At 45.4% G+C, this 144,179-nt stretch overlaps 2 protein-coding genes and 1 non-coding gene across 4 annotated transcripts; 2 read left to right on the top strand and 1 right to left on the bottom strand.

Annotated features, from left to right (window-relative positions):
• Window positions 1-62,568: 62,568 nt before the first annotated feature.
• LOC142257476 (dnaJ homolog subfamily A member 1-like) lies at window positions 62,569-85,710 on the bottom strand. 2 transcript variants are annotated; one of them, XM_075329604.1, is made up of 8 exons: window positions 85,628-85,710; window positions 83,495-83,627; window positions 83,177-83,357; window positions 82,961-83,065; window positions 69,602-69,829; window positions 68,724-68,954; window positions 63,561-63,661; window positions 62,569-63,451 (listed from the first exon to the last, which is right to left on the bottom strand). In XM_075329604.1, the coding sequence occupies exons 2-8, from the start codon at window positions 83,624-83,626 to the stop codon at window positions 63,227-63,229; spliced, it is 1,203 nt and encodes a 400-aa protein (XP_075185719.1). In that variant the 5' UTR covers window position 83,627; window positions 85,628-85,710; the 3' UTR covers window positions 62,569-63,226. The 2 variants fall into 2 exon arrangements, with proteins under 2 accessions (XP_075185719.1, XP_075185718.1); XM_075329603.1 differs by having other exon boundaries at window positions 85,562-85,663.
• A 5,973-nt stretch (window positions 85,711-91,683) lies between these two features.
• Window positions 91,684-91,755, top strand: TRNAG-UCC (transfer RNA glycine (anticodon UCC)). Its single transcript has one exon. It is a non-coding gene; the product is annotated as a tRNA-Gly (tRNA).
• A 3,266-nt stretch (window positions 91,756-95,021) lies between these two features.
• Window positions 95,022-129,187, top strand: NES (nestin). Its single transcript, XM_075330289.1, has 4 exons — window positions 95,022-95,896; window positions 106,244-106,368; window positions 114,721-114,794; window positions 115,529-129,187. The coding sequence occupies exons 1-4, from the start codon at window positions 95,084-95,086 to the stop codon at window positions 126,898-126,900; spliced, it is 12,384 nt and encodes a 4,127-aa protein (XP_075186404.1). The 5' UTR covers window positions 95,022-95,083; the 3' UTR covers window positions 126,901-129,187.
• The last annotated feature ends 14,992 nt before the right edge of the window (window positions 129,188-144,179 follow it).

The raw sequence follows: 144,179 nt of genomic DNA, 5'->3' as shown, positions 1-144,179 counted from the left end.
CTACCCCATTAGGGACCCAGAACCCCAGTGCCGGTATCATCAAGAACCCAGGTAATCCAATGTTTCCCCAACAATCCCGCATACAATGGTACTTAGCTAGGGTGAGACCAATGGATGGCCGCCTAGAGGTGGAGCCACTCCAGTCCACTAGTTGACCAGGTGGGAGGGGCAGACTGTGGAGAGTAATCAGAACAGAGTTGACAGCAGGAGTGTGAAGGTGTGACTGAGCAACGTCCTGACTCGGGTTGACAGTGACCTGGTTCCCAGGAGAAGTGGTTGCCCGTGGAGTGTGGTGGAGTACTCCCAGAACTATGCACCGACCGGGTACAGGACCCTAGGACAAGAAAGCGCTTCAAGCCGACCTGTTAACATCTGCACAGCAAAGGGGACCATCAAGGACCTTGCTGACCCTAAATAATCCGAAGACTCAGTAGCAAAGGGAGAACCGGGCACAGGACCAGAGACTCCAACCCCACAGGGTTCACGCTACCGGGCAGAAGTGGACAAACCACAGACCGGGGACCCCCAGTGTTTTATACCACGGGGACCCACTTACCAGAGACAGGTGCAGGGGAAGAAGGTACCAGAGAACCAAACTGGCACTGGGACGAAGGGAACCTGGAGGCGAAACCAGTCGGCCATGGGCAACCAGTTAACATCCGAAGTGAGTAAACCAGTTGCACTGAATACCTGTCTAGACTCCTTCTTCCGACGCCCACTGTATCATACACCCGCTAGGGCAATACCCTACTTGCAGAGGGACTACCATACTAGCTGCAATACCACCAGCCCCAGTAGAGACATTCTGCAGTGGCGGCTCCCTATACTTAGCCGCAACACCGTCACGAATAAACTATATTCACCAATCCCCTGTAAATAACCCCATTACAAAAAGGGCCCAGGGCACGGAACCGGGTAACGGCCACCACCGTGACATTCCCAAGAGAGACACTGCCCGGGACAGAGTACCCCATATCCCCGGGTGCTACATTTTATATATATATATATATATATATATATATATATATCTCTATCTATATCTATATATATAGATATATATATATATATATGTATAACCAGTATTCACACAAATACAAATACACATGCAATGACGTGAAACCTCCCAGGGAGCGTACGTCCCATAAAACACAGTTTCTTGTGCACTTTTACGTAGTTTAAGAAATGGTTATATTCTACATGCAAATGCAAGCATATATATACACAAAAATTGTGAAAGTACTAAATTGTTTTCACATATCGTAAAGAAATAGTTAAATAGAAAAAAAAATGAGCAAAAGGTCTAAGTCTCATTTCACAATGTGAGCCAAAAAAATAGAGAAAACAAAAAGATCATCTTAAACCAGATGGGGTTGGCACCGATCCTAAGACATTACCAGACTGTCAGTGACGGGCGGAGATTTGTAGCCTTTTTATGTGAAATCAAAATTAAAAACCAACACTCCCGCTAGTTCGGAGTCAGGAGGGGGTCTCACACCAACACCTTGGCTTGGACTTCATGGACATGCTGTGGCTTCCCACCAGTTCTCCCAGTTTAATCCTTTTTGGAAACCAAACCTGCCCCTAGTATCAGATAAATAGTGTTTGGGGCGTAGGATTAAGAAGTCAATCTCCAGACAGAGGTGGATTTGGCTGGCAGACATGATAACGGCCAGAGCAGAACTCTCCTGGAATCAGATCTTTTGCTTTCCTAGCTGTAAAGTTTCGGATGCTTGAGAAGGGCGACCTGGAATGTTTCATTTACATTGTTTGGGGAAGTTTCTGGAAAATGAATTTTGCTCGGCTATAAAAATTGGTTGTCGGCACTCTAAAGATAACTTAAAATGGAATGTAAGGGCTATAAAAAGTAGGGTGGGGCCATGGAGAATAAAGCGGACCTCTGGCTATCATCATCATCATTCTTGATCACCATGGTGACATGATCTTAAGGGGGTGTGCAAAAAAGGAATCCTGACCCATGTAGGTGGCAACCACCACAAATAATAAGTATTAGATAAAACAGGTCGCCCACTCACAACTTATTATCCCATTATTTGAAAACGCCAAACTCTAATTTCACCTACAAATTATCTGTTAATCTTAAACATTCACATTACCCCATACCCTAGTTTTAAGGCTGACTTTAGGGTTGTGCAAAAGGGGTTTTTCTTGTATCTGGGGGTGGAAACCTCCACAAATATTGATATGTAATCAATAAAACAGGTTACCCACTCACACTTGACATCAGACTCTACTTTCACCTACAATCTACCTTCTAATCCTAAAGGTTCACATAATTTTTCCACTCACAGACATGGGATATCGGATAATTTTCCTCAATAAAAAAAATGTATAATGTATATATTTTTGACTCGTTTTATTGGTTCTTGTCACGGAGGTGTCACGGCCGGCTGACAATCCAGTGGCGAGTGTTAGAAAATGCCATAGATTTGTGTTACATGTTGCTACGGTATCTGACAGTTCCCTGTTTCTACAGCAGCAGACTCTATGACGCGGGGAAACTATCAGTTTTTCCTCTCAGTTGCCAGCCTCTGACTTCCTTTATAAACCTCATCCTGGGGTGCTTTGGGTGCGGTTTATAGTTGTTCTTGGCTGTGATCTGCAGCGGTCATCTCCTCTTATTGTTCCAGAGACTTCTGTGGTGGCTGCTCCTAAAATAAGTGTTTGGATTTTGCGATCTACCTTAGCTTTTATTTTCCCCTGTATTGTTTACTTTTGTCTCCCTTAGTGTTAGTGGTGTTGACAAGCTCTCATACCTGTCATCCTTACTTAGGGCTCAGACCAGGGTTTGCCCAGGGTGAGGTATTCCTGCTCGGTGACAGGTGCGGAACCTGTATAAGGTCGGTGAGGGCAGTGAGGGTGAGCTGCAGGTTATTGTCAGGGGTCACCGCTTCCCCCTTTCTCTAGCAATAGTGCAATCCTTTCCCCTTCCCTTTGTATTGCACTATATGGCCAGTATAGCTGCTATCCTTGGCCGTGACAGGCCTTTACTTTTAGAATTGTGAAAATCAGATGTAGTTTTAGGTCAAACTTATGCAGAAATATGGAAATTAATGAGGGGTTCACAAACTTTCAAGTACCACTGTATATCAAAAGGGCCACATTACCAATATCCAGATTTGCACTTACCTCCTCATAGGAACCTAACATGTTGGTTACACGACGACTTATCTTTCGTAAATTTATGCTGGTGGTCAGTTATGATATTACACATTACATATATTATTATATTATTCTCTGAAAATATTTTTGCAGCTGAATGCCCTAAAATGTTTGCACACCACTAGTATCATACTTACCGGACGATAGCTGCCCGGATCTAACTTTTTACCCTTCTTGAATATCGGTACCAGGTCAGCCATCCTCTAATCTTCTGCCACCGACCCTGTTACAAGAAGAAGAGATATAGTGATCTTTCAATTATTGAGCTCAACTCCCTCAATATCCATCGATGAATACTGTTTGGCCAGGGAGCTTTATCCATTTAATTTGCTCAGTTGCATAGTCCTATTTCACAACTGTTAAGTGTTGAGCATTGTATGGTGGAATTAACTAATAACTGTATACAGCTTTTTAGCACTATATGGCAGTCCTATCTGAACATGGTATATTGGTATTGGTTGAGCACTGCTGGTACATATTGGTATTTGAGTATTGCATGGTGGTATTATTTAAAAACTGTAAAATTGTATTATTTGAGCACTATATAGTGCTATTATTTTAGTACAGATAGTTTTATTTCAGCTCTTTAGTGTGATTCCATTTGAGCACTGTATGGTGGTCTTATTTAACTAATGGATGGTGTTCATATTTGCACACTGTATAATTGTATGTTTTTAGATATTGAATTTTAGAATTATTTAAGTCCTGTGTAGTAGTATCATTGGAACACCATAGAGTGGTATTATTTGGAAGTGGTATTATTTGAGCACTGTATGGTGGCATTATTGTAGCACTGTATGGTAACATTATATAGCACAGTATAGTGATATTATTGGAGAACTTTGTGATGGTTTATCTGAGTACTGTATGGTGGTATTGTTTGAGCAATCTGTTGTAGTATTAATCAAGCACTGTAATGTGGTAATATTTGAGCACTGAACAGTATCATTATTCGAGCACTGTATGATAGTGCAATTTGGGCAATGTGTGGTGGTATTATTTTACCAATAAATTGTGGTATTATTTGAGCACTGTATGGTGGCATTAATTGAGCACTGTATGGTGGCATTATTTGCGCACTACATAGTATTATTATTTGAACCCTATATAGTGGTATTTGAGTAATATGTGGTGGTTTGAGCACTGTATGATGGTATTATTTGAGCAACATAGTGGTATTTGAGCACTGTGTGGTGACATTATATCAGCACTATATAGTGATATTATTGGAGTACTGTATGATAGTATTTGAGTATTGCATTGGGGAATTAATTGAGCACTGTGCAGTGGTATTATTGGAGCATTCTATGGTGGAATTATATCAGCACTGTATGGTAATATTATATGTGCACTGTATAGTAATATTATTGGAGCACTGTGCAATGGTACTATTTGAGCACTGTATGGTGGTATTATTTGAAGCAAAGTATGATGGTATTATATTGAGCACCATATAGTGGTATTATTTGAGTTTTGTGTTGTAGTATTATTTGAGCACTCTATGATGGTATTATTCGAGCACTCTATGGTGGTATTATTCGAGCATTGTATGGTGGTATTATTTGAGCAATGTGAGGTGGTTTGAGATCTGTATGATGGTATTATTTGAGAAACATGGTGGTATTATTTGAGCACTATATGGTGGAATTATATGACCACTGTATAGTGATATGATTGGAGCATTGTATGTTGGAATTATTTCAGCACTGTATGGTAACATTATATGAGCAGTGTATAGCGACATTATTGGAGCACTGTGCGATGGTACTATTGGATCACTGTATGGTGGTATTATTTAAGATTTGTATGGAGGAATTATTTGAGATCTTTATGGTGGTTTTGGAGCCCTGTATGGTGATATTACAGTGCATGGTGGTCAGAGTCTTGGTAGCTCCAAATCGGGAGATGCATATTTACCAGAGGCTCAAAAAAATAGAAACCTCCTGGACTGGGCCAAAAAGCTTTACAAATTTCCCGAGTGTTGATAAATCCTCCTAGAAGATGCATGGAGGTGCATGCAAGGGGGGTATCATAAAAGGGGTGTGCTATAAGGTAACATTAGTGGGGCATGTGTCCTGGTCACTTTTCTCCCAAATGGACATCAAGAGAAGTTGGGAAGTAACATTATATGGCTTCATCAGCGCTGAGCTCTCAGGGGAGGCGGAAAACTCTGAAGACTAAAAACAGGGCACATTATTAGCGGCTGTTTCCTATGACGCAGGTTACATAACAGCATAATGTACCACGTGGTGCCAACTAGGACAGAGATGTCTGCAGCTACACATGGTACATCATTAGCCACCAATATTCCATGCACGACGCCAAGGAGCGAGGCTTTCCGAGTCTTCTCTCGCGTGTTTTCTACATGCTGTAAGGCTGTGGCACGTATTCCAAGCCCTCCTGGTTTATGAGGCATGCCATATAATAAAGCCAGAGCATGTTAACAGGCTGCAAGGAATTTATATCTATGCAATCAGGCAGGAAAGTAACCCACTCCAGCGCCTAATAGAAGACGGAATTACGTGCGCCCTCATTTACCTTCCCCTGGACCTGGTGTGCTAATGTACGGGAGAAAATGCAGGTGTCATTTCTGCCAGATGGATCTCACATGTAGCAAAGGCGGAATAAAGTGGAGAGTCCGCACATATGTATCTGTGTACATCATCTAATGTGGCATACCTCCGGAGAAGAAGGCGCCTGTGGGGTGTACGCCCCTGTGCAGAAGGGTATAAACATGCTCTGTATACCTCATGGCACTATCCAGGCATTCTATGGCACTGTTCAGAGTATGGCCATATTTTTTCTGGTTAGAATATGTGCACACTATGGCACCATCTGTCCATTAAGCTGTGTGCAGAATTATTAGGCAAATGAGTATTTTGATGACACGATACGTTTTATACATGTCGTCCTACTCCAAGCTGTATAGGCTGAGAGCCAACTACCAATGAAGTAAATCAGGTGATGTGCATCTCTGTAATGAGGAGGGGTGCGGTGTAATGACATCAACACCCTATATAAGGGGTGCTTAATTATTAGGCAACTTCCTTTCCTTTGGCAAAATGGGTCAGAAGAGAGATTTGACAGGCTCTGAAAAGTCCACAATTGTGAGATGTCTTGCAGAGGGATGCAGCAGTCTTGAAATTGCCAAAATTTTGAAGCGTGATCACCGAACAATCAAGCGTTTCATGGCAAATAGCCAACAGGGTCGCAAGAAGCGTGTTGGGCAAAAAAGGCACAAAATAACTGCCCATGAATTGCGAAAAATCAAGCGTGAAGCTGCAAAGATTCCATTTGCACCAGTTTGGCCATATTTCAGAGCTGCAACATTACTGAGTATCAAAAAGCACAAGGTGTCCCATACTCAGGGACATGGCCAAGGTAAGGAAGGCTGAAAAACTACCACCTCTGAACAAGAAACAGATGATAAAAAGTCAAGACTGGGCCAAGAAATATCTTAAGACTGATTTTTCAAAGGTTTTATGGATGAAATGAGAGTGACTCTTGATGGGCCAGATGGATGGGCCAGAGGCTGGATCAGTAAAGGGCAGAGGGCTCCACTCCAACTCAGACGCCAGCAAGGTGGAGGTGGGCACTGGTATGGGCTGGTATCATCAAAGATCAACTTGTGGGACCTTTTCGGGTTGAGGATGGAGTGAAGCTCAACTCCCAGACCTACTGCCAGTTTCTGGAAAACAACTTCTTCAAGGAGTGGTACAGGAAGAAGTCGGTATCATTCAAGAAAAACATGATTTTCATGCAGGACAATGCTCCAGCACATGCTTCCAACTACTCCACAGCGTGGCTGGCCAGTAAAGGTCTAAAAGATGAAAAAATAATGACATGGCCCCCTTGTTCACCTGATCTGAACCCCATAGAGAACCTGTGGTCCCTCATAAAATGTAAGATCTACAGGGAGGGAAAACAGTCCACCTCTCGGAGCAGTGTCTGGAGGCTGTGGTGGCTGCTGCACGCAATGTGGATCGTAAACAGATCAAGCAATGACAGAATCTATGGATGGTCGGCTGCTGAGTGTCATCAGAAAGAAAGGGGGCTATATTGGTCACTCATTTTTTGGGGCTTTGTTTTTGCATGTCAGAAATGTTTATAAATTTTGTGCAGTTATATTGGTTTACCTGGTGACAATAAACAAGTGAGATGGGAGTATATTTGGTTTTTATTAAGTTGCCTAATAATTCTGCACAGTAATAGTTACCTGCACAAACAGAATCCTCCGAAGATAGCCAAATCTAAAAAAAAAACCACTCCAACTGCCAAAAATATTAAGCTGTGATATTTATGAGTCTTTTGGGTTGATTGAGAACATAGTTGTTCATCAATAATAAAAAAAAACCCTCTAAAATACAACTTGCCTAATAATTCTGCACACAGTGTATATTGCACTATTTATCTGGACACTATGGCACTACATATTCACTTTATGACCCTATCTGGGCATTATTTATTGGCACACTGTATGGCAGTATTTATCTGTGCACTGTATGAACCTATCTGGGCATTATTTCTCTGCACACTGTATGGTAGTATTTATCTGTGCACTGTATAACCCTATTTGGGCATTATTTCTCTGCACACTGTATGGCATTATTTATCTGTACACTGTATGACCCTATTTGAGCATTATGTATCTGTGCACTGTATGGCCCTATCTGACCATTATTTCTCTGCACACTGTATGGCAGTATTTATCTGTGCATTGTATTACCTTATCTGAGCATTATTTATCTCCACTCTGTATGGCAGTATTTATCTGCACACTATATGGCAGTATCTGGGTATTGTTAGGCACTATTATCTGTGCACTGTATGGCAGTATCTGGGTACTGCATGACAGTATTTATATGTGCACTGTATGACCCTATCTGGGCAGTATTTATCTGCACGCTCTATGGCAGTATTTATATGTACACTGTCTATATGGCAGGATATGGGTAGTGTAAGGCACTATTATATGTACACTGTATGGCAGTATCTGTACACTGTAGGGCACTATCTGGGCATTATTTCTCTGCACACTGTATGGCATTATTTCTCTGCACACTGTATGGCATTATTTATCTGTACACTGTATAACCCTATTTGAGCATTATGCATCTGTGCACTGTATGACCCTCTCTGGGCACTATTTCTCTGCACACTGTATGGCATTATTTATCTGTACACTGTATAACCCTATTTGAGCATTATGCATCTGTGCACTGTATGACCCTCTCTGGGCACTATTTCTCTGCACACTGTATGGCAGTATTTATCTGGGCACTGTATGACCCTATTTGAGCATTATGTATCTGTGCACTGTATGGCCCTATCTGACCATTATTTCTCTGCACACTGTATGGCAGTATTTATCTGTGCATTGTAAGACCTTATCTGGGCAGTATTTATCTATACACTGTATGGCAGTATTTAGCTGTACACTGTATGGCAATATCTGGGTACTGTAAGGCACTATTATCTGTACACTGTATGGCAGTATTATCTGTGCACTGTATGGCAGTATCTGGGTATTGTAAGGCACTATCATCTGTGCACTGTATGGCAGTATCTGGGTACTGTAGGGCAATATTATCTGCACACTATATGGCAGTATGTGGGTACTGTATGGCAGTATCTGTGCACTGTAGGGCACTATTATCTGTACACTTGTGAGCAGCAGGTGGACGGTGGCCCCAGGACTGGGTGAATGTAGCACAGATTTCCCGGGAGCTGGGATCAGGGGTAATGGCGGGGATCACAGACAATATGGAGATAATCAGGGGCGATATCTGCAGTCACACAGGCGGCCCCGGGCAGTGATGGCCCCCGGGGGCGCTGCCCTCCTGCACTGCACTGTCTCTATGGTCCCTCTCTGGGCACAGTGTGTCCGGCCTCTGGGGGCGCTGCCCTCCTGCACTGCACTGTCTCTATGGTCCCTCTCTGGGCACAGTGTGTCCGGCCTCTGGGGGCGCTGCCCTCCTGCACTGCACAGTGTGTCCGGCCTCTGGGGGCGCTGCCCTCCTGCACTGCACTGTCTCTATGGTCCCTCTCTGGGCACAGTGTGTCCGGCCTCTGGGGGCGCTGCCCTCCTGCACTGCACTGTCTCTATGGTCCCTCTCTGGGCACAGTTTGTCCGGACTCTGGGGGCGCTGCCCTCCTGCACTGCACTGTCTCTATGCTCCCTCTCTGGGCACAGTGCCCGGCCTCTGGGGGCGCTGCCCTCCTGCACTGCACTGTCTCTATGGTCCCTCTCTGGGCACAGTGTCCGGCCTCTGGGGGCGCTGCCCTCCTGCACTGCACTGTCTCTATGGTCCCTCTCTGGGCACAGTGTCCGGCCTCTGGGGGCGCTGCCCTCCTGCACTGCACTGTCTCTATGGTCCCTCTCTGGGCACAGTGTGTCCGGCCTCTGGGGGCGCTGCCCTCCTGCACTGCACTGTCTCTATGGTTCCTCTCTGGGCACAGTGTGTCCGGCCTCTGGGGGCGCTGCCCTCCTGCACTGCACTGTCTCTATGGTCCCTCTCTGGGCAGTGTGTCCGGCCTCTGGGGGCGCTGCCCTCCTGCACTGCACTGTCTCTATGGTCCCTCTCTGGGCACAGTGTCCGGCCTCTGGGGGCGCTGCCCTCCTGCACTGCACTGTCTCTATGGTTCCTCTCTGGGCACAGTGTCCGGCCTCTGGGGGCGCTGCCCTCCTGCACTGCACTGTCTCTATGCTCCCTCTCTGGGCACAGTGTCCGGCCTCTGGGGGCGCTGCCCTCCTGCACTGCACTGTCTCTATGCTCCCTCTCTGGGCACAGTGTCCGGCCTCTGGGGGCGCTGCCCTCCTGCACTGCACTGTCTCTATGGTTCCTCTCTGGGCACAGTGTCCGGCCTCTGGGGGCGCTGCCCTCCTGCACTGCACTGTCTCTATGGTTCCTCTCTGGGCACAGTGTCCGGCCTCTGGGGGCGCTGCCCTCCTGCACTGCACTGTCTCTATGGTCCCTCTCTGGGCACAGTGTCCGGCCTCTGGGGGCGCTGCCCTCCTGCACTGCACTGTCTCTATGGTTCCTCTCTGGGCACAGTGTCCGGCCTCTGGGGGCGCTGCCCTCCTGCACTGCACTGTCTCTATGGTCCCTCTCTGGGCACAGTGCCCGGCCTCTGGGGGCGCTGCCCTCCTGCACTGCACTGTCTCTATGGTCCCTCTCTGGGCACAGTGTCCGGCCTCTGGGGGCGCTGCCCTCCTGCACTGCACTGTCTCTATGGTTCCTCTCTGGGCACAGTGTCCGGCCTCTGGGGGCGCTGCCCTCCTGCACTGCACTGTCTCTATGGTTCCTCTCTGGGCACAGTGTCCGGCCTCTGGGGGCGCTGCCCTCCTGCACTGCACTGTCTCTATGGTCCCTCTCTGGGCACAGTGTCCGGCCTCTGGGGGCGCTGCCCTCCTGCACTGCACTGTCTCTATGGTCCCTCTCTGGGCACAGTGTCCGGCCTCTGGGGGCGCTGCCCTCCTGCACTGCACTGTCTCTATGGTTCCTCTCTGGGCACAGTGTCCGGCCTCTGGGGGCGCTGCCCTCCTGCACTGCACTGTCTCTATGCTCCCTCTCTGGGCACAGTGCCCGGCCTCTGGGGGCGCTGCCCTCCTGCACTGCACTGTCTCTATGGTCCCTCTCTGGGCACAGTGTCCGGCCTCTGGGGGCGCTGCCCTCCTGCACTGCACTGTCTCTATGGTTCCTCTCTGGGCACAGTGTCCGGCCTCTGGGGGCGCTGCCCTCCTGCACTGCACTGTCTCTATGGTCCCTCTCTGGGCACAGTGTGTCCGGCCTCTGGGGGCACTGCCCTCCTGCACTGCACTGTCTCTATGGTCCCTCTCTGGGCACAGTGTCCGGCCTCTGGGGGCGCTGCCCTCCTGCACTGCACTGTCTCTATGCTCCCTCTCTGGGCACAGTGCCCGGCCTCTGGGGGCGCTGCCCTCCTGCACTGCACTGTCTCTATGCTCCCTCTCTGGGCACAGTGCCCGGCCTCTGGGGGCGCTGCCCTCCTGCACTGCACTGTCTCTATGCTCCCTCTCTGGGCACAGTGTCCGGCCTCTGGGGGCGCTGCCCTCCTGCACTGCACTGTCTCTATGGTCCCTCTCTGGGCACAGTGTGTCCGGCCTCTGGGGGCGCTGCCCTCCTGCACTGCACTGTCTCTATGGTTCCTCTCTGGGCACAGTGTCCGGCCTCTGGGGGCGCTGCCCTCCTGCACTGCACTGTCTCTATGGTCCCTCTCTGGGCACAGTGCTCGGCCTCTGGGGGCGCTGCCCTCCTGCACTGCACTGTCTCTATGGTCCCTCTCTGGGCACAGTGTGTCCGGCCTCTGGGGGCGCTGCCCTCCTGCACTGCACTGTCTCTATGGTCCCTCTCTGGGCACAGTGTGTCCGGCCTCTGGGGGCGCTGCCCTCCTGCACTGCACTGTCTCTATGGTTCCTCTCTGGGCACAGTGTCCGGCCTCTGGGGGCGCTGCCCTCCTGCACTGCACTGTCTCTATGGTCCCTCTCTGGGCACAGTGCCCGGCCTCTGGGGGCGCTGCCCTCCTGCACTGCACTGTCTCTATGGTCCCTCTCTGGGCACAGTGTGTCCGGCCTCTGGGGGCGCTGCCCTCCTGCACTGCACTGTCTCTATGGTCCCTCTCTGGGCAGTGTGTCCGGCCTCTGGGGGCGCTGCCCTCCTGCACTGCACTGTCTCTATGCTCCCTCTCTGGGCACAGTGTCCGGCCTCTGGGGGCGCTGCCCTCCTGCACTGCACTGTCTCTATGGTTCCTCTCTGGGCACAGTGTGTCCGGCCTCTGGGGGCGCTGCCCTCCTGCACTGCACTGTCTCTATGGTTCCTCTCTGGGCACAGTGTGTCCGGCCTCTGGGGGCGCTGCCCTCCTGCACTGCACTGTCTCTATGGTCCCTCTCTGGGCACAGTGCCCGGCCTCTGGGGGCGCTGCCCTCCTGCACTGCACTGTCTCTATGGTCCCTCTCTGGGCACAGTGTGTCCGGCCTCTGGGGGCGCTGCCCTCCTGCACTGCGCTGTCTCTATGGTCCCTCTCTGGGCACAGTGTCCGGCCTCTGGGGGCGCTGCCCTCCTGCACTGCACTGTCTCTATGGTTCCTCTCTGGGCACAGTGTCCGGCCTCTGGGGGCGCTGCCCTCCTGCACTGCGCTGTCTCTATGGTCCCTCTCTGGGCACAGTGTCCGGCCTCTGGGGGCGCTGCCCTCCTGCACTGCACTGTCTCTATGGTCCCTCTCTGGGCACAGTGCCCGGCCTCTGGTTGCAGCCATTACTATAACACGCAGATCCTAGCTCTCCTCTTCTGGCTTCTAAGGAAACACATTTTCATCTGCGCACCTTATAAAACCTTCCCTCACTATTCCCTGAAGAAAGGTTCCTAGCTCTCAGCCGTCGGTTCTGCAGGGACATTGTGCTGCCATCTATTGGTCACTGCAGGCACAGCTCTCTCACTATCCGCAGTAATCTCTAGATATTGCAGAGCCCTTGCCATGGGTTACTATATGTCACTATTTGGGCATTTTCTGGAATTATTTATCCGTATTCTACATGGCACTATCTAGGCTTTCTATGGCACCACTGAGCAGTGTATGGAACTATTTATCTGTACACTGTATGGCACTATCTGGACACGGTATGTCACTATATGGGTACCCCATAAACACTGTATGGCACTATCTGGGCATTGTATGGCCCTCACTATATATCTGCTCACTGTATAGCACTATCTGGGTACTCTATGCACATTCTATGGCACTATCTGGGCATTGTATGGCCCAAACTATACAGTCCCTGACAGAAGTTCTGTCGCTTATCCATGTTATGTAAATAAAAGCTTATAACCTGACTATAAATTCATCCATTGGTTTTATAAATTACTCTTTTGAAAGCTGAAACCCTCCCAAATTTGGTTTAGGTTATGAAAATAAAGTTGCTGCAAAGCTGAAATATTGATCATTTAATGAACACAGACAGGTCAGATTTTGGCAAGACAAAAGTTTTGTCATCCACAGAAAGTAATGTGAAATGCAGACAAATAATTAACTTCTAATACAAAGATATGTTGCATAACATTGGTGAATGAAGTTGTGGTGCTATTAGAGACATATTTAATATTTTGTGTGACCTCCATGAGCTTGAAGGACTGCATCCATGCGGTTCAACAATGATTCATACAATTTATTGATGAAGTCATCAGGAATAGCAGAGAATGCATCTTACATACCTCCCAGAGTTCCTCTAGGTTCTTTGGTTTTGTCTTCCAAGCTTCCTCTTTCATCCTACCCCAAACATGCTCAATGATGCTCATGTCTGGTGACTGGGCTGGGCAGTCCTTGAGCACCTTGTTCTTCTTTGCCAGGAGGAACTTTGTTGTAGAGATGGATGTATGAGATGGAGCACCATCCTGCTGCTGAATTTGACCCCTTTTATGATCGGGAATGTAAGAGGTAGCTAATACTTCTTGATATTTTAGGCTATTTATATTGCCTTCCACATTGCAATTGTCTCGCACACCCCCATACTGAATGTAACCCCAGACCATGATCATTCCACCACCAAACTTACCTGTTTTCTGGATCCATACGGGCTCCAGTAGATCTCCTGCAGTATTTGCAGCGGCTGTGGTGTAATTCAACTGAAGATTCATCAGAGAAATCCACCTTCTGACACTTTTCCAGCGTTCATCTGTTTAGCAGGCTGTGGGACTTGGCAAATGCCACACAGTTTTTTAATTGCCTTTTGTCTAGTGATGGCTTTTGGGCACTGATTCGACCATGGAGGCCATTTTGAGACAGAATCCTACAAACTGTTCTAGTTGACACAGGGACTTGAGGTGACCAGGCCTGTTGGAGCTCTGCTGCAGTGGAAGAGGGGCTGGCTTTGGATTTTCTAACTAACAAACATTCCTCCTGAGCAGTTGTCTTGCGGGGTCTACCGGAACTGGGCTTGTCAAAAACATCTCCAGTCTCTTCAAATCTTTTTTTAATTCTTTGTACTTGACGCTGAGACACATTAAAGGTGCCAGCCACCTCTGCAGTGGATCTGGTCTTCAGCCTCTTGATAATCAAGGCTTTGGTCGCAGGGTGGATTTTTGGCATGTTGTCAGAGGTCAAGTTGCAGTTCAAGTGAAGGTCTGGGGTGCTGGGTTTCTTTTTATTCACACCCACTAATTAACTGATCATTTAGTGAGCACAGGTGAGGATGTAAACTAGGATTGGGTGCATTATATGACAAGGTGACAAAACTTTTGTCTTGCTAAAATCTGACCTTTCTGTGTTCATTAAATGAACAATATTTAAGCTTTGCAGCAACTTTATTTTCATAACCTAAACCAAATTTGGGAGGGTTTCAGCTTTCAAAAGAGTAATTTATAAAACCAATGGATGAATTTAAAGTCAGAATATAAGCTTTTATTTACATAACATGGATAAGCGATAAAACTTCTGTCAGGGACTGTATATCTTCACACTATATAGCACGATCTTGGCATTGTATGACCCTCACTATATATCTGCACAATGTATAGCACTATCTGTGTACTCTATGCACACTGTATAGCACTATCAGGGCATTGTATGGTACTCATTTATATCTGCACACTATATGGCACTATCTGGGTACTCTATGCACACTCTATGGCACTATCTGGGCATTGTATGGCACTCACTATATATCTGCACATTGTATAACACTATCTGGGTACTCTACGCACACTGTATAGCACTATCTGGGCATTGTATGGCACTACTTATCTGCACGCTGTAAAGCACTATTGCTGCATGTTGTCAAAGAGTCTGGTAGAGTTAGGTATTAACCCTTAGTTAGCAGCGATGGTGGACATATTGGTTGCCGCCGAGCTTTTTGAGTAACGTATTATTAATGAGTGTCTTAGGGGTACTTTGCACATTACGACATCGCAAGCCGATGCTGCGATGTCGAGCGCGATAGTCCCCGCCCCCGACGCAGCAGCGATATCTTGTGATTGTTGCCGTAGCGAACATTATCGCTACGGCAGCTTCACATGCACTTACCTGCCCTGCGACGTCGCTCTGGCCAGCGAACCGCCTCCTTCCTAAGGGGGCGGTTCGCTTGGCGTCACAGCGACGTCACATGGCAGGCGGCCAATAGCAGCGGAGGGGCGGAGATGAGCGGGACATAAACATCCCGCCCACCTCTTTCCTTCCTCATTGCAGCCAGGACGCAGGAGATGTTCCTCGCTCCTACGGCTTCATACACAGCGATGTGTGCTGCCGCAGGAACGCGGAACAACATCGTACCATCGCTGCTGCGAAATTATGGAAATGTCGGACCCTACACCGATCATACGATAACGACGCATTTGCGCTCGTTAATCATATGCAAAAGGATTCTCATACTGCGATGTCGACAGCGACGCCGGATGTGCGTCAGTTTCGATTTGACCCCACCGACATCGCACCTGCGATGTCGTAGTGTGCAAAGTACCCCTTAGACTTGAGAACTGTTCCCTTTGACACATTGGTTTTTGGTAAGAGTCATTTCGCTGACAATATGGCCGACTCCACCGCTTGTAGGTGTCTGGGACTCTTTAAATCTGGTTCACCGCCCGTACTGTAACTCACATAGATGGACATCAGCATTGAAAAGGTTACACAGAGAAATAAAAGAGCGAAAAGAAAAAAAAAATTCCGTCGCAGAACTGCGAGAATGTTTACACAATCCCTCTTCTCGCCATTATTAAATTTCATCTCGTGAAGCTGGTTCTTATTTGCTTCTTCTTCTGATTTGCCAAGTCCTTAATGAGATAAGATTCTGCCGGAAATTTCTGACTTTATTTTTCCCTTTTTTTTTTGGTCTAACAATAGAAAAGCAGAGCAAAGCTGTTACAGATGATTTTCCCTAAAATCACTCCTTTTCTCCTTGCCCAAAAAGACGATAGGACACATGGGGAGGCGGGGAATGGAAAAAAAACATAATTCCTCCATTGCTTTTTTCTGTCTTGTTTCTATGGCATTTATCGTACTGTAAAAGTAACATGACGACATGGTTCCCACGGTCAGTGCGATTACGGCGATACCATACATATAGTATTTTTATTATTTTAGTGGCTTTTCTGATCCGCAAAGAAAAGAGCTTGTAAGAGCTGTGCACTTTCTGTCGAATAGCAGCGGTGGTCGGTCTCCAAGGCAACGAGCAGTCAGCAAAAGTGAAACTTTTAATAGGTAGTAAATTGCAGTATTGCTTGTCTTTTACATACGTTATCTGACAATATCCATCTATAAAAATGGGAATAACCCTTTAAGCAACACCGCGACCATGGCAACTCATCAACACCCCGTAAAAGTTGGGTGACAGCCCTGGTGGAAGCAGTAATGGTAGCCTTATTGGTTATCATTCAATTTTTTCCAGTAACTGATATGATAACCTTGTAAAAAAAAAATGGATAAATAATAGGCCTCAAAATTATCTAAACAGGAAGACACTCTATGTTGCCCATAGCAACCAATCAGAGGACAGCTTTCATTTTTCCAGAGCTGTTTTAGAAATGAAAGCTGAGTTCTGATTGGTTGCTAGGGGTAACAAAACAGTATTACTATTAGAAGGTTTTGATAAATGAGGCCTATTGTTTTCAGTTACCTGGGGAGTTTTAGGATTTTAGGGCATTGGTATGAGGCAGAATATCTCAGATAATGTCTCTCAGATATCAAAACATCTTGAGAATCTTCACGGGATAATTTAAGATCGGGCAGATTCAATAAAGAAAATGGAGACTTTCCCCGCACCATTGATCAATGTTATTACTCTAGAAATGACCAAGTGTTGTACCTAAGGAAGAATGGCGGTACGCCGCTAAAGAATCAGAAGGATCAACCTCTGTACTGAGCCGTGGAAATGATCCTGCTTAAGTCATCATCTTCATCATCTCACCTCCTCCCATAAATCCTGCGTCCTGGTTCATATAAACCCACTTGTCGGTTTGTTGGCACTGGTGAAGTAATGGGGTGAGCTGTGAGTCAAGACAGGCTTGGAAATTTATCTCACAGGACGGCGTGAAATGAGCTGGCAGGATCCACCACACTGAAATCACAAAATATGAGACATTGTTTTACACTGTATTCTTAAAAAAACCCAAACTACTATAATACTACCCCTATCTACAAGAATATAACTACTATAATACTGCTCCTATGTACAAGAATAGAACTACTATAATACTGCCCCCTATGTATAAGACTATAACTACTATAATACTGCCCCTATGTACAAAAATATAACTACTATAATACTGCCCCTATGTACAAGAATATAACTACTATAATACTGCCCCCTATGTACAAAAATATAACTACTATAATACTGCCCCTATGTACAAGAATATAACTACTATAATACTGCGCCTATGTACGAGAATATAACTACTATAATACTGCCCCTATGTACAAGAATATAACTACTATAATACTGCCCCTATGTACAAGACTATAACTACTATAATACTGTGCCTATGTACAAGAATATAACTACTATAATACTGCCCCTATGTATAAGACTATAACTACTATAATACTGCCCCTATGTACAAAAATATAACTACTATAATACTGCCCCTATGTACAAGAATATAACTACTATAATACTGCGCCTATGTACAAGAATATAACTACTATAATACTGCCCCTATGTACAAGAATATAACTACTATAATACTGCGCCTATGTATCAGACTATAACTACTATAATACTGCCCCCTATGTACAAGAATATAACTACTATAATACTGCCCCCTATATACAAGAATATAACTACTATAATACTGCCCCCTATATACAAGAATATAACTACTATAATACTGCTCCTATGTACAAGAATATAACTACTATAATACTGCTTCCTATGTACAAGAATATACCTACTATAATACTGCCCCCTATATACAAGAATATAACTACTATAATACTGCCCCTATGTACAAGAATATAACTACTATAATACTGCCCCTATGTACAAGAATATAACTACTATAATGCTGCCTCTATGTACAAGATAAGGACAAAGAGACAGAAATCAGAGTATATTGAATAAAAAAAAAATATGTTTTAATAATATTCTTCAAAATATTTTTATAAAAACACTTTTTTATTTCAAATTGCTAAAATCATCACAAGGTCAAGAAAAAACATCACCAGAAAAAACATACAAACACATAAACAGAGGGGATCTCTGATCCAAAGGATTATTGGTGAAAAAGGCAGAGGATCATTTCATATCAAAAAATCTATATCATAAAAATATCACCCCTGCCCCTTCAACATCCATAGTACAGCAATAATACATATATAAATTGATAAATAATAAATATACAGATATATAAATTTTATATCGATATATCAATAAATATACATATAATAGCTCCAGTGTAAATAGCCAATGTTCAAAAGGAAGGTTTTTACTCCTATAGACAAGAGCGGAATAAACGAGGAATCTCCTCTATATAAATATAACTTCTCCTTTAAGAATGATATTTCCTATGTCCATAGGTTTAATAAGGGGCAATGAGTTATAGTTTATTTAATACCTTGCCCACTCAAGCTGTTTATAAATGCCCATTCCTCCCAAATAGAATGAATTACTCCCTTAACAACAGGGGCCAATAATAAGTGTAACAGACATCAATTTGCCATACTTGCCTAATATAAGGTCAGAGACACCCTGAAGAGCTCGACGTACGTTTCAAGGGAAACCTTTTCATCAGGAGGCTGGCTCTATGTACAAGAGTATAACTACTATAATATTGCGCCTATGTACAAGAATATAACTACTATAATACTGCCCCTATGTACAAGAATATAACTACTATAATACTGCCCCTATGTACAAGAATATAACTACTATAATACTGCCCCCTATGTACAAAAATATAACTACTATAATACTGCCCCTATGTACAAGAATATAACTACTATAATACTGCCCCCTATGTACAAGAATATAACTACTATAATACTGCCCCCTATGTACAAGAATATAACTACTATAATACTGCCCCCTATGTACAAGAATATAACTACTATAATATTGCGCCTATGTACAAGAATATAACTACTATAATACTGCCCCTATGTACAAGAATATAACTACTATAATACTGCCTCTATGTACAAGAATATAACTACTATAATACTGCCCTTTATGTACAAGAATATAACTACTATAATACTGCCTCTATTTGCAAGAATATTACTACTATAATACTGCCCCCTATGTACAAGAATATAACTACTATAATACTGCTCCCTATGTACAAGCATATAACTACTATAATACTGCCCCCTATGTACAAGAATATAACTACTATAATACTGCCCCTATGTATAAGACTATAACTACTATAATACTGCCCCTATGTACAAAAATATAACTACTATAATACTGCCCCTATGTACAAGAATATAACTACTATAATACTGCGCCTATGTACAAGAATATAACTACTATAATACTGCCCCTATGTACAAGAATATAACTACTATAATACTGCGCCTATGTATCAGACTATAACTACTATAATACTGCCCCCTATGTACAAGAATATAACTACTATAATACTGCCCCCTATATACAAGAATATAACTACTATAATACTGCCCCCTATATACAAGAATATAACTACTATAATACTGCTCCTATGTACAAGAATATAACTACTATAATACTGCTTCCTATGTACAAGAATATACCTACTATAATACTGCCTCCTATATACAAGAATATAACTACTATAATACTGCCCCTATGTACAAGAATATAACTACTATAATACTGCCCCTATGTACAAGAATATAACTACTATAATGCTGCCTCTATGTACAAGATAAGGACAAAGAGACAGAAATCAGAGTATATTGAATAAAAAAAAAATATGTTTTAATAATATTCTTCAAAATATTTTTATAAAAACACTTTTTTATTTCAAATTGCTAAAATCATCACAAGGTCAAGAAAAAACATCACCAGAAAAAACATACAAACACATAAACAGAGGGGATCTCTGATCCAAAGGATTATTGGTGAAAAAGGCAGATGATCATTTCATATCAAAAAATCTATATCATAAAAATATCACCCCTGCCCCTTCAACATCCATAGTACAGCAATAATACATATATAAATTGATAAATAATAAATATACAGATATATAAATTTTATATCGATATATCAATAAATATACATATAATAGCTCCAGTGTAAATAGCCAATGTTCAAAAGGAAGGTTTTTACTCCTATAGACAAGAGCGGAATAAACGAGGAATCTCCTCTATATAAATATAACTTCTCCTTTAAGAATGATATTTCCTATGTCCATAGGTTTAATAAGGGGCAATGAGTTATAGTTTATTTAATACCTTGCCCACTCAAGCTGTTTATAAATGCCCATTCCTCCCAAATAGAATGAATTACTCCCTTAACAACAGGGGCCAATAATAAGTGTAACAGACATCAATTTGCCATACTTGCCTAATATAAGGTCAGAGACACCCTGAAGAGCTCGACGTACGTTTCAAGGGAAACCTTTTCATCAGGAGGCTGGCTCTATGTACAAGAGTATAACTACTATAATATTGCGCCTATGTACAAGAATATAACTACTATAATACTGCCCCTATGTACAAGAATATAACTACTATAATACTGCCCCTATGTACAAGAATATAACTACTATAATACTGCCCCCTATGTACAAAAATATAACTACTATAATACTGCCCCTATGTACAAGAATATAACTACTATAATACTGCCCCCTATGTACAAGAATATAACTACTATAATACTGCCCCCTATGTACAAGAATATAACTACTATAATACTGCCCCCTATGTACAAGAATATAACTACTATAATATTGCGCCTATGTACAAGAATATAACTACTATAATACTGCCCCTATGTACAAGAATATAACTACTATAATACTGCCTCTATGTACAAGAATATAACTACTATAATACTGCCCTTTATGTACAAGAATATAACTACTATAATACTGCCTCTATTTGCAAGAATATTACTACTATAATACTGCCCCCTATGTACAAGAATATAACTACTATAATACTGCTCCCTATGTACAAGCATATAACTACTATAATACTGCCCCCTATGTACAAGAATATAACTACTATGATACTGCCCCTATCTGCAAGAATATAACTACTATAATACTGCTCTTATGTACAAGAATATAACTACTATAATACTGCCCCCTATGTACAAGAATATAACTACTATAATACTGCCTCTATGTACAAGAATATAACTACTATAATACTGCCCCCTATGTACAAGAATATAACTACTATAATACTGCCTCTATGTACAAGAATATAACTACTATAATACTGCTCCTATGTACAAGAATATAACTGCTATAATACTGCCCCTGTATACAAGAATATTATTACAGTACTGTTTCCAGTGCAATGATGTTAATACTACCCCACTATGAACAAAGATTTGGATTTTTAACCGCAGCAGAATTTTTATACATGACTGGAATAGCAGTTTCAATTCAGCAGAATATTATCCAGAACTTTCAGGAGCACAGTGCAAGGGGAGGGTGTTCTTTTTTTCCTATGTCCCTTGGCTATCCTCTTTTTAATCTTTTACAATATTGTTTTCCACCGTACCCCGTCACCTTTCCTATAGTCGCAGGTTTGGCTCTGGCAGGAACCAATTTCCTGGAGGGCTTCATATGTGAATCATTTTGAAAGGCTTAGTGCGTCGTTTCATGTTTGTGTGGGAAAATCCCCCCACTGTGAACTCAAACATGTTTTAAGTTAAAAAGGATGTTGGGTAGCCCAAAATTAATTCAACATACCGTAACAAACATTTTGCTATGCTAAAGGTATATAAGACCTCACAGAGATTTTTTTTTTCAGTAGAAGACATAGCGGCAGTATTATAGTAGTTATATTCTTGTATATAGGGGACAGTATTATAGTAGTTGTATTCTTGTACATAGGGGCAGTATTATAGTAGTTATATTCCTGTACATAGGAGCAGTATTATAGTAGTTATATTCTTGTACATAGGAGCAGTATTATAGTAGTTATATTCTTGTACATAGGGGCAGTATTATAGTAGTTATATTCTTGTACATAGGAGCAGTATTATAGTAGTTATATTCTTGTACATAGGGGGCAGTATTATAGTAGTTATATTCTTGTACATAGGAGCAGTATTATAGTAGTTATATTCTTGTACATAGGGGCAGTATTATAGTAGTTATATTCTTGTACATAGAGGCAGTATTATAGTAGTTATATTCTTGTACATAGGGGGAAGTATTATAGTAGTTATATTCTTGTACATAGGGGGCAGTATTATACTAGTTATATTCTTGTACATAGGGGCAGTATTATAGTAGTTATATTCTTGTACATAGGGGGCAGTATTATAGTAGTTATATTCTTGTATATAGGGGACAGTATTATAGTAGTTGTATTCTTGTACATAGGGGCAGTATTATAGTAGTTATATTCCTGTACATAGGAGCAGTATTATAGTAGTTATATTCTTGTACATAGGAGCAGTATTATAGTAGTTATATTCTTGTACATAGGGGCAGTATTATAGTAGTTATATTCTTGTACATAGGAGCAGTATTATAGTAGTTATATTCTTGTACATAGGGGGCAGTATTATAGTAGTTATATTCTTGTATATAAAAGGGACAGTATTATAGTAGTTGTATTCTTGTACATAAGGAGAAGTATTAAAGTAGTTATATTCTTGTACAAAGGGGGCTGTATTATTGTAGCAATATTCTTGTACAAAGGGGGCAGTATTATAGTAGTTATATTCTTGTACATAGGGAGCAGTATTATAGTAGTTATATTCTTGTACATAGGGAGCAGTATTATAGTAGTTATATTCTTGTACATAGAAGCAGTATTATAGTAGTTATATTCTTGTACATAGGGGCAGTATTATAGTAGTTATATTCTTGTACATAGAAGCAGTATTATAGTAGTTATATTCTTGTACATAGAGGCAGTATTATTGTAGTTATATTCTTGTACATAGAGGCAGTATTATTGTAGTTATATTCTTGTACATAAGGAGCAGTATTATAGTAGTTATATTCTTGTACATAGGGGCAGTATTATAGTAGTTATATTCTTGTACATAGGGGCAGTATTATAGTAGTTATATTATTGTACATGGGGTCAGTATTATAGTAGTTATATTCTTGTACATAGGGGGCAGTATTATAGTAGCTATATTGTTGCACATAGGAGCAGTATTATAATAGTTATATTCTTGTACATAGGAGCAGTATTATAGTAGTTATATTCTTGTACATAGGTAGCAGTATTATAGTAGTTATATTCTTGTACATAGGGGCAGTATTATAGTAGTTATATTCTTGTACATAGGGGGCAGTATTATAGTAGTTATATTCTTGTACATAGGGGCAGTATTATAGTAGTTATATTCTTGTACATAGGGGCAGTATTATAGTAGTTATATTCTTGTACATAGGGGCAGTATTATAGTAGCTATATTCTTGTACATAGGGGCAGTATTAAAGTAGTTATATTCTTGTACATAGGGGGCAGTATTATAGTAGTTATATTCTTGTACATAGGGGGCAGTATTATAGTAGTTATATTCTTGTACATAGGGGGCAGTATTATACTAGTTATATTCTTGTACATAGGGGCAGTATTATAGTAGTTATATTCTTGTACATAGGGGCAGTATTATAGTAGTTATATTCTTGTACATGGGGTCAGTATTATAGTAGTTATATTCTTGTACATAGGGGGCAGTATTATAGTAGTTATATTCTTGTATATAGGGGACAGTATTATAGTAGTTGTATTCTTGTACATAGGGGCAGTATTATAGTAGTTATATTCCTGTACATAGGAGCAGTATTATAGTAGTTATATTCTTGTACATAGGAGCAGTATTATAGTAGTTATATTCTTGTACATAGGGGCAGTATTATAGTAGTTATATTCTTGTACATAGGAGCAGTATTATAGTAGTTATATTCTTGTACATAGGGGGCAGTATTATAGTAGTTATATTCTTGTACATAGGGGCAGTATTATAGTAGTTATATTCTTGTACATAGGGGCAGTATTATAGTAGTTATATTCTTGTACATAGGGGCAGTATTATAGTAGCTATATTCTTGTACATAGGGGCAGTATTAAAGTAGTTATATTCTTGTACATAGGGGGCAGTATTATAGTAGTTATATTCTTGTACATAGGGGGCAGTATTATAGTAGTTATATTCTTGTACATAGGGGGCAGTATTATACTAGTTATATTCTTGTACATAGGGGCAGTATTATAGTAGTTATATTCTTGTACATAGGGGGCAGTATTATAGTAGTTATATTCTTGTATATAAGGGACAGTATTATAGTAGTTGTATTCTTGTACATAGGGGCAGTATTATAGTAGTTATATTCCTGTACATAGGAGCAATATTATAGTAGTTATATTCTTGTACATAGGAGCAGTATTATAGTAGTTATATTCTTGTACATAGGGGCAGTATTATAGTAGTTATATTCTTGTACATAGGAGCAGTATTATAGTAGTTATATTCTTGTACATAGGGGGCAGTATTATAGTAGTTATATTCTTGTATATAAAAGGGACAGTATTATAGTAGTTGTATACTTGTACATAAGGAGAAGTATTAAAGTAGTTATATTCTTGTACAAAGGGGGCAGTATTATTGTAGTAATATTCTTGTACAAAGGGAGCAGTATTATAGTAGTTATATTCTTGTACATAGGGAGCAGTATTATAGTAGTTATATTCTTGTACATAGGGAGCAGTATTATAGTAGTTATATTCTTGTACATAGAAGCAGTATGATAGTAGTTATATTCTTGTACATAGAGGCAGTATTATTGTAGTTATATTCTTGTACATAGAGGCAGTATTATTGTAGTTATATTCTTGTACATAAGGAGCAGTATTATAGTAGTTATATTCTTGTACATAGGGGCAGTATTATAGTAGTTATATTCTTGTACATAGGGGCAGTATTATAGTAGTTATATTCTTGTACATGGGGTCAGTATTATAGTAGTTATATTCTTGTACATAGGGGCAGTATTATAGTAGTTATATTCTTGTACATAGGGGGCAGTATTATAGTAGTTATATTCTTGTACATAGGGGCAGTATTATAGTAGTTATATTCTTGTACATAGGGGCAGTATTATAGTAGTTATATTCTTGTACATAGGGGCAGTATTATAGTAGCTATATTCTTGTACATAGGGGCAGTATTAAAGTAGTTATATTGTTGTACATAGGGGCAGTATTATAGTAGTTATATTCTTGTACATAGGAGCAGTATTATAGTAGTTATATTCTTGTACATAGGGGGCAGTATTATAGTAGTTATATTCTTGTACATAGGGGCAGTATTATAGTAGTTATATTCTTGTACATAGGGGCAGTATTATAGTAGTTATATTCTTGTACATAGGGGCAGTATTATAGTAGCTATATTCTTGTACATAGGGGCAGTATTAAAGTAGTTATATTGTTGTACATAGGGGCAGTATTATAGTAGTTATACTGTTATACATCTGGGCAGTATTATAGTAGTTATATTCTTGTATTCTTCTATTCTTGTTGATCGTGTGACTCGGGGTGACCGGAGGCCTCATTTCCCTGACCGACATTCAGATATAATAACATCCTCTCCTGGTCAGGCTGGAGTGGCGTTGGAGGTGGCAGGGGTGATATTTGAGGAATAGTATTAACAGAAGTTAATAAAGCAGAGTTTATTTATATAGTGAAGCCGGTACTCTGACAATATGGCAGCGTTCATTATACTGAGAGGGGATATATCTCGGGGGCTGAGCATTCTAGGATCTTGGCCCAGGTTCAATAGCGTTCCTGGAGCCGAGGTGTTATCCCCATTGTGTGTAGGTTGTTTAAATCCCCCTAGGAAGCTTTTCCTTCGTGAAAGAGTTCTTGGCGTTTCAGCCCCTTGTTCAGCTCCAGATGTTGGAAATAATATGGAAGGGCCACCTACAATAAGCTTATAAAGGCATTTAAAGGGGAAACATACTGTTTTTTTATTTTTACATTACGGTTTTATAACGGTGAAGTGAAACATATGGACACAATTTCATATTTTATATACAAACCTAATATAATTTACAATGACAATATATAGTATATCTAAAAACTTTAGGCAGTGCCCCCTAGTGGCCAAACCATCCTGAAAGGGAGCATGGATGTCAAAGTGGGCTACAAAAAATATATATTCCTTACTTTCGTTCCCTTCTCGCAAAGCAGGCTGACGCCTAAATTTTAGGATTAGCTGGGAAGGGGGGGGGGGGGGTTAGGAAACTTGTAGACATTTCACCACATTTTAAATAACCAATTAGAAGCTGAATTTATGCAGTAAGTAAACTCAGTTGATTTGAAGTAATTCATCATATAAGGTTCTGTTTTGTCTCTCGGATTGGGACGAGCAGCTAAAAGTTTCCAAGTTTGTGCTTTTTTTAGTAGCTGCTTTGAACTGCTGCTCTAGCAAGAATTGATACTCAGGAACTAATCCGTTATTAAAAGCAGCTATTCTATAATCTTTTTAAATTATTGATCAGCTTTTGCAAAGTACACATATACTTCATTATATCATTTTGCCTCTTTCTATCTCCACACCCTGCTGCAGGCCCTGGTTCATATTTCTTTTACAAACTGCTTTGAACTGCTGCTCTCAGAGAGAATCTGGATTGAACACTATTTACAAACACTGTGTTAGCTTTTCTTCCCCATTGTGAGCATGTTTGTGAAAAGTGTTTGAGTACAAGTTTTTGTTCAAAGTAGCTTTTAAGAAATCATGGACTAGGCAGATAAACCAGCACTTTCAGCAATGGGTTGAAGATTGCAAAAAGCAACATAAGGTAATGGAGTATATGACAAAGATTTGTGACTCTGCAAACGTTGAACAATAGTTTTAAAAAAAAGTTTAGTCAATCACTGAATGACAAAGATATTAGGGAGAGCTATGGAGGAAAGGTGCAGCTTTGACTCACGTCCGAAAAATAATAATCTATAAAATGCTACTTACACCACATATAACAAATTGATGATTGTGTATTGATGGACGGCCGCCAGACCATGATGTCTTTATTTTTCTCCACGGTTTAATTCATACCCGGAGATAATATTTTATATACACAATATTTCAGATTTCTTTTTTTATAGCCTCTAGATCAAAGCCCAGGATGCAGGATGAGAGCTGTCTAGACAATATGAAATACCTGACACAGCAACTGCAGGCACCGAAACCACCGCCGCTATGGAAAGGATTCATGAAAGCTTCCGTCATTCCTCCTCTGTGGACATCAGCCCAGGTCAGCTATAAAGTTATCAACAAGGAAACTCATATCTGCCGCCAACTGTAGGACAGTATATAGGATATTATGAGTACTGGACTCTCCAGACAGCAGGATATCTCTATCTATCCATCCCTCTATCCATCCATCTATCCCTCTATCTATCTATCTATCCCTCTATCTATCTATCCATCTGTCGCGGGCGGGGAGGACGCCATCGCTGCTGCGCTCTCGCTGGCGCTCGGGTCCAGCGCTGCTGCTCGGTGGCTCGAGCGGTGGGCCGGATCCGGGGACTCGAGCGGCGCTCCTCGCCCGTGAGTGAAAGGGGTGGTTTGGGGGTTTTGTCCGTGACGCCACCCACGGGTTGTGGTGAGGTTGGACACCACTGCTGCTGTTGACGGGGATCCCGGGAGCGATGGTAGGGAGCAGCTGGGATGTTTCTCTCCCCTCCGTGGGTAGGGGGTTGGTGGTCCCGGGGCCCGGTGAGGTGACAGGAAGGCAGGGCTGGACTGGTGCAGGGCCGCGGGGACTGCGCAGCCACTCAGCCACAAATGGATGCAAGTCTCTGGTAAAACAAACGGCTGGATGGACGGGTCCCGCAGCCGGCTGCTGTGGTTTCTCCCGGACGGTTGGTGGTGGCTGCCTTTCCTTGCACCTTTTGTGTATCTTCGGTCCCGATGGCTTCCCACCGGTAACCCGCTCCCCAGCGTGGATATGCGCCGGAGGAGCCCTTTTGCCCGCAGCCTCTGGCCCTGGGAACTCTAGCTGTGGCGGTAGCTGTATTTCCCTTCTGCTGTTTGGACGGTTGCCTTCAATCGGGTCTTGGCTGTTTGGAAACCCCTGGGGTTCCGGTCACTAACGGATTTGACCTTTTTAACGGCGACTCCAAGCCTGGTCGGGGTCCGCAGGCCCTGCCGCTTTGTGCTGGCTTCACTTCGCTCCCCGGTTCGGTACCGGCGGGCCACCGCCTGTCCCCGGTCCTACGGTTCCGCGTTGATCTGCCTCTCCTGCAGACGGCCACCACTGTCTGCCAACCTTGCTCTTGGTGCCCGGGCCACGTACCCGGACACAGTCAGTTCTTGCTCCTCCAATACCACTTCTCTAACTGCACTCGAGCTCTGCCCGAGCTTAACTAACTTCCTTCCCCGCCTCCAGGACTGAACTCCTCAGTGGGTGGGGCCAACCGCCTGGCTCCACCCCACCTGGTGTGGACATCAGCCCCTGGAGGGAGGCAACAAGGATTTGTGTCTGAATGATGTGCCTATCTCGGGGTGGGGGTGTTGTGTTGTAGTACCTGTGACGACCTGGCTAGTGCAGGGCGCCACACATCCCTCTATCTATCCATCTATCCCTCTATCTATCTATCCCTCTATCTATCTATCCCTCTATCTGTGGCGCCCTGGACAAGCCAGGACGTCACAGGTACTGCAACAACACACCCTACACCCCGGTTAGGAACACCGAAGTCAAACACAAACCCTTGTTGCCTTCCTCCAGGGACTGATGTCCACACCAGGTGGGGCGGAGCCAGGCGGTTGGCTCCACCCACCGAGGAGTTCACAGTCCTGGAGGCGGGAAAAGGAAAGGAGAACAGTCTGAGGAGTTGTAGAGTGAGGAAGTAGTAGTGGAGGAACTGACTGACCGTGTCCGGGTATGTGGCCCGGCACCTGACAGCAAGGTTGGCAGACGGTGGTGAGAGTCTGCAGGAAAGGCTGATTGACGTACAACCGTAAGGACCAGGGACGGGCGGTGGCCCGCCGGTACTGGATCAGGGAGCGAAGAGAAGCCAGCACCATCTGGCAGGGCCTACGGACCCCGACCAGGCTAGGAGTCGCCGTAAAACCAGTCAAATCCGTCAGTGACGGGAACCTCCGGGGTTTCCCAGCATTAAAGACCCGACCGAAGGCAACCGTCCAAACCGTGAGGGAGATAAAGCTACCGCCAGAGCTAGAGCTCCCAGGGCCAGAGCCTGCGGGCAAAGGAAGGGCTCCCCTAGTCAACATACCGCTGGGGAGCGGGCTATCAGAGGGAAGCCATTGGGGCCGAGAACAAAACACCAGTACAGGGAGAGACAGTTACCGCTGACCTACCGGGAGTGACTGCCGCAGCCGTGTGTGGGACTCGTCCATCCAGCCGTTTGTTTTATAAGAGACTCAGTGTGCGTTACTGGCTGAGTAAGTACCACCGTGCCGTCTGGCACTGCGCTGCCCCGCGACCGTGCACCCGGCCAGGCCCCACATCCCACCTTCCGACCTCCACCACCGGGCCCCGGGACCACCAAAACCCCCCTACCCACGGAGGGGAGAAAACATCTCAGCTGCTCCCTGTCAACGCTCCCGGGATCCCCGTACAGAGCAGCAGTGGTGTCCCAACCTCACCACAAACCGTGGGTGGCGTCACAGACAATATCTCTACACCAAACCACCCCTTTCACTCACGGGCAAGGAGCGCCGCTCGAGTCCCCGGGATACGGCCCACCACTCGAGCCACCGACCGAGCGAGCAGCAGCAGCCGGACCCGAGCAGTGGGTGAGCGCAGCGCCCTCCCCGCCCGCGACAACTTGGCATCACGAACAGGATCTTACCGCTCTGCCGTCTGGTAGAGGTGCGCCTTGTGTCCCGCCGGAGGTGTCCGGCCGAAAATTTTCAGAAGCCGCCATATTGGGCGCGAAAAGTCCCTGCTCTAGCGTCTTCCCGAGCAGTGGGGGCGCGAAAGCCGAAGCTCCGCCCCTGAAGAGGAGGTGCCAAAAAGACACCAAGAGGGGACGGATGGCGGCTGGCCGCATGTAGCCCGCGGCTATAAAAGCAGGGACGCCAGGACCCTGCGGCCATCTTTTGGTTCCTGGAAGAGGCCGCCGCAGCGATGCACCAACCGTCCAGCAGCACCGTAGCCCCTGCGGCCGGGACCGCAGCGTGGGTGGAGGTCCGGACTGCTCAGCTACAACGGCTGCAGATCCGTGTGCAGCTCCTCTTGGAGGAGTGGGAGGCCGACATGGCGGACGTGGTGGCGGCCATACGGAGACGCGAGGTGGAGGGAGTTCTGGAAGAGCGGGTAAGTGACCCACGTCCCTGTACCCCTAGCGGGTCGGTCATCGCGGCTGAGGGGCCCGGTCTACACCCGCTCACCCTGCTACCTCCCCCGCTACTCGTGTTGGCTGCTGCTGCCCCGTCACTAGGCCCGCTACCACCGCAATCTGTAGCGGCACCCAGCCAATCCACCCAGGCGGACCGACCTGCAGCAGAAGCCCGTCACTGTCCTGAACTGCTTTCCTGGAAGCTGTCAAAGCCGCGGCCCACTGATGAAAATGTACCGGAGACACCTGCAGTGATCGTACCAGGTTCCGTGCCCGCGCTCGGGACCGCGGCGTGGATGAAGGCCCGAGTCACTGAATCCAACCAATGCCATCGGGATCAGATATGTCTCCTGACAGAGCAGTGGACCGCCGAAGTAGAAGCGCTGGTTACGATTGCCCAGATGCATGAGATGGGAGTCGACGTTGTTCTGTCCCCACTTAAAGGCGATGGAAGGTGCGTAGTTGTGAGAGGTTGTGAGAATCTTACCTTCGTTTTTCCTATAGGTGGGGCAGACAGGACCAGAGCGCTCCAGAGTGAAACATGCACATGCTGAGATGAAACAATGGTGGTTTATTTTCTCCAAAGGTTAGGACATGCAGAGTGCAGTAATCCAAGTACTTGGCATTGTAATTCTCCAGTGATGCTTGCCTCTGAAGCTACTACGTGGTCGGAAGACTTTGCTCCTAGTAGCTCCAATAAGGGATGTTGTTCTCACAAACTCTGGTTTGGAATGCACACACCAGGATGTGATGCAAGAGGGTCATCAGACACTCCCATGGGCTGGACAAAAGAAACAGAGGAGCCGAAAGGTCTGACCAGTAGATGGCAGCAGAGACAAGCATGAAAAACATTAAATAACAGTTTTAACTAAAACAAATAGAAACAGCACACTCCCCATCTGAAATTCACTTTGGGGGATTTCACTATTGAGTCCATAATACAACCTGAAAGGAAAGGCATGTTAAATGCAAAAACAAGCTCAATTGAGTCCAAAACAAGAAGGATGGCTCAAAGTTCAGGTCCGGTAGCGTTCATCCTGTAGGGACGCTCTCTATAGGCAAAAGCAGAACAAGTTCGTGGATTGCCTTGCAAAGGTCTTCGTCTCACCTTTCCTGATGACCTTTAGCTCCACGTTCCGAACATTGCCGTCATGACTAGGCAGTATCGTAGTAATCAGTCCCATAGGCCAGTTAGTCCTTTCTGTGGTCTGATCTTTCATGAGGCTAGGTCTCCTTCCTTGAGGTTCGGCTTGGGATGTCGCCACTTCTTTCTTCCTTGAAGAATGGTGAGGTATTCCTTCCTCCATCGGTTCCAGAAGTAGTCAGCCAAGTATTGAACCCGTTTCCAGTGTTTTTGATAAGTGTTCGCGTGGGTGAACTCTCCGCTGGGCATTACCGCGTTGTCAGTTTTTTGGGTAATGAGAATAGTAGGAGTTAATATGGTTGGTGTTTCTGGATCATTGGTCACCGGCACAAGGGGTCTTGAATTGATAATGGCTGAGACTTAAGCTAAAAGAGTCACTAGAGTCTCATGTGTGAGTCTTGAGGAATTGACGTCCATTAGCATGGAGTTCAAGATGTTGCGTGAAATCCCGATCATCCTCTCCCAGGAGCCTCTCATGTGAGAACTGTGAGGGGGATTGAAGATCCAGGTGCAACCTTTCTCTGCCAGCTGATCTTGGATATGTTTGGTGTCGATGTTCAGTTCTCTACATGCACCGACGAAGTTGCTTCCACGGTCAGACCTCAGCTGTTTCACTGGTCCTCTGATGGCAAGGAACCTTCTCAAGGCGTTGATTAGGCTGGAGGTATCCATGGACTGTAACACCTCAATGTGAACGGCTCGAACACTCATGCAGGTGAATAACACAGCCCACCGCTTGCTGTTTGCTTGGCCTCCACGAGTTCTGCGTGTGGACACCATCCATGGTCCGAAAACGTCTAAGCCCACGTAGGTGAAAGGTGGTTCTGTAGAAAGTTTGTCTGTAGGCAAGTCAGCCATTTGCTGGTACAGTTGTTTTCCTCTCGCTTTACGACAGTGCACACAATCGTGTAGTATTTGTGCTACACGTCTCTTCTTCCAATAATCCAGAGGCCTGCAGACCGTAAAGCACCTTCTGTAATTTGCCTGCCTTGGTGTTCAGTCTTTTCATGGTGGTGTCGGATCAGCAAGACTGTAACATGGTGTTTGTTGGGAATGAGGAGAGGATTTTGTTCTGCAACTCCAAGATGAGCCTGGTTCAAACGACCGCCAACTCTCAGTAAGCCGAAACTGTCGATGACTGGGATTAAATTGGCGAGAGGACTTCTTAATGGAATCTGCTGTTTGTTGTATAAACACTTCCATTCTATGGCGAATTCACTCTGTTGGAGGTGGCGTATTATGAGGGACTCGCTATGGGAGATGTCCTCAGCAGAAAGGGCTTTGTGGCAGACATGCCAGCGATGACAGTCTTTGTTTTTAAGGTCAGTACGACAGCATCTGGCGATATGCACTAACCTAGCGACAGTCCTGACGAGCCTCATCCAGCTGGAGAAACGTTCAAAACGTTGGCAACCGAGGTTGGAAGTTTTTTCTGCACTGGTGGCCAGGGTATTGACTTCAGCTCGGACATCTGGATCATTGTCTGGATCTAGGATGCTGAAGGCTTCCTGGACACCTTCTTCTGACTGTCTCAGCAGGAACTCTGGACCTGTAAGCCAAGAAGAGTTAGCAAAAGAACTTGTAGACATAGGTCTAGTTGCGTGATCTGCTGGATTCAGTTCAGATGGTACATAACGCCATTGTTCTGGTTTGGAGGATCTCCTGATCCTTTCAATGCGGTTACTGACGTACACATAAAATCGTCTTGATTGATTGTAGATGTAATCTAAAACGACCTTACTGTCAGTGTAGTATTGGACCTCATCTATTTCGACACACAGTTCTTGTCATATGAAGTCGGCAATTTCCACTGCCAAAACGGTGCCACAGAGTTCCAGTCTGGGAATGGTATGGTCGGGCTTCGGGGCCAGCTTCGCCTTGCCAAATACAAATCCAACGTAGTTTTGTCCGTTGGGGTCTGTCACTTTCAGGTATGCAACTGCTGCTATGGCTTCTGTGGAGGCTTCTGAGAAGATGTGCAGTTCCTTCTTTATGCTAGAGGTGAGGGAGATATTGAGATAACATCTTGGGATGTGGATGTTGTTCAACCCACACAACAACTGTTTCCAAGCTTCCCATTTTTGCTGTTTGTCGGAAGGGAGTGGGGTATCCCAGTCCTTGACGGTTTCAGAGAATTGTCTCAGCAAGGATTTGCCTTGTATAGTGATAGGTGCCACAAATCCCAGTGGGTTGAACAAGCTGTTCACTATAGAGAGGACACCACGTTTTGTGAATGGCTTGTCTGAGCAACTTACTTGAAATCCGAAGGAGTCGGCTGCAAGATCCCACCTGATGCCCAGGCTCCTCTGCACGGGTGGACTGTCTAGCCCCAAGTCAATGTCCTTGAACCCAGGGGCGTGATCACCCGACTCAAAGGCTCTCATTACGGTCAGGCTATTGGAAGCAATTTTGTGTAACCTGAGTTTTGCCTGGGACAGTATACCTAGAGTCCTTTTGAGCAAATCAATGGCTTCTTCCTCGGTGGGTAGTGATTTGAGCCCATCATCTACATAAAAGTCTTTCTCAACAAAGTCTCTCTCTAATGCGGTTCTCCGGAGACCATAGGTTGCAACTGCGGGTGAAGGGCTGTTTCCAAATACGTGGACCCTCATACGATATTCCACCATCTCTTTATTGGTGTCATTATCCTTGTACCACAGAAATCTGAGGAAGTTCCGGTGGTCCTCTCTGACTAGGAAACAGTGGAACATCTGTTCAATATCGGCAGTGATGGCGACAAGCTCTTCTCTGAACTTCAGCAATACTCCTACCAAGTTGTTCGTTAGGTTAGGACCTGTGAGGAGAACATCGTTAAGGGATATGCCTTCATGTTTGGCGCTGGAGTCGAAGACAACCCTGATTTGATTCGGTTTTCGTGGGTGGTATACACCGAATGAAGGCAGATACCAACACTCTTCGTTCTTCTTCAAGAATGGAGCAGGTTCAGCGCGGTTGTTGCGGAATATTTTGTCCATAAAGGCAACAATATGTTCTCTCATTTCAGGTTTGCTGTTCATAGAACGCTGAAGAGAGTTGAATCTGGTCTGAGCTTGAGCTTGGTTGTTTGGGAGTCTTACCCTGGTAGATCGGAAGGGTAATGGAGAGACCCAATGGTTGGTTTTGTCTTTAGAAAACTCACAGTCCATTATTCCGATGAATTCTCTGTCCTCTACTGACAAGGCTACTTTATCGTTGTCCTTGGTTGTGAGAAAGACTGATCTTCCCAAGTTGTCGATATGCAGAGAAGAAGCGATGTCAGGTAGCTGTATTGTGTCTGGAGACTTCTCTTTCACTCCATAGTGATGAGGACATGGCTTTAAGCAGGTTGTGCGCCCATCTCCATGCACGTAAGTCTTGAAGGAGTCAATTTCTGATCGATCAACGCACGCATTTCCTATGACTACCCATCCCAAGTCCAGTCTCTGGGCGTATGGTGCATAGTCAGGCCCATTACACTGTTGTCGCACTTTGTGTACCCTTAGATTGTCTCTGCCGAGCAGGAGTAGAATCTCTGCATTATTGTCCAGAGGTGGGATAACACTAGCGAGGTGTCTTAGGTGTGGTTGATGAAATGCAGCTTCTGGGGTAGGTATTTAATTCCTGTGGCTGGGTATTTGGTCACATTCAACGAGCGTTGGTAGAGGTATTTCAGTCTTCCCATTGATAGGAGAAGCAATGAATCCCTGGGCTCTTCTGCCGCTAGTCTCTATGCGACCCGAGCAGGTGTTCAAGGTGTAGGGTTCTGATGGTCCATTAATTCTGAAGGCTTCAAAGAATTTGGTTCCTGCCAGGGACCGGTTGCTTTGGTCGTCTATGATGGCATACACCTTCATTGCCTTTTCTGGATGTCCCTCGGGATAAACCTTGATGAGGCATATTCGGGCACAACATTTCTGTGTTTGGCCCTCTCCACATAACTCTGAGCAATGAGCAGGAGACGGCTGTGGTGGTGTCAGTCTGATTCTTGGGCTCCCCGCCATGACTTGGAGTGGGAGTGGTGGTGACTGCAGCCGGTGTGTCTCTAGCTAGCTGGGTTGGGTGCATGGCTGAAACGTGTTTTTCACTATGACACTCCTCACACTTGACGATGGATTTACAGTCCTTGGCCATGTGCTCAAGTGATGCGCAGCATTTGAAACAGATCCCAAGCTCTGTGAGGACTTTCTTGCGCTCCTGTAGGGTTTTGGATCTAAACCCCCTGCACTTGTTCAGTGAGTGCGGTTTTTTATGGATGGGACATTCTTGATTGAAAGACTTATCTCGTGATGAGATGGTGTACTGTTTATCTGTGGGTGTTGCAGGTGATGGTAGCTCAGTCTTCCTGACACTCACAGTGTTCTTAATGTCTCTGCGTTTGTGTATGGCACCTTCATACCTTGATGATGATGATGTTGCAGCTGCCGAAGTGTTGAACTCTAGGAAGTCGAGGCTGGGGTCGTTCCTCATCTGGGCCTGCTCGTTGATGAACTTGCAGAACTGAATAAATGGGGGAAAAGGGACGTCATACACTCTTTTGTACCTTGAGACTGACGTTGCCCATTTCTCCTGCAGACTGTATGGCAGCTTCACCACGACTGGGTTCACTTCATGGGCTGTATCCAGGTAGCACAGCCCAGACAGACGAGGATCTCTTTTGGTGAGCTCCAGCTCCATGAGCAGATCACTTAGGTCTTGAAGCTTGTGAACTTCTTTAAGGTTGATCTTTGGGATGTCCTGCAGTCTCTTGAATAGGGCTTTCTCTATTGCTTCTGCGCTGCCAAAGGTGCGTTCCAGTCTCTGCCATGCAGCAGCGAGACCTGCTTCTGCTTGTCCTACGTAGACGGTTCTGAGGCTCTTCATACGGTTTGTAGAGCCTGGGCCCAACCACTTGATCATGAGGTCGAGCTCCTGTTCTGCAGTTAAGTTGAGATTGCCGATGGCTGCCTTGCAAGTTGCTTTCCAGGCCCTGTAGCTCTCTGCACGATCATCAAATTTCGTGAGACTAGTGTTGATTAGCTCTCTCCTCACCATGAACCTGGCAAACTCAGACATATCTGATTTCTCACCACTTGTTGCCACGACGACTCGTGATGCCCCTGGGGCGTATGGGCTGCCTGGCGTGAATGGATGAGATGTTCCCGGGTAAAATGACGTTGCTGCAGGGTTGAGCTGTGGTTTAGCCTCTGTAGAGTCTGATGACCGCTGCTTGAGCTGTGGAAGTGGGTCAGGAAACACTTGGTTGCCATCTTGCTGTGGTGACTGTGTTTGAGAGGGCACCTCTTGGTGACTGTTATTAATTTGCTCGGGTGCTTTAGGTGGCACTGGCACTGGTAGAGGTAAGTTGGAGGTTTCGGTGTTGTCGGCTTGGACGGTACTGCAAACCGGGGTTGCTACAGGTAACTGATTCAGTACATAGTCTCTTGTGCGATCAACTGGATTGTCTGCTTCCAGTGGTGGCGAGTGAGCTGGATCAGGAGCTTGGATCAATGCTTGCTCAAGTAGTCTCACTTTAGCTAGCGCAACTTCCTCTTCCATCCGTGACCGAAGAATCTTTATCCGAGCCTCCGCTTCTGCCCTTTTGGCTTCCGCTTTAGCAGCTTCTGCTTTTGCAAGGGCTTCTGCTTTAGTAGCTTCTGCTTTTGCAAGGGCTTCTGCTTCTGCCCTTTTGGCTTCTTCCTCTACTTCTCTTTCTGTGAAGGAACGTCTCACCTTGGATTCTTCCGCTCTTATGCGGGCCTCTAGTATCCTGTCGCTCAGGGCTGAGCTTCTTGAGGATGATAACCCGGATGACCGAGAGGAACGTCTAGATGAGGTTGATCGGTTTGATCTGGTTTCTTGCTGTGAGAGATACGGTGTTCTGCCTTGTCTATGGCATCTTGCACCTTGGCATCTCTTTCCTTGTTTACCTCTTCTGCCATGCTCAGGTCTGAAAGAGCTTCATCAATTTTAGAGTCTTTTAGAAAGGTAATGTACCTTGTTGACAGTCTCTTGTATCTTTCATGAGCTGTGTTCAGCCGTTCCAGAGCGGCTTGTAAGCATGCGGCATCACCTGATGAGGATTCAAGTCTTGACATGTAATAGGTGACTCGTTCCCACAGTTCTTCCAGGTGTTCACATGACTCATCTTTCATAGTGTGATAGTTTTCAGTGGCCTTTATCGTGGGTTTGGAAGAGCGCTTCGGTCGGACAACTTGGTCTGCTGGAAGCGTGGGATCTGCCTCCTGGGCTTCATAATGGACAGTATCAGATTGTATTCGCTCTGTTTCAGCAGTGGGGAACTGTCCAAGGTCTTTTTCGGCCATTTTGATTTAAGGTGTACTGTCTCTTTAAGAAACTTGACTTTTGAATAGGGGTCCGAAAATCGTTGTGCAGCTCTGCAAGGACTCCCTGATGAGATTCCCAAGGTGTCTTTAGTAAAACTTGGGGTTCGCAGCCCAGCAATGTGCAGTAATGAGGTGTAATTTACGGCAAGTCTACAGAAGGAGTATAGCAAGAGAGAAACAGCAGGTGCATAAACTGTCCCTTTACAATGCAAGCAGAGGTGACACAGGACGTGGCAGATGGGAGAGCTTCCCCTTAGGCTTGTCCAGGCATGCACTGTGCAGGCAGACTAGTGCACAAGACTTGTTGCTAGGCAGATTACATGGGAAGTTACAGGGTTCTTAGGGATCTGTAGCCGGGGTATTGAGCTCTTAAGCAGTCTTCTGACTGTTCTGTCCCCACTTAAAGGTGATGGAAGGTGCGTAGTTGTGAGAGGTTGTGAGAGTCTTACCTTCGTTTTTCCTATAGGTGGGGCAGACAGGACCAGAGCGCTCCAGAGAGAAACATGCACATGCTGAGATGAAACAATGGTGGTTTATTTTCTCCAAAGGTTAGGACATGCAGAGTGCAGTAATCCAAGTACTTGGCATTGTAATTCTCCAGTGATGCTTGCCTCTGAAGCTACTACGTGGTCAGAAGACTTTGCTCCTAGTAGCTCCAATCCCATATGGGATGTTGTTCTCACAAACTCTGGTTTGGAATGCACACACCAGGATGTGATGCAAGAGGGTCATCAGACACTCCCATGGGCTGGACAAAAGAAACAGAGGAGCCGAAAGGTCTGACCAGTAGATGGCAGCAGAGACAACCATGAAAAACATTAAATAACAGTTTTAACTAAGACAAATAGAAACAGCACAGACGTGACAGAGCTGGTGAATGACCCACGCCTCCATGTCCCTCAGGGACCGGCCACTACGGCTGAGAGACCCGGTCCGTAATCGGCCCTCGTACCGTCTCTGCCATTACCCATGGGGCACACCAGTGGTGGACTACCTGACCTGCTGTCCCATGCTGCCACGGTGGGGCCCGACGTGTTGGGTGTCGGGGGCCCGGGTGCGGCTGCAGCCGGTGGCAACTCCTATGGCGCAGAGGAGAAAAGGACCCCAGCCGTCCGCCTGGTCCTAGAGGGAGCGCCTGACCACAGGAGAGTTAGGAGCGATGGTTCCGGACCTGGTGCAGAGCCCGTCTCAGAGTCCGAAGAAGCGAGTGAGCGTCTTCGCTACGACGGTGGACCGGTGGTCTACTATAGCCCGCGCCACGGTGGAAATGGATACCGGGCACCCCTCTCCCAACAGGCCTGTCACTGCATGTTTGAAATGTTAGTAGCAGAGGATGAGGCCACCTCCGCAGAAGAATCAGAGTGATGGTAGCGGTCCTCCGCCGCAAGTGTCCTCGTTGGGACCCCCAGCACCGTTGTGATGTTCTTGTATGTTGTTAAATGTTTGAATGATAAGATTGAATCAACCGAAGAAGTTTATCAGATTGACACCGTGATTGAACTGACCGTTGCCGGCAACTAGTCCCCGTTGGGACTTCCTGCAACCGTTGCGTAAGGAACTTCTTACGGACAAGCCCGAGAACTTGCAGGGCAACCACAAACTTAGTGGAGTGTAAATAAATTGTTGGCTTGATACCGTGACCGCCTCCGGAGAGGCTGATTTGGGAGGATGGGCCTGGAGGAAATGGATGGCCCAGGCTCGCCACTACCGTAACCGGTGGCAATCCTCCGGGGGTCAGGGGTCCCCCATGGACGTGGGTCCCCTGAAAGAGACCGTACCCGCTCGGGCAATTTGGTTCTGGACTGGGGCAAGGGGTGCTGCCCACTTCTTAGGGGCAGCATCAGGGCCAGGTTGTTTTGGCGGGGGGAGAGCTGAAGCCGTTACCGTTAATAAAAGACAACCGTTTAGTAACGTTAAAAGAAAGTGCCTCCCGTTAGGTTATAAGGTTATAAAGAATGCTTGTGTTTTACCGTTTTCTATTTTTCTAGTTGTGAAAATAAAACCGGTGATGGACGAGCAGCCCGCGGACGGTCTGCGTTTAACCAAGGGCGAATGTGGCATCCTGGACAAGCCAGGACGTCACAGGTACTGCAACAACACACCATACACCCCGGTTAGGAACACCGAAGTCAAACACAAACCCTTGTTGCCTTCCTCCAGGGACTGATGTCCACACCAGGTGGGGCGGAGCCAGGCGGTTGGCTCCACCCACCGAGGAGTTCACAGTCCTGGAGGCGGGAAAAGGAAAGGAGAACAGTCTGAGGAGTTGTAGAGTGAAGAAGTAGTAGTGGAGGAACTGACTGACCGTGTCCGGGTACGTGGCCCGGGCACCTGACAGCAAGGTTGGCAGATGGTGGTGACCGTCTGCAGGAGAGGCTGATTGATGTACAACCGTAAGGACCGGGGACGGGCGGTGGCCCGCCGGTACCGGATCGGGGAGCGAAGAGAAGCCAGCACCATCTGGCAGGGCCTACGGACCCCGACCAGGCTAGGAGTCGCCGTAAAACCGGTCAAATCCGTCAGCGATGGGAACCTCCGTGGTTTCCCAGCATTAAAGACCCGACCTAAGGGAACCGTCCAAACCGTGAGGGAGATAAAGCTACCACCAGAGCTAGAGCTCCCAGGGCCAGAGCCTGCGGGCAAAGGAAGGGCTCCCCTAGTCAACATACCACTGGGGAGCGGGCTATCAGTGGGAAGCCATTGGGGCCGAGAACAAAACACCGGTGCAGGGAGAGACAGTTACCGCTGACCTACCGGGAGTGACCGCCGCAGCCGTCTGTGGGACTCGTCCATCCAGCCGTTTGTTTTACAAGAGACTCCGTGTGCGTTACTGGCTGAGTAAATACCACCGTGCCGTCTGGCACTGTGCTGCCCCGCGACCATGCACCCGGCCAGGCTCCACATCCCACCTTCCGACCTCCACCACCGGGCCCCAGGACCACCAAAACCCCCCTACCCACGGAGGGGAGAAAACATCTCAGCTGCTCCCTGTCAACGCTCCCGGGATCCCCGTACAGAGCAGTGGTGGTGTCCCAACCTCACCACAAACCGTGGGTGGCGTCACGGACAATATCCCTACACCAAACCACCCCTTTCACTCACGGGCGAGAAGCGCCGCTCGAGTCCCCGGGATCCGGCCCACCGCTCGAGCCACTGACCGAGCGAGCAGCAGCAGCAGCCAGACCCGAGCAGTGGGTGAGCGCAGCGCCCTCCCCGCCCGCAACATATCTATCCCTCTATCTGTCGCGCCCAGGTTTATGGGGTACTCTGTCCCGGGCGGTGTATAACTGGGGAATGTGACTCTGGTGGCCGTTGCCTGGTTCCGTACCTTGGGCCCCTTTTGTAAAAGGGGAATATTTACAGGGGATTACAATAGTGTTCACACGTGATACCACTTGCGGTGTTGCGGCTATGTGGATGGAGCCGCCACTGCACAATGTCCGATACTGGGGCTGGTGTTAATGGCAGACTGGATGTTAGATCCTCCGCAAGCAGGGCCGGGTCCCAGAGGCTAGGTGATGTGACGGGTATCGGAAGAAGGTAATCCACACAAGAGTTCAGTGCAACTGGGTTTTTACTCACTTTTGCTGGTGGTAACTGGTTACCCGAGGCCGGCTGGTTTCACCTCCAGGTCCCCTTCATCCCAGTGTCAGTTTAGTAATCTGGTGCCTTCTTCACCTGCACCTGTCTCTGCTTGGGGGGTCGTCGTGGCATAGAGCAACTGGGGGTTCCCGTCCAGTGGTGTTTCTTTCCACTGCTGTCCACCTGACGATAGCGTGAACCCTGTGGGGTTGGAGTCTCTGGTCCTGTCCCCGATTCTCTCTTTGCTACTGAGTCTCGGATTCTTAGGGTCAGCAAGGTCCTTGATGGTCCCCTCGCTGTGCAGGTGTTAACAGGCCTGCCTGGAGCTTCTACCTGTCCTAGGGTCATGTACCCCGTCGGTGCGTAATTCCGGGAGTACTGCACCATATTCCATCGGCAACTATCTCCTGGGCACCAGGTTACTGTCAAACCCGTGTCAGTGCGTCTCCTCCTGTCCAGCTTCACTCCTCGACTCTCTCAGACTGACTCTCTGTCCTCAGTACGCCCCTCCCACCTGGACAACTAGTGGACTGGAGTGGCTCCACCTCTAGGCGGCCATCCATTGGTCCGACCCTAGCCCTGTACCATTATATGGGGGATCGTTGGGAAAAACTGGGATTACCTGGAGTGTTTGTGTGTGACCGACACTGGTCTTCCGGGTCCCTAGGGGGTAGGCCCTGCATCCTGGTGAGGATGCAGAACCTTGTAGCTCCCTGATGGCTTCAGGGGCGCTACATATCTATCCCTCTATCTATCTATCCCTCTATCTAGCCTCAGTATCTATCTATCTATCCCTCTATCTGTCTATCTATCCCTTTATCTATCTTTATATCCTTCTATCCTCAGTATTTATCTATCCCTCTAGCACTATATCTATTTATCCCTTTATCTATCCTTCTTTCTATCTATCCATCCATCTATCCTTATATCTCTCTATCCTCAGTATCTATCTATCTATCCCTATATCAGTTTACCCCTCTATGTATCATTCTTTCTATCTATCCATCTGTCTATCTATCTATCTATCCATCCTCATTATTAATCTATCTATCCATCCCTCTATCTATCGATCAATCCCTCTATCTATCCCTCTATCAATCCCTCTATCTATCTATCAATCCCTCTATCTATCCCTCTATCTATCAATCCCTCTATCTATCTATCCCTCTATCTATCCCTCTATCTATCTATCCATCCCTCTATCTATCTATCCCTCTATCTATCCATCCCTCTATCAATCTATTAATCCCTCTATCTATCCATCTATCCCTCTATCTATCCATCTATCTATCCCTCTATCTATCCCTCTATCTATCCCCCTGTCTATCCATCCCTCTATCTATCTATCCATCTATCTAACTATCCTCCTATCTATTATCTATCTATTCTGGCTGACACCTGCAGCTGACACAAGACTTCACATGAGCACATCAGGGACCATTTAACAGTGAGAAATGAACTCCAAAGTCCTTGCTATGTTTATAAATACCACATTGGCCCCTTGTATAAGCACAAGGTGGGGACGTTTGGCCGGAGGCCGTGGGGGGACACGGTTTGGTTGTGAGGATTGTATGTTTATTTTCAGTACGTGAAAAGTGTTTTGCTGGAAATGAATTCTCCTTCTTCTGATTATCGGAGAGATCCAGGAACAAACAGATGGTTGGATTCAACAATTACTGAGAGAGCCAAGACATTCCGCAATTACACTGCATTACGATACTTCTAGAAGGAGAACCTGAGTGCATGAAACAAGTGTGCATGGGGGCCACAACCCTGTATGGTCCTACCACAGGAAGCTGGAATCCATAGCTCTAGTCTTACAGTCATGACAAGGTGGGCATCTGTGCCCTTTGGCTCTTGACCATCAATAAGGTGCTCAAACACCTTCAACCCAATAATCTGTCTCCCAACTTCATCTCTTGGCTAAGACTTGGAGGTCTTTCGCATAAACCTTACCTTACCTAAAATTAGTAGATTTCAATGACTTTTCTATTAGGGCAGAACAAAAAATGAAAATGAGGAGAAGAATAAGTCTTGACAAATCAGGTTCTCCACTATTATGGGAAGTGTGGTAGATAACTCATTAGTTGTCGTGACGGTGCACTTGGAAATCCTTCTGTATTTGCTTGGTCTTGTGGATTTGGTTATTTTCCTTTGATTCAATTTTGCCCTTTTTCTTCGGCGACAACATCCTGCTATCTGGTGGGTTCTATGGTGAATCTTTTCTTCCTGGTGGATCAATAGGAAGGCCCTCTAACATTCCCGGTCTTATGCTGCTGCCTCTTGGCTCTAACCATTCTCAAATGCTTCTCCACCCATGCCACCATTTTCTGTCCAAAAATGTCACACTTGGATAAGGCACCAACTGCTCTCCATTTTTATCAGACAGATCCTAAACTCTTTCTCCCCCAAAAACATTCTCTCATTATGGTACCTCCTGCTGTAGGTTACATCCTCAACACTACTGAAAACCACTTCATCGATGAGGTCCATTTTTCAAAAAGAGCACTAGTCAGACCGTGAAAGCAAATCAGAATTTTTGGTCAATGTTTTAAACCCAATGAACTTTATTTTTTCATACATACACCTGAAGACTGGAACCCAACAAGGAGGACTACTGAACCTTTTGGCTCGTACACCTTCAACCTATTTTTCTTTCTTTCTTTCAGCTTCAAGTGTCGGAAAATGTCAGAGGTGTCAGTGTCAGAGGTTCCCAGTCATAAAAAATACTTGCTGTCCTAGAATCAAATGACTTTTCTTTGATGTCTTTACAAGGGATAAGAAAAATCTCAGGATGAGAGGGGGAAAAAATTGGGTTCTTCTCTCCTATTTGAAAGGTGGTAGGTGCGAAATTAGTTGTGGTGACAGTACACTAAGAAGTCCCTCTGCACTTGTGGGGCCGGACCTGTTCTGACTCTGACTAACCCTTTTTGTCTGAGACAATAAAGATGTCCTGCAGTCTTCTAGGTATCACCCAGAAGTCCTTCCTCTGGGTGCTTTCCAGTACGCTGTACAAGGACCATAGGGCCTTCTCTTCCCTCTCACTCGTTCCACTGCCTCGTGTCCATTCTTTCTGCCTCTTGTCCCTAACCTGCCTTAATCAAATGCCACCGCCTTCTCTTGACCAAAGTTAATTGTGACGCCCTGGGAAAACCAGGTAGTCACACATAGGCCCCCGCATAACACCTTCCCTCATCTAGGTCACATACAGCCGACCTGAAAACCTAGTCACCCCCCTCGGGGCAAGACAGGCACACCAGTGGGCGGGACCAGGTGGTTAGGAAACGCCCACCTAGGGGTCTAGACAGCCCGCGGCGGGAAAACAAACAGTCAAGTTCTTCAAGTTGAGAGGAGTGGAGGCTGGAGCTAGGTGTAGCTCCAGCGGAGAAGTTCAAGTTGAACGATGCCAGGGTCGGAGCCCTGGTACCTTGGCTAGGAGGCAGACGGTGGTCTCCGTCAGAAGGAGACGGGAAGATGGCTCGGCAGAACCGAGGAGGACCGGGGCAGAGTTGGAGCTCGCCGGTGCCGACACCGGCGGAGACCCGACCGTAAACCGTGCACAGAGGGGGTACTCGGACCCTGAAGCCAGGGCCAGAACCAATGGCCTAGCTAATCAACCAATTGAGGGCAGGATTACAGGTCCTGTCCCAACCAAAGTCCCAAAAGCAGACACCCACCCACAGAGAGCGATAGGGCAACCGCCAGGGCCCATAGATCCCACGGGTCAGCTTCAGCGGGCATGGCTCCTCAGGCATACAGAAAGCCGGGAGCGGACTCCCATGTTCAATACCGGGAAGTCTAAACACACAACCACAACTAGTGCAGAGGAAAGGACGACGACCACCAACCCGGGTGGGGGGGACCAGAGTACAACCGGCCTCGGCGGCCGGACACCAGCATCTTGGTTTACCAAAAGACTCGTGTGATTCATTTGATTGTGAGTAACCAAACATCCCCTGGTACGTCCGGGCGCACGAACCCCTGCCATCGCTATACCCTACACAGAGACACTGGGCCCCGGGGCAACCATCCCTACCCACGGAGGGGTTAACATCCGGCTGCCACTACATCTCCCCTGGGTACCCCACAACAGCAGCGGTGGTGTCCTACTTCACCTCACACCGTGGGTGGCGTCATGAACCGAATACGGCCAAGGCCGTAAAACTACGTTCCCCTTTTCATTCGGCGTGTCCACGTGACCCCCGGGTCCGGATCCGAGCAGCCCGGCTGCTACGGGCGTGGGGGCGGCACATCCCGAAACTTGGCGTCACAAACAGGATTCAAACCCATCCACCTACCTGGTGGAAGTGCGCCTTGAATTGGACAGTCAGCGGTGAGCCGTTGAAAAATTTTCAGAAGTCGCCTTTTGCCGCCATTTTTAGGCGCGAAAAACTACAGCCCAGTGTCTTCTCCTCAAGAAAGGGCGCGAAGCTGAAACCCCGCCCCCTGGGAACACGGCCGGAAGGAAACAACACCCTGAGGCCGAAAACTAAATTAACCTGCCGCACAAGAGAGTGCTCACAAAAGACCCAGAGGGAGAAGCGGGAAGATGTCTGCACCTAATCCCGATGGTGGAGCCACGGGTCCGGAGGATCCCTCAAGCCACACAGCGGGTTCGGATCCGAGCAGCCCGGCTGCTGCAGGCGTGGGAGCGGCACACAAGCACTACAAACTTGAGAAGACAACCAACTGCTCTTCTTTTGGTCAGTTCCTAAATGCTCCCACAACATCCTCGATGGTGTCCATCTTACAAACGAAGACTAGTCAGACCAAGACATATGTCTTGGAAAAAAACTGTATTTTTGGACAAGTGCTTCAAACCCAATGAACTTTGATTTTTCCATAAATACTTCTAGGGTTGTCAATGTAAATGGAAGCTCTGACCTCCACCTGACTTCTTCGGGGTCAGGGTAAATGGTTCTTAAACAACCGAGATTTTACGGCTATTTTCAGACAATGGTCTTTATGGCAGAGCTGGATGCATATGGCACCCAGGATCGTAAAGAGTTGTAAATCACAAATTTCACCCTTCAGGAGACACAGACTTCCAGCTCATAAACCTGAACTTTCCTCCAGTTCCACTTCAAAGCCAAGGTGGATTGACTTTTGTTCCCACTCTTTCCCTTTTGCTACCCTGATGCCAGAGGTCGAGAAGGTCAGTTTCTCAAGTCCATTGCTCTATTTTCTCAATGATGACACCAGGATGCCATAAACCAATTCTCAACAATTCTGCCCAAGGGTCTCCAAAGTTGGCCCAACGTTGACCTCAGCTCAAAACTGTTTTGTATTATCCAAGAATACGGCATAAAGAAAATGCCATGACCAGGGGGCCTCCCATGGAAAAAAAAAAAGAGAGGGAGCAAATGTGCAAGTCCCCTTTTGGCCTCCTATTGCCCTCCTCGTCTCTTCAGCTCTCCCTGGGGGCTCACCCTCCACATCACATCAGGATCTGCTTAGTTTCAGCTGTCAGTCGAAGGTCAACTGCAGTTGAGCGTTGGGCCTCCAGGGCATGAAGCCACATTGCTTATGTGTGATGTCTATTGAAGCTGCCGGCCCAAAAGAACAGACAGGACAGGGAATTTTTAACTTTCTACAAAGATGTTATCAATCCTTTTCTTTTACATACTCAGGACAAGTTTCCTCTAAACATCTTCAGTGAAGTTGATCAAGAAGGCTCAATTGTACCCCAAAAAATACCTTTCCCCATCTTCTAGCCCCAAAATTCTTCTGAATAATTGGCACTGAGTCTTATAATCTTACCCTGTAAGTACACATATCTAAGGGGCGTTACGATGCAGTTTTGATGTATATTTTTGCCAAGAGCTGCAGATTTGGTGCAGGAATATGGTGTATAGATTTCAGCACCAAATCTACATCTCTTGTCAAAAAAATAAACAAAAATGGCTTTGACGCAGTTTCAGAGTGCTTCGGTCTAAGTGGAAGAAGTGTGTGACCATCACGTTCTGCTAATACCAGGTTCGTCTTTTTGGGGAGGAGAGCCAAATTGGATTGGGCGCTGTGACCTTGAGCTTGAAGGGAGGCCGCCGATCCATGAACCTCGCTGTTGCCTTCTATTACGGATGTACGGAGAAAGGTTTATTAGGGGATTCCTTCTCCTTTAAGAATGGATTGTGATGGAACCACAAAAAAAAGTCCACTGGGACGTGCTCTATCACATTTTTATGCACTTGCTTGGGGAACCCCATCTCAAGCTTTCCAAAATAAAAAAAAAATGGTTGCCATCTTGGTCCTCCTATGAAACTCAGCCCATAGTATATAGTATATCAACAGCAATATTAGTATATAAATACTATAAGCAATCAAATGATCATAGCTTCAAAAAGTCCAAACAAAATAAAAATATAAAAATGTTTGAAAAATATAAAAAAAAATAGAAAAAAAAATTTAAAAACATTTTTCCAGGTAAAAAAAAATAATAAAGAAATGTAAAAAATAAACAGTAAAAGTCTAATTTATGACCATATAAAATGATATAAACACAAGCAAGAAAAAAAAAGAATGGAAACACTAAAATTGCCTTTTTTCCAATTTTAACCACTAAAATGTAATAAAAAACGATACAAGTTTGGTATCGCCGTAATCGTATTAATCTGGAGAATCATGTTTACTGCATAATTAACGCCATAAAAAAACCAAATCATAATAATAATAAAAAAAAAATTAAAAAAAAGGCGTAATTGTTTTATTTTCACTGGATTTGAATTTTTTTTACCATTCTTGCTTGTTCTGCTCAGTTTTATGAGCGTGGTGTAACTCGTGCGGCACCTGGAATATTTTATACATCCGCACATAGACCACATCGTTATCATCCTATACGGGGACAGTTTTTTTTTACTTTTCGAGGTTTCCAGGGTAATTGAAACAAATTGCTTTTTGGTTTGGCTGCGATTTCGGCTCCAAAATTTCTGCTGAGAAGTTGAAAATGGAACAATGCAGATCTAATTCCCCGGCACACAAGGATTGATAGGGATTAAAGTGCTCACGTTCAATCACGGCGGACTTTCAGGAACATAGGAAACTGCTGGAGGAACGCGGTCCGGGGAACTACAGGAACCAGCCAGCCTTAAAGTGGAACTCCACCCGTCACCACTATTTGTACCTAAGGGCTGCAGGTCTAAAATCTGTCATCTTTGCAATATATTCAATCCCATAATGCATTATAACACTTAAGCTCCCTGGAAACCATCAGCATGTTGCTGTTGTCAGATCTAACTTTTTTTCTTGTCGCTCCTCAGTAGTTTTCTGTAAAGCTTTGTCATTCTATAAGCTGTAAAACATTCTAAAAAAAAAACAAATCTTTCCATTTCACTGTCCTGCCATTTCTTACTTGGAAACCGTCAACATGTTGCTGTTGTCAGATATATATTTTTTGTTGCTTCTTAGGGTAAGTTCACACAGGGCATTTTTCGCAGCGTTTTTACACGTTTTTTTAGGTGCGTTTTAGGCCTCAAAACTGCATGACTTTGCTTCCCCAGCAAAGTCTGAGTTTTCATTTTTGCTGTCAAAAAAATTGTTTAAAAGAACAGAGTCCTCAGTGGTTGATACCTTTTATTATTTTCATTTTTGCTGTCCGCACACAACTTTTTTTTTAAGCTGCGTTTTTGAGCTTAAAAAAAAAAAAAAAAAAATGGACATGTCAATTCTTTCCTGCATTTTTCTGCGTTTTCTCCCCATGCAATGCATTGGAAAAACGCAGCAAAATGCAGCCAAAAACGCACCAAATTGCGGCAAAAACGCATGCTTTTTTTATGCGGTTTTTTTTACGCGGGTGCGTTTGTGCGTTTTTAGCGGCCAAAAACGCACAAAAACGCAGCGTAAAAAAAAAAACGCAGAGTGTGCACATAGCCTTAGTAATTTTCTGTAAAGCTTTATCATTGTATAAGCTGTAAAACTTTCTTTTAAAAACCCCTTTCCATTTCACTGTCCTGCCATTTCTTTTTTTTACCTGGAAACAGTCAACATGTTGCTGTTGTCAGATCTAACTTTTACTTTTGTTACTCCTTAGTACTTTTCTTTAAAGCTTTATCATTGTATAAGCTATAAAAAACTTTCCCAAACATTTTCCATTTCACTTAACAGATTTTTCTTTTTTTCACCCTTAAGGTTTCTGAAAACCATCAACATGTTGCTGTTGTCAGATCTATTTGGTGTTTTTCAGTCATTAAAATGTTTTTTTTTGTAAAGCTTCACAGTATAACGTTCTAATAAAATTTATATTTCACGTTTTTTCCATTCATTCATTTATTTATTTATTACCTGAAAACAACAGTCAACATGTTGCTGTTGTCAGATCTAATGTTTACTTTTGTTGCTCCTCTGTAGTTTTCTGTAAAGATTTAACATTGGATAAACTATACAACTTTCTAATAAACTTTCGATTTCATTTTCTTGAAAATTCTTTTATTTTACACTGCCTGGAAAGCATCAACATGCTGCTGTTGTCAGCTCTAACTTTCATGTGTCTGTATATGTGTGTTCCTTTTCTGGATTTTGATGTTTCTGGAAAGGTAAAGTTACAGTAAGATCCATCAACAGCAAAAAATCATGGTTGCTGATGGTTTTCATGAGGCACTTATGAACTAGAAATGTGTAAAATTAGAACAATAGCCTAACTATAGAGCTCCCCAGATAAAATGAGTGAAAAGTTGGGGTTATCGTCACGCACCCCCTGAACTGCCGCACTCCGAGTGGAGTCACTCTTTGTGTAGTCCTGTTGTGTTCCTTTTGAGAACATCTGCTCCGGAGCATCAGTAATTACAGTGAGGGCGGCTATTAAAATAGCAGAGCGGGGACTCTGCAGCGTGACTCATGTAATCGCACACAACGACTCGGGCTCCGTATGGCGCTCATCTCCATGTTAAGGGTTTTGTTTTTCTCGACAGTGACTAATTTTAGTGACATGACACTTCTGGAAACCCCTTCCCCCAGGAATTGACCTAATCAGCAATCCCCATACCTATAATGTCCAATACGGAGTGCAAAGATGGACTATTGTCATGCCAAATATAATGGAGCCCGTGTTATAATATCTTACCATTTTGATTATATCTGCTTGCTGTCAGTGAATGAGAACAATCGTATTTACTTCCAAAACCAATAGACACTCATCTGTTCTGTCTTGTTGGTTTCAATGTATCGGTGCATCGTATGATGTTTAAGTGGTATTAAAGGGGTGTTATACCGTATTTTTTGCTTTAAAAGACGCACTTTTCCTCCCAAAAATTTGAGAGGAAAATGGGGGGTGCGTCTTATAAAGCGAATATAGCGGTACCTGGGGGTCCTGTCTGTGCGGTGATCGGGCGGCCGGGTGCCTGTGGCTGCGTGCAAGCGGCCGGGTACCTGTGGCTGCGTGCGGGTGGCGCTCGGGTGCTGTGTGCGGGCAACGGTCGGGTGCTGTGCGCGGGCAGTGGCCGGGTGGTGTGCGGGCGGCAGATGGCTGCCGCCCGCACGCAAGCACAGGTACCCCGGCTGCTTGCACGCAGGATGGGCGGGCAGCCTGCTGGCTGCCACTCTGTGCGTGCGGGGCGGGCGGCTGTGCAGCAAGTTACCCAGTTTGTCCGCGGTCCCAGTTTCAAATGATGGCAGCGGGCGCGTGCGCAGATGGAGCTCTTGAATGAGGGCTCCATCTGCGCACGCGCTCCCCCAGGAGTCAGTGCAGATGGAGCCCTTGGATGAGAGCTCCATCGGCGCAGGCGCCATTATTTGAACCGGGACCGCGGACACTGGGACACTCACTGCACCGGCCTGCTGCATGACTCACCCGCCCTCGCCGACGCTGCTGCTGCCGCCACCACGGGCCCCGCGGCTCCTGCAACCACGGGTCCCCCGGCTCCTGCCACCCCGGACGCCACCTGCCACCACGGACCCCACTGCCACTGACCCGCCGTGCCTGCCAGCACAACCTCTGCCTCCTGTGACCCCGCTTCACCACCACTGCTGGCCCCCTCCGGTAAGAGAACACCGGATTATAAGACGGACCCCATTTTTCTTTTTTTTAACCTTTTTTTATGTCTAAGTTTGGGGTGCGTCTTATAATCCGGTGCGTCTTATAAAGCGAAAAATACGGTAAGTTGCTGCCCCTCTCCCTGTTATGATCTGATGCCCCTACTGTGGCTGTTATGACATGCTGCTCTTCTGACTGGTATAACCTGCTGCCTTTCTTTCGATTATGATCTGCTGTCTCCTTGGCTGTTATTACCTGCTGCCAATCTGGCTGTTACAACCTACTGCTCTTCTAACTGTTATAACTTGCTGTTCCTCTGGCTATTACTACCTGCTGCCCATCTGGCTGTTACAATTTTTTTTTTACTAATAGATCAAATTGGTGATGTGAGGTATAATAAAAAAGTGAAATGTGAGGGGTGTACTCACTTTTGTGAACATATTTTATATCTTTTCATGGAACAACAATCCAGATCTGCCCCTGTGATACAATGTACAGTGTCAGTGTGCAGCTTGTATAACAGTGTAAATTTGGTGTCCTTTAGATAACTCAGCACACAGCCATTAATGTCTAAACCACTGGCAACAAAAGTGGGTTCACCCCTACACGAAAATGCCCAGAGTGTGAATATTTTGTATGGTCTCCATTATTTTCAAACTCTGACCCAACTCTGTTGGGCATAGAGGTCACTAGATCTTCACAGAAGCCATCCTTCATGATGACATCACAGAGCTAGTGGATGTTAGAGACCTTGCGCTCCTCCACCTTCCATTTGAGGAGGCCCCACAGGTGCTCAATAGGGTCTAGGTCTGGAGACGCTTGGCTGGTCCAGAACCTTTACCCTCAGTTTAGTGAAGCAGGGGTTGTCTTGGAGGTGCATGGGGGTGTTATGTTGGAATATGAAGGGAGGGGACCATGCTCTACTTCCTTATGCCACAGTACACGATGGCACTCATGGTTCCCTCAATGAACTGTAGCGCCCCCCCCAGAGCCGGCAGCACTCATACAGCCCCAAACCATCACCCTCCACCATGCCTGACTGTAGGCAGGATACACTTCTCTTTGTCCTCATCACCGGGTTGACTCCATTTTCACTTCGAGGTTTACTCCTGTTTGGTGTTAGCAGTTTAGACATTAATGACTATGTGTTGAGTTATTTAGAGGACACCAAATTTACAGTTACACAAACTGCACACTGACACTGTACATTGTATGATAGGGTCAGATCTTCAGTGTTGTCACATTGACAAAAATGAGAGGGATGTACTCACTTTTGTGATATACTGTGTATATAGGGTGCTTCACACGCTGAGACATCGCTAACGATATATCGTCGGGGTCACTTCGTTAGTGACGCACATCCGGCACAGTTAGCGACATCGCAGCGTGTGACACCAAGGAGCGACGATCAACGATCGCAAAAACGTCAAAAATCGTTGCTCGTTGACACATCGTTCCTTGTCATATCGTTGGTGGTGCATGCCGCTGGTTGTTCATTGTTCCTGTGGCAGCAAACATCGCTATGTGTGACACCGCAGGAACGACAAACATCTCCTTACCTGCGTACACCGGCAATGAGGAAGGAAGGAGGTGGGCGGCATGTTCCGGACGCTCATCTCCGACCCTCATCTGCCAATGGGCGGCTGCTTAGTGACGCCGCTATGACGCCGCACGAACCGCCCCCTTGAAGGATGGATTGTTCGGCAGTCACAGCGGCGTCGCTTAAAAGGTATGTGCGTGTGACGCTGCCGTAGCGATAATGTTCACTACGGCAGCGATCATCAACAAATGTTGCACGAACGACGGGGGCGGGTGCTATCGCTAGTGATGTCGCAGCGTGTAAAGCACCCTTATGTATACAAATAGGGAGAGGCTGTGTAGTGTTTGTGCCCTAAGGGCAACCACTAATAAAAGTAATTGGCTTATAATTAACCCATTATCCTCTGGCATACTACACGTATGGGACCGGAGTGTCAGCCTCGGTCTATCTGCCATGTCCTATATGATGATAACTCTAATATGGAGCTTGATGACAGTGCCACCTAGTGGCCACATATATGATAGATGGGAAAGGTCTGGTCAAAACTATAGTTTTACCTGGTGTAAAAGCAGCTGTTCTCTTGTCTCCGGCGATATTTTCCTTTTCTTCCTGCTCCTCTCCATTCCTGAAATATGGCCCCATTGTCTCCATATATAGATCTACTCGTTAGCCAAGTGGGCGTCACCCTCCAGAGAACATCCACACACCTTTTTGTATATATGGACTAGATTTCTATACAGGGGGAAAAGGAGCCATTTTTTATTGTAAACACAAGAAATAATCTTTACAGTAATTTCCCTGCTTTCTGTATTACTTTGGTATCTGGAAACCATCAGCAAGTAGGGACACTGTTCTCTTGATATCGGCCTTTTTATTTATTTTTTTTAATTCTCCCTATGGCTTCCATAATTACCCAGGACAGCCTAACTCTTATCAGATATAGTGACAGCAGCTTACTGATTGTATCCACCTTGAAACTATATGAATAAAGCCCTGTATGTAATTGGGAAGAACGTTTCCCCTATGAATGGTCTGTATTACAGGGGAGCACAGATATCAGATTGCTCCAGGCATTTCAGAGGTGGTGTGACTGCTGGGGGAGGACAGAGACATAGCTGGAATTCTCCAGTGACAGGAGGAGATGACAGAGGGACGGTTCTGCTCCACTGACCCGAGCGGACTACTTACACATTCCTGTGCTGGCTCAGATCTCATCAGGCCATCATACAGAACTGACATCAGATCAGTCACCCACCGGAACGTCCAAGAAGTATTAGAGGTCCCGTACAGTTCTTACACCAATATAAGAAGATAATGCCGAAAATACGTGCGTACTACAGGTCCCAGCATGTCTAGTACTAAGCCTATCAAGAAGGAGAAACTACTGAGGCCGGGATATTTCCAGAACTGCAGACGTTTATATGCTGCACATACTAGGTTGTCATATACAGCCCCCTGGTGATTGCTTACAGAACTGCTTATTAGCACAAATTTTAAATTGGACATTGTACGGTCTACATAACGTGTATTATACTCCAGAGCTGCACTCACTATTCTGCTGGTGGTCACTGTGTACATACAGTTAGGTCCAGAAATATTTGGACAGTGACACAACTTTGGCGAGTTGGGCTCTGCATGCCACCACATTGGATTTGAAATGAAACCTCTACAACAGAATTCAAGTGCAGATTGTAACGTTTAATTTGAAGGTTTGAACAAAAGAAGGGAATTTTGTTACTTACCGTAAATTCCTTTTCTTCTAGCTCCAATTGGGAGACCCAGACAATTGGGTGTATAGCTACTGCCTCCGGAGGCCACACAAAGTATTACACTCAAAAGTGTAAGGCCCCTCCCCTTCTGGCTATACACCCCCAGTGGGATCACTGGCTCACCAGTTTAGTGCAAAAGCAAGAAGGAGGAAAGCCAATAACTGGTTTAAAGACCAATTCAATCCGAAGAAACATCGGAGAACTGCAACCATTCACATGAACAACATGTGTACCGAAAAAAACCCTAAGAAAACAGGGCGGGCGCTGGGTCTCCCAATTGGAGCTAGAAGAAAAGGAATTTACGGTAAGTATACAAAATTCCCTTCTTCTTTGTCGCTCCATTGGGAGACCCAGACAATTGGGACGTCCAAAAGCAGTCCCTGGGTGGGTAAAAGAATACCTCGTGGTAGGGCCGTCAAACAGCCCTTTCGTACAGGTGGGCAACCGCCGCCTGAAGGACTTGTCTACCTAGGCTGGCGTCTGCCGAAGCGTAGGTATGCACCTGATAATGCTTGGTAAAAGAGTGCAGACTCGACCAGGTAGGTGCCTGGCACACCTGCTGAGCCGTAGCCTGGTGCCGTAATGCCCAGGACGCACCCACGGCTCTGGTAGAATGGGCATTCAGCCCTGAGGGAACCGGGAGCCTAGCAGAACGGTAGGTTTCAAGAATTGGTTCCTTGATCCACCGAGTCAGGGTGGATTTGGAAGCTAGCGACCCTTTACGCTGACCAGCGACAAGGACCAAGAGTGCATCCGGGCGGCACAGGAGCGCCGTGCGGGAATGTAGATCCTGAGTGCTCTCACCAGATCCAACAGATGCAAATCCTTTTCAAATTGATGGACTGGATGAGGACACAAAGAAGGTAAGGTGATATCTTGATTGAGATGAAAGTGGGATACCACCTTAGGGAGAAAGTCCGGAATCGGACGCCGAACCCCCTTGTCCTGGTGAAGACCAGGAATGGAGATTTGCATGACAGCGCTGCTAGCTCGGACACTCTCTGAAGAGACGTGACCGCTACTAGAAAGGCCACTTTCTGTGAAAGACGGAAAAGGGAAACAACTTTCAAAGGCTCGAAAGGCGGCTTCAAGAGAGTCATTAGAACCTTGTTCAGACTCCAGAGCTCTAATGGCCGCTTGTACGGAGTGATGAGAAGACAAACTCCCTGCAGGAACGTACATACCTGCGGAAGTCGGCTAGGCGTTTCTGAAAAAATACAGATAGCGCTGAGACTTGTCCTTTAAGGGAGCTGAGCGACCATCCATTTTCCAACCAAGATTGTAGGAAGGAAGGAAAAATAGGCGATGCCAATGGCCAGGGAGAACTCCTTGAGCAGAGCACCAAGATAAGAATATCTTCCACGATCTGTGGTAGATCTTGGCGGACGTTGGCTTCTTGGCCTGCGTCATGGTGACAACCACTCCTGAGATAATCCTGAAGACGCTAGGATCCAGGACTCAATGGCTACACCGTCATGTTCAGGGCCGCAGAGTTCAGATGGAAAAAAGTCTGGTCGGTCTGGTAGTGCCCACGGATGGCCTACCGTGAGGTACCACAGATCCGGGAACCCCGACCTCCTCGGCCAATCTGGAGCGACGAGGATGGCGCGGCGACAGTCGGACTTGATCTTGCGCAGCACTCTGGGCAACAATGCCAGAGGTGGGACACATAAGGTAGCCGGGACTGCGACCAATGTTGAACTGAGGCGTCCGCCGCCAGAGCTCGATGATCGTGAGACTGTGCTATGAAGCCGGAACAAAGTTGTTGTGCCGTGACGCCATTATGTCGACGTCCGGCATCCCGCAGCGGCGACAGGTCTCCTGAAACCCGTCCGGGTGAAGAAAACATTCCCCTGCGTCCATACCCTGGCGACTGAGGAAGTCTGCTTCCTAGTTTACCACGCCTGGGATGTGAACTGCGGATATGGTGGATGCCGTGTCTTCCACCCACGTCAGAATCCGCCGGCTTCCTGGAAGGCTTGCCGGCTGCGTGTTCTTCCGTGGTGGTTGATGTATGCCACCGCTGTGGAGATATCCGACTGAATTCGGATGTGCTTGCTTTTCAGCCACTGCTGGAAGGCTTGTAGGACAAGATCCACTGCTCTGATTTCCAGAACATTGATCTGAGGGGTGGACTCTTGCTGAATCCACGTACCTTGAGTCCTGTGGCAGAGAAAAACTGCTCCCCACTCTGATAGACTCGTGCCTGTCGTAACTACCGCCCGGGATGGGGGTAGGAAGGACCTTTTTTCTGACCATGAGGTGAGAAGAAGCCACCACCGTAGAGATTCTTTGGCCGCCTGAGAAGGGAGACGTCTCTGTCGATGGGCGTCGACTTCCCGTCTCATTGGCGGAGAATGTCCCATTGTAGTGGACGCAGATGAAACTGCGCGAAAGGGACTGCCGCCATTGCTACCACCTTACGTGAGAAGTGGATGAGGCGTCTCAATGTGTGCGACTGATCCTAAGGAGAGATTGCAGCCTTGTCTGTAGTGAACGCTGTTTGTCTAGCGGAAGCTTCACTATCGCTGAGAGAGTATGAAACTCCATGCCTAGATATGTTAGTGATTGGCCCGGGGTCGGATCTGACTTTGAAAAGTTGATGATCCTCCCGAACTCTGGAGAGTCTCCAGCGCAGCGTTCGGCTGTGTTGGCATGTTCCTAAAGAGGGTGCCTTGACAAGTAGATCTCCCAAACACGGGATCCCAGAGTGACCTTGAGACTGCAGGACTGGTACTACTGCTGCCATGACCTTAGCGAAGACCCGTGGGGCTATCGCCAGCCGGCAGGCAGAGTTACGAACTGAAGGTGTTCGCGTCTTATAACAAGGTGTAGAAACGCTGGAGCTCTGGATCACTCGGCACGTGGGGATAAGCATCCTTGACGTCTATCGATGTTAGGAAATTTCCTTGAAACATTGAGGCGATGACGGAGCGGGGGGATTACATCCGGAACCGCCTGGTGTTCACGAGCTGGTTGAGCCGTGTTAGATCCAGAACGGGACGGAAATACTCGTCCTTTCTTGGCATCACAAATAATTCGGAGTAAAAACCGTGACCTTGTTCCTGAAGAGGAACGGGGGTCACCACTCATTGTGCCTTTAGAGTGCCCACCGCCTGCAGAAGAGCATCGGCTCGGTCGGGAGGTGGAGAAGTTCTGAAGAATTGAGTTGGAGGACGAGAACTGAACTCTATCCTGTACCCGTGAGACAGAATGTCTCTCACCCAACGGTCTTTGACCTGTGACAGCGAAATATCGCCAAGGCAGGAGAGCCTGCTAACCGAACCGAGGATGCGGAGAGAGGAAGGCCGCAAGTCATGAGGAAGCCTCTTGGAAGTGGGTTTTCAGGCTGTCTTTTTTTGGGCGTGACTGAGCCCGCCAAGAAACTGAGCTCCTCTGATCCTTTTGAGTCCTCTTTGGACGAGGAGAAATGGGACCTGCCGAGCCTTGAAAAGACCGAAAACCCCGACTGTCCCTTGGTATGTTGGGGTTTGTTTTGTCTGGGCTGAGGTAAGGAAGAATCCTTACTCTTGAACTGTTTAATGATTACATCTCACGCACACTAAACAGTCGGTCAGCAGAACAAGGCAAACTGGTTAAGCCCTTTTTTGGAAGCAGAATCTGCCTTCCATTCAGTTAACACCCAGGCCCTGCGTAAAAACCACGGAGTGAGCGGACGCCACTGCCGTACGGGTCGTAGAGTCCAGGACAGCATTAATCGCATAAGACGCAAATGCAGACATTTGAGCGGTTAAGGATGACACTTGCGTAACAGATGTACGTGTGACCGTGTCCATCTGTGTAAGACAAGCTGAAGTAGCTTGGGTTGCCTCTACGGCTGCGAATGCTGGAGCTAACAGCGCGCCGATAGCCTCATAGATGGATTTCGACCAGAGATCCCTCTGTCTGTCAGTGGCATCTTTAAGTGCAGCCCATCTTCCACTGCAACTATGGATCTAGCTGCAAGCTGGAGATTGGAGGATGCCCCTTGGGACACTGGGGCCATTGCCCACGTCAGGGGGTAGGGATAACGTGTATCCTCAGCCGTTTGGAGAAGCGCTTAACTGGATAAGCGTGGTGTTCCTGGACTGCCTGTGTAAAGTCAGGGTGGTCAAGGAAAGTATTTAATTTACGCTTGGGATACGTGAATGGAATTTCTCCTGCTATGAAGCTGACTCTTCCACTGGAGGAGCTGGGGGAGAAATAACTAACATTCTATTGATGGACGCTATGAGATTATTGACTATGGCGTCACCATCAGGTGTATCCAGATTGAGAGCGGTCTCAGGATTAGATCTTGAGCAGCTACCTCCGCCACATCACACAGAGAGTCCGCTTGCTGGGACCCTGACTAGTGTGATGTGGCCGCTCATAGTGAGCCTCTCAGACTATCTGGGACTGTCGTCCGTGTCAGAGCCGTCACTCTGGGAAGCACATGACCCCTCGGAGCTCAAGTTGTTCCCACTGAGGGGGACCATGGATAATGATGAACAGTGGCCATGGATTTGAGAGACTTGTCTGGACTGCAAGGCTTCTAGTATCATAGCCATAGTCTCAGAAAATCTGTCAGTAAATACTGCAGGCTCCGTCCCCATGTCCTGGACGGTTAGCAGAGGCTCCGTATACAATGGGGGTCTATGTACCCTGCCGGCCATATAGCCGTACATGCTGTACCGGCTGCATAGAAAACATGTGCTTCTGCACCTCTGTTTTACACAGACAATATGCCGTTATGTCCTCCGCACAATCAAGGAGGGTATATACAAACATGCAGCTAAACAGTGCAATGCATAGTGAATAAGCATATATGTATATGTGCACTTCGGCACTAGTGGAGTCAGCCCCACAGGTGCTGCTTAACGCCTGGTCACAGCGGTTGTGTGACTATCCGAATCCCTGCCAGGGATTCCTAAACTTGTCTCTTCTGTCGCTACAGAAAACACTGACAAGAATGGCTGCCGGCGTCCTGTGTAGAGGAGGAAGCCGTGGGCGTGCCTGAGAAAGTGCGGGAATCCGGCTTCACAGTGTACACAGTGAGAGGGGTGGAGTATGCAAAGCATACTCCAGCTCTCAGCGCTGCCGTGCTGTGCAGCGTCACGCCCCTACCCTGACTGGCAGGTCTGTGGGCGGAAACGAAGTGAGACTAGGCCGCGCAAGCCGGGGACTCGAGTGATAAGCGCGGCCGGCATATAAGCCTTGGTCGGCGCGGAAGTCCCCGGCGCACCACAAGTCCCAGCCGCGCCCGAAATAAAAATGGCAACGGCGGTTAGCGCGGTAGTCCCCCAATACACTAACACACCCAGCAAGCTGTAGTGTGCGATGGCACTAGTGCGGGCAGCGCCGCCGTCCCTGGCGCACTAACACACCCAGCAATGCTGCCGTGTGTCCGTGCGCGGTCCTCACAGGGACACAGAGTACCTTAACGTAGCAGGGCCATGTCCCTGAGGATACTCCGCTCCATGTCCAGCAGATTCCCAGGAGCTGTGGATGGAGCACGGCCTCAGTGCCTGGAGACCGATAGGATCCCACTTCACCCAGAGCCGAAAGGGGATGGGGAAGGAAAACAGCATGTGGGCTCCAGCCTCCGTACCCGCAATGGGTACCTCAACCTTAACAAACACCCGACAAGAGTGGGGTGAGAAGGGAGCATGCTGGGGGCCCTTTAGTATGGGCCCTCTTTTCTTCCATCCGATATAGTCAGCAGCTACTGCTGACTAAACAGTGGAGCTATGCGTGGGATGTCAGCCTCCTTCGCACAAAGCACAAAACTGGTGAGCCAGTGATCCCACTGGGGGTGTATAGCCAGAAGGGGAGGGGCCTTACACTTTTTTAAAGTGTAATACTTTGTGTGGCCTCCGGAGGCAATAGCTATACACCCAATTGTCTGGGTCTCCCAATGGAGCGACAAAGAAATATCTGATAGGAATTGTACACATTTCTTTACAAACACTCCACATTTTAGGAGGTCAAAAGTAATTGGACAAATAAACCAAACCCAAACAAAATATTTTTATTTTCAATATTTTGTTGCGAATCCTTTGGAGGCAATCACTGCCTTAAGTCTGGAACCCATGGACATCACCAAACGCTGGGTTTCCTCCTTCTTAATGCTTTGCCAGGCCTTTACAGCCGCAGCCTTCAGGTCTTGCTTGTTTGTGGGTCTTTCCGTCTTAAGTCTGGATTTGAGCAAGTGAAATGCATGCTCAATTGGGTTAAGATCTGGTGATTGACTTGGCCATTGCAGAATGTTCCACTTTTTTGCACTCATGAACTCATGGGTAGCTTTGGCTGTATGCTTGGGGTCATTGTCCATCTGTACTATGAAGCGCCGTCTGATCAACTTTGCGGCATTTGGCTGAATCTGGGCTGAAAGTATATCCCGGTACACTTCAGAATTCATCCGGCTACTCTTGTCTGCTGTTATGTCATCAATAAACACAAGTGACCCAGTGCCATTGAAAGCCATGCATGCCCATGCCATCACGTTGCCTCCACCATGTTTTACAGAGGATGTGGTGTGCCTTGGATCATGTGCCGTTCCCTTTCTTCTCCAAACTTTTTTCTTCCCATCATTCTGGTACAGGTTGATCTTTGTCTCATCTGTCCATAGAATACTTTTCCAGAACTGAGCTGGCTTCATGAGGTGTTTTTCAGCAAATGTAACTCTGGCCTGTCTATTTTTGGAATTGATGAATGGTTTGCATCTAGATGTGAACCCTTTGTATTTACTTTCATGGAGTCTTCTCTTTACTGTTGACTTAGAGACAGATACACCTACTTCACTGAGAGTGTTCTGGACTTCAGTTGACGTTGTGAACGGGTTCTTCTTCACCAAAGAAAGTATGCGGCGATCATCCACCACTGTTGTCATCCGTGGACGCCCAGGCCTTTTTGAGTTCCCAAGCTCACCAGTCAATTCCTTTTTTCTCAGAATGTACCCGACTGTTGATTTTGCTACTCCAAGCATGTCTGCTATCTCTCTGATGGATTTTTTCTTTTTTTTCAGCCTCAGGATGTTCTGCTTCACCTCAATTGAGAGTTCCTTAGACCACATGTTGTCTGGTCACAGCAACAGCTTCCAAATGCAAAACCACACACCTGTAATCAACCCCAGACCTTTTAACTACTTCATTGATTACAGGTTAACGAGGGAGACGTCTTCAGAGTTAATTGCAGCCCTTAGAGTCCCTTGTCCAATTATTTTTGGTCCCGTGAAAAAGAGGAGGCTATGCATTACAGAGCTATGATTCCTAAACCCTTTCTCCGATTTGGATGTGAAAACGCTCATATTGCAGCTGGGAGTGTGCACTTTCAGCCCATATTATATATACAATTGTATTTCTGAACATGTTTTTGTAAACAGCTAAAATAACAAAAACTTGTGTCACTGTCCAAATATTTCTGGCCCTGACTGTACATTGCATTACTCATCCTGAGTTACATCCTGTATTATACTCCAGAGCTGTACTCACTATTCTGCTGGTTCACTCACTGTGTACATACATTACATTACTGATCCTGTACTAATCCTGAGCTACCTCCTGTATTATACTCCAGAGCTGCACTTACTGTTCTGCTGGTGCAGTCACTAACCCACATACTCAGTCATGATCAAGAATCCAGGGCCGAGGACTTAATAAAACTCAAGATTTATTCACATTGTGAGGACCTGGCGTTCCTTGGTAAGACAGGTTTGCATCAGATCAGTAAGCGCCTCTGGACCTGGCGCTTCCTTGGTTGCTGCTGAATCAGCAGTATTGCACTTATGGTCCATGTAGCTTGTTCTATGCACCTAGAAAAAGTCTACGGCGGTGGTCTCCAACCACTTGCCATTCTCATCAGAGGAGACAACAGGTCTATGGTTTGTTTTCTTCTCATCTGGCAATATGGCTGGAGTCCAGGAGACGCCGTCATCCAGTGGAATGCATCATCCAGAAATAAATAAATGAGGCGGCACTAGTGGATCAGAAGGATGCCAAAACAGTAGCAAAGAGGCTCTTCATTTACCAGTGCTATGAAAGGTCAACTAGTCTAACTGAAGACCAAAATGGTGGCCGGCGGACAGATCTTCAGACATCTTCTCACTACTTCGTAATATAGACCTTGAGATCGTAGCACCATCGTAACACTTGACTCTACATAGAGTCGAGGGTAAACCGGCAGAAGACTTTGGTGTGCAGAAGAAGATGGTAGATGAGGTCACTGAGGAGACTAAGAACAGAGATTCCCTGCAACCACAGTCTCAAAACCATCTCACAAAGTTCTTGATCCACCATGAATATCCCTGGCAGTGAACTAGGAAGTTTGACACTGCATCGGCTGGGGGTAAAACTCGTTGTCCCGGTCTTCCTCGTACGCTTCTCTTCTGCCTTGATGCTTGTGGTCTTCAGAAGGGTCGTAATTTGACAAGGTGACCTCCTCCATGACTCCTGGAAGGGTCGGTTGTGGTCGAGGTGGGAATAATCCTTGTAACTGTTTCAGGTTGTTTATTGGAAGCCAACCGGGATCGGGGAATTTTACCTGTAATCGAGGACAATGGAGAAACTTAAATAACAAAAGCTTCAAAACGTAAGAACCTGCCAGCTACGGTGTAGCATTTCCATAGCCCACGTTATAGCAGCACCTATACCTGGAAATTAATGATGAGATTGCCTTTCTGGAATGGATCTCGATAGATGGGCATGCCTTCTTTTGGGATGCACTTGATATCCCCAGGCCGGATCACTTTACCTAAATCAAAGGGACAGGACATTATATGAGAGGGTCACACACCTACAACTAACATCTGCAGCTCATCTTACTAAGTGTAGACTTCAAAGGGTTTTATCCCCACCTGTATATATAGAGATTTTTAGATGCGGCTTGTAAAACAAAGCTCTTTTGCAATTTGCTACTTGTTAAAATTTGGAGCCGTTTTTGAGATAGATAAAACTTTTCATTTGTTTACAACTTGTTGCCTAGGAAACAGACCACCAATGGTGCCCAACCTGTAAGAACTGCGCTGAAGTTAGCCGGTATTCGGAAGTAACAACACGCTCCCGTGATCTAGACCAGCTTCAAAACTGTGCTTACAAGCTCAACAGAAAAGTTTGTAAGCACATCAGTGGTTGGTCTCTTATGCAACGAGAAGTAAACAAAAGAAAAAAGTGTTAACATCTCAAGAATGTCTGAAACTTCCAAAACAGGCAGGAAATTGCAAAATTGATTGTTTTTACGAGCCCTACCTGACAATACCCATTTATGAAGGTGAGAAATAACCCCTTAAATGTCACTCCCTGCTCTCTACTAATATATATATATATATATATATATTTATTTATAGAGCACCATTGATTCCATGGTGCTGTACATGAGAAGGGGTTACATACAGAATACATATATACAGTGCCTACAAGTAGTATTCAACCCCCTGCAGATTTAGCAGGTTTGATAAGATGCAAATAAGGTAGAGCCTGCAAACTTCAAACAAGAGCAGGATTTAGTAACAGATGCATAAATCTTACAAACCAACAAGTTATGTTGCTCAGTTAAATTTTAATAAATTTTCAACATAAAAGTGTGGGTCAATTATTATTCAACCCCTAGGTTTAATATTTTGTGGAATAACCCTTGTTTGCAATTACAGCTAATAATCGTCTTTTATAAGACCTGATCAGGCCGGCACAGGTCTCTGGAGTTATCTTGGCCCACTCCTCCATGCAGATCTTCTCCAAGTTATCTACCGTATTTTTCGGACCATAAGACGCACTTTTTTTCCCCCAAATGTTGGGGGAAAGTTGGGGGTGCGTCTTATGGTCTGACTATAGGGCTGCGGCCGGGAACGAGGGTGCTGTGGTGGAGCGGGTCATCGGGGACACGAGCAGGCAGCAGCAGCGCCTGCCGTGACCACGTGGGCCCGCTCATTACATATGCACGCCCATCCTCCCGCCCATCTCTCAGTGCAGAAGCCGGCGCTGACAGGTGGACGGGAGGACGAGCGGGGACGCGCGCATAGTAAAGAGCCGGCCGCATGATCACCCCTGGCAATTACAGCCTGGAGTGATCATGTGCGGCTGTATTCACTGCCCACCGCGCGTCATTACCAGCGCGGGGTGCAGTGAATCAGTACACTCACCCGTCCCCGTGTGTTGAGCCGCCCCCCTGCTGCACGCGATGTCTTCCTGTCTGTGCCGGTCAGCTGATCTGTGCTGAGCCGGTCAGCTGATCTGTGCTGAGCCGGTCAGCTGATCGGCACAGACAGGAAGACATCGCGTGCTGCAGGGGAACGGCTCCACACACACAGGTCAGCGTGCCAGAGAGGAGGATGATCGGTGCTGGAGGGAGTGAGGAAAAGGTGAGTATAAACGTTTTTTTTTTTTCTCTGTGCTATAGGATACAGGCCATATACCAGGATGGTATATGAGCACGATGGGGGCATACAGCAGGATGGGAGTATATGAACAGGCTGGATGGGGGGGGGGGGTGATGTGAACAGGCTGGATGGGGGGGGGGGGGGGGTATGTGAACAGGCTGGATGGGGGGGGGGGGGGTGATGTGAACAGGCTGGATGGGGGGGGGGGGGGGTGATGTGAACAGGCTGGATGGGGGGGGGGGGGGGGTGATGTGAACAGGCTGGATGGGGGGGGGGGGGGGTGATGTGAACAGGCTGGATGGGGGGGGGGGGGGGATGTGAACAGGCTGGATGGGGGGGGGGGGGGGGTATGTGAACAGGCTGGATGGGGGGGGGGGGGGGGGGGGTATGTGAACAGGCTGGATGGGGGGGGGTATGTGAACAGGCTGGATGGGGGGGGGGGGTATGTGAACAGGCTGGATGGGGGGGGGGGGGTATGTGAACAGGCTGGATGGGGGGGGGGTATGTGAACAGGCTGGATGGGGGGGGGGGGGTATGTGAACAGGCTGGATGGGGGGGGGGGTATGTGAACAGGCTGGATGGGGGGGGGTATGTGAACAGGCTGGATGGGGGGGGGGATGTGAACAGGCTGGATGGGGGGGGGGATGTGAACAGGCTGGATGGGGGGGGGGGATGTGAACAGGCTGGATGGGGGGGGGATGTGAACAGGCTGGATGGGGGGGGATATGTGAACAGGCTGGATGAGGGGGGGTATGTGAACAGGCTGGATGGGGGGGGGGGGTATGTGAACAGGCTGGATGGGGGGGGGGTATGTGAACAGGCTGGATGGGGGGGGGGTATGTGAACAGGCTGGATGGGGGGGGGTATGTGAACAGGCTGGATGGGGGGGGGTAGTATGTGAACAGGCTGGATGGGGGGGGGGGGGTATGTGAACAGGCTGGATGGGGGGGGGGGGGGGTATGTGAACAGGCTGGATGGGGGGGGGGTATGTGAACAGGCTGGATGGGGGGGGGGTATGTGAACAGGCTGGATGGGGGGGGGGTATGTGAACAGGCTGGATGGGGGGGGGGGTATGTGAACAGGCTGGATGGGGGGGGGGGTATGTGAACAGGCTGGATGGGGGTTTATAGCAGGATCATATACAAGGCAGGAGGATCATTACCAGGATGGGGTACCTTAGTAGAAAATTTGGGGACATTACCCCCATAACAGTTTCAGCAGCAGATCCTCGCCCCATAACAGTGTGTCATGACCACATTTTTTGCTTAAAGTTTTATTTTCCCATTTTCCTCCTCTAAAACCAGGGTGCGTCTTATAGTCCGGTGCGTCTTATAGTCCGAAAAATACGGTAGGTTCTTTGGGTGTCTCATGTGGACTTTAATCTTGAGCTCCTTCCACAAGCTTTCAATTGGGTTAAGGTCAGGAGACTGACTAGGCCACTGCAACACCTTGATTTTTTCCCTCTTGAACCAGGCCTTGGTTTTCTTGGCTGTGTGCTTTGGGTCGTTGTCTTGTTGGAAGATGAAATGACGACCCATCTTAAGATCCTTGATGGAGGAGCGGAGGTTCTTGGCCAAAAATCTCCAGGTAGGCCGTGCTATCCATCTTCCCATGGATGCGGACCAGATGGCCAGGCCCCTTGGCTGAGAAACAGCCCCACAGCATGATGCTACCACCACCATGCTTGACTGTAGGGATGGTATTCTTGGGGTCGTATGCAGTGCCATCCAGTCTCCAAACGTCACGTGTGTCGTTGGCACCAAAGATCTCGATCTTGGTCTCATCAGACCAGAGAACCTTGAACCAGTCTGTCTCAGAGTCCTCCAAGTGATCATTAGCAAACTGTAGACGAGCCTTGACATGACGCTTTGAAAGTAAAGGTACCTTACGGGCTCGTCTGGAACGGAGACCATTGCGGTGGAGTACGTTACTTATGGTATTGACTGAAACCAATGTCCCCACTGCCATGAGATCTTCCCGGAGCTCCTTCCTTGTTGTCCTTGGGTTAGCCTTGACTCTTCGGACAAGCCTGGCCTCGGCACGGGTGGAAACGTTCAAAGGCTGTCCAGGCCGTGGAAGGCTAACAGTAGTTCCATAAGCCTTCCACTTTCGGATGATGCTCCCAACAGTGGAGACAGGTAGGCCCAACTCCTTGGAAAGGGTTTTGTACCCCTTGCCAGCCTTGTGACCCTCCACGATCTTGTCTCTGATGGCCTTGGAATGCTCCTTTGTCTTTCCCATGTTGACCAAGTATGAGTGCTGTTCACAAGTTTGGGGAGGGTCTTAATTAGTCAGAAAAGGCTGGAAAAAGAGATAATTAATCCAAACATGTGAAGCTCATTGTTCTTTGTGCCTGAAATACTTCTTAATACTTTAGGGGAACCAAACAGAATTCTGGTGGTTTGAGGGGTTGAATAATAAAGGACCCTCTGAATAAACTTTTCACAATTTAAAAAAAAGAAAAGAAATAACATTCTTTTTTGCTGCAGTGCATTTCACACTTCCAGGCTGATCTACAGTCCAAATGTCACAATGCCAAGTTAATTCCGAATGTGTAAACCTGCTAAATCTGCAGGGGGTTGAATACTACTTGTAGGCACTGTAAGTTACAGTAGACAGACTAGTACAGAGGGAAGAGGGCCCTGCGCCCTTGCGGGCTTACATTCTAAAGGGTTTTGGGGAGGAGACAGGTGGTGGGGCGGCAGCTCCGCACGGTGGTGGGGCGGCAGCTCCGCACGGTGGTGGGGCGGCAGCTCCGCACGGTGGTGGGGCGGCAGCTCCGCACGGTGGTGGGGCGGCAGCTCCGCACGGTGGTCGGGCGGCAGCTCCGCACGGTGGTCGGGCGGCAGCTCCGCACGGTGGTGGTGAAGCAGTGAGGTCATTGTAGATTATAGGCATTTCTGAACAGATGGGTTTTCAGGTTCCGTTTGTAGCTTGCAGGGGTAGCAGATAGTCTGACATGTTGAGGCAGCGAGTTCCAGGAGACTGGGGATGCTCGGGAGAAGTCTTGGAGTCGGTTGTGTGAGGAGCGAATGAGAGAGGAGGAGAGCAGGAGATCTTGGGAGGACCGGAGATTACGTTTTGGAGTGTAGCGAGAGATTAGTTAAGAGATATACGGAGGAGACAGATTATGGACGGCTTTGTAGGTCAGTGTTAGTAGTTTGAATTGGATACGGTGGAAGATTGGGAGCCAGTGGAGGGACTTGCAGAGAGGAGAAGCGGGGTGGTATTGAGGAGAGAGGTAGGTCATTCGGGCAGCAGAATTAAGAATGGACGGAGAGGGGCGATCTTGTAAGCAGGGAGACCACAGAGGAGGATGTTGCAGTAGTCGAAGCGGAAGATTATGAGGGCATGCACTATCATTTTTGTAGATTGCGAGTATGTATGCAAGTATATATACATATACACACATACACACAACCTGGCCGCAAAGTACATTACCTGGCCGCGAAGTGACAAGGATTGTCCTTCCATCAAGTGTGTGGACCTTCTGCCTGCAGGCACAGAGGGCATCTGCCAGCCCAATCTCCATGCTCATGACCAGATCATTGCCATTCCTCTGGAAAATCGGGTGTGTCTTCTGCTCTAAGATAATGATGACGTCTCCGGGGTTCAGGCCTGGGGACTGGTCTCCCTCCTCGTGAAAGATTAGCTTTTGTTTGTTCTTCATCCCTGAGAAGAGCCAAAGTCAACAATTATTACACGTAAAAGGGGTATAGTGTTTTTTTTTTTTTTTTTACAAAATGAAAAAGAAAAAAAAAAATGACTTGTCACAAAATATAAAGTGGCTCGTATTGTATTCCTGCTATTTTCCTGAGCATTCGGTTTTTGGTTTTGTCAAAATCAGCCATACTGTTTCAGAGATATGGACTTTTTTGTTTAGTGAGAATTTTATGTTTTTTATCAAGTGGTTGTTGCTCATAGGATTATACACAGCAGCCTAAAGACACGCCCCCGAGGATCCTGTAAGAACCTCCCCCTTACAAAGCCATAAAAATTGTAATTTAATAAAAACATCCACGTCTCTGTAACTGCATGGCGGATTTTAACAAAACAAAACAAAAAAAAAACAAAATACTCAGGAGATCGGAGGTAATAAAACAAGAGAACAATTGGCCACTTCACACTTCGTGATAGGTCTTCTATATGAAGAAAAAAACATTTGTATTCACTGCGCTAGAAGACCTAATAATAGGAACCCGCAAAAGTTGCAACTGTTTGTAATAGGTGATGGCTATGAGCTCCTTCCCTCATTCAGCCAAAATTTAAAGGGGATGACCATAAGTTTCCTCCCCAGTTATTAGCAGGCGAGCACTGACCTTTGTCTATGTGCACGGTCAATATCTTCTTCTCTCTGATGACCTTCCGGCCGCTGCAGACCCGGCATCGATCTCGTGATCTGATAAACTCGCCCTCACCCTGGCACTCGGAACATGTGGCCTGCAGGGTGTGCATTAATCCTGGCATTTGCCCTAGGAGGTGAGTTTCCATGCCACTTCCACGACATTTGGGGCACTGGACCGCTACTCCCTGACGGGCCCCGGAGCCTGCAGAGCAGATCATTAATTAAAGGGATATTGCGCAAGCATATACATTATTTGCCCCAATCAGACTATGTTATATTTGTTTAAATTTTGTTTTATAACCTTCACCTCCCCATTCTATAAAATGGCAACAAGCACCACTAGAAATCAAAAAATTGAGAATATATATATATTATATATAAAAAAAAACAAAAAAAAACAAACAAAAAACACAAGTACTAGCCCACCTCAGTTATTCAGTGAACAGGTAAGTTCAGAAAGTACCTTGCAGAAGCAGCAGGTGGCAGCACTTAACTATCAGGATACTAAATAAATATTATATATATATATATATATATATATATATATATATATATATATATATATATATATATATATATATATATATATATATATATATATATATATATATATATATATATATATTTAGTATATTACACATACACTCTATACAAACATTGATTAGTAGTCCTTTTAACCACTTAATAGCCGCGGGAAGTAAAGTTACGCCCTAGTGGTCATCGTGTTAATCCCCCCGGCTGTCGCGGGCAGTCGGGGGGGGGGGGGTCCACGCACATGTTAGCTGATTTATACAGCTGACATCTGCCTACCAGCAGGGCCGTATTTACCATTAGGCACCCGTGGTCCCGTGCCTGGGGTGGCAGGATGCAGGGGAACGGCACCTTCTAGCATTAAATTTTTTTTTTTCTTTTTTACACATTCATTAAATCCGCTGTATTTTCGGAGGGGGGAGAGGCGCACCTTTATTTATTTGTATCCGCGTCAATTAAGTCGCGAATGCAGACAAACTGCGGCGGCCGGGCACAGAGAGCTGATTGACCCCGGAACTGCCGGCGCCTGCACTTCCGGGGTCACAGGCGCGCCAATCAGCTCCTTCCTCTGTGCTGCGTCCAATGCTGTGTGGATTTCACATGCAGAGCTCACAGCAGGGCGCCGCAGAGGACGCCACGATGGAAGCCGGTGTCAGAAGAGGATACTCACGTGAGCCAGGAAGATGACGGCGGGCCCTGGAGCAGGTAAGTGCTCGCAGAGCTGAAGATTCATAAGGAGCTTGGGGGTGTCTCTAATGCAGACTGGAGATCTGTGTATGGGGTGGGAGGAGAGAAGCTGTTACTGGGGGAGGCTGGGAGGAGAGAGTTTGATGCTGGGGGAGGCTGATGTTGCGGAAGGCTGAAAGGGGGGGGGGGAGGCTGACGCTGGGGGAGGCTGGGAGGAGGGAGGCTGATGCTGAGGGAGGCTGATGCTGGGAGGAGAGAGGCTGATGCTGGGGGAGGCTGGGAGGGGGGAGGCTGATGCTGGGGGAGGCTGGGAGGAGGGAGGCTGATGCTGGGGGAGGCTCGGAGGAGAGAGGCTGATGCTGGGGGAGGCTGGGAGGAGGGAGGCGAGAGGCTGATGCTGGGGGAGGCTGGGAGGGGGGGGAGGCTGATGCTGGGGGGGGGGGGCTGGGCGGAGTGTGGCTGATGCTGGCGGAGGGTGGGAGAAGAGAGGCTGATGCTGGGGGCAGAGAGGCTGATGCTGGGGGAGAGAGGCTGAAGCTGGGGGAGAGGCTGAAGCTGGGGGAAGCTGGGGGAGGCTGAAGCTGGGGGAGGCTGGGGGAGAGAGGCTGATGCTGGGGGGAGAGAGGCTGATGCTGGGGGGAGAGAGGCTGCTGGTGAAGGCGGGGGAGAGCGGCTGCTGATGGGGGAATGGGAGAGAGGGGCCAATCCTAGAGACAGAGGACAAGGGTTGAGGGATAGTGCAATGACAAAATCGATGGCGGGGGAGTGTAAGGACTCAGAATGAGAGGGGGGCAGCATTGGGAGCTCATTATGGAGAAGGGGCAGCATGTGTGGGCTCAGTATGGAGTGGAGCAATGTAGGGGAGCCAATATCAAGAGTGGAATAGTGTGTGTGTGTGTGGGGGGGTGTCTCAGCATAAGCGTTAGTGTGGTGGTCTTAGTATGATGAATGGGGCAGCATGGAGGAGGTGTCATTATGGAAAAGAGGAAGGCAGCATTAGGAGCTCATGGAGAGGGGCAGCATGCATGGGACATTGTGAGGAGGGAACAGCATGCATGGGACACTGTGGAGGGGGCAGCATGCATGGGACACTGGGAGGAGGGGGCAGCATGCATGGGACATTGTGAGGAGGGGGCAGCATGCATGGGACATTGTGAGGAGGGGGCAGCAAGCATGGGACACTGAGGAGGGGGCAGCATGATGTGAGGACAATGTGCAGATCATCTATATATATAATTGCCTTATTCTGTCTGTCTGTCTGTCTGTCTGTCTATCTGTCTGTCTGTCTGTCATGCTCCAAAATTGTGTCCTTACGGTGACACAAAGCTGATTGGCCGCTGGGCTCGCCATGGCCCCGCCCCCCCCACACGGATTGGCCGCTCACCCAGGCTGCGCCCCCACACGGATTGGCCAGCCGCTCGCCCAGGCTCCGCCCCCCCCACAGATTGGCCTCTCGCCCCGGCACCCTGCAGGCATTGGCAATTCAGCCACGCCACGCCCCGCCCCCCTCACGCAATGCACGTTAGCTCTGGCCCCACCCCCTCCCTCCCCCCGCGCATTTCTCTAACTGACACGGCTGTCACGGAGGTGAGTACGGTACTCCCTATCCCCCCCCAACCCCCCCCCCCCCCCCGGCCCCCGCTCCCAAAGGGGTGGTGTGGATACTCGCATGGTTACAAGCGCTGTCACGGAGGTGAGTACTGTACTCCCTCCCCCTCCCCCGGCCCCCGCTCCCACGGCAGTGGTGGGAGTGGTGTGGATACGTTGGTAACCATGCTCGCATGGTTACAAGCCCATCAAGGTCCTGCTGCGCCGGAAGGTCCACACGCACACACACAAACATACACACACATCAGATCACACTCACACTCACTCTCATACACACCTCACATCGCATCCACATACTCACGACATCCTGGGATATCGCTTGCTTCTCGGCGGCGAAAATGTGCTGTTGTGATCTTCCAGGACCTGACGGAGGATCACATGGCCAGAAGCATGTGATATCCCCGGATGTTGTGAGTATGAGCGCGTAAGTGCGATATCGTCAGTGTCTGTGTGTGTGAGTGGATGCGATCGAGTGTGTGTGAGTGGATGCGATCGAGTGTGTGTGAGTGGATGCGATCGGGTGTGTGTGAGTGGATGCGATCGGGTGTGTGTGTGAGTGGATGCGATCGAGTGTGTGTGTGAGTGGATGCGATCGGGTGTGTGTGTGAGTGGATGCGATCGGGTGTGTGTGTGAGTGCATGCGATCGGGTGTGTGTGTGAGTGCATGCGATCGGGTGTGTGAGTGTCGGCAGAGGAGCAGGGCGTGCTGGAGGAGGCTGGGAGCAGAGAGGCTGATCATGGGGAAGAGGGAAATGCTGATGCTGAAGGAGGCTGGGATGGGAAAGCTGGGAAGAAGGAGGCTGGGAGGAGAGAGGCTGATCCTAGGGAAGGCTGGGGAGAGGAGGCTGATGCTGAGGGAGGCTGGAAGGAGAGAGGCTGATGCTGAGGGAGGCTGGGACGAGGGAGGCTGATGCTTAGGGAAGCTGATGCTGGAGGAGGCTGGAAGAACAGAGGCTGATGCTGGTGGAGGCTGATGCTTGGGGAGGCTGATGCTGGGAGAGACTGGGACAGGAAGGCTGATGCTGAGGGAGGCTGGGAGAGGGAGGCTGGGAGGAAGGAGGCTGGGAGGAGAGAGGCTGATCCTTGGGAAAGCTGGGAAAGGGAGGCTGATGCTGAGGGAGGCTGGAAGGAGAGAGCCTGATGCTAGGGACAGAGACGCTGATGCTGGGAGGAGAGAGGCTGATGCTGCGGGCAGAGAGGCTGATGATGCGGGTAGAGAGGCTGATGCTGGCGCAGCATGGCGGATGGAGCACGTTTGGTAATGCGCAGCATGGCGGATGGAGCACGTTTGGCAGTGCGCAGCATGGCGGATGGAGTACGTTTGGCAGTGCGCAGCATGGCGGATGGAGCACGTTTGGGAGTGCGCAGCATGGCGGATGGAGCACGTTTGGGAGTGCGCAGCATGGCGGATGGAGCACGTTTGGGAGTGCGCAGCATGGCGGATGCAGCACGATGGCGAGTGCGGAGTATGGCGGATGGAGCATGTTTGGGAGTGCGCAGCATGGCGGATGGACCACGTTTGGGAGTGCGCAGCATGGCGGATGGAGCACGTTTGAGAGTGCGCAGCATGGGAGATGGAGCACGATGGGGGGTGCGCAGCATAGGGGATGGAGCACGATAGGGAGTGCACTGCATGGGGGATGGAGCACGATGAGGAGTGCCCAGCATGGCGGATGGAGCACGTTTAGGAGTGCGCAGCATGGCGGATGGAGCACGTTTGGGAGTGCGCGGCATGGCGGATGGAGCACGTTTGGGAGTGCGCAGCATAGATGATGGAGCACGATGGGGGGTGCGCAGCATAGGGGATAGAGCACGATGGGGAGTGTGGAGTATGGTGGATGGAGCACATTTGGGAGTGCGCAGCATGGCGGATGGAGCACGTTTAGGAGTGCGCAGCATGGGAGATGGAGCACGATGGGGAGTGTGCAGCGTGGCGGATGGAGCACGATGGGGAGTGCGCAGCATGGGGAATGGAGCACGATGGGGAGTGCGCAGCATGGCGGATGGAGCACGTTTGGGAGTGCGCAGCATGGCGGATGGAGCACGTTTGGGAGTGCGCAGGATGGGAGATGTAGCACGATGAGGGGTGCGCAGCATAGGGGATGGAGCACGATGGAGAGTGCACACCTCCCCCCAACACACACACACGCGCGCACTGCACAACACACCACACACACACACTGGAAACCACAAACAACTGCCCTACACAGACACCCACACACAGACAACGCTGCACACACAAATATACGCACATACCGCACATATATATAACAAAAATCATACATGAACTACACAATACGTAAATTCTAGAATACCCGATGCGTAGAATCGGGCCACCTTCTAGTATTTCATAATTGAGGAAGGTGTGGTGGGTATAATTTATAAGGGAGGGCAGTGTGTAGTTTATTAGGGGCAGTGTGACAGTCACAGTATATAAGTGGGGACGGTGTGGTGGGAATATTTTATACTCATGCTATGTTTTGATGTGCCTGTGGTGATCCCCATTGGGGGGGTTAGTGCCCTTCATTTCTCATTGATACTTTTTCAAGTGTTTTACAGAGTAGATCTGCCTTAAACAGATGTCGAGTGCGAAAACTCAGTGTTACGTTGTCACTAAGGGGCGCGACCACTTAAAGTGCCTAGGGCAGCACGAAGGCAAAATACAGCCCTGCCTACCAGGTAGGAGCAGATCCGCGATCTGCCCATTCCTGTTAACCCCTTAAATGCCGCTGTGAAACTGTCACAGCGGAATAATAGCGGTATTCCGTTACTCACCGCCCGACACCGGAAGTCCCGTGAAGTGACCACGTGGAGCCGATGGTTATCATGGTAGCATAGGGTCACGTGATGACTCCTGTAGCTCACGACTCACTTCCTGTCTCACACGGCCCACAGCTGTGTGAGATATGCTCATCTATCTGTGCAGCTCTGATCAGCAGATATGGAAGAGCGATCAGACTGCTGATCATTATAGTCCCCAGGGCGACTAGTAAAATAGAAAATTAAAAAAAAAAAAAAAAAAAAAAAAAAAAAAAAAAAAAAATCAAACCTAAAAGTTCAAATCACCACCCTTTCGCACCATTAAAAAAATAAATTACACACTCATTTGGTATCACAGTTCAGAAATGCCTAATCTATCAAAATAGAAAATCAATTAATCTGATCGCTAAACGGTGTAGAAGCAAAAGAATTCCAAACGCCAAAATTACGTTTCTTGGATGCCACAAATTTTGCACAAAATGCAATAATAGGTGATCAAAACGTAGCATTTGTGCAAAAATGGTACCATTAAAAAACGTCAGCTCCAGATGCAAAAAATAATCCGTCACTGAGCCATAGATCTCGAAAAATGAGAGAATGCTACAGGTCGCGGTAAATGGAGCAAAACATACACTACTTTTTTTTGGACAAATGTCTGATTTTTTTTAACCAGTTAAACTTATACACATTTGGTGTCTACAAACTCGCACTGACCTCAGGCATCTCGCCCACACATATAGTAAACACAGTGAATAAAATTTCTCAAAAACAATTGTGCAATCGCACTTTTTTGCTATTTTTCTGCATTTGGATTTTTTTTTGCCGTTACAGTACACTATATGCTAAAACTCTTAAATGTACAGCTTGATCCGCAAAAAACGAGCCCTTATATGACCATATTGACTGAAAAATAAAAAAAAAAATAAAAAAAGTTACGGCTCTCTGAAAACGGGTGGCGGAAATTATATAAACCGGAAAGCACAAAAAAAAACAAAAAAAACGCCCGGTCGTGAGGGGGTTAACAGCCTGACACTTTTCAGCAATTCTAAACACATGCTACTTAGCTCTTTAGAACCAGGTCCGTTTGGATCTTAAAAGGTAATGTGTCATCGGAAAAGGACTTTGTGCTAAAATCTTGGTTTTTTTTGTGGTAAATGTACTTTTAAAAAATTTTTGGCAATGTTTTTTCCCCCTGCATCATAACTGGGATTAAAAAGGCAACAAAAGCTTGTTTATATTTTTTCTTAGCAGTTGTTATTTTTGTTTGCTCCTTATTAAAAAAAACAAAATAAATAAATATAGAAATCTTGCAATTCTCACACTGACCACTGGGATTTTTTTCCGACTCTAACTTCCTGTTATTTTTAGGATACAAACACATGCACATTACCAGCAATGAAAAGACTTTGACCCAATCTCTGTCAAGAAACATCTAATGCGCGTGTGTCTTATTAAAGGGAGGTGGAGGTGAGCTGTGACATCACCTTCTGTGAATGGTGGATGTTGTGTATAAAGATATTTTGAAACATTGTAAACCTGACTTTGATGATATGTAAACTGCTGAAAACGCTGCCTGAATGGTCAGGAATTAGGAGTCTAAGATAGCCCCAATGGCCAGTGAGAGAATTGCAAGACTTTAAATTTATTTTTATAAAGATAGTGATATAAACACCTCCATAGTGCAGTGTATTATGCCTGTCAGTGAAGATGTCCGTGTAAAACCGGTCTGATTATATATATTATACACACACACAAATGCTTCACAAAATCCCAGTTAAAAAAACCCAAACAAAAATAAATAAAATTATATAATATATATATATATATATATATATATATATATATATATATATATATATATATATATATATATATATATATATATATATCACATACCGTATTTTTCGGACCGTAAGGCGCACTTTTTTTCCCCCAAATGTTGGGGGAAAGTTGGGGGTGCGTCTTATGGTCTGACTATAGGGCTGCGGCTGGGAATGAGGGTGCTGCGGGTCATCGGGGGCACGAGCAGGCAGCAGTAGCGCCTGCTCGTGACCACGTGGGCCCGCTCATTACATATGCACGCCCATCCTCCCGCCCATCTCTCAGCGCTGAAGCCGGCACTGACAGGTGGGCGGAAGGATGAGCGGGGACGCGCGCATAGTAAAGAGCCGGCATGATCACCCCTGGCAATTACAGCCTGGAGTGATCGTGTGCGGCTGTATTAACTGCCCCCCGCGCGTCATTACCAGCGCGGGGTGCAGTGAATCAGTACACTCACCCGTCCCCGTGTGTGGAGCCGCCCCCCTGCTGCACGCGATGACTTCCTGTCTGTGCCGGTCAGCTGATCTGTGCCGGTCAGCTGATCGGCACAGACAGGAAGACATCGCGATGCAGCAGGGGAACGGCTCCACACACACACAGATCAGCGTGCCAGAGAGGAAGATATGATCGGTGCTGCAGGGAGTGAGGAAAAGGTGAGTATAAACGTTTATTTTTTTCTCTGTGCTATAGGATACAGGCCATATACCAGGATGGTATATGAGCAGGATGGGGGGGGGGGGCATGTGAACAGGCTGGATGGGGGGGGGGGCATGTGAACAGGCTGGATGGGGGGGGGGCATGTGAACAGGCTGGATGGGGGGGGGGGGCATGTGAACAGGCTGGATGGGGGGGGGGGCATGTGAACAGGCTGGATGGGGGGGGGGCATGTGAACAGGCTGGATGGGGGGGGGGCATGTGAACAGGCTGGATGGGGGGGCATGTGAACAGGCTGGATGGGGGGGGGGGCATGTGAACAGGCTGGATGGGGGGGGGGCATGTGAACAGGCTGGATGGGGGGGGGGGGGCATGTGAACAGGCTGGATGGGGGGGGGCATGTGAACAGGCTGGATGGGGGGGGGGGGGCATGTGAACAGGCTGGATGGGGGGGGGGCATGTGAACAGGCTGGATGGGGGGGGGGCATGTGAACAGGCTGGATGGGGGGGGGCATGTGAACAGGCTGGATGGGGGGGGGCATGTGAACAGGCTGGATGGGGGGGGGCATGTGAACAGGCTGGATGGGGGGGGCATGTGAACAGGCTGGATGGGGGGGGGCATGTGAACAGGCTGGATGGGGGGGGGGGGGCATGTGAACAGGCTGGATGGGGGGGGAGCATGTGAACAGGCTGGATGGGGGGGGGGCATGTGAACAGGCTGGATGGGGGGGGCATGTGAACAGGCTGGATGGGGGGGGGGGGGCATGTGAACAGGCTGGATGGGGGGGGGGGGCATGTGAACAGGCTGGATGGGGGGGGCATGTGAACAGGCTGGATGGGGGGGGGCATGTGAACAGGCTGGATGGGGGGGGGCATGTGAACAGGCTGGATGGGGGGGGCATGTGAACAGGCTGGATGGGGGGGGGGGCATGTGAACAGGCTGGATGGGGGGGGCATGTGAACAGGCTGGATGGGGGGGGGCATGTGAACAGGCTGGATGGGGGGGGGCATGTGAACAGGCTGGATGGGGGGGGGCATGTGAACAGGCTGGATGGGGGGGGGGGGGCATGTGAACAGGCTGGATGGGGGGGGAGCATGTGAACAGGCTGGATGGGGGGGGAGCATGTGAACAGGCTGGATGGGGGGGGAGCATGTGAACAGGCTGGATGGGGGGGGGGCATGTGAACAGGCTGGATGGGGGGGGGGGGCATGTGAACAGGCTGGATGGGGGGGGGGGCATGTGAACAGGCTGGATGGGGGGGGCATGTGAACAGGCTGGATGGGGGGGGGCATGTGAACAGGCTGGATGGGGGGGGGCATGTGAACAGGCTGGATGGGGGGGGGCATGTGAACAGGCTGGATGGGGGGGGGCATGTGAACAGGCTGGATGGGGGGGGGCATGTGAACAGGCTGGATGGGGGGGGGCATGTGAACAGGCTGGATGGGGGGGGGCATGTGAACAGGCTGGATGGGGGGGGGCATGTGAACAGGCTGGATGGGGGGGGGCATGTGAACAGGCTGGATGGGGGGGGGCATGTGAACAGGCTGGATGGGGGGGGGCATGTGAACAGGCTGGATGGGGGGGGGCATGTGAACAGGCTGGATGGGGGGGGGCATGTGAACAGGCTGGATGGGGGGGGGCATGTGAACAGGCTGGATGGGGGGGGGCATGTGAACAGGCTGGATGGGGGGGGGCATGTGAACAGGCTGGATGGGGGGGGGCATGTGAACAGGCTGGATGGGGGGGGCATGTGAACAGGCTGGATGGGGGGGGCATGTGAACAGGCTGGATGGGGGGGGCATGTGAACAGGCTGGATGGGGGGGGCATGTGAACAGGCTGGATGGGGGGGGCATGTGAACAGGCTGGATGGGGGGGGCATGTGAACAGGCTGGATGGGGGGGGCATGTGAACAGGCTGGATGGGGGGGGCATGTGAACAGGCTGGATGGGGGGGGCATGTGAACAGGCTGGATGGGGGGGGCATGTGAACAGGCTGGATGGGGGGGGCATGTGAACAGGCTGGATGGGGGGGGCATGTGAACAGGCTGGATGGGGGGGGCATGTGAACAGGCTGGATGGGGGGGGGCATGTGAACAGGCTGGATGGGGGGGGGCATGTGAACAGGCTGGATGGGGGGGGGCATGTGAACAGGCTGGATGGGGGGGGGCATGTGAACAGGCTGGATGGGGGGGGGCATGTGAACAGGCTGGATGGGGGGGGGCATGTGAACAGGCTGGATGGGGGGGGGCATGTGAACAGGCTGGATGGGGGGGGGCATGTGAACAGGCTGGATGGGGGGGGCATGTGAACAGGCTGGATGGGGGGGGCATGTGAACAGGCTGGATGGGGGGGGCATGTGAACAGGCTGGATGGGGGGGGGCATGTGAACAGGCTGGATGGGGGGGGGCATGTGAACAGGCTGGATGGGGGGGGGCATGTGAACAGGCTGGATGGGGGGGGGCATGTGAACAGGCTGGATGGGGGGGGGCATGTGAACAGGCTGGATGGGGGGGGCATGTGAACAGGCTGGATGGGGGGGGCATGTGAACAGGCTGGATGGGGGGGGCATGTGAACAGGCTGGATGGGGGGGGCATGTGAACAGGCTGGATGGGGGGGGCATGTGAACAGGCTGGATGGGGGGGGCATGTGAACAGGCTGGATGGGGGGGGGCATGTGAACAGGCTGGATGGGGGGGGGCATGTGAACAGGCTGGATGGGGGGGGCATGTGAACAGGCTGGATGGGGGGGGCATGTGAACAGGCTGGATGGGGGGGGCATGTGAACAGGCTGGATGGGGGGGGCATGTGAACAGGCTGGATGGGGGGGGCATGTGAACAGGCTGGATGGGGGGGGCATGTGAACAGGCTGGATGGGGGGGGCATGTGAACAGGCTGGATGGGGGGGGCATGTGAACAGGCTGGATGGGGGGGGCATGTGAACAGGCTGGATGGGGGGGGCATGTGAACAGGCTGGATGGGGGGGGCATGTGAACAGGCTGGATGGGGGGGGCATGTGAACAGGCTGGATGGGGGGGGCATGTGAACAGGCTGGATGGGGGGGGCATGTGAACAGGCTGGATGGGGGGGGCATGTGAACAGGCTGGATGGGGGGGGCATGTGAACAGGCTGGATGGGGGGGGCATGTGAACAGGCTGGATGGGGGGGGCATGTGAACAGGCTGGATGGGGGGGGCATGTGAACAGGCTGGATGGGGGGGGCATGTGAACAGGCTGGATGGGGGGGGCATGTGAACAGGCTGGATGGGGGGGGCATGTGAACAGGCTGGATGGGGGGGGCATGTGAACAGGCTGGATGGGGGGGGCATGTGAACAGGCTGGATGGGGGGGGGCATGTGAACAGGCTGGATGGGGGGGGGCATGTGAACAGGCTGGATGGGGGGGGGCATGTGAACAGGCTGGATGGGGGGGGGCATGTGAACAGGCTGGATGGGGGGGGGCATGTGAACAGGCTGGATGGGGGGGGGCATGTGAACAGGCTGGATGGGGGGGGGCATGTGAACAGGCTGGATGGGGGGGGGCATGTGAACAGGCTGGATGGGGGGGGGCATGTGAACAGGCTGGATGGGGGGGGGCATGTGAACAGGCTGGATGGGGGGGGGCATGTGAACAGGCTGGATGGGGGGGGGCATGTGAACAGGCTGGATGGGGGGGGCATGTGAACAGGCTGGATGGGGGGGGGCATGTGAACAGGCTGGATGGGGGGGGGCATGTGAACAGGCTGGATGGGGGGGGGCATGTGAACAGGCTGGATGGGGGGGGGCATGTGAACAGGCTGGATGGGGGGGGGCATGTGAACAGGCTGGATGGGGGGGGCATGTGAACAGGCTGGATGGGGGGGGCATGTGAACAGGCTGGATGGGGGGGGCATGTGAACAGGCTGGATGGGGGGGGCATGTGAACAGGCTGGATGGGGGTTTATAGCAGGATCATATACAAGGCAGGAGGATCATTACCAGGATGGGGTACCTTAGTAGAGAATTTGGGGACATTACCCCCATAACAGTGTCAGCAGCGGATCCTCGCCCTATAACAGTGTGTCATGACCACATTTTTTGCTTAAAGTTTTATTTTCCCATTTTCCTCCTCTAAAACCAGGGTGCGTCTTATAGTCCGGTGCGTCTTATAGTCCGAAAAATACGGTACATACACCGTATTTTTCGGACTATAAGACGCACCTGACTATAAGACGCACCCTGGTTTTAGAGGAGGAAAATAGGAAAATAAAATTTTAAGCAAAAAATGTGGTCATGACACACTTATGGGGCGATGATCTGCTGCTGACACTCTTATGGGGTAATGTCCTGCTCCTATTCTCCCCATGCTGCTCCTATACTCCCCATGCTGCTCATAATATACCCATATCCTGCTATATGCCCTCATACTGCTCATATACTCCCCAGCCTGCTATATACCCTCATCCTGCTCAGAAACTCCCCATGCTGCTCATGATATACCCCTATCCCGCTATATGCTCTCATCCTGGTGTATGACCGCATCCTGTGGCACATAAAAAATAAAAATAAACGTTCATACTCACCTCACCTCACTCCCTGCAGCATCGCGATGTCCTCCGGTGGTCTGTGCCGGTGGCTGCGTGTGGACACATGCGCACAGCGATGACATCATCGCTGTGCGCGCCGCTAGTCACGCAAGTCAGCTGACCAGAGAGACGGGAGGAGGAGCAGTGCTGCAGGGGAACGGTGAGTAATCTGTACTGATTCACTGCCCTCCGCACTGATGATGATGCGCAGGGGGCAGCCGCACATGATCACTCCAGGCTGCAGTTGCCAGGGGTGATCATGCGGGCCGGCTGTTTATACCTGCCCATCCTCCCACCCACCTGTCAGCGCCGACTTCACCGCTGAGAGATGGGCGGGAGGATGGGCGTGCATATTAAATGAGCGGGTTCACGTGGTCACGGTAGGCGCTGCTGCTGCCTGCTCGTGCCCCCGATGACCCGCTCCACCGCAGCACCCTCATTCCCCGCAGCCACAGTCAGACCATAAAACGCACCCCCAACTTTCCGGGGGAAAAAAAGTGCGTCTTATGGTCCAAAAAATACGGTATATATATTTTTATTAAGTACCGCCATATTTGAATTATAAAGATATAAAATGTTATTAAAAAAAAATAAAAAGCTTGGTTTTATTAGTATGCCTTAATAAAAAAAAGCTAATTTTTTTTAGCCACTGAAGCATATAAAAAAGGATCCCCTAGCGGTAGTGGACATAATGGGGCGCTGTCCGCTCACCTTTACACTTGGGGCAGATGATGTTCTTCTGGAGGGAGAGTTTCCGGGTGGCCCCGTTGCACATGTCCTCCAAAGAGACCGACAGGTGATGGGTGACTGTTTTCCCTGAGAACAGAAGCTCAATCCATTAAATGATTCTATCCAAGACCTCTGCTTTCAGTCAGTGAATGGGGCGCATCAACACCTCTTTTTTTGCGGTCTGCCACTCTCCTTTACCTTTTCTGTCACCTCGCGATTGACTTCTGCAGCCGCCACCAAAGAAGACACTGAATATGTCCATGGCCGGGCCATGATGTCCACTTTGACCGTCTCTCAACCCCGACTCTCCGCCGTGATCGTACAGGTCTCTTTTGTGGGAATCTGACAGCACCTCGTAGGCTTTGGAGATCTGTTTGAACTACAAAAAGAATAATATGGAAAGATTTTTCCTGCGCAGTACCTTTAATAAATAGACAGTTTAACCCTCCAGTCGCATCTAAAGCTGCATCAAAGTACAGTGCCGGCCCCATATCAAAAGAAATGCCATGTTCTTACCTTTTCTCCAGCATTGGGGTTCTTATCCGGGTGATATTTTAACGCCAACCGCCTGAACGCCCGTTTTATCTCTTCGCATGTGGCGGCTGGAGGGACCCCCAGAATGTCGTAATAAGCAGTTTCCTTCACCATCCTGCCGAAATAGAAAGAGGTGGAGGTGTACAACCTCAGGACGGGTCATCAATATCAGATTGGTGAAACTCTAACCCCCCCCTGGCACCCCACCTCCCCTTACTGTGATCTGTCAACCTTCAATCAACTGATCATTGGGGATGCCTCGTGTTGAACCCCCACAGATATGACAAGAATTAATATCCCACCCTTTTAACTCCCCGGGTGTTCATTATTACCCAGCAATTATGATAGATACCTAAACGATTACATGCTACAGACTACGGCATCTAAGCGGTTAACAATTTTAGCTCTGATCCTGAAGCTCTAACACATAATTTACCAGTGCTCCAGATGTCCCAGGACACATAGGTCAACAAACAAGTATATGCAAATTTCATCCATAAGTGGGCCATCGAGGTGGAACGTTAGCTTGATCAGGAGTAGAGTTTTAATAAGTATTTTACACAGCAATGATCATTTATAGTCACTGGGTATATAGGTGGCTTACACACTAACAGATCGGTAAAGACTGCCACCCAATTGCGTATGAGTCCACCGGATCTATTGCCCTTACATTACATAGAGCACCAGAGGGTGTAATAAGGCGAAACATAACTCCAGATGGAGATATAACCATGCTACTCTTGTAGACTGTGAGCCCTCGCAGGCAGGGTCCTCTCTCCTCCTGTACCTTTTATTGTTTATGATTATTGTAATTGTCCTTATTATGTATACCCCTTTCACATGTAAAGCGCCATGGATTCAATGGCGCTATAATAAATAAAATATTAATTATTATTAATAATAATACTTACCTCCCTCTGGTGGTCGAAAACAGACACCAGGTTCAAACTATTTGGGTGACTGGCTACATAAGTCATAATACCTGTGAGCTATTAAAAACATATATGCACACACACACACACATAAACATATATATATATATATATATATATAAAAAAAAATCTCGTAAGTTAAAAGATATATTGGATTGAAAAAAAATATATATATATATTTTTTCTTTATATATAATATTTTTTATTTATGATACATTTATATATTTATTTAGATGATTGATGTATGTATTATTTAAAGTGTGTGTGTATATATTTATATATATTAATTTCTCATAGACAGTAAATATTTAAAGTATTTTTTAATTTACATGTAAATTTAAAGTCTCCTGTGAGATTAGGAGTAGCAATATGGAGTGACATGGACAGTGACCAATTGGCATGCCACTTAAGTGCTGCGGTCATTAATTGACAGCGGTATTTAGGTGGTTGAATACGGTAGCAGCAATCTGAGTTAGCGCCGATCGCTGCTGTTACATCACAGCCAGCAAGTGGCAAGGCGCCATTACATTATATAGTGTCAGAGCACGGTACTGCAGATCCACCTCATTTCATGTATGGGAGCACTGCAGTACCGTTCATGGCCACATCTTCAGAAGGGCGCTGTTGTCGCTTCTGATCATCCTGAGGTCAGTGGTCACACTGTCTTTGCCCCAAACTCCTCACGGCTGACAATTCGTTACAATTGCATCTAGCAAGCGGAGATCTTGAAAGTTGAGAAACTTCCCTTGTACTTCTACAATATGCAGGTGGACACCAGTGTGAAGGCTTTCTAGAACGTTCTCCTGTCACCCCCTCCCTTCCCCCACCAATAATAAGGAGGGGCCACTGGAAGTTCCTAGAAGTTGTTCCTGTTTGTCTCACCTGACTGTAGACGCAGCAGACTGTTTACATGCATGAGGGTCCACATGGCAGACCCCACATGCGCATACAGCCTATATATGCATCCACACAACAGCCCATAGAGCACACAGCTCCTATCCCCGGCCCCACACACACTGAGCACATACCCGCAGAGTGCAAGCTCTTGGGCTCACTCTCTGTGACCATACCGGCAGATATTATTGCAGTTAGGTATTTGGAGGGGTTTGTGTCTTACCTGTAACCCGACCCCCTGCCCAAACCGGCTGCAACGTCACAGCTCACCACCACCCTGCGCCTGTACCTTTAATTCCTCTCCGAACTCTCTGGAAGCACGGCCACGCCCCCTTCCCGGACGAGATCCCGCCCAGCATCACGCCTCTTGGCCGAATATGTATTAAGCCACTCCTATTTACACTCAAGCCGCAACCCTTCCCTATTTCATATTGACAAATAAGCCACGCCCCCCAAGACGTTACAGTCCACGCCTAGTCACCAATCAAAGCCGAAGCCACGCCCTTTCCTGCTACGTTGCTGTAGTATCATCGGCTTTCTAATCTCCCGCTTTTTCTATGGAACCCTCTGGAATCAGCACCCCCTCCCCGCTCGGTAGCCACGCCCACTGTATAAATAGCGTGCTTCCTTTGTGAAGTCCTTACAGATTCACCTCAGACCTCACAATTCCGCTCGGAGCTGCTGCAAAGATCGACTGAAGCGCGCTTTACCTCAGATTTTTCATGTTTACCTCTTACCTGCTTCCGAGAACCATAACCTTTTTATTTTTCTGTCAACAAAGCCATATGAGGGCTCATTTTTTTCCGGGCGAGTTGTAGGTTTGAATTTCGCCACTCTGTTTACCACATAATAGACCAAAAAACATGACGTGAGGTGAAATGGGAAAAAAAATGCATTTTTTAAATTTTTTTTAATGTTCTTCACTGTAAGGTTAACCTTTTCACCGCCGGGAGATTTTATATTAACCATTTTTTTTTTCCTCTCCTTCGGAGAGCCTTAACTTTTTTATTTTTCTGTCAGTATCGTCACATAAGGGCTTATTTTTTTGCGGGACAATCTGTACTTTTGAAAGAAAGCAATAGTTTTACCATACATTGTAGTGGAAAACGGAAAAAAAAAAATCCAAATGTGGAGAGATAGTGAAAAAAGTAATTTCACAATGGTTTGGGGTATTTTTTTATTCACCATGTTCACTATATGGTAAAACTGATGTGTCGGTGTGATGCCTCACGTTGGTACGAGTTCGTAGATACCAAATATGTATAGTTTTACTTTTACATAAGTAAAAAATTCTGAAGTTTGTCCAAAAAAAGAATTGTGCTTTTGATGCCATTTTCCGAGACCCCTGGCGCTCCCATTTTTTGGGATTTGGTGCTCAGTGATGTCTTATTTGTTTGTGTCTTGAGCCAACGTTTTTAGGCTAGGTTTGCACACTGCGTCTTTTTGACGCTGCGTTTTTGGCCGCTAAAAACGCACAAAAACGCACCTGCGTCGAAAAAACGCGTAAAAAACGCATGCGTTTTTACCGCGATTTGGTGCGTTTTTGGCTGCGTTTTGCTGCGTATTTGATCTCTGCATTTTGTTGCGTTTTTCCAATGCATTGCATGGGGGAAAAACGCAGAAAAGAATTGACATGTCCATTTTTTTTTCAAGCTCAAAAACGCAGCTTTAGGCTATGTGCACACAGTGCGTTTTTCACGGTGTTTTTGCGCGTTTTTTGGGTGCATTTTTGGCCTCAAAACTGCAGGACTTTGCTTCCCCAGCAAAGTCTATGAGTTTTCATTTTTGCTGTCCGCACACATCTGGTTTTTTTTACCTGCGTTTTTGAGTTAAAAAAAAAAATGGACATGTCAGTTCTTTCCTGCGTTTTTCTGCGTTTTCCCCCCATGCAATGCATTGGAAAAACGCAGCAAAACGCAGAGATCCAAAACGCAGCCAAAAACGCACCAAATCGCGGCAAAAACGCATGCGTTTTTTGATGCAGGTGCGTTTTTGTGCGTTTTTAGCGGCCAAAAACGCAGCGTCAAAAAGACGCAGTGTGCGAACCTAGCCTAAAAAAACAGTTGTGTGCGGACAGCAAAATTGAAAACTCAGACTTTGCTGGGGAAGCAAAGTCATGCAGTTTTGAGGCCAAAAACGCACCCGAAAAACGCGCACAAACGCCGCGAAAAACGCACTGTGCGCACATAGTCTTAATGATACCATTTTTGTTCAGATGCGCAGTTTTGATCGCCTGTTATTGCATGTTGTATGTAATGTTTCGGTGACCAAAAAACTTAATTTTGGCCTTTGACTTTTTTTTTTTGCCACACCGTGTACCGAACAGATTAATTGATTTTATATTTTGATAGATCAGGCATTTCTGAATGCGGCAATAACAAATACATGGTATTTTTTTTTTTAACTTTTATTTTTAATGGGCGAAAGGGGGGTGATTTGAACTTTCAGGTTTTTTTATTTTTTTCATATTTTTGAAAACTTTTTTTTACATTTTTAATTTATTTTACTAGTCCTATGGGACTTTATCACTGCACAGTCTGATCGCTTGTGCTTTCCTCCTGATCAAAGCAGCATTGCTCTGATCAGCAGAAATACCAAGTGAGCCATGGCGGCATCAGGCTATGTGCGCACTTACCGGATTTTGCCGCGGATTTGCTGCATGTTTCGCTGCAGAAAATGTTCATAACATCTCTGCAGTGAATCACCAGCAAATCCTATGGAGAAAAAAAATCCTGTGCGCACTGGGTGGAATTTGACAGCTGCATGTTTTGCTGCGGGAATCCCGCAGCAAAAACAAGTGCATGTCAATTATTTTCCGCACGTCGCTGCGGGATTTCACTCCATTGACTCCAATGTTAATCATGAAATCCCGCAGGGAATAACGCAGGCAGCAAATTCTGTGCGGTTCACTGCGTTTTGCTGCGTTATTCCCTGCGGTATTTCGCGGTTTACCTCCGGTAATGTACATCGCTTGTCTGCGGTTTGCAGGGAAGTGATGTCATTACAGGAAGAGGAAGCCGTGCAGAGAGTAAACACAAACACACAGATCACAGACACACAGACATCACAGACATAGAACACATAGACACAGACACATAGAACACACATAGAAAGCAAACGGAAATATAGAAAACAAAGAACGTGGGCTCCACTGCATATTTACCTTCCAGCCGAGGTAAGCACACAGCGGCGGCCCGGTATTCCCAGGCTGGGGAGGGAGAGGGGCAGGGATAATGTCCCCCGCCTCACTCCCCCTCCCGCAGCCGAGAATATCAGCCGCAGCTGCCCCGGCACTGTCGCATGCATTATGCGGCAGCACCGGCGTGTCCTCGGCTCTTCTTGCCGCCGTGTAGCAGTGGCAGCAAGGTAATACAAGGGGTTAATGATGGTGGGGGACCACCGCCATTAACTCCAGGCTTGATCATGGCAGCGTCTATGTGACAGCTGACATGATCAACCCATAAGTAAAGTGAATAAAACACAGACACCGAAAAATCCTTTATTTTAAATAAAACAAACAAGCCTCGTTCACCATTTTATTAACCCCTCCCGCACCAAAGCTCCGGCGTAATCCACCGCTCCGGCGTAATCCACAGGTCCTGCGCTGCTTACATCCAGCCGCGACTGTCACAGACACAGCGCTGAATGAAAGCAGCAGACAGCAGAGGTAATTACCGGTCATTTCCCACGGCCGGTAATGTGAACTCACTGCCGACCGTGGGAAATGCAGCAATCTGTCCTCTATCTATCCATCTATCTATCCCTCTATCTGTCTGTCTATCTATCTATCCCTCTATCTATTCTTCTGTCTATCTACTATCTCAGAATTAAATGACTTTTTTTTTTTTCTTCAATGTGCTTTATTGCATTGAATGCAATAAAGCACATCCCAACCCGCACGCGGCAATACCGCGAACAATACCGCGGTAAAACCGCAGCAAACCGCATGCGGTTTTCGGGTGCGGTTTCCCACAGTTTTTTACCGCGAGTGTGGTAATCTTTGAGAGCATGCGGAATTTTCTCAAGAAAATTCCATTTCCCAGTGCGCACATAGCCTCAGGGTTCATCAGTTGACCCTGCGCTACCATGACAACACACTGGCGCCATATGATCGCGTCACGGGGTCGCCATTGGAGGCGTGGAATCTCTGCCGCGACCCTTTAAATCACGATGTCAGTGTGATCTAACGGGATAACAGGCGCTGGTGGATTTCCGCTCCACATACGCTTGTTAGCTACACATATTAAAGAATGGATGCCTGGAACACCAATAGTGTGAACAGGGTGCAAAACTCAAAAATGTTAGCCACACATGTCTGCTGATCAGATCAGCAGACGTGCGGGGAATACCGTGGGCTCGCTGCTGGAGCCCGCAGTAACTGGAGGAAGGTGGCCAAGGACGTACCAATACATCTTTGGTTATTAAGGGGTTAAAATTACCTAAAAATATGATTTTTTAGGTATCATTACAATATGGTATTTTTGTGGTGAAAAAAATATGAACTTTGTGAAGAAAACAGTTTCCGTCGCCAGCTTATTTTTTCCATCGATGGAGCTGTGTTAGTACTCGTTTTTTTAAACGCCGATCTGCCAATTTTGTCCATTTTTTTAATGGCACCTACAATGTGTTTTCTTGCTTCTTTTTTTGGGGGGGGTGCAGAGACCCTAAAAATGGTAAATTTTTACAGTTTTTTTAGTATGGTTTATTGTATGGGTTAAATTATTTTAATTTTTGGACTTAGGCAGATGAGGAAATACCAAATATATATATTCCTTTATTTTTGTGTTGGAGTGAGTGAAAGTGATTCAAGGGTTTGTTTGTTTTTTTACATTTTAAAATTGTTTTAAAAAAGAAAATTGCCATTTTTAGTCACTAAAAACTGCAATAAAATTAAAACTGCATGCGGAATTTGCGTGCGCATTTCTGACGCGGGTGCGGGATTCTTGTAGAGATCCGGAATTTTCTTAAGGAAATTCAATTTTCTAGTGCAGACAGGGCCTTAAAGAAAGAAAAAAAAAACGAAAAACAAACTTGACTGATGGGGGCTAAGGCTATGTGTCCACGGGAGAATGTAGCTGCGGATTTTTCTGCATCCAAATCCGCAGCTTTCCCGCAAAATCCGCACCTTTTCAAAGGTGCGGAATTGCCGCAGATTTTGGTGCGGATTTTTTTTTTCCCAATTTTAAAGACAAAATCCGGATGAAAATCCGCAACAATAATTGACATGCTGCAGATTTTTCCGGATCAAAATCCGCACGAAATCCGCTGCGGAAAAATCCGCAGCGTGGACACAGCATTTCCAAAATGCCATAGAAATGGCTGGGAAGTGCCTGAGCTGCAGATTTTCAGGAAATCCGCTGCTTTTCCACGAGAAATCCGTGGCAAAATCCGCGCATTTTCCGCAGCGTGGGCACATAGCCTAAGTGTTGTCTCCCAATTTTACAAGTTTTAAGGGATAGGTGAGCAGATGATTCATCTCATCATAATTAGGCACAATCCCTGTATGCAAGTGGTTTAGACACAAGGAGCTGTTTGACGAGACTATCACACTGTAGAGTTGCTATATGGGCGCTTTTCCATCTGCGATTTTCTTGTGCGAGTGCGATCCGATAAAATCGGATTGCACTCGCACCAGTGTTAATCAATGAGACAGTTTCATCTGTCCCGTTTTTTCTCCACACGAATTGGGCTCTCGGTACAATCGCAGCATGCTGCGATTTACACAGAGTCTCGGCTCACGTGTGTGTAAAATCGCACTGTACTCACATGTTATGTGACTGCAGTGCGGTGCTCGCAGAGACAGGCAACGGAGGAGATGGGGAGAAAGTGCTCTCTCCATCTTCTCTGTTCCTGTGATGCAATCGCAAGATCGCATCACAGTCGCATGACCCTCATCTGACACCGCGGCAGAGAGTCATTACCATATCGCTTCCAATGCTCCTGCATCGGAAGCGGTACGCAAGTGGAAAAGCGCCTTATCTCTGAGTATATACTAGAAGAGCAAATCACTGACTTGAGAGACAGCCACGGAAGGAGGATTATTAATCTTGGATTTTTGGATGGGATGTCACTGTATCTCGAATGTTGGAGAGAAGCATGCATGTAACAAGGTTGGGGGGAGGATTCGCTTTGCTCATGTAGCTGCACGCTGATCCATCACAGACACAGCTGACGAAGGAATGGTCCTTTCCCGATGCCACATGTTCACATTTACAGACTAAAGGGACAATGTTAATATGCACGGTATGCACACCTTGTTGTATCCTTATCAGGTTACATGGGTGGGAGGAGAACATATGGGTGGGATTCATAGAGATGCACTGTGAAAACACAGCCTTCATGTAAGCGATGGTGGTATAGTGGTGAGCATAGCTGCCTTCCAAGCAGTTGACCCGGGTTCGATTCCCGGCCATCGCAAAATTTTTTTTCTTAATTTTCAATATTTTGGAAACGACAAAATTTGGCTAGTAATGTAAAGAGATTAATAGAAAGACTAGTTGTGGAAAAAAATAAGGCATTTCCCAGATGTTAGTGTAGTTTGAAGCTTCTATGCTAGATTGCTAGAACTTTACTGTCCATCTCTAGCTACCTACCTGGCAAATAGGATTTTTTTCCACCTTTCGGTATCGGGGGCCCAGGTTGGCAACTTCTGTAACCCATATAGCTATGGCTAGTCAAAACAGACATCAGTGGCACATCTGCCATTTCTTTGAGAGCTGAACTACACCTCCTTTAAATATATATTTAATATATTATGAAAGTAATCCCTATTAGAGATTTCTGAGAGGGGGTCTCCTGTACAGGATCCTAATCTCTTGGGCAGAGTGGAGAGTGGTTAAAAAAAAGAGTGGTTAAAAAAAAAAAAAAAAAAGAGTGATTCTCGCTCTGGGGTGAGATGTGAATGTGTATTGTCATTTTTACTTTTTCTTATGGTGGTATTGTAAGGAAATTGTACACCTACTTCTAGGTTTCCCCAAAGCTAATCACTGTGGGTCTTGGCTGGGAAACACTTTTGATCAGCCTATTGTCAAGGGACTTTTCTAAAAAGTACAAGGATAGAGTGCTTCTTTAGGAGCAGCCATTTTAATTTGTTATAAGGTCCATACTACTTATGTCGTTGTAAAGAAAGAAAACATGGCCATCAGTCAAGGACTAAAGAGAGCAGCCACCATGATGATAAAGTGGTCTCCCTGTGGAAAGTCTTTATGAAGACTAGAAGTATCTAGTACATTCAGGACCAGTGGAATTTCAATAGATTAACTCCTCATAAAGTATGTGTCTTAAGGCGCTTAAGAAAAACTAAAACATTTTTTGTTCCCTTAAGATCTCTTTATAGTCAACTCTCCCAATGGGATCCAGGTCAAAAGCTATCCAGTGTTAAGGTCAAATACACACGAAGGAAAGGCACTATTAAGTCAAGAAGAAACCATGAATAAAGGAAAAGTTTTCAGAATGGAAGGGGTTCTCAAAACAGCTCTCCATGGTAAAAAAAATGGCAAAAAGCCCAATAGTCAGCTTCCCTGGTTCCCCACCAGCCTCTGTTCAATGTGCACTAGCAATATTATGTTGACATGACATCATTGACCACAGAGTTGACCTCAACTCACCACTACAGCCAGTGATTTTGTGATACAAGGTCATATCCCAAGGCAAAGATTGTGATTAAACTGGAATAAAGAACCTGAATTTACATCCATACCTATCACGTCGTGCCCATGCTTGGCATAACATGCCAGATTAGATGTATAAATGTGTTCAAGCTCATGTAAGAAATGAGCTGAAAGATCTGTAAAATTTGTAAGAGTCCAACCAGGTAGTCGCATCAGAAAGTTTTAATGAGTTTTATAGGAATGAAATTACATTACAAAAATTTATAAGGATAAGCTGTGATGATGGAGGACCACTTAACGTAGTAAAAGCTAAAGGAAAAAGCCCATGGATCAGACATCTGAACCACCAGACTGGCTTGACCTTGACTACGTTCAAATGAATAACCTTACTTTTGTAAGGTTTCGATGATACTTGTTATTGTGTTGGTGCAAGTTCTCAACTGTAATTGAAATGACCAACTTCTCAAATCTTTAAATACTTGACCACCTTTATGGTCACATACTGTATGGGAGACCATGATTCAGGAGGTGGTGGACAAAATTATTTCAATCTTGTAAGGTGCCAATAGTGCTCCACATTTCACTCATGTAAAGGAAAGGACCGTGCTCTCAAATCTATATATACTTGGCCACCTTTATGGTCATAATGAGAGACCATGATTCAGGAGGTGATGGACAATTTTGTAAGGTACCAATAGTACTTGATACTTCACTGGTGGCAGTTCTCTTGTGTAAAGGAAAAGATTGATCTCTCAAATCTATAGATACTCGGCCACCTTTATGGTCATAAATACGAGAATATGATTCAGGAGGCAATTTAAAGCATGTCCATTGAACATAGAGCCATGTTCGTGAATCTTCTGAGCTCCGCACATCACGGTGCCCCATATGTGCCCATATTCTATAATCTGTTTAATCATTGTAGAACCTTTTTAACAATGATATAGCCAAGACGCAAAGTGCCTAATGGTAAGGGTTTATGCAGCATTCCTAGAATATATACAGTGCCTATGGGGAATGTGGTTTTACCTTACATTGGACCCCCTACGTGTCCATGTCAGTAGGGTGAACCTGTAGAGGGCTTAATCATCAACTATAGGTGTTGGTATATCAATCCAAAGTTCATAATGAATGGGTCGTGAAAAAACATATCTATATATTGCATGTAATACATTAAATAGGCCATTAGATGGCAGACTATGTGCACGAATCTAGGGGATTTTGACGAGAACTTTAAATGCCATAGAAGAGATTTAATTAAGAGTTTTATTTTGTCTCTGATGTGCAAAATTTTGGAATGAAATAAAAATTTTATTTTACCATCTACTAAAAAACTAATTGCCATTCTACATCATTATTATCAGGCTTTGTAATAACAATTGACCATAAAGTAAATTAAAAGTGATCTTCGTCAACCCCCCCTCCAAAAAACGTAAGTAGTTAAAAATGTAGATTTGCTCTTTTTTCTGTTGAAATGGCTTCTAGGAAAGTGAGTGAAATCTGTAATTACAGCTAACATAGGAGCTTTCATCTATCCTATGTGGACTTGTGATCTGACTAGTTTACCTGTTATCAGTTCTATGTTTCCTTCTCATTGTGTATTAGCTGCTTAGGACTCCAAGAAAGCTGGGTGACATCGATGATCATATTAGTTATTGTCAAGCTTTTTCAAAAGTAGAAATATTTTAGAACCTGATGGAAAATTATGACAAAAGGATTTTCTCTTATTTTTAGAAGAAATGTGGCTTTAAATGTTGTAATATACTGAAAATCTATAAAGAAAATGTGAGGTAAAACATAAATCACTAGGTAATTATTAAAGGAAGCATCATGAATGAAAATTGGATGAATGCTGTTCACATGGAAGGAAATAACTTTCTACGGTATGTGGGAGAATGTATATGTTATAGTCGGAAGTGTTTATGTATCTGACAGTGTCATGGGATGGAGCAGGACTTCCTCTAAAGGGTTAATCACTGCCTTATAATGGGACCCTCCCCTCTCCGGCCAGATGCAATGTATGAATAGCTTTGGATCTGCTCTTCCTAAGCCATTCTCTCACTCGCTGAGTATTCAGCATCACACTCCCACACGCTGGTAGAGAAGTATCTTTGAAGAAGACTTGGAGTAAATCAATGAGCAGAATGGAGACCTATCCAACATCAATAGCCCTTGGCGAAGAGTCTACACAAATGTGGAGTCTCAACAAACGTCTTGAAGCTTATCTCTCCCGTGTCAAAGTTCTAGAAGAAGAGAACAATCTCCTCAGGGCGGAGATCCATCACCTCAAGAGCACCAGGTCTGATAAGTCCTTCATAAGAAAGTACCATGATGAAATTATGATGTTGAGGGACGCCTTAGATGATGGACATAGGGAGATGGTCCAGGTGGAAACAGACAGAGACTCTATCTACCAGGAGATAGAATATGTGAAGGAACTGTGCCACCAAGAGAAGCAAGCCCAAGAAGATGTAAAGAAAGAACTGTCAGAGAGCAAGAGACTGCTGGAAGAGGAGAAAAGAGCTCAAATATGGTTGAAGGATAGACTTTTTCAACTGGAGCAAGAGATGGAGGACATCTTTAATGCTCATGAAGAAGAGAAGGCTCTGATGGAAAAGGAAATTTCAAGTTACTCCCAAAGACTGGAGAACTTCAAAATTGCTCCCGTAAACTTCAAACCAGTCAATGTGGAAGACTATGCAAATCAGCTGTCACAAATATGGCAGGGAGCTGTAGAGGAGTACAAGAACAAAGTGTCATCTCTGGAGGAAAATTTGACCCAGGCCAAGGAGAACTTGAAGAAGGTGTTGGATGAAAATAAACAGAGTCAACTGCAACTGCAGAATCTAGATGGAGATTTGGAGAGTCTTAAGAACCGGAAGGAGATGCTGGAAGGACTTCTGACCAAGGAGTGGCTGGAACAACAAGATGAAGAAGGTAGACTACAGGTGTGTATCAAATACCTAACTGAGTATATACATGTAATTAAAGAGCTACTAACCTAATCTCATAATCAAATTAAGTAATAAGTCAACAGCATGTATAAAATGTCTTTGAAGTTTCTCAGAGTTGAAAATATGGGACCTTTAACAGCAATCATAGAAGCTGCAATCTTATAATTGGTCATTCTGATGGCTTTAGTTCAATTGAATTGGCAATTGACAATGGTTGGGCTAATCTGGGGGAAGATGGTGAAACTGTAATTGTGTTGCTCCAATAAAAACCTACTTCTGGAAGTCATGGACAGGTATTCAACATCAGCCGTCAGAAATCAACTCTTTAGACCTGAGATGATGAACGTCATTCAACTCCATACAAAAGTCCAAGTAATACTCAGTTCCCAAGTAATATCACTGGAATTCATCACTGGGCTTTCTACATGGTTCATTATCAGGAACGTACCCTCTTACAAACTCTCTCTATGTTCAAATCCTCTACAAGCGTCATTAGAAGATGATAAGAAGCCAATTGGGTCAGCAAGTTGATAGGCTGCTTGGCAGTGTCTGATATTGTACAGGGCGGACAACTCTTGAGAGTAATCTCTGGCAGGACCTCAATGGTGATCTATATATAGATCTATCTAAGCTATGGTAAATATTTCAGTCCCACTTCACATGAAGAAAAATATCTTATACTTCCTGAATCGTTAATAAACATCCCTCACACATTGAACTCATAAGGGGAAATGTATTTCACACACAGCAGGGAGTAAGTGCTACCCCCTCACTATAGAAAGATCTGGAGCCCGATCAATGCAATTGAAACAATAATGTTCAAAATTATAGTGTCCTGTGCCCTGGGTTATGACATCAACCAGTGACCAAGTCTAAAGTAGACAATAGAGGTAAAAGCTTCAGGCAGGAGTCCAGACATCATAGTATTAACGTTGGCCACAAGACCCATGATAACAGCTTAGTTACCCAACCACTCACTCACTTTGGATTTTACACAAAAGAGGTTTATCCTGTTGGGGCATCCCCATCTTGTTCACGTATGTCCAGAAAGGACCCTGGTATCCATCTTGGTCACTTATGTCCAGACAGGACCATGTCTCATTCTGCTGTGTCTCTCTCTCTCCATTCACTTCTATACGCGTCTCAAAAGACTGCAGTGTCTCCAGCAATATTTAGGACTCCTGAAGTAAAATCAAGAGAGTCCTACTCTGATGGGGCTTTTTTTTCCAAGATTGGTGTATGTCCCAGAGTTGGGACCTCTATCTATCTATGATTATGATATAACTGCTGTCTTCCAAAGCCATACAGATCCATAGGTTGTGTCTGGTATGACTCCATTGAAGTGAATTGGGTTGAGCTACATACATCTCGCCCCTATTTGTGCTAGGACATGCCCTAATTTACCAGTCTTGGCCAATTCGGAACTGTTGGAAACTATGGCGTAATACTACGCACAACCTGTAAAATGGTGTGGCGGTGTTTTCTGAAAAAAGCAGCATTTGCTGTCAGTTTTGGTACTATAGTTTCGGCACCATCTCTTGGCATTAACCTGATGTATGTATGCTATTATTGTATAAAGTCAATAACCTATAAGGTTATACATAGTGGGTAAGCAGGTTTCTCTTTATATATCTACAGTATATGATTAACTTTCACCATTATATTCACCCAATAGCCAAAAATGTCCATTTTGTATAATATAATAAAAAAATTACAGGAAATTTCCATTCAAAATTAGTGGTCAATTATTGTTCTAAGAAGCTTAGTTTAGTAACCATATTAAAGCAATTTTCAAAATAGGGTAGGCCTAGTGATAGGTAGCTAGCGCCCTGTATTGTGACCCCTTAACTGGTAATAATGCCCCCAGAATGCATCCTTAAAGCAAATAATGTCCATGAGTCCTCTGTTAAAATAAATAGGGTCCTGTGAGTGCCCCTTGAAATAATACTCCATGGGTGCCCTTTTTAGAAAATATTCATGCCACCTTAGCTGCCCTCCGCAAAAAATAAACTGTATAAAGTTTATTGAAAACAGTGCAGTATGTCCCTAACATTTTCAACAGATTTATGAAACTGTCTATGAGATCACGTCTTTCTCACCTTCATAAACCAATCACAACTCAGCTTTCATGTTTACCCAAAGGAAAGCTGCAATGTGATTGGTTTTCTACCTCTTCTCCATTATTTCCGTTCTGATGCCAACTCAATCGACAGACACTGTCGTTAGAGCAGAACTTCTGGCACAAATAAAAAGCGCGTACATATGCCCTAATGGAAAACTGATCTCTTCCAAATTAAATTTATTTATGTGCTTCTGAAAAATTCCTTTATTTTTTTTGGTTTTGTTTTTATCATGTAAGTAAACCTAGGATTATAACAGCTTTAGGTTACTGTCTAATGTCCAAACACAATTCTGTAATCCACCACAGCTGTGGCATCCGATACTGCTAAGTCACGGAACACATGGCGGCACTTAGCTCAGTTATGTATCTAAGAACCCAGCACACGCTTTCTAGGAAAAAGTGCTGTAAAAGAGAGTCAAGGTCTGACTCCACTCCATGATGAACGGATGTTTTGAGGATCAGAATCTCAAATCATAAAGATTCCCTGATAACTTTCTACTTGAGGACCCAATTGTTTACGCCACACTCATTGCTTAAGTGTCCTTGAGTAATGTATGTTGCCTAATATGCTCATTCCCTCTGTAACTCCATTGGCAGTTCAGGTTTCCATTATGCATATTTGACGACTTTTACCATTGGTCATTTTGGAGTTACGTTTGCATAGCTCTAACTGGCTATGTGCCCGACAAGCCCTAATTTGCTTCCGTTGATTGTGTGATTGAACATCTAGGCTCCAGTCAGATAAAGGAGCATTCAAGAAGCTTTCCGGAAACTCTGGATTCCTAGAGGTTTCATAAAGCTTTGGCAGCACCTGTAAGATTTGCCACCTGGATGTTCAAGGAAAGGTAGCAAGTATGATGTCAAGGGTAATTTTGGGCCCACTAGTTCAGCCTTGATATGGGACATAAAATGAGCCTGTATTGATATATTGACTAGGAGTTTGGTCCTTCACTATCATGGTCCCACATTAGGACTAAAGTAAAGACCAAAACTTCATATGATATAAGAACTTCCTGTCTTTTTAGAAATTTGGATAACAACCCTACTTGTCAACTTCACTAGTGGGTTGGAGGGGATTACAGGATGTCACCAAAAATGTATTCCCCATGTCCAAGTCCCTTTTTGAGACCATGTCCCCACTATACCTCTTCCACAGCTGCTGAATGTTCATTTTGACTCCAGGTCTCCATCTGATGATGGAAAACTATAGCTTGACGTTCAATAAACATTCTGGAAGCTTTGCTTTCTTGGACGTTTTGGGTGTTTTTAGCAGCAGGGAAATTTTCCAACTCCTCTCTGAGACCCAGTAGTGTCTCATTTTTCTGAGAACCTCCTAGATGTTTTAAGAAAGTTGGCAGCTCTACCATTATGATAACATTGTGCCCACTAATTCAGTCTTGATATGAGAACATCCAAAGAGGCCAGGCGGAGAATAATGGGTATAGTCATTTGGTCTTTTGCCAATTGGATAAGGTCTCAAATTAGGACTAAAATTAGAACCAAAACTTCTTCTCGCAAACTTGGATGACAACCCTACTTCCCAACTTTTAGGAATGCTCTTGTAGATAAATTCCTTGATAAGACCATACCTCCACTAAGCCTCTTCCACAATCACTGAATTTGGATTTTTACTCCTGCTCTCTACCTGATGATAGAGTGCTCCAGGATCAGGCACAAAAAGCATTCCTGGAAGTTTGGGGAGTTTTCCATAGCACCAGGGGAGATTTTCCCACTCCTCTAGGAGTCCTAGAGGTCGTATATTTTCCTAAGCCCTCCTAGAAATTCTTCTAAAGTTGACAACCATTTCATTAAGATAACATTGCGTCCACTAGTTCAGTTTTAATATAGGAACATATGAAGAGTACAGGTGGAGAATATCATGGCTAGGAGTTTGGTCCCTTGTCAAAAGCACTCATGGTCACAAATGAGGACTAAAGTCTGGACCAAAATTTTATATGAATTAAAAACTTATGTCATACTTTTACATACTAGCAGCTTTGAGGAAGCTTTGGTGACAACTCTACTGTACAGTTTTTAGGGATGCTATTGTGGGAGTGTGCTAATGAAAATGTTATGTTTTCCTGAACATGCTCCCACTATGTCTTTTTCACACCTACTGAATGTTCATTTGAAAGCCAGATCTTTTTTCCATGATGGAGCGCACCAGCGTCAAGTCCTTGAAATCTTTAGGAAGCGATGCCTTTCTAAGGGTTTCAGAAGTCTTTGCTGGTACCTGATAGACTTTCAAACTCTTCTGGTAGACCAGAAGGTTTTCTCTTTTTCCAGAAGAGTTGAAAAGTATGGTCCAACCTAAAGTCGAAGCTACCATATCTCTTTTAGATGATGCAGCATCCAACTGTCAAGCCCAAAATAGCTATAAAAAGCTCAGCCTTCCCCAGAGTTTTTGGAAGTCTTTGCTGGCACACAGGAGAACTACTACGGTAATTCTTCTGGGGGTCCAAGAGGTCTCCTTTTCTTTGTGAGCCTCTGGGACATACCAGCAGTGTTGGCAAGTATAGTCCCAACTATTCTGTTAGCTTCCAGATCTCAATTGGATGATGGAGCGCTTCAGCGTCAAACCTTAAAAAGCTTTCGAAAACTGCCTTCCTGAATGCTTCAGAGTTCTTGGCTGGCTCCTGGAAGATTTTCCAATTCCTCTGGGAGTACAGGAATCTCCTATTTTTTTTCTGCAAGCCTCTGGGACTTTAAAGCGGTGTTGGATAGTATAGTCCCAACTATGTGGTTGCTATCATTATGAATCCCACTCCAAGACTGAAGGTCTTCTAATATTTGTGTACTGTACCTTTAAACATGTAATACCACTACTGTCTTGTCCATGCTCCATGTAGCGCTATGATGACTCAGATAACTTCCATATGTTACAGTGAGAGCAGATGTGTCTGGGAAAGGAAGCCGGAATTGTCCGGGGAGCTGAGTCATTTGCTGAGGCAATTATATGGATGGTCCCGGCCCCTTCTCCATCTCTTTAATGGATATGTATATGAGGATGAATACTGACCCTCTGATAAAGGGCCTTGTGATCTCATGAATTCTAAATGGTATGTGTCACATACATGTCCTAAGTAAGAGCAATCAGTAGGTCCATCTACAAAGCAATCCCTAACCTATCCAATCTCTGTTTAGCTGAGAAAACTAAAATGCATGATCAAAGGCTCGAGTGACCCTTAAAGGGGCTTTCCATATAAACACTAAAGCCATATTGATTGGACAGGAATGTCAGATATGTGGAAGTGTGTCCATTCCTTAGAGTACAAACCTCTAGTGACGTAATGTCTACTAGTCATAGAGAAGGCCTTAAATGTGACCACTGACATACAGTAGCCAGTACTAGTGGGTCTTCTAATTCCACCCCACCCCATGCTTACTCAACGTTAACATTATCAGCTATCTTGCTTTATTGCTGCATTGTAGTATGCATTACAGAAACTACTAGAAAGATCTGAGAGCTACATATATACGATGCTAATTGTGGAGACACGGGGGTCAGTGGGTGCTCTCGTCCGCTGACCCGGCCGCCTTTAGAAAGACAGCATGGCCCAGGGTTCATGCCAACTGAACGCCCGACCTCCTTAACCGTGGACGGAACACTACTCAGACTAAACAGGATGAGGGAATCACAATATTAAGACTTTATTGGATCCCCAAACAATTAACGGCATATGGCACATAACCAGCAAAACCACAAAATGCAACCGGCAACAGTTTCTCCCCCTTCCGCTGGCTCACCAGGGATTAGAATGCCTGTGCCTCAGAGCTTCAAGGGCTACTTACTCCAAACCAGTAGTACCCCGCTTTTGGTGGGCCACCCACCGAGAATGGAATAACACCAGATTTAGGAAGCTGGCTGAGGGCCACAAAGCCTGTAGTCAGATGACGGGATTGTCCCAAGCTGGATTACTTCCATAGGTAGTCCTTGATATCTCAGCCGAATCCTTGCATTCAATGCTGAAGTCCATGTAGTATTATAATTCAGGTTCAATTATGGCTTGCCAATCGGATCTGCAAATCCTAGATTGGTAGCATGTAGCAAGAGTCTACCCGGGCAATGGACCGTCCTCATTCTTATACCCCTGAACTCTCCATTCAGACCATTGGGGTCTTCACGATTGGTGGATAAGACTGGGCTCTTATGGCTAGATTTCAAGCTGTATACAAAATATCCCTTGTAGTAATGGTCTCTGGCAGAGACAGCTAAGTTACATTGCATCTAGCAATACACATAGTAATATAATGGGAGGTTCACATAATTGATTTGTCTGGGTATCTGACCTTCACTGGCCAAGGGAATTACATGAGTCAACTAGAACTTTAACACTAGACTCATAAGAGTCTTGTAGAAACAATGAGGGGCTTATCCCCCGTTTATAAACAAACTATCATCATGTCTGGGTGAATTTTAAGAAACATAACCCATGCTAGCCACTGACAGAGTCCATGTCGTCACACTAATTTCCTCCAAAGGTTGTCCTTCATGTCTGGGCGGAGATATCCTACTCTTTGCGTCCACTATTGGGATTAGCAATATGGGACTAGTTTGTTTGAAATGGAAAATCTCTTTAACCCCTTCACGACCCATGACGGATCTATCCATCATGGATCGTGTGAGGTTAATCCCTGCTCCCTGCCGTGGGCAGGTCGCGGCAATCCACGCACATATCAGCTGTTTTCAACAGCTGACATGTGTGCCTGCATGTTACGAGTGTAATCGCTTCCACTCGCAACATTTAACCCCTTACATCTCGCTGCCAAAGTCTGGCAGCGAGATGTATATGCGCGTGGCCATGATTTTCACTTACCGCCGCCCCCACCAGAAGTCACGTGCATGATCACGTGACTTTCGGCGGTTGCCATGGTAGCACAGGGTCATGTGATGACGCCTGTAGCTATCATAAGTCACTTTCGGTTTTACTCGGCCCGGAGCTGAGTGAATCAGGAAGTGATCATATCTGCTGTTTACAGCTGTGTAGGTGTGATCAGCAGATAGGGCAGAGCGATCGCACTGCTGATTGCTATAGCCCCCTAGGGGGACTAGTAAAATAAATAAAAAAAAGTAAAAAAAAAGTTTTAAAAAATAAAAAAAGCCTAAAAGTTTAAATCACGCCCCTTTCACCCCATTGAAAATTAAAGGGTTAAATAACCTCAAAAAAACCCCACATATTTGGTATCGCCGCGTTCAGAAATGCCCGATCTATCAAAATATAAAATCAATTAATCTGATTGGTAAACGGCGTAGCGGCAAAAAAATTCCAAACTCCAAAATTACGTTTTTTGGTCGCCGCAAGTTTTACGCAAAATGCAATACCAAAAGTCGATCAAAACGTAGCATCTGCGCAAAAATGTTACCATTAAAAATGTCAGTTCGAGATACAAAAAATAAGCTGTCACTGAGCCATAGATCCCAAAAAATGAGAACGCTACGGGTTCTAGAAAATGGCGCAAAACGTACGCCACTTTTATTGGACAAGCTTGTGATTTTTTTTAACCCCTTAGATACAAGTAAACCTATACATGTTTGGTGTCTACAAACTCCCACTGACCTCAGGCATCACACCCACACATCAGTTTTACCATATAGTGAACACGGTGAAAAAAACATCCCAAAAACTATTGTGCGATCACACTTTTTTTTCAGTTTTTCCACACTTGGAATTTTTTTTGCTGTTTTCCAGTACACCATTTTTTTTGCTGTTTTCCAGTTTTTTTTGCTGTTTTCCAGTACGGGGGCTGAAGGGGTTAGAGACATGAAATTGGGATACTGAATTACAGAAATTGTTAAACGTAGTGTCAACAACATCACATACTATATATATGCTTAATGTAAAGGGGTATTCATCTTGAATTAAAGGAGTAGTCCCACTTTAGACAATTGCATATAACAGGCAATCATTTAAGGTATTTCTGCCTTAGGGTACTTTCACACATCCGGATTTTTGCTCTGCGGCACAATCCAGCGCTTTGCAGAAAAACCGCAACCGGCTTTTGTAACGCCGATTGCGTTTTTTTTTGCATTGACTTACATTAGTGCCGCATTGTGCCGTAGGGGCTTGCGTTCGGTCCGGTTTTTGCCGCATGCGGCAGATTTAGCCGATGCGGCGGCCGGATCGAACGTACCCTGCAACGTTTTTTGCTCCGGCAAAAAACACCGCATCGCGCCGCATCCGGCCGCTGCGGCGCATTTTTCAATGCATCCCTATGGAGGCCGGATGCGGCGCGATGCGGAAAAAACCGCATCCGGTCGCCGCATGCGGTATTTTCCACTGCGCATGCTCAGTAGCATGCCGCAACCGGAAAAAACCGGACCGGCCGCATGTAAAAACTTATGCAAAGGATGCGGTGTTTTCACCGCATCCGTTGCATAGTTTTCACAGCCGGATTGAGCCGCAGGGCTCAAACCGGATGTGTGAAAGTAGCCTTAGGCTGCTTTCACACATCCGGTTTTTCCTGTGCGGCACAATCCAGCGCTTTGCAGAAAAACCGCAACCGTTTTTTTTTGCCGCCGGTTGCGTTTTTTTGCACAGACTTTCATTAGTGCCGGATTGTGCCTCATGGGCTTGCATTCGGTCTGGTTTTTGCCGCGTGCGGCAGATTTAGCCGATGCGGCGGCCAGATGGAACGTTACCTGGCACGTTTTTTTGTCCGGCAAAAAAAAAAACGCATTGCGCCGCATCCGGCTGATGTGGCGCGATTTGCAATGCATGCCTAAGGCCGCCGCATTCGGTTTTTTCCACTGCGCATGCTCAGTAGCCTGCTGCAAGCGACAAAAACCGGACGGGCCGCATGTCAAAAACTTATGCAAAGAATGCGGCATTGTTGCCGCATCCGTCGCATAGGTTTTAGTGCCAGATCGGCCGGCTCTGCTAAAACCGGAGGTGTGAAAGCAGCCTTAGACAATTAAGCAAGTACACCTTGTACATTGTAACCATGTACATGTTACTTTGCTATAATTGTTCAAAGAAAACTGGAAGACAGAGAACTGCAAATCAGGTCTTACACGGGTGGACAAAAAGGGGTCACAACCACTTGCAAGCATAGAAAACAGAATGCTTCCTCCCATATGGGGTTACTGCAACTTTCTGGTGTAAATGCTGCTGTCCTCCTGAATCTTTTTTTCCTGCACCTCACCGTTCTGGAGATATTGCCCCTTTTCCCTGTATGTAATATCTAGTCTTGTTAGCTAAATGGGTGTGGTCTTTAACAAGTCACTCACAGAGAAGAGTTGTAGACCACGCCCCCTTAGTGAGCAAGAATAGATTTATATAGAGGGATGAAAGGGCCATATCTCAGGAACGGAGAGGTGCAGAAACTTAAGAAATTCATGGCTGGATTCAGGAGAGAGCGGCATTTACTACAGTTAAAAAAAAAATTATATAATTGAGACAAGTGACAGATCCCCTTTAAGGAAAGTTGCAGTAACCCCAAATGAAAGCAGCCATTCTGTCTATAACAGGCACAAAAGAAATTGCTTGGTATTACCGTCTTCCTTACATAAATGCACGCTGATTTACTCATATGTAGTCCATGCACATGGCTATGCTGTAATAATCAGTGGTGCTCAGGAATTATACAAAAGTCAGTGAAAGTCCCAAATAGTAGGAGTAAAGATGACGGCCTCAGCACATCGTGGAAAAAATCTCATTATCTCATAGCAATCACTAAAAAGCAGGTGGAGAGAGGAGTACAGGCAAACAGCAGGCGTTTCATGTCTACTGACACTTCTACAAGCCTGTGGAAGTGTCAGTAGACACGAGATGGCCATAGCCTGCTGTTGTTTGCCTGTACTCCTCTCCCCATCTGCTTTTTAGTGCTTGCTATGAGATAAGATTTTTTCACTATGTGGTAAAAAATTGTTTAAAAGAACTTAAGTCCTCAGTGGTTGATACCTTTTAATGGCTAACTGAAAAGATGGTAATAATAGCAAGCTTTCGAGACTGCTCAGGTCACTTCTTCAGGCTCAATAAAGAGACCTGAGCAGTCTCGAAAGCTTGCTATTATTACCATCTTTTCAGTTAGCCATTAAAAGGTATCAACCACTGAGGACTTCAGTTCTTTTAAACAATTTTTTATCTCTACTGGCTAACACGGTACAAAGATATATTTTACCTATTCACTATGTGGTGAGTTCCATCATCTTCAATTGTTCTATTTGGGATATTTTGTCTATAACATCCAGATTCATATATAATCTTATTGTGTTACAGCTTGAAATCGAAACTCTGGAGAAGGAGAAAGAAGACCTCAGAATCCAAATTGCTCAAGTCCTGGAAGACAGACAACAGCTAATGCACCTTAAAATGTTTCTCAGTCTGGAGGTAGCAACATACAGGTAATTAACTCTTTGCTGTTCTATTTAGGTGTTAACCCTTTCACGACCGGCCGATTTTTCGCTTTCCGTTTTTTTTTTTCGCCATTCTTTTTCTGAGAGACGTAACTTTTTTATTTTTCAGTCAATATGGTCATGTGAGGGCTCATTTTTTGCGGAACGAGCTGTACTTTTAAATGAAACCATCAGTTTTACCATATTGTGTACTAGAAAATGGCAAAAAAATTCCAAATGCTGAAAAATTGCAAAAAAAGTGCGATAGCACTATAGTTTTTGAGATATTTTATTCACTGTGTTCACTATATGGTAAAACTGATGTGTGGGTGTGATGCCTCAGGTCAGTGCGAGTTCGTAGACACCAAACATGTATAGGTTTACTTTTATATAAGGGGTTAAAAAAAAATCGGAAGTTTGTCCGAAAAAAGTGGCGCACGTTTTACGCCATATTCCGTGACCCGTAGCGTTCTCATTTTTCGGGATCTTAGGCTCAATGACGGCTTATTTTTTGCGTCTCGAGCTGACGTTTTTAACGGTACCATTTTTGCGCAGATGCTACGTTTTGATCGCCTCTTATTGCATTTTGCGCAAAAGTTGTGGCGACAAAAAAACGTCGTTTTGGCGTTTGGAATTTTTTTGCCGCTACGCCGTTTACTGATCAGATTAATTGATTTTATATTTTGATAGATCGGGCGTTTCTGAACGCGGCGATACCAAATGTGTGTATATTTTTTATTTTTTTAACCCTTTAATTTTCAATGGGGCGAATGGGGGGTGATTTGAACTTTTAGGTTTTTTTGTTTTTTTTTAATTTTTTAAAACTTATTTTTTTACTTTTTTTTTTTATTTTACTAGTCCCCCTAGGGGGCTATTGCGATCAGCATTCCGATCGCTCTGCAGTATCTGCTGATCACAGCTGGAAGGCTGTAAACAGCAGATACGCTGTCTTTCTCTTTTGCTGTGCCCCGGGCACAGCGAAAGTGAAACCAATTCATGTGTAGTACAGGAGTCATCACATGACCCTGTACTACCATGACAACTATCGGGAGTCACGTGATCGCGTCACGTGACTTCCGGTTTCGGCGGTAAGTAAAACTTTACCGCGATTGCGCTTATAATGGCGCTGTCATGTATTGACAGCGCCATTATAAGGGGTTAATCGGCACGAGCAGATAACGATTCTGCTCGTGCCTAGCAGGCACACATCTCAGCTGTGAAAATCAGCTGAGATGTGTGCCGATCGCGGCATGCTGCCGCCGGAGGACCGCGGGCAGTAAGATTATGTCATTTAGGACGTAATTTTACGGCCCGCGGTCGTTAAGGGGTTAAACTAATATCTTATAAGATGGAAATGATTAATATTAGAGATGAATCATTCATTTCCTCAACCCTCAATCTACTAAATTGTTAGTGCATGCCCTCATCATTTCCCACCACCACTACTAAATATCCTCCTGTGTGGCGTCTCTGCTAATCATCTCGGACCTCCCCAATCCATCCTTAACCCACTGCAAATCCCTTCATTGGCTCCCATTTGCCCAACATATTAAGGTCAAACTACTAACACTGACCTACAAAGCCTTCCATAATTTGTCTCCATTTATCACCAGACTAATCTTCCAACATGTAATCTCCGGTCATACCAAACCTCCCTCTCTCCTCCACACTTATACGTTCCTCACCCAATCACCTAAAAGACTTCTTCTGAGTATCCCTTATGTTCTTGAAGTCTGTGCCCCAACATGTCTGATTATCTGCCACAGTCGGAACTTTCAGACGGAACTTGAAAGCCCATTTCTTCAAGAAAGTTTGCAGCCTGCAATAATCCCTTTGCCACCACATCACCACCAAAGCTGCCGCAACCCCCAACCTGCTGTCTCCTTCCTCATTATCCTGTAGATTGTAAGCTCGCAACGGCAGGCTTCCTCTCCTTTATGTACCACTTAGTCATTGTTAGTTTGTTTTCTGTCATTTCTATTTGTATTTTGTATGTAACCCTGTCTATGTACAGCTCCATGGAATCTTTGGTGCTCTAAAAAAAAAAGAAGAATAATATTGAGCAAATTGATTTGAAAGGCACTAGTCTAGCAGTCACATTGGTAGTCCAGACAGGAGCCTTGCAAGCCTTCTCCTACCTACAGTCATCCTCTACTCCTTTCTTGATCGGTAGGCCTGACGAGATCTCATACTTGCATCATACTGCATAGATGACAATGCTCCAGTGATTCCGGCAGGTAGGAGGTGGTTCGGATGTCTTCAATCCAGACCAGGAGTAATATCATCTGTAATTAAAAAACCATGTCCAATAAAAAAGCATTGATCACTTGTAACGTGGCACAGGGTGGTAGCCGTGAGCAAGGTACTCATCTTCTTACGCCATGGCATGTTACTTGAAGGTGGGGCTCCTGGCTGGGTGTGTGGGCCTGTGCTATGGGGGCGCTAAGCCCACACCGGCCACATAATGCCAGTAACTTCAGCTGACCGCCACTCAAAAATAAACTTTTTACTAAATGATAACTTGGTGGGGATTATGTACAGTAGATGGCGGGTATGCAAGCTTAAACTCCACTCACAGTCTCACTTCTTTTCTCTTAACTCGCTTTAACACTCTTTCCAATCATTTGCGTGTCTTCACCACAACCCAACTCAGTACTAATGTCCACTTAGAGCCAATATGGCCGGTATTTAGCATCTCTAGTTCTTATGCTTTGGAACTCCTACCCGGGGCGCTCTCTTTGTCTCAAATTCTCTGTTCCGTTCTGGTCCGTTACCTCTCTGAGTTATAAATTTGGGGCCGTACTACTAGGCTTCCATCACTGGTTGACCACTCTGTCCTTCGGTCTGTTTTCCTTCCTCTTTATCTAGGATCAAGCTATCCTCTGACTCTGTCTCCACTCATATCATGGACACCCATATCATTCAGCTCTACTCACTAGTCAGACCTTAAGTCTGCTTTTTCTGCCTCCTGGCAGGAAACTGTCTCTGTCACTTCATTTTAGTCCTTCCCACTTTGGGTTAGTGCCAAATATTAACTCTAACTCTCCCTACTGTTGGGCAAAATACAATCTATCACCAATAATGTATGTCACAATACACATTACACATCACTACAGTACTTGTGTCTTCAAATGGGAACATGGGCAGTATGTCCATCCCCTTAAACACCTACCCATAGGATAGAAAAAAATGTATGATCTCTAGTATAACCCCCCACCAATCACAAAAACAGGGTACCAAAGGTCTTCTGTTTGTATGGAGCGATAGGGAGCATGTGCAATTACCACTCCTATATACATTCAATGAAGCAGTGGTTGCACATGCTCACTACCACTCCAGTCACACAGAGGAGTTTGGGACTCTTGTTCTCGGGATTATTGGGGGTGTCATTGGTCCGTGATCATAAACACTAAACAAAATCCTCATTTAGAAGGCTGATGCAAGAAATTCAATGTCTTTTTAACAAATACAATATGACGCACTGTAATGATAAACGACCCTTTACATGGAATCCATCAGGGTAGACACCATCTGTGCTTTAAAAATATGGAAATATAATGGGAATGGGGCCAATAACCTGGCATTGTATATGGTAGTGGGCACTATCCGATCAAAGGAAGAAAAAAAATATATATATCCTGTATATCTTATTAGGTAGATGTTTCTACTTCAGCCACACCTCTCAGTCTTCATTGCATCCTATCAAAATGAGATAGACTGCCAGCACAGTGAGGTTTAAGGAGAAGAAGTGAGGAGCAGAGTGAGAAAATATGCAGAAGGAGACACAGAAAGATTCTGCTCAGCTTTATAACAAGTCTTTTACATTACCAGAGCTGGATTCACAACTACACTGCTCAGTACATCTGTATAATTTCCTCTAAGTAGTTGCTGCTTCTCTTTTTGTGCTAACTAAGGAATGAAGTGTAGGAAGCCATCCTTGTCTGCTTTGTATGAACTAGAACACTGCAGTTAGTTTCCTATCACCAACTCAAAGTCAATTGCATCTTAAGGCCGCTTTACACGCTGCGATCTCGCTAGCGAGATCACTAGCGTGCGTACCCACCCCCATCGATTGTGCGTCACGGGCAAATCGCTGTCCGTGGCGCACAACATCGCTCGGACCCATCACACTTCTTACCTGCCTAGCAACGTCGCTGTGAACGGCAAACCGCCTCCTTTCTAAGGGGGTGGTTCGTTCGGCGTCACAGCGACGTCACTAAGCGGCCGCCCAATCGAAGCGGAGGGGCGGAGATGAGCGGAACGAACATCCCGCCCACCTCCTTCCTTCCTCATTGCGGGCGACCACAGGTAAGGTGAGGTTCCTCGTTCCTGCGGTGTCACACATAGCGATGTGTGCTGCCGTAGGAACGACGAACAACCTGTGTCCTGCAACAGCAACGATATTTGGGAATGGAACACAGTGTCAACGAGCAGCGATAAGGTGAGTATTTTTGGTCATTAGCGGTCGCTCGTACGTTTCACATGCAACGACGTCGCTAACGAGGCCGCATGTGCTTCACGAATTCTGTGACCCCAACAACATCGCTTTAGCGATGTTGCTGCGTGTAAAGCGGCCTTTAGAGATAGGCGGGCTTTGCACACTACGACATCGCAGCCCGATGCTGCGATGCCGAGTGCGATAGTGCCCGCCCCCGTCGCAGCAGCGATATGTGGTGATAGCTGGCGTAGCGAAAGTTATCGCTACGCCAGCTTCACACACACACTCACCTGCCGTGCGACGTCCCTGTGGCCGGCGACCCGCCTCCTTGTTAAGGGGGCGGGTCGTGCGGCGTCACTGCGACGTCACACGGCAGGCGGCCAATCAGAGCGGAGGGGCGGAGATGAGCAGGATGTAAACATCCTGCCCACCTCCTTCCTTCCGCATATCCTACGGAAGCCGCAGTGAGGCCGGTAGGAGACGTTCCTCGCTCCTGCGACTTCACACACAGCGATGTGTGCTGCCGCAGGAGCGAGGAACAACATCGGACCGTCGCGTCAGCGTAATCATGGATTACGCCGACGCTGCACCGATGATACGATTACGACGCTTTTGCGCTCGTTAATCGTATCATCCAGCCTTTACACACTGCGATGTCGCATGCGATGCCGGAAGTGCGTCATTTTCAATTTGACCCCACCGACATCGCACCTGCGATGTCGCAGTGTGCAAAGTGCCCCATAGAGTCTGCAGAGGGGATAAAAGGTCTGAAAAATACATTCTAGAATTCTCTATTAGAACTTATATATAAATATGTTTATGTAAAAGAGTCACAAGTCAGTCTGAAGCCCTGTCCAAAAATTCCCTTAAACTGCCCTGTTCTTGTACATTATCTTCAAGATTTCACCCAAAGTATACGTTCCTCCTCTTGATTCATCGTTTTCATTTCATCCATGGGAATTTGGTCCCAACAACAAACTTCTACTCAAAGTTTCCCCCACACTTTTTTTTTCCTCTCTTCTTGGTCTTACAGATGGTATTGAACAAAAGCGGACCGCTCATTAGCATCATAATGTTGACCACAGGGACTGAAGCTAAAAAAAAAAACTTCACTCCTGAGACATTCCATTATGTCATTGGGCTACTTGTGTAACACAATATAAATTAGCTATAAAGTAAGAGTGAAAGGGATAAGGAGGTTCTCAAGAGCCAGCGTGTGTGATCTGGGGCTGGCTCAAAATCCTTTTTTTCTCTATTTTTTTTGCAAATTATTGAAATGGTAGGAATTACATTAAAAAATATTGTAATCCAATTTGAATGAACTTTATATGTTAACTTAAAAAACTAAACAACTATATAAAAATAAGGAAAAATTAGGGAAAAAAATGAGGATATGGTATGAATACTGTAGAAAAACGTCTAAAAAATGATACTAAGTTCATTAAATTGAAATATTGAGGTTCACAATTGGTTTTGTCATACTAGTCACCTTTTAGGCGTTCACCATGAAAATATTTTTCAATGTAGACATGCCCCTTTCCCAATCTCAGTAGCTCACACCTCCTGAATATGCATTTGAGGTCCACCCATTGCTACGAAATCCTGATTCCCATGAGGTTAGGTGTAAATTTGGTCTCTATCAAGAGATTTGTCAACAATCTAGGAGCCTGGAAGGTGTCCCCATATTTTCAGAGACTCTCAGATATCCCAGGAGAGTATCAGATTTGTACACCCTAAAAACCTTCATGGGTTGCAGAAATAGCATCTGAGCCCTCCTTCTTGAAGGTCCCCAAAAATATCCTGAGTGGTACATGGTCTGTAGAGGTCCTGTTACAAATTTTACCTATTCAGTGAGGTGTCAGGTTACACCTTCTATTATACCCTATGGAAGGAGAAGGAGGATTGAAGAGCAGAGTGAGAAAACATAGGGACATACAGAAAATTGTGCTGAGCTTTCTAACAAGTCTTACATCACCATAGAGCTGGATTCACAATTACAATGCTTGGTACTGCCGAATAATGTCCTTCATGCTACTGCTTCTTTTTTTTATGCTAACTAAAGAATGAAAAGCAGGAGTCTCCTCTGTGTGCTGAGCTGTGCATGGGACACATCATAGCAACTAGTCTTTTCCCACCAGCTCAGAGTCAAGTGCAAGTTAGAAAGAAGGTCTGCATAGGAGAAAACTGGTGAAAAAAAAGTTATATAACTTATTCTGAAAAGTTGCTTGAAACTATAGTTATGCTTGAAGTCAGAAAACGTGAATGCTCAGCTGATCTCAACATTCATGTGTATGGGGGAGTCGGTAGAGAGCTAAATGTGCGCTTGGCCATCAGCTACCACATGTTTGTGGCCAGCTTAAATCAGTAGCCTATAAAGTTGTTTATGACTAATGCAAGGCTTATACTGTATGCCATCATCTCCAGGTGTGTATCCATCAGTTACTGTGTATAGTGGTTTAATATCCATGTACCTGGAGTTCAATGATTTACTGATTGTTTAGTGGTTTTTATCCCAATCCCTGGTGGTAAGCGGAATTTGCAGTGAATGATTTTAAATGTAATCCTTACTTTTTGTTACCTTAGTTGCAGATATTAATTGGTATTCGGTAGTAGATCATGATGTTTATCAGTCTGAATTTCAGTTTATTTTATTTAAATTTGACCCCCCCATAATTTAAAGGAAACCTTCCACTGTATTTACTTCTTTAAACTGAGTGTTTCCTCTAGTTGGTGCCACTCTGCTGATTCTGGAACAGTTTTTATTTTTCTTCTATGACTTTCCATTCCAAAACTATGACTTGTAATAAAGATGCAAATATTCCCTTCAAATAAAAAGTCGTCTACCACAAAACTTCCTTGTGGGTGTGGCTGTGTTTTCATTGGTCAGCATTAGAGTAGAAAATGCTAACGCCCATGCAAAGGTTTTGTCGCATAAGCACAGCTGGTTGAAGGGAATATTTGCATCTTTATAACAAGGAGTCATAGCTTTGGAATGAAAAGTCATAGAAGATAAAGAAAAAATGTTCCAGAATCAGTGGAACAAGGGCAATTGTTGGAGGTACTCGGTTTAAATTAGTGAAAGGTCCCTTTTAAAGGGAGCATGTGACTGTGGATAAGTTATAAATATCCCAGATATAAGAAGGAAAAAAGCTCCGCATGTAATGAAGAAATGTCCCAGATGGGAACAACCCAAACCTATAATAGTTGAGTTGATTCCAATCCATGTTGTTCGGTGATTTTCGACTTAATTCTTGTGAATTAATATTTTTAGATATGCTTTTAATTGTTTTCTCACTAAAGCCTGCTTGACACGTTACAATTACACATGCAATCTCACATGCGATTGCACACGCCCCCATCGTATGTGCGGCACATTCAATTTGTTGCCCGTGTCGCACAAACAATTAAATCCCATCACACGTACTTACCTTCCATCCGATCTCGATGTGGGTGGCGAACAACCACTTCCTGTAGTGGGTGGGACGTTCGGCGTCACAGCGACGTCACATGGCAGCCGGCCAATAGAAGCGGAGGGGCGGAGATGAGCGGGACGTAAACATCCTGCCCACCTCCATCAACCATCAACGGTTTTTCGTTCAATCGCAATCGCACGTAGGTTTCACACACTACAATATCACTAACGATGCCGGATGTGCGTCACTTACGACGTGACCCCGCCTACACATCGTTAGATATATTGTAGCGTGTAAAGCCCGCTTTAATCTCCCATATCTGTTGGATCTTTGTGACCAGTCCCTCATATTTAGTATTTTTTGTCACCTGTCTCTTGTGCTTCTTGACTTTTTTTTTCACCATTCTAGGTCATTTTTTAGCTCAACCACATGAATACACATTATTTTATCATTACTGTTAAATTCTTGTTGAAAACTTTATAAAAAATTTTTTTTCCCATTTCCTTGCAGATCCCTTCTGGAGGCAGAAAGTACAAGACTATATTCTCCCAGTATGGATTACAAAATGTCATCATCCTTCAGTGGTAAGTTTCTCACGTCGGGGTTTACAATAGACGGGAATTTACAGTCATAACAAAAGGTTTCATTCATGACAGTCTGTGTATTTCACCATCCCTAAAAGAATTGTTCTGGTCTTTAATAATAAAGTTTTCACACAAGGTGGTCAAATGTTTCCTCGAAACTTTAATATTATTCCATATAAATCTTTCGCACCTCTAACATTTTTCACAGTCTGCTATTTGGTGGTCCCCAGCCCCAAAATCATACAAATAAGACACATTACAATAGATTCCAAGATTCCACTCATGTCACATGCAGGTTTTGCTGTATTTTTTGTTAGATTTGGTTCCGATTTTACTATTGCAAAGTCTTAGGCCATGTTCACACGATGCATTGACAATGCTTTTTTTGCCAAACTTTTCTGAAAGTGCAGCAATTTTACTCAGTTTCTCAAAAAAAGTTCTATAAAAAAAACATGCATCAGGGAATGCATCAGGGATTTTACAGGCATTTTTCTAAACAGAAATCCGTGGTTATTCATCTGGGTTTTTTTGTGATTTGTAAAAAATGTGAATTGTAAAAAATGTGAAGAAAATTATTATGCTTACATGATTTTATATGTCAACAGTCTATAACATAGGGTAGATGTAGACAAGTAGATGTCTTTTCAATCACTCGTTTGTATAGAGTATTGCACTATTTTAGTCACATTGACCAAAGGCAGTAAAAGGCATCTCTCCATTTTTATATCTTACAGATTTACAGCTGGAACAAAACGCCTTCAGAAAAAGTCATCATGGAAATACTAAACAGATGATTTCCAGGGACACCAGGTTAAATGCCAACAAAAAGCAGAATGCAGAGACACCAAGTACAAAACACTACCTGAATGTTAAAAGTACCTCAACTGCACATAGGACAAGTCCTGTAACCAAAGAATTTCAGAAAGTAAGCTCTGTGCTTCAATCTCAAGGGCTTAAATATACCAAAGCATCTTCTGCTAAAACAGCCACAACATTGCCTCCAGTAGAAAGCAATTTAAGAAGGCACCCTAAAAAAGAAAACCTTGCCAAGAAAAATCCAGTAGAAACCATTACAACTTCTGCCAAATCAGTCACTGAAGAGATCTTGAAAAAAGACACAAATATCCAACCTGTTGTAAATGCAAAAACAAACAATACAAGTGCTAAAGAATTAAAGAAGATCGAGCACACAGGTGAATATTTACCACTTTCTGAAAAAGAAATTGTAAGCAATCAAGTGGAGTATTCCTCGAAGACCGAAGGAAAACATATTATAGTCAACTCTGATTTTGTGTTCGAGAAGCAGCACAATGTTTTGGATGCTCCAAACAAAGACGATGATACACTCGTTGAGAACCCCAATGAAAAGATTGGATTTGAGGCTTCACTAAGTCCAGTTGAAGTCTTTGGAAATATTAAAGAAGAGCACATCAAGGAAAAACAAAAGATTTTGGGGCAAACTGTGACTTGTCAGCAACTATATGTTGAAAAAGAGGAGATAGTAGAGCCTTTAGTGGATGATAATATTGAGACACCAATTAAAGTGAATCATGAGGAATTTAGAAAAGTTCTCGATTTTTCAAAATCAAATTTGAAAGACTTGTATGAAACAAATGTGCCTACATCAGATGGTATACCTGACGCAGTAATTGAATATTCCCACAGCCAAATGTTGGAGTTTGACAGTCAAGTTGACAAAGAGATCATAAATCATGTGGTTGATGAAGAAAAGGAAAGCTTGCAACTTAAGAAGGATTTCGATTTAGAAGAATTTTCGAGTGTAGATCGTCACGATGAAGACATGACTGTGGTTCAGAACTTTCAAGTGCTAACTTCTTCAAAGGAAGAAAAGTCCCTTTTGTCTGATGATGGACAAAGCTTCACAAAGAATATTGATGAACTGAAAAGTGAGATAGAACAGTATAATGTGCATCATGAAAAAGACACAGAAGAAGTTTCTCAAAATACAAAAATCCAAGAGTATGAAAATGAGATTGACCAACAATACTCTAGCCAAGCTGATGAAAGTCTTGAAGCTGACCCATCTAACGACGAAAAACAAGAAAACACACAGTTCAATTTGGAAACACAAGAGAAGTTTCAGGTGTGTGAGTCAATTAATCACCTTTCAAACGATGAAGACTTTAGAGAACAAAACAAAAAAGAAGGAAAGGAGGACTATGTGGAAGATTATACATGTGAGGAAAATATAATGAATGCAGAAGAAATAATCCATGACTCTATTAATATTAAACAGTCCAGAATACTTGTTGTCAAAGATGTTTATCAATCCAGCAACCAGGTTATGGATGAAATGAAAGAAACACAACTTCAAAGCCAAAAAGAAAAAAACAACTTTGAATTAAGTGACCTAGAAATTCTTCAGCAGAAAACTGAAATTATGGGCGCTCCAGAAGAAATAACTCAAGATTTCAGTGACATTAACCAAGAAGAATCAGAGGACCAGAAGGATAATGTTCAGAATGAAATAAATCAGTTATCTGAAAACAGTCTGCAGCTAGGGCTTGAGAATCTCAAGACTGTGAGTGATACACGAGAGAGTCCACTTGAAAACAAGCAAGTTGTCCGAACCCTGGACAGTGAAAAAGGTGACAGTCTGTTAGAAAGCCAGCCAGACTCAAAACAGGAAGAATTATATGAAATTGTCCATAAAGAGACTGTGATTTCTAAAAATGTTGAAGACATTCAACAAATTGAGCAATGCAGTTTGCAACCACTAAGTGTACAGTCAACACCTGAACATGAGCTACAGTCATCAGAAAGTGAAGGGTTGGAAAGAGATCATCAGTCATTGGAGAATAATCAAATAGAAGATGGGGACATAAACACAAGTTTGGACATATTGAACAATTCGGAGTTTAAAATTGGTGAAGAAGATGATAAAGATGTGTGTGAAGAGAATTATGTAGTTTGCACAGCAGTAGGATTCACCAAAGCAATTAAGACTGAAGTGTGTGTTGGAGAAGATTATACCATTCTGGAAGAAGTTCAGGAAATTATGACACAAGAAAGTCAATTATTGAAAAATGAGACAAATGTGATACTGGATGAAGTGGCTGGAAATGAACTGGAACACGAAAGTAGTTTTCACAAGGAAATAGAAGAAATTCAAATGGGTTTTCCCCAAAAAGTAGAAAAGGGAAAAAAGGGTTATCACCAAGACGTAGAAGAAGAAAACAAGACTTATCACCAAGAAGTAGACGAAAGTCAAGAATGTTATTACCAAGAAATAAAAGGACAAGAGGGTCAACACCAAAAAACAGAGGTAGTACAAGAGGGTATTCTCCAAAAAGTAAAAGAAGGACAAGAACAATATCACCATGAAGTAACAGAAATACAAGAGAGTTATCACCAAGAATTAAAAGGACAAGAGAATTATCAAACTAATGAAGAAGAACATGAGGGTGATAAACAAGAAGTAGAAGACCAAGTAGGCTGTGAGGTTACTTCCACATTTGTTGAACATATTTCATCGGAGGAGGATAGCTATATATTTCAAAAAGATTCTGAGGAGGAGCAATTTGTCGGATTTTCATTGAACATTATCCCGAACAACCTTCGATTCTCAAGTGAAAATGCTGCAGAGGTTCAAGTTGAAGAAACCGAAACACGAAAAGATGAGAATAATGATCTTGAAGTTGAAAGTGAAACTTCAAGCATAATTTTGGAAGAAAAAGAAAAGAAGAAATATATTTTTGAAACAGAAATAATTGTTCAGCAGTCAACATTAGTGTTAGAACATGAGTGTGAAAATGTCATAGAAGAGAGTGAATCACACATGGTCTTAGCTAAAAATCTAACTGAAAAGTATGCTTTTGATGTGTCAAGTGAAAAACAACTAGCAGAGTTAGATGAAATGGAAGCTACTGGTGATCTGGATTACGAGAATTCTAAATCTGAGTACTCAATGGACTCTCAAGATATTTCAATATGTTCACAAAAAAGTGAAGAACTTGAAATAAGTAAGGAATATCAGTTAGAACAAACTCTTCCTGATACAACTCCATTACCCAATCTTGATGAATTTGAGGATTTAGCATTAGATGAAGTAATAACAGCATCAGAAGCGTCTGCAGAAGTTACTGATTCACAAAGTCATGACGGTGGTGAAGCTGAAGACATGTTAGACAGTAATTTGGAGTCACAATTATCACAAATACTTTCAAAAGTAAGTGAACAGTCAGTTTTTTTCAAAGATGATGGCAAAGACCCAGCCTATACTGAAAAACAAGGTGAAAATCCTAAAGAGCTTTGTGAGAATGAAAATCCTGAACATGCTGCAGAGCCAGAGCTGGACACAGAAGATTCTTCTGCAGCACTGGATACTATAAACTCTTCTGTTGAATCATCTGAAGATCTAGTAGAAAGCAAGATGGATGATGGAAAATCTGAGTTTGAAGAACCCACAATGTCTCAGGAAGAAGTTGAAGCGAGCAAAGATCATTTATTAGAGAAAAAACAATATGAGACAACTTCTTCAGAGGACCAAGTACAGTTATCATCAAAGCAGCTGTTTAGTGAAAGTGTTAACAAAGACCATAGTGAGGAACCAGAAGAAAGAAGGCAAATTCCAAGTGAAGATACAAATGCAGAGAATATATTACCTGAAACCTTTGTTCTTTCATCAGAACATAGTGAGACAGCGTTAATCCTTGATCCAAGTCATGAAGATGCAAAAGAGACTGAAGAACATTCTGACTTAGTCACACAAGATTTTGGACTGGCGCAAAAACAAACCATTGAAACTGAAGACCACGAAATAGAAATTTGTAAAAAGGATACAATCTCCTTGCCGAACCTCGATGATGAACCTGAGAGCTTTGAAGATGTTGAAATAATATTAGCATCAGAACAGTCAAGAGAGGTTACTGAATCACACAGTCCTGTCAATGGTGGTGAAATTGAGGAGGGGTTAGACAGAAGTTTGGAGTCACAATCATCACAAATATTTCCTGAAGAAAGTGAGCAGTCAAATGTAATGAAAGAAGATGGCAATGACTTTGACTACCATGATCAAGAAGCTAAAAGTCCTAAAGGTCTGCTTGAAAATGAGAATCTTGAATACTTTGTAGAGCCAAACGTGGACACAGAAAATTGTTATGCAGCACTAGAAACCGAAAAGCCTTCTGCTGAAGATAAACTAGACAGCACGATAACTTATGAAGCGTTTGAGACTGAAGAATTCACAACTTCTCAGGAAGAAGTTTCAGTGGTTTCATCTGAAGTTGAGAATTTTGAAACAAACAGAGATTCACAGTTGGAGGATACCCAAATTGAGACATCTTCACAAAACCAAGTAATATCTGCAGAACAGCTACTCAATAAAAGCATTGAAGAAGATTGTAATGACGAAACCGAAGAAAAGGTCAAAACTCTAAGTGAAGATGTAATTGCAGAAACTGTGTTTACTGCCACCCTCGACTTAGCTCCTTTATCAGAACATAGTGAGACAGAGTTAGTTTATGCATTGGGTTATACTGATACAAAAGAGAATGAAGAGCATATAACAAAGGATCACTCTGACCAAGTTGCACAAGATTTTGTACTGGAAAGGGTCAAAAACATTTATTTTGAAGCCAACGCAAGAGACTTTTGTAAGGAGGATACGACCCCTTCGTCAAATTTTAATGATGAATCAGAGAATTTGAGTGATGATGAAATAATATTAGCAACTGAAACTGCTGCAGATGGAGGTGAAGCTGACAGCATTTTGGGATCACAATCACCACAAAAAATCCCTGAAGTAAGTGAACAGTCGATTTTAGTCAAAGACGAAAACAAAGACTCAGACTATCATAAACAAGGTGAAAGTGTTACAGATCTGCTTGAGAGTAACAATCCAGAACAAGTTGAAGAGCCAAAGCTGGAGACACAAAGTTGTTCTGAAACACCAGAAAGAAAAGGATCTTCTCCAGATCTGTCCGGAGATCTAGTAGACAGCAATGTAGATGATGAAAACTCTGAAGAATCCACAATTTCTCAGGAAAAAGAAGATATTTTTTCTGTGAACGTTGATGAATTTGAAGAAAGCAATGTTTCTCAGTTGAGGAACACCCAGTTTGAGACAACATCTTCAGAAGACCAAGTACAGTTATCATCAGAGCAGCTGGTCAGTGAAAGTGTTGATGAAGACCATAATGGAGAACATGAAGAAAAGAGGCTACCATTCAGTGAAGATACAGAGAATGTATTAACCAAAACCCTTGACTTTGTTCCTTCATCAGCACATAGTGAATCAGAGTTAGTTCTTAATCCACGTCTGGAAGATACAAAAGAGGCGGAAGAATATTTAATGAAGGAACATTCTGACGTATTCAGGCAGGATTTAGATACAAAGCAGACACAAAGTGAAAATACAGAAGAGTACGAAAGAGACTTTTGTAAAGAGGATACAATCCCATTACCCAACCTTGATGATGAATCCAAGAGTTTGGAAAATAATGAGATATTAGCATCAGAACCATCAGCAGAGGTTACCAAATCCCTAAGTCCTAAAAATGGTGATGAAGCTGATGAGATGTTAGACAGTAGTTTGGAGTCACAATCATCACAAATACTCCCAGAAGTAAGTGAACAGTCAATCATATTGAAAGACGATGAAACTGATTCAGACTATAATGTACGTCAAGGTGAACGTTCAGAAGATTTGCTTGAAAGTGAAAATGCCAAGAATCTGGTACAGCCAAGGATGGATAAAGGAGACTCTTTTGCAACACTGGAAACAGAAAAACCTTTTGCTGAACAGTTTGAATGTCCAATAGAAATTAAGATAGATGATGAAATGTCAGAATCTGAAGAATCAACAACTTCTCAGGAAGAAGTTGCAGTTCTTTCATCAAAAATTGATGAGCTTGAAGCAAGCAATGATTCTAAGTTGAAGAAAAAGCAGTTGGAGACAACAACTTCAGAAAACCAAGAAGAGTTATCCTCAACACAGGTCAGTAAAAGTGTTGATGAGCACGATAACGAAGAACCTGAAGAAAGGGGGATAAATGTGAGTGAAGATGCAAATACAGAGACTGTTCTAACTGAAAAGCTTGACTTTATTCCTTCATCGGAGCTTAGTGATACAGAGTTGTTTCCTGCCTTATGCTTGGAAGACACAAAAGAGAAGGAAGAGATAATGAAGGAACATTTTGACTTTGTCACACAAGATTTCAAAGCAAAGCAAACAGAAAATGTGGATATGGGTGATCATGAAGGAGACTTTGATGATGAATTGGATAATTTGGAAAGTAATGAAATATTAGTTTCAAACTATATTGAACAACAAGGTGAAAGTCCTAAAGATCTGCTTGAGAGTGAGAATCCAGAACATTTTGTGGAGCCAAAGCTGGATGCGGAAGATTATTCTGTAACACCTGATACTAAATACCCTTCTGCTGACCTGTCTGGCGACCTAGTAGACAGCAAGATCGATGAGGAAAAGTCCGAGTCTGAAGAAACAACACCTTCTCGAGAAGAAGTTGCAGTTTTTTCACCAAATGATGAGTTTGAAGTGAGAAAAGATTCAGACTTGGAGAAAACTCAGTTGGAGTCAACATCTTCAGAAGACCAAGAAGAGCAATTATCAGAGCAATTGGTCAGTGAAAGTGTTGATGAGGATCATAATGAAGAGCCTGAAGTAAAAAGATTAACGCTATGTGAAGATACAAATAGAGAGAATTTGTTAACTGAAACTTATGACTTTCTTCCTTCATCAGAACAAGAAGAAACAAAGTTTGTTCTTGCTTCATGTCTGGAAGATACAAACAAGAAGGTAGAACATATTATGAAGGAACATGTTGACTTTGTCACCCAAGATCCCATTCCTGAGCAGACAGAAAGCATGAATATCAAAGATCATGAAAGAGACATTTATAAAAATGCCACCTCATTTTCTAACCCTGATGATGAAATTGAGAATTTGGAAAGTAATGAAATATTAACATCAGAACAGTTGGCAGAGGTTATCAAATTACAAAGTCCTAATGATAATAGTGAAAATGAGGATGTGTTAGACAGCAGTTTGGAGTCACAATCATCACAAATTCTTGAAGTAAGCAAGCAGTCGATTTTATTAAAAGATTGTGACAGAGACTCAGACTATAATGAACAAGAAGGTGATAATAATAAGGATCTGCTTGAGACTGTAAATCCTGAAAATGTGGTTGAGGCAAAGCTGGTGACTGAAGATTCTTCTGCAATACTAGATACTGAAAAACCTTCTGCTGAATTGTCTGAAGATCCGGTGGACAGCAAGATGGAAAATGAAAGGTCTAAGTCTGAAGAAACCACAACTTCTCAAGAACAACTTGCTGTTTTTTCACCAAAAATTGATGAGTTTGAAGAAAGAAAAGATTCAAAGTTGGAGAAAATTCAGTTGGAGACATCATCAGTGGACCAAGTACATCTATCTTCAGAGCAGCTGGTCAGTCAAAATGCTGATAAAGACCATAATGAAAAACTTGAAGTAAGTGGGGAAACACTATGTGAAGGGGATGTAGTAACTGAAATTTCATCAGAACATAGTGAGGTGGAGTTAGTTCCTGCTCCCTGTCTGGAAGACACAAAATATAGGGAAGAACATTTAATTAAGGAATATTCTGACTGTGTAACACAAGATTTCAAATCTAATGAGGCAGAAAGTGTTAATACCATAGATCAGGAAGGAAACTTTAGTAAGGAGGATACAATGCCTTTGCCCGACCTTGACGAAGAGTTTGAGATTTTGGAAACTGATGAAATATTAGCAGAACGGTCAGCAGAGGTTACCCAACTACAAAGTCGTGCCAACGCTGCTGAAGCTGAGGAGGTGTTAGATAGCAGTTTGGAGTCACAATCATTACAAATATTTCCTGAAGTAAGTGAGCAGTCAATTTTAGTCAAAGATGATGACAAAGACTCAGACTATAAAGAACAACAAGGTGATACCCCTAAAGATCTACTTGACAGTGAGAATCTTAATCATTTTGAAGAAGCAAAACTGGATGCAGAAGATTCGTCTGTGACTCTAAATACTGAAAAACCTTCTGATGAACTGTCTGAAGATCCAGTAGAAAGCATAAAAGATGATGAAAAGTATGAAAAACCCACAACTCCTCAGGAACAAGTAGCAGTTTTTTCACCAAAAGTTGATGAGTTCGAAGGAAGCAAGGATTGCCTGCTTGAGCCAGCCCAGGTTGAGACATCTTCAGAAAATCAAGTACAGATATCTTCAGAGCAGCTGGTCAGTAATAGTGTTGACAAAGACCATAAGGAAAAACCTGAAGAAATTCTATGTGAAGATACAAATACAGAGAATATATTATCCAAAACCCTTGACTTTGTTCTTTCATCAGGACAGAGTGAGACAGAGTTAGTTCCTGCTCCATGCCATGAAGATACAAAACATTCTGAACTGGACACACAAGATTTTGGACAGAATCAAGTTGAAAGCATTGATGGTAAAGACCACAAAGGAGACTTTTGTAATGACAACACAATCCCATTGTCCAAATTTGATGACAAAAGTGAAAACTTGAAAGAAAATGACACAATATTGACATCAGAACAGTCAGCAGATGTAATCAAATTACAAAGTTCTACAGATAATAGTGATTGTGAGGCGATCTTAGACAATAGTTTGGAGTCGCAATCATCACAAATATTATCAGATGTAAGTGAGCAGTCAATTTTATTCAAGGATGAAGACATAGTCTCAGATTATAATGGACAAAAAGGTAAAAGTCCTACAGATCTGCCTGAGGGTGAGAATCCAGAACAATTTGTAGAGCTAGTGACTGAAGAGTCTTCAGCAATGCTTGAAACTGAAGAACCTACTGCTGAACTGTCTGAATATTCAGAAGACAGCAAGATCTTTGATGAAGAAAAGATTGAATTTGAAGAAGCCACAACTTTTAAGGAAGAAATTGAATTTTCACCAAAAGTTGATGAGTTTGAAGAAAGCAAAGATAAAGAGTTAGAAAACAAGCATTTTGAGACAAAATCTGCAGAAGATCAAGTACAGCAATTTTCAGAGCAGCCTGTCAGTGAAAATATTGGTGAAGACCATAATGAAGAGCCTGAAGAAAGGAAGCTAATGCTAAGTGATGGTACAAACACAGAGAATAAATTAACCGAAATCCTTGACTTTCAGCCTTCATCAGAACATAGTGAGACAGCTTTAGCTCCTGCTCTGGGTCACAAAGTTATAAAAAAGGAGGAAGAGCATAAGGAACATTGTGACTTAGTGAAAATGGAGCAAATAGAAACCGTGAAGACTGAAGACTATGAAGAATTCTTTAAGGAGGATGCAATCCAATTGCCCAATTTTGGTGATGCATCTAAGCATTTGGAAGATGAACAAATTTTATTTTCATCAGAACAGTCAGCAGAGGTTACCAAATCACAAAGTCCTGATGATGGTGAGGTTATGGAGGTGTTAGATAGTAGTTTGGAGTCACAAGTACTCCCTGAAGTAAGTGAGCCGTCAACTTTAAATAAAGATGATGATATAGTCTCAGACTATGATGAACAACAAGGTGAAAGTCCTAAAGATCTGCCTGAGAGTGAGAATACAGCACAATTTGTAGAGCCAAACCTGGAAGTCAAAGATTCTGCTGCAAGACTGGATGCTAAAGAACCTTGTGCTGAACTGTCGGAACATCCAGTAAAAAGCAAAATGGATGATGAAAAGTACGAATCTGAAGAACCCACAACTTCTCAGGAAGAAAATGCTATAGTTTCACACAAAGTTGATGAATTTGAAGGAAGCATTAACTCCCAGTTGGAGAAAAACCAAACTGAGACATCACATCCTGAAGACCAAGTACAGTTATCTTCAGAGCAGATGGTAAGTGAAAGTCTTGATGAAGACAATGAAGAAGAATCCAAAATAAAGCATTTAACTCTAGATGAAGATACAAATACAGAGATTGTGTTAATTGTTCCTTCATCTGCACATAGTAAGACAAAGTTAGTTCGTTATCCAAGTCTTGAAGATACCACAGAAAATGAAGACTATATTAAAAAGGAACATTCTAACTTAGTCAAACAAGTTTTCAAATTGGAGCAGACAATAAATATCTTTACCGAAGACCATGACAAAGACGTTTATGAAGAAGACGACAGGGAATATGATGTAGATCTGATAAAGGATAGTATAAAGGAACCTTTTATCAAGTCACTGGATGAAACCAATGAAGAAAATATCATCACGTCAAATGAATCTCATATTGCTAAGGTAGAATCTGATGGTCATCATGAGATGAAACTGGGGACTAATGAAGAAAACGTCAAGGTTAATGTTAAGCCATCAGGAGAAAGTTCTGAAAATGATGAATCAGTAACTTCAGATGAGAGTTCCCCAAATGTGTCAACGATCAGCTGTGTCCTTGAGCAGGAAAACAGTAGTGACACTGATTCTAAGATCTCAAATCAAGCTGAACAAATTGACCCATTATTGACTCCAAAACCAGTTCTGGAAGGTAGTTTTATGGAACAAACAGAACCTCACACGTCATCAGATGAAGAAAAAGACATAATAGCTGAAGGAAGTGATTCTTCTTTTGATTCCAACAAAGAACATGACAATATATCTGAATTTACAAGAGATTATATTGAGGATGGAAAATCAATGAATGGAATATTTGGGCACACCATTGTAGAGGCCACTCTCGATTTAGAAGATCATATGTTTTATGGACATTCTACAAAAGAAGACTGTGAAATCATAATTTCTGAAGCAAAGTCTGTTGTAAGGCTGGACAGTGATGTAAATCCACAATCACAAGATAAAATTGAAGATTCTATTATTGAATTTACAACATTGGAAAGGAAGAGCGAGGGCCTTTTTCAGTCTTTATTTGAAACATCTGAGGATAAGGAAAGTCGTTTAGATGAAGCCTTTGAAATTAAGAATAAAACAGACTCTGCTGCTGAACAAAGTCAGTATACCAATAAACTAATAAACCCATATATTAGCGAGACGGATTTAGATGACCCATCCAAAATAACGTCATCAGTGATGGATGAATGTCTTGTAAACACAAAGCAAGAAGTCAACGAAGCAAACCAATGTTTAAAAATTAGCCAACAAGAAGACTCATGGTCATCAGATGAGTAATTGGACTAAATGTTGCTGATTATAAAACAGAAACTGTATTTATGTCACAATGGACGTTTGCCCATTTTTTCCTCACAAATTGAAGAAAGGTCCAATTCTTTCGAATGTGTCCCAAGTTATATGTGAAAGAAGAGCTGGAACATTTTAAGGGTCCACCTAACTGGATCAAAAACTGAAGAGACACCAGAAGATAAAAAGTCTCGTAGATACTTGTGTAATAAGAGCAATCAAAGAAAAAATAATAGCCATTGAAAGAATATTGCGGTGCATGGTCCCGAGTCCACTGAATGAAGGATCTTATCTCTCTGCTTGAGATATCACTCTATGACTCTTCTGTCAATGATTTTTGGAGTATTTTTTTCCTTACTATTTATTTACGTTTTGCATGTTACCTTATATATGAAAACATGAGTTGCTTTTCATTTTCTTTGTGTGCATTAGCATATTTACATTTACATCAATGGTCATCATATCATGGTTACATACTTGATAGAGATGGGAGGATTTATTCTCAGGACTCCAGTACACTGGCCTGGTCAGCTAGACAAAAGCCCTGTGAATCTGTTACATTCCGGATCCCTGGTGCGGCTTTTGATTAGCAGGGCTGGTGCAGTGCTATCATTGCGGCATGATGTTGCGTCAGCCTGGCTAATCAAAAGAGTTGTAGACCTTCCCCCCAGCAGCCAGGACTACAGACCTGGCCGATAGACTGGAGTCCCGTAAATTGATCTACTTATCCTACATACTTTATATATACTGTAAGGTCAGTTATTTCATCAAGTAATAACATAAAGTAGGGCAATGAAGTAGTAACGTTTTGGTTAAAGATATGACTTGTACATCCATATAACAAATGGAGGCGGCCATTTTGAAGTACAAAGAAAAAAAAACTGTTTAAAGAGGAGGAGGAGGGGTTTCACAATTCTCATAACCACTAGCTTCAAGTGATTTTTTAAAAAGTGATCTCTAAAGACCCAAACGGACATATTTCTACTATTAGCCCTCAAAATGGCATCTTCCGCTATATCAAAGTATTGGAATCTATATTTATGATGTAAATGTATTTGTATATTCATTACATTGAAATGAGTTTCTTAAGGGAGTTCTTCACTTTGGACAATTCATTTTGTTAGAAATATTCCACAAAAACATAAGCTGATAACAGGATGTGCAGATGCTGGAATCAGCTTTAATCTGTGATTTAACCCAGTGGAAAGTCTTCAATTTCCCAGCAGCACTACCACTGGGGAAATGAAGTATTACACTGTTCATAACTAATTCAGTGGACTATCCAAGTAATTCATGGACATGTTACAATGACAGATGCACTTTGTAGATTTCTTTTCACTATGGCTAATAGATAATCTTGATCAGAATTGCACTAGAGTCTACTCAGGATCATTTAGAGGCTAGAGAATGTGGTTCAACATTAGCCAGAAAACAGCTGCGGACTTACCTCTGCTTGGAGGAATAATCCATCCACAAATATAAAAAATGGTTGCTACATGAATTCCCATATTCTAGGTTTTCCTCAAAATGTGTACCTACAGAAGTGACATCTTTGGTGTACAAAAAGTGATTACACCATCTTCCTGATTTTTGCAGTGTATTATAAGTAGAAATAGTAGAAAACTGTGGATGTCTCTTCTATTTGAGGTGGTCACCCTTGTGGTTCCAATTGTCTACCCTGATCCAGAAGAACAATAACTAACTAAGGAAGGAGTACAGGAGCGTAATGCAAATCATATAAGTATACAATGGCTCTATCATACCATATTAAAAAGCTTTATTTTCACTGTAGCCAAAAAAGATACAGATAAAAGGGATGGCCATGGGGTCAAACAGCACCCCAATAAATAGTTATGACCATGACAGATGTAAGTTACATCATTATACACCCACTGGTGGTAATTACTTATATCGCTGAGCGCAGAACTGGAACATATCCCATGCTTGCTATTATTCATATCCATAAATTGATGCTTGCAGTTCATTCAATGTGCCTTGTTTCAGCATTTGATCTATATATCATTTATTATTTTTTTTTTTTTTACAAAACTCTCATAATATGAGCCAGCACATATAATGTTCTATATTTTATATGACAGAAATGTATACACCGCTAATGTGCCTAGTGGTATCTGGAATAGTGTCGTGGATACCACACCCACTGAGCAAATGAATGTGCTGTATCCACCAAGGACCTCACAGATGACCATTGGGGGAAATGCAAGATGGCGACTATGTGCCTTTATTATAATGATTTAATAAATCAATCAATATTTTATCCTTTTTTCCTCATGTTTTATGGATTTTATAAAGGCTGACACTGCTAATGTCCATACTGCAAACAAACTACTTGAAACACATTTATTTTTAGTATTACACTTCACCATGTAAAATATAGTTATATTCCAGGGGATGCCCAGGTTATACCAGCATGATCCATATCACCAAATAAAATAGGATGTATAATGTGTACCAGCCTTGCATATACATTTCTATACAGAAGATGATGCCCAGGTTATACCAACAAGGTCCATATGACTACATACAAAAAGATGCATAAGTAATACCAACTGTACATATATTATTGAATAAAACAGATACTACGCTTATACCAGCTGTTCATATATAATGTTACAGGAGATGTCCAGGCTATACCAGTGGTAAATATATAATAATCATCAGGAGATGCCCAGGTTATACCAGCTGTACATATATAATAATCATCAGGAGATGCCCAGGTTATACCAGCTGTACATATATAATTATATACAGGAGATGCCCAGGTTATACCAGCTGTACATATATAATTATATACAGGAGATGCCCAGGTTATAGCAGCAGCACATATATCATTACATACAGGAGATGCCCAGGTTATACCAGCTGTACATTATATAATTATATACAGGAGATGCCCAGGTTATATCAGCTGTACATATATAATTATATACAGGAGATGTCCATGTTATACCAGCTGTACATATATAATTATATACAGGACATATCCAGGTTATATCAGCTGTACATATATAATTATATACAGGAGATGCCCAGGTTATATCAGCTGTACATATATAATTATATACAGGAGATGCCCAGGTTACACCGGCTGTACATATATAATTATATACAGGAGATGCCCAGGTTATACCAGCTGTACATATATAATTATATACAGGAGATGCCCAGGTTATAGCAGCTGTACATATATAATTATATACAGGAGATACCCAGGTTATAGCAGCTGTACATATATAATTATATACAGGAGATGCTCAGGTTATACCAGCTGTACATATATAATTATATACAGGAGATGCCCAGGATATACCAGCTGTACATATATAATTATATACAGGAGATGTCCAGGTTATACCAGCTGTACATATATAATTATATACAGAAGATGCCCAGGTTATAGCAGCTGTACATATATAATTATATAGAGAGGATACCCAGGTTATACCAGCTGTACATCTATAATTATATATACAGGATACCCAGGTTATTCCAGCTGTACATTCACTAGTCACAAAAAGTTTGTGATATTTGGCTTTGGGCGAAGTTTATGGAAAACCTAAGTTCACACTGCAGTGATATTTTATCGTGAAATTAGGACATTTATGTAGAAGCAGCAATGGTGATTTCCTCATCTCGAACAATGTATTGAAGCAAATATAAACAAGCGTGGTGGGTATGTCGCGGGCGGGGACGGGGGCAGCGCTCACCACGCTCGGGTCCGGCGCTGCTGCTGCTCGGTGGCTCCAGCGGTGGGCCGGATCCGGGGACTCGAGCGGCGCTCCTCGCCCATGAGTGAAAGGGATGGTTTGGTTTGGGGATGTAGTCCATGACGCCACCCACGGATTGTGGTGATAATGGGACACCACCGCTGCTCTGGACGGGGATCCCGGGAGTGATGACAGGAGGCAGCTGAGATGTTTCTCTCCCCTCCGTGGGTAGGGGGGTTTGGTGGTCCCGGGGCCCGGTGATAGCGACTGGAGGGTGGATGGCAGGAGTTGGGGAGGTGCAGGGTCGCGGGGGCAGCGCAGTGCCAGACGGCACTGTGGTACTCACTCAGCCAGTAACCACCCGTCCCCGGTCCTTACGGTTGTGCGTCAATCGGCCTCGCCTGCAGACGGTCACCACCGTCTGCCCACCTTGCTGTTTGTGCCCGGGCCACGTACCCGGACACGGCCAGTCTGCTCCACTACCACTTCTCTTAACTCTCCAACTACTCCTCTCAACTACTCTCCTTTTCCCGCCTCCAGCACTGTGAAATCCTCGGTGGGTGGAGCCAACCGCCTGGCTCCTCCCCACCTGGTGTGGACATCAGCCCCTGGAGGGAGGCAACAAGGATTTGTGTGTGACTCTAGTGTTCCTAACCGGGGTGTGGGGTGTGTTGTTGCTGTACCTGTGACGTCCTGGCTAGTCCAGGGCGCCACAGGTAAACCCCCAAAATGTCAGTGTCTCAATAACTTGTCATGTGGCCTTGAGCATCAATTCCAGCTGAAAACGATGCCTCCTGCTGGTCACAAGTGGAGTTATTGTCTGCAGAGGCATGGTAGTAGGGGCTTGTCACTGGTCCATTCACACAGTGTAGGGCCGTTCTGTACTGACTGTACACACCGGCTCACACTGTAACACCACCACCACCAAAGGTTCGTCTGTGGACAACAGTGGCTGATGCCTAGCGCTCTCCTTGACGTCTCCAACATCGTTGGCGGCCATCATTTCTGCTCATTGTGAATCGACTTTCATCAGTGATCAGCGCTGAGGCCCATTGGTCCCTCGTCCAGTGTAGATGATGCCTGTGCCTGGCTTTGTGATCAGGTACCTTGCAGGTTATCTAGCATGCAGACTATGCTCATTTAAACGGTTTTAATCATCTCTCACCTGCCTGAAATATGCCTGGAGTTTTGTTTCATTCATCACCCGGTTCCGAAGGGCATTGTTCACAATGAAGAAGTCATCAGTGTGGGATGTGGCCAGAGGACGTCCACTTCTATACCTTACCGTCACTCTTCCAGTCTCTCTGTACAACCTGCTGGTGACACTCTAAGCTCAGTGGCCGCCGCCCACCCCCGTCGTTTGTGCGTCATGGGCAAATCGCTGCCCGTGGCGCACAAAATCGTTTGGAGCTGTCACACATACTTACCTGCCTAGCGACGTCGCTGTGGCCGGCGAACCACCTCCTTTCTAAGGGGGCGGTTCGTGTGGCGTCACAGCGACATCACTAATCGGCCGCCATATAGAAGCAGAGGGGCGGAGATGAGCGGCCGTAACATCCCGCCCACCTCTTTCCTTCCGCATTGTCGGCGGCCACAGGTAAGCTGTAGTTCGTCGTTCCCGAGGTGTCACACGTAGCGATGTGTGCTGCCTCGGGAACGACGAACAACCTCCGTGCACAAAAATCCATGATTTTTTCAAAAGGAACGACGTGTCAATGATGGACGATTTGGTGAGTAATTTCCATCATTAACGGTCGTTCCTTGCTGTCACACGCAACGACGTCGCTAACGATGCCAGATGTGCGTCACGGAATGCGTGACCCCGGCGATATATCGTTAGATACGTCGCTGCGTGTAACGGGGCCTTTAGTGTCATGATGATGTCAAAATATGAACAGCATGATGAGGAGGACTGTTTAATACCAATTCTAATTGAATCCCAAAATGTATTGGACGATTCATAGATCAAACACTTGTTGTGAATTTTGGCACTAAGCTCATTGTTTGAGAACAGCAAGTTGTGTAAAAAGTAGTGAAAGATTGAACAGTTGGAGATGAACATCCAAAAGGTTAGAGAAGGTCACTATCACGATGTTACTTAGGAACAGCGAGAGACAAGGGGCTCCTATGCTGTCCCTTACTCTAGGGGACCACAGGCTAACTCTCACCTCCGGATTACTTTTAATGGTGGAGATGCTGGACTCCCATGCCTTTTTATACTCCTGAAAAATACTACTCTAATACCCCCTAGGGAGGGATGGGGCAGGAGTGAGAATGGTAAACAGGTAAAGTAACAGACAAGGGAAACCAAAACTCTGACATGCTGCGCACACACACAGGAATAAACAAAGAGAGACTCAGGAGAAAAATAAGAGCAGGAGGGTCGCAACAAAAAGGCAACAAGGGTTAACTCCACAACCGCAGGTATCACACCAGATAGTTGGTCTAGATGTGGTGATGCAGACTAAAGGGTGCTTTACACGCTGTGACATCACTATCGATCTCGTTAGCGATGTAACACGCCAGATCGCACATACGATTTGCCGACATCGCACATGCAATCTCGGCAAATCTTATCTGCGATCTGGCGTGTCACATCGCTAACGAGATTGCTAGCGATGCCGCAGCGTGTAAAGCACCCTTAAGATAAACTATAGCTGGCACAGGAGAAAGGATCCAGCTAGCATATGTAGAAGGGGAGCACATGTGATTGGCTCCCCCACAGCAGGTGATGAAAGGAGACTAACAGGCAGACTAGCAGAGATGAACTCCTGCCTTCGAAGATCACAAACAACAGAAGAGTTATCACGCATAATGTCAGAATCTGTATTCTGAACAGAACCAGACGCTGCCATGACAGTCGGCGAAGTTTGTGTGTGACAATCGCAATAAGTTCACCTGAAAAGATTAGAATACATTTTTAGGCTCATCCTGAAATTTCCCTCGAAAGCCAAATATCCCTAACTTTTTGTGAGTAGTGTATATAATTATGTAGAGGAGATACCCAGGTTATACCATCTGTATATATCTAACCGTGGTCTATTTTGTGTGTTGGCTGTACGCTGACATCTATGCTGCCTGTTTATTGTCTACACTTGGTCAAGGTCTTTGGTTTGGGGGTCTTCGTACATACTGGAGGTCTTTAGAGCTGAGGACAACTTCCAGGCTGGATATACCTTGCATGAGTGAACCAGTTCAAGTTCAGCGAACTACTCAAAATTCAGGAGCGCTCGTTTCTTTTTTAATGTAAATCTGATAAGACCAGGGCCGGAGCTGACAAGAATAGCTAGATGGGATGACGTCAGGTCTGGCTGTGGGGCGGCAAACACTTGGCAGGCTTCACTCCTATGGTAACACTCTAGAATATGAAGGAATGAGCTTTGCTCTTAGAGGCGAGATTGAGGCTGAACGTCTCCCGGCACAACGCCTCAAATCATTAGTCCATCATCAAAGAGAAAAAAAGAAACTCATTTCCACCGAGCGGAGGGATCGCACAGTCCACAGGAGGCGAAAGGAACAAAAATACTATTCATTTCATTGAAGCGCAGAACATAAAAACACACAAAAACAAAATCAGTACAAAAAGTAAAAAAAAAAAAAAAAAGACTAAAGCAAATATAAATATTAAAATATACACAAAAATAAAAAACTAGACAAAATATATAGATATATATATATATATATTTTTTTTTATTATTATTTTTATTATTATTTATTATTATAGCGCCATTTATTCCATGGCGCTTTACAAGTGAAAGAGGGTATACATACAACAATCATTAACAGTACAAAACAGACTGGTATAGGAGGAGAGAGGACCCTATATAATATATATATATTATATTATATATGTTATCGTTTGTGAACTCATATTATGTGATTTTTTTTATTATTTTTTGTGCTTTTTCACTTTATTTGTTAGCTTACTTAAAAAAATAAAATAAAAAAATAAAAAATATATATTTTTTACTTATTATTTTTTTTTAAATAAGCTAACAAATAAAGTGAAAAAACACAAAAAATAATAAAAAAAAATCACATAACATGATAAGTAGAGTACAGTTCACGAACGATAACAGTACTCTAGATAGATAAGTACTTAAAGGGGTTGCCCGAGATAGATGCGGGAGCCAATGGGCGTATGTAACAGCACTCACTGCTGGTCCCTGTATGTAATATTTACTCCGGCGACATTCTTGCTATACGCAGGGGTCACATGACGGCGCCGGTACGTGACATTTTCTGCACAGCCATTAGCAGCTGTACATTCCTCCTGTCATGTGTGCCCCCCCTTCCCGGGACGTGCGGCATCACTGAGTGATCAGATCACATAGAGTGGTGTGATGAGCTGGGTGACTTCTTTTATTCTGTAATTTACCTGATATACATGTCACAGCTGCTGTAGAACCTCTTCTCAAAGATGAATTGGGAGAGTGATGTCAATCACTGACTAAAAGACATAAATAATATGCCCATCTTGTAATATTTGCTACAATGCTACATATATAATGATGTTATCAGGCATTGAACAGGAGGAGGTGAGCTGTGATATCACCTATTGTGAATGGTGGATCCTATGTAATCATCTGTACATAGAGGTGTTATCAGTTATTGTGCAGGAGGAGGAGGAGGGGAGCTGTAACATCACCTATTATAAATGGTAGCTCCTCTTATCTCCTGTATACAGAGGTGTTCTCAGTCATTGTACAGGAGGGGGAGAAGGTGCGCTCTGACATGAGCTATTGTGAACAGTGTATCATGTGTTATTTACTACCCTGTTTTTCCAAAAATAAGACATCAACCAAAAATAAGACCTAGCAGGGATTTTCAGCATTTTCGGAACAAAACTTTAATATTAGACCTCCCTCGAAAATAAGTCCTAGTCGCGCGTCAATAATGAAGTGTCCGTGCAGCTAAAAAAGTTAAAGATACTGCAGGACACTTCATTATAGATAGCAGATACCCCGCAATCATACTCACCAGACACCGAGCGGGAGGACCTGCAGTGGATCATACACCCACACAAATCCGATCACACCCACACACATCCGATTTCACACACAAACATCGGATCACACTCACACTCACCATATCCAGCAACACCGATTTCTTCTCGCCGTCATAATCCTGAGAAGCAGTGCGGTGGAGCGCAAGGACCTGCCGCAATGCTAGCTTACAGGACCTGCGGACACGTGACTTCCTTCCATCATTCCCTGTGACCGGAAGCATTGTGTAATGCTGGATGTGATGAGTGTGTGTATGTGTGTGTGATCTGCTGTGTGTGAGTGTGTCAGCCAGAAGCAGGACAGCGTGCAGCACGCACCGGAGACCACAGGGAGGACTTGGGAGCCATGCAGACGTCCGGGTCTGGTAAGTTTGAGTCTCCTGGGAAGTGGGGTGTCTGCTTTTTTTGGGGGGGTAAGCTTACCCCCAATCATGTTTCTCCAAGAATAAGACATCCTCCAAAAATAAGCCCTAGTGCTTTTTTGGGGGGCAAAAAAAGTATAAGACAGTGTCTTATTTTTGGAAAAACACGGTATATATAGAGGCAATATCAATCATTGTACAGGAGGAGGAAGATGCGAGCTGTGGCATCACCTATTATGAATGGTTGATCCTGAGTTATCTACTGTATAAAGAGGTGTTTTCAGTCATTGTACAGGAGGAGGTGAGCTGTGACATTACCTATTGTGAATGATGGATTCTGTGTTATCTACTGTATATAGATGTGTTTTCAGTCATTGTACAAGATCTAAGCTGTTATATCACTCATTGTGAATGGTGGATCCTATGCTATCTATTATATATAGAGTAGTTATTAGTCATTGTACAGGAGGAGGTGAGCTGTGACATGACCAGTTGTGAACAGTGTATTTTGTGTTATCTACTATATATAGAAGTGATATCAATCATTGTACAGGAGGAGGAGGTGAGCTGTGACATCACCTATTGTGATTGGTGGATAGTGTGTTATCTACTGTATATAGAGCTGTTATCAGTCATTGTACAGGAGACGGAGGAGGTGACCTATGACATTGCCTATTGTGAATGGCGGTTCCTGTGTTATCACCTGTATATTGAAGTGTTATCAGTCATTGTACAGGAGATTGAGGAGGTGAGCTGTGACATTGCCTATTGTGAATAGCGGATCCTGTGTTATCACCTGTATATTGAAGTGTTATCAGTCATTGTATTTCTGTCACTGATGATAATGAGACTTCTGGAAAAAATATTTGCATGAAAAAAAAACCCAGGAGTGTAAAATAGTCTTACTGGCCAGAGAGTGAAAATTGCAAGTTTTCTATTTTTTATGCAGATTTTGATGTGGAAAAAAACACAGCCAAATAAAAAAATACATTTAAGACAGAAAATGCATTTAAATAATACTTCATGTTCTGATGATAATTTTTTTTTATTTTTGACTCCTGGATACCCAATTTATGGTGTCAATACTGATAAAGGGGAACGCTGACATACCAGGGGTAGGAAATAGGAGTTGCTTGTTAATTATGGCAGTCACTTTAGTGTTTACAAACAAATCCCATCTACACAGCGAGTAATTACGTTTCCTTGGAACTCAAAACGCGCCAGCGCCCATCTCTATCCGCATCCATTCCAAGTATTGGTTATCAGGGAGACACACGTACCCATGTCTGACACCGACGCAAACCGGCCACTATATATATATAGATAGATAGATATATATATAGATATAAGGATAGATATCTTCATCCATCCTCAAATAGCTGGTGATCCCAAGGAATGAGCAGCCCCTCGTCATTAGTCACAAGGCACAGCTGGTATACCTTCTATATTAGTGTGTAGCAGCATCTGATGCAAGAGCCGAGCAACCGGGCAGGATTATTTTCAGGCTCTGGCACCACCACCCATAAGAATCTGTGCTATCTTTTCCATCACATGCTTCAATTCTGTTCCCCACCCCCCGTGTGTCCTATGACAAAGCACTTCTGGTTGAGCTAAGGAATAAAATATCTCACCTGCTAATTTGAAATTCATTTACTGTATATATAAGTGATCATACTAACAGAAAATACAGACTATGCCTAATTACAACAATCTACCAAAATAAACATAGACATTAAAGAATTTTATATATACATTACTGATCCTGTACTGATCCTGGGTTACCTCCTGTATTATACTCCAGAGCTGCACTCACTATTCTGCTGCTGCAGTCACTGTGTACATAAATTACATTACTGATCCTGAGTTATCTCCTGTATTATACTCCAGAGCTGCACTCACTATTCTGCTGGTGCAGTCACTGTGTACATACATTACATTACTGATCCGGAGTTACATCCTGTATTATACTCCAGAGCTGCACTCACTATTCTGCTGGTGCAGTCACTGTGTACATACATTACATTACTGATCCTGAGTTACCTCCTGTATTATACTCCAGAGCTGCACTCGCTATTCTGCTGGTGAAGTTACTGTGTACATACATTACTGATCCTGTACTGCTCCTGTCGCTGGATTCTCTTTCATCCTCCATGATGACAGCACGGAGTTGGTGGATGTTATAGACCTTGTGCTCCTCCACCTTCCATTTGAGGAGGCTCCACAGAAGCTCAATAGGGTTTAGGTTTGGAGACGCTTGGTCAGTCCGGCACCTTCACCCTCAGTTTCTTTAGCGAGGCAGTGGTCGCATCAAAAGAGGGGATCATGATCTGCTTCAGTATTTTACAAGGCACCGAATAATTAGAACAAAAAATTCTAAGGGTATGTGCGCACGTTGCTTTTTACCTCCTTTTTACCTGCTTTTTTGCTGCTTTTTCTTCTGCGCTGTTTAATGCCAAAATGGATGTGTTCTTCTATTCAAGCAAAGTCTATGGGAATTTGGGTTTCTTGTTCACACTATGTTGTTCAAAATGCTGCCTTTTTGAGGCAGAACTTTGGTCAAAAACTCAGCTTTTCAAAGAAGCAGCATGTCAGTTGTTTTTGCCATTTGGGTTTTGCACTGCAAAGCTGAGTTTTTGACCAAAGTTCTGCCACAAAAAGGCAGCATTTTGTACAACAATAGTGTGAACAAGAAACCCAAATTCCCATAGACTTTGCTTGAATAGAAGAACACATCCATTTTGGCATTAAACAGCGCAGAAGAAAAAGCAGCAAAAAAGCAGGTAAAAAGCAGGTAAAAAGCAACGTGCGCACATACCCTAAGAGAAACCGATTTGGTGAAACAAAATTACAATTTTTATTAGTGATTAAAAATGAATGCCGACTGGCAGAGTAACAAGAACATGGGCATCACATGTATAAATATTAAAAAGTCAAGACAGGTGTCACTGCATAGGTATTACAAATACTATAGCTGTTACATTATTTTGCTATGAAAAAATGAAGACCATAAAAAATTAGACTCAAGTATTCACAGGTATAGTATATATAGCAATCATGTGATAACAAAAAACCTTAATGTGTGGTGTTTAAAAAGTAAATACATATAGTGCTGACCATCGGTGGTGTCAAGGGTCAAGACTATATGTACTGTTAGTGACACTAACATAGATATGTGCAGTGGTAATAGCTGCAATATACATTGTAATTATATTGTGAAAAAATGTTATAAGAAAATGTATATTTGCAGCACAAAGAATCACTTATATGACCTGTTATACAGAAATATACAGAGCAGGTATATACAAAAACTGCCCAAATGGAGACATGATAAGTAGGAAGTATTTACCTGTGCAGGAGAAGACCTGTATGCACATGTGACACCGGCCCCGACGCGCACGTTTCTGCGTCACCTTCGTCAGGGGGTTTCTGTATGTGCAGTATTTTACAGTGTAACACCCTTACCAGCATCCCCGCACTGTACGGCCTCTCTTCCTCGGTGGGGATGTTGGGACACACACCCTCCCAGCCACTTAGCGGGTGCTGCTTTGTCCCCGATCCCTGCCTGGGAGCATTCTTGGGGCACACTTGTACACCTTTTCTTTGAGGGCCAGTGCACCCTAACCCAGAATTGCCTATGGCTGAGAGGCATCATGTATTTAAGGCACCGTATTGAAGGCAATCCTAGAGACGCGTTGCTAGTTGTTCCGGTCCTTTCCCTATGTGTTGCTGCTGTGTTACTTACACCTGTCTATTTCGTAGTCCTGGCCACTGCTGCTGCTGCATCCTACCATATCGGCCGTTTCTACTGTACCGGCCATTCCTGCTACATCATTCCATGGGCTGAGCTTGTCACATCAGCAGTCCCGGATGCACCTGTCTCATCAGAGACTGTCAGTGTCCATATCCCTGGAGTCAGCTGTCGCAGCATCGAGTCTCTCCGAGTGGCACCTAGTTTCTACCTAAACCCAAATCCATCCTCACCATCAGAGGCTCTGGAGAAAACATGGTGTAAGCCATAGTCACGTCCCTCAGGTACTCTGTGTACTGTGGCCCAGTGGGTTCACAACCTGCTCGCACCTACGAGCATTGCACACAGTACATGTTAGCATTCATGGTTCCCTCAATGAGCTGTAACTCCCTGCAGCACTCATGCAGCACCAAACCATGAACCTCCCACCACCATGCCTGACTGTAGGCAAGACGCATTTATCTTTGTACTGCTCACCTGGTTGCCACCACAGGCTTGACACAATCTGAAAAAAATAAGTTTATCTTGGACTCATCAGACCTCAGGACGGTTCCAGTAATCCTGTCCTTAGTCTGCTTGTGTTCAGCAAATGGTTTGTGGGTTTTCTTGTGAATCATCTTTAAAAGAGGCTGTCTTTTTGGAACAACAGCCATACAGACCAATTTGATGCAGTGTGCAGTGTAAGATCTGAGCACTGACAGGCTGACCCCGCCCCACCCCTGTAACCTCTGCAGTGTATGATCTGAGCACTCACTGACAGGTGGACCCCCCACCCATGTAACCTCTGCAGTAATGCTGGCCGCACTTATACTTCTATTTTGAAAAGACAACCTCTGGATATGACACTGAGCATGTGCATGCAACTCCTTTGGTCAATGATGGAGTGGACTAGCGTCTCTCTGGCCTTCACTAGTCAAGGTAATTTCAGCGCCAGCACTCCAGCAAGGGCCTAGGCAAGTGATGGCGCATGGGGGAAGGACCCATCTAGGGATGGTAGTTACTGCAGGGATAAGCCTGAGAAGAGTGTTAGGAAGTGACCCTGCTCCCCTCTTTCTAGCTACAGGGCCTTTCATTGTATTGCTACTCTGGTGTTCCCTCTGTGTTACGCCGCTCGTCGGTACTCCTTCTCATACCTGACTTGATACCTGTAGTTGTGCCGCCCCCGTGACAGCCGACGGGCTGCTCGGACCAGGATCCACAGTGGCTCGAGGGGTCTCCGGATCCGAGGCGGGGTCGCGCGGCTACCTGGAATAAAAAGGGGGAATGTTTTGGGTGGTGAATGGGATAATGTTCGTGACGCCACCAACGGTGTGTGGTAACGTGAGGGACCACCGCTGCCGGTTTGGGGGAGAGAGCCTGAAAACGATGGAGTGGCAGCACGAGATGTTAACCCCTCCGTGGGCAGGGAGAGTGGGGTCCCGGGACTCGGTGATGGATGGAGTGGGGAACCTGTCGGGGTGAAGGGATATCGGGTACTCACACAGTCCAAAGTCACTGACGCTGACACCAGGTAAACCAAACTCTTGAATGCTCTGTCTCCGTTGGTCGAGCACGCTGGGTCAGTGCCCCTTTGGTGTTGCTGGTTGGCCTGAAACCTTGTCCCTTGGCACTGTGTGTCCTTCGTATGGATCCCTTTCGCCTAAAACTACTCGGGTCCCGCTCACCTGCGTGGCTAGCAGGGTGAGCTTGCTCTCAGAGTTCACACTTGGGATTTTCTGGACGGTTGTGGGAAGTCCTATTCCCCTCGTTGTGCTAGTACCCCAATTCTGGAGCGGGTGGGGAACGATTCCTGAAGACTCCGTTCCCATCGGGTGAATTACTGAGCTGCGTGAAGCTTCTTCCCAGCCTAGGGTCTGCGTAGCCCGTCGTGCCCTGGCCCCTGCCCGGTTGTAGCACAAGGCAGCCGGCCCACTCTCTGTAGCAGCACCGTGCCCCCTGTCACTACCCCCTGTGATCGGGGTTCCAGCTCCTTCTGGCCAGGCCAACGTCTGACACCTGGAACGGGTACAGGAGCCCAGCTCCACAGCGTGACCTGTCCTGTCACCGCTGTCTCACTGCTCAACTACTACTAAACTGACATTTCTGCTCTTCCAACCCTCCATCTGGGTGGCCCTATTCCCCTCAGGCTGGCCAATGGGTGTTTGTTGGGTGTGGTGCAGAGTGTTCCTCAGGATTTAGGTATACCTGTTGGTAGCAACACCAAATTGACAGGACCCGTAACCAAGGAGGAGCGGGTACCATGCAGAAGGGCAGATTGCACGGCACCCTTGTGACGACCTGATAGGCCAGGGCGTCACATTCCCCCTTGGTTAAAAGTAGCTCGTCCGCGAGCTAAAGAACACCAAGCATTTATTTATTTTTTTTTTGTAAGGAAGAAAAAGGGTTAACATAAACATTTATTTCAACAGGTTCATCCCACACAGGGGAGGCATTTTCTTAAACCGTTGCTAACTTTTGTACTTTACAGTTCGTCTGCCATAGGGGACGCCACCTGTTTTAGTGGCAGTGGGGACCCAACCTTCCACATTGCGGTCCCTCCCTGTGATAGTCCAGTCCCACCGTCCCGGATCCCAACAACCCCCCACCCAAACAACCTGGTTCCCCTGGAGACCTACATTAGTCCTTGGGCCGGGTTAAGGTCCCGGGGTATGTCAGACGACTCTGGTAGGCACAACATGTGCAGTTTTTTTTACAAGACACAAGTTTGTGTTGGTCACGCCAGTCCTGTGACCATGGTCCATTTTTAATTAACTATAAAACATGGAAGTCCTTGTAAAAGATATCAAGAGTCCCTGTACCATAGTACAACTGCTGTCAATCTAGGAGAAAATCAGTCTACTTTCCCATTCAATTAGCTTTTCATTAATTCTCTAATTTTCTAACATTTTCTATATGGAAAATAACAAACTGTGGAAAATAAACGGAAAACACAGATACCTAACAGTTTTACGGTATCACATTTTTGCCCTGAGCAACCTGGCAGCTGTTGCCCCCTGCGCCACCCCCCACCGGGACCTACTGGTGCCATCTGCCAGCATGCATCTCTCAAGGACACGATGGCCTCTCCCCTGGAACCAAGAGCGGGGAGAGGTTCAACAAGGATAGCGCAAAATACTTGCAGGAAACTTTTGACTACCACCTTCCATCGGGGACCCTGGTGTTGGCCTCCCGACAGCCTCCTCATCTGAACATTGAGGACGTTCCACAAAATTGGTAGTCTGGTAACTTTAGACATACAGGTTCCGGCCCCCTTAGCGCCGCGCGCCTTCGAGGCACAGCCTTACATAATGCCCCGGTAGGCCACAGCGACGGCAGATGGGCACTACTTCAACTTCCATGTTGCCAGCAGAAGTTTCCTCATCGGAAGTGGACTCCATTTCCATCTCCATGATTTCTAACTCCATTTGAGCTCGTGACGACAACCTTATTCTGTAGCCGTTGCCTCCATAACGTGGCACCCACGCAGCCTCTGGGGTACTGGATCCGGAATCTCCTTCGATTATTCCCTCCAGTTCCAAGTCCACGGGAACCGGGCCTGCTTGACCGGAGACCTCAGACTGATTACCCCTCTTGGGGGTCTCGGGGTCCGCTGCCAAGGAAGCGGGTAGCATCCCCAGTTCAGCTGGGGCAGAAGGCGGAGGCAGCGGCGAGCAGGTGCTGGCCAGGAGCGGGGGCGGTCCGGATCCCTCAGCCGCATCGGCCAGATCAGCCGTCCATCAGGGACTGGGTCACCGCTTACCCGCTCCGCATGCGGGTCTTTCCTCTCGCGTGCTCGCACTGCCGCAGTCGCTTGCTGCACTCCCCTCTGCCAAACCACTCTGGGCACCGGACCTTCGATGGCGCGGTCACGCTTCTCCGCCATCTTGCCTCTGCGTTGTCCAGGAACAGTATAGCAGAGTCCTGGCGTCCCTGCTTCTTTTCCGCTTTCGCTACATTCGGGAACGCCCCCTCGGTTTTCTCCCAGCACTCTTTCGCGCGCTGTGGCCCTCTGGGAACTTCCAGTTCCTGTTTCAGGCTGAGGACAAAGGGCGGGGCTTCGGCTTCACGCCCTTTTCCAAAAAGATGGTGTTTTTGTTGCGAAAACAGCGGAAAAATTCACTTGTCAAGGCGCACGTCACCCAGGTTAGTGGGTCCTGCTTGCATCCTGTTCGTGACGCCAAGTTTTTCCTAAGGTGTGCCGCCCCCATGACAGCTGACGGGCTGCTCGGACCCGGATCCACAGTGGCTCGAGGGGTCTCCGGATCCGAGGCAGGGTCGCGTGGCTACCCGGAATTAAAAGGGGGAATGTTTTGGGTGGTGAATGGGATAATGTTCTTGACGCCACCCATGGTGTGTGGTAACGTGAGGGAGCACCGCTGCCGGTTGGGGGAGAGAGCCCGGGAACGATGGAGTGGCAGCTCGAGATGTTAACCCCTCCGTGAGTAGAG

The sequence above is a fragment of the Anomaloglossus baeobatrachus genome, chromosome 12 (genome assembly GCF_048569485.1).
Source record: "Anomaloglossus baeobatrachus isolate aAnoBae1 chromosome 12, aAnoBae1.hap1, whole genome shotgun sequence".
Lineage (NCBI taxonomy): Eukaryota > Metazoa > Chordata > Amphibia > Anura > Aromobatidae > Anomaloglossus > Anomaloglossus baeobatrachus.
This window is presented reverse-complemented; position numbering and strand designations above follow the sequence as displayed.

What these genes read in the sequence shown, in the direction of transcription:
- NES (XM_075330289.1), top strand. Translation starts at nt 95,084, where the DNA reads ATGAGCAGAATGGAGACCTATCCAACATCAATAGCCCTTGGCGAAGAG. An exon ending in CTGGAGGTAGCAACATACAG is followed by an intron (nt 106,369 to 114,720) that starts GTAATTAACTCT and finishes ATTTCCTTGCAG; the next exon opens with ATCCCTTCTGGAGGCAGAAA. An exon ending in AATGTCATCATCCTTCAGTG is followed by an intron (nt 114,795 to 115,528) that starts GTAAGTTTCTCA and finishes TATATCTTACAG; the next exon opens with ATTTACAGCTGGAACAAAAC.
- LOC142257476 (XM_075329604.1), bottom strand. Translation starts at nt 83,626, where the DNA reads ATGGTGAAGGAAACTGCTTATTACGACATTCTGGGGGTCCCTCCAGCC. An exon ending in ACCCCAATGCTGGAGAAAAG is followed by an intron (nt 83,358 to 83,494) that starts GTAAGAACATGG and finishes TTCTTTTTGTAG; the next exon opens with TTCAAACAGATCTCCAAAGC. An exon ending in CCTTGTCACTTCGCGGCCAG is followed by an intron (nt 63,662 to 68,723) that starts GTAATGTACTTT and finishes CCTTTGATTTAG; the next exon opens with GTAAAGTGATCCGGCCTGGG.